At 43.6% G+C, this 120,065-nt stretch overlaps 4 protein-coding genes and 2 long non-coding RNA genes across 12 annotated transcripts; 2 read left to right on the plus strand and 4 right to left on the minus strand.

The window, feature by feature from the left end:
* Positions 1 to 2,295: 2,295 nt before the first annotated feature.
* On the minus strand, positions 2,296 to 24,630 carry LOC311122521 (long-chain fatty acid transport protein 2-like). Its single transcript, XM_084196861.1, has 10 exons — positions 24,006 to 24,630; positions 18,851 to 19,060; positions 13,893 to 14,051; positions 11,365 to 11,489; positions 10,590 to 10,784; positions 10,047 to 10,137; positions 9,117 to 9,315; positions 8,773 to 8,870; positions 8,209 to 8,339; positions 2,296 to 5,147 (listed from the first exon to the last, which is right to left on the minus strand). Exons 1-10 carry the CDS (start codon positions 24,481 to 24,483, stop codon positions 4,971 to 4,973), a joined length of 1,863 nt encoding a protein of 620 aa, XP_084052987.1. The 5' UTR covers positions 24,484 to 24,630; the 3' UTR covers positions 2,296 to 4,970.
* An 8,551-nt stretch (positions 24,631 to 33,181) lies between these two features.
* Positions 33,182 to 34,232, plus strand: LOC311122508. 2 transcript variants are annotated; one of them, XR_014612460.1, is made up of 3 exons: positions 33,182 to 33,409; positions 33,521 to 33,850; positions 33,982 to 34,232. It is a non-coding gene; the product is annotated as an uncharacterized lncRNA (long non-coding RNA). The 2 variants fall into 2 exon arrangements; XR_014612461.1 differs by lacking the exon at positions 33,182 to 33,409 and having other exon boundaries at positions 33,485 to 33,850.
* LOC311122509 lies at positions 34,021 to 34,789 on the minus strand. The gene is made up of 3 exons (XR_014612462.1): positions 34,747 to 34,789; positions 34,334 to 34,636; positions 34,021 to 34,105 (listed from the first exon to the last, which is right to left on the minus strand). It is a non-coding gene; the product is annotated as an uncharacterized lncRNA (long non-coding RNA).
* An 8,510-nt stretch (positions 34,790 to 43,299) lies between these two features.
* Positions 43,300 to 88,032, minus strand: cep152 (centrosomal protein 152; the record flags this gene model as incomplete). The annotated part of the gene is given in 30 exon segments (XM_084196856.1): positions 43,300 to 44,394; positions 44,879 to 44,982; positions 45,357 to 45,513; positions 46,994 to 47,076; positions 47,182 to 47,272; positions 48,880 to 49,047; positions 49,269 to 49,344; positions 49,677 to 50,390; positions 50,647 to 50,778; positions 54,719 to 54,845; positions 55,272 to 55,456; positions 58,879 to 59,064; positions 64,231 to 64,366; positions 66,177 to 66,305; positions 66,591 to 66,721; positions 67,810 to 67,956; positions 68,135 to 68,167; positions 68,169 to 68,364; positions 68,815 to 68,984; positions 69,479 to 69,570; positions 70,271 to 70,430; positions 70,740 to 70,940; positions 75,171 to 75,310; positions 75,626 to 75,766; positions 75,924 to 76,080; positions 76,325 to 76,555; positions 76,800 to 76,970; positions 77,146 to 77,218; positions 79,663 to 79,772; positions 87,946 to 88,032. Coding segments are annotated over 30 exon segments (5,517 nt in total). The 3' UTR covers positions 43,300 to 43,405.
* Positions 88,033 to 88,960: 928 nt separating this feature from the next.
* On the minus strand, positions 88,961 to 96,711 carry cops2 (COP9 signalosome subunit 2). Of its 6 annotated transcripts, none has more exons than XM_084196865.1 (13): positions 96,227 to 96,711; positions 95,633 to 95,746; positions 95,370 to 95,447; positions 93,388 to 93,513; positions 93,150 to 93,239; positions 92,816 to 92,938; positions 91,544 to 91,718; positions 91,129 to 91,307; positions 90,530 to 90,582; positions 90,291 to 90,388; positions 90,021 to 90,103; positions 89,881 to 89,939; positions 88,961 to 89,787 (listed from the first exon to the last, which is right to left on the minus strand). In XM_084196865.1, exons 1-13 carry the CDS (start codon positions 96,278 to 96,280, stop codon positions 89,643 to 89,645), a joined length of 1,377 nt encoding a protein of 458 aa, XP_084052991.1. In that variant the 5' UTR covers positions 96,281 to 96,711; the 3' UTR covers positions 88,961 to 89,642. The 6 variants fall into 6 exon arrangements, with proteins under 6 accessions (XP_084052991.1, XP_084052992.1, XP_084052989.1 ...); XM_084196866.1 differs by having other exon boundaries at positions 92,861 to 92,938; positions 96,212 to 96,711; XM_084196863.1 differs by having other exon boundaries at positions 96,212 to 96,711.
* LOC311122514 (N-acetylgalactosamine kinase-like) lies at positions 96,686 to 113,494 on the plus strand. The gene is made up of 10 exons (XM_084196854.1): positions 96,686 to 96,767; positions 97,100 to 97,188; positions 97,291 to 97,323; positions 97,551 to 97,610; positions 97,653 to 97,717; positions 97,864 to 98,046; positions 98,225 to 98,371; positions 100,121 to 100,357; positions 112,521 to 112,651; positions 113,071 to 113,494. The coding sequence occupies exons 1-10, from the start codon at positions 96,754 to 96,756 to the stop codon at positions 113,276 to 113,278; spliced, it is 1,167 nt and encodes a 388-aa protein (XP_084052980.1). The 5' UTR covers positions 96,686 to 96,753; the 3' UTR covers positions 113,279 to 113,494.
* The last annotated feature ends 6,571 nt before the right edge of the window (positions 113,495 to 120,065 follow it).

Here is a 120,065-nt window from a genome sequence, read left to right on the forward strand (position 1 = left end):
TCGTTCTAGAGAAATTGGCAGTACGTCCAACCGGCCTCACAACCGCAGACCATGTGTATGGCGTTGTGTGGGCGAACGGTTTGCTAATGTCAACGGTGTGAACAGAGTGCCCCATGGTGACGGTGGGGTTATGGTATGGGCAGGCATAAGCTACGGACAACGAACACAATTGCATTTTATCGATGGCAATTTGAATGCAAAAAAATACTGTGACCAAATCCTGAGGCCCATTGTGAGGCTCGTCTGTTTTAAGGTATCTGTGATCAACAGATGCATGTCTGTATTCCAAGTCATGTGAAATCCATAGATTAGGGCCTAATAAATGTACACTGCTCAAAAAAATAAAGGGAACACTAAAATAACACATCCTAGATCTGAATGAATTAAATAATCTTATTAAATACTTTTTTCTTTACATAGTTGAATGTGCTGACAACAAAATCACACAAAAATTATCAATGGAAATCAAATGTTTCAACCCATGGAGGTCTGGATTTGGAGTCACCCTCAAAATTAAAGTGTTAAACCACACTACAGGCTGATCCAACTTTGATGTAATGTCCTTAAAACAAGTCAAAATGAGGCTCAGTAGTGTGTGTGGCCTCCACGTGCCTGTATGACCTCCCTACAACGCCTGGGCATGCTCCTGATGAGGTGGCGGATGGTCTCCTGAGGGATCTCCTCCCAGACCTGGACTAAAGCATCTGCCAACTCCTGGACAGTCTGTGGTGCAACGTGGCGTTGGTGGATGGAGCAAGACATGATGTCCCAGATGTGCTCAATTGGATTCTGGTCTGGGGAACGGGCGGGCCAGTCCATAGCATCAATGCCTTCCTCTTGCAGGAACTGCTGACACACTCCAGCCACATGAGTTCTAGCATTGTCTTGCATTAGGAGGAACCCAGGGCCAACCGCACCAGCATATGGTCTCACAAGGGGTCTGAGGATCTCATCTCGGTACCTAATGGCAGTCAGGCTACCTCTGGTGAGCACATGGAGGGCTGTGCGGCCCCCCAAAGAAATGCCACCCCACACCATGACTGACCCACCGCCAAACCGGTCATGCTGGAGGATGTTGCAGGCAGCAGAACGTTCTCCACGGCGTCTCCAGACTCTGTCACGTCTGTCACGTGCTCAGTGTGAACCTGCTTTCATCTGTGAAGAGCACAGGGCGCCAGTGGCGAATTTGCCAATCTTGGTGTTCTCTGGCAAATGCCAAACGTCCTGCACGGTGTTGGGCTGTAAGCACAACCCCCACCTGTGGACGTCGGGCCCTCATACCACCCTCATGGAGTCTGTTTCTGACCGTTTGAGCAGACACATGCACATTTGTGGCCTGCTGGAGGTCATTTTGCAGGGCTCAGGCAGTGCTCCTCCTGCTCCTCCTTGCACAAAGGCGGAGGTAGCAGTCCTGCTGCTGGGTTGTTACCCTCCTACGGCCTCCTCCACGTCTCCTGATGTACTGGCCTGTCTCCTGGTAGCGCCTCCATGCTCTGGACACTACGCTGACAGACACAGCAAACCTTCTTGCCACAGCTCGCATTGATGTGCCATCCTGGATGAGCTGCACTACCTGAGCCACTTGTGTGGGTTGTAGACTCCGTCTCATGCTACCACTGGAGTGAAAGCACCGCCAGCATTCAAAAGTGACCAAAACATCAGCCAGGAAGCATAGGAACTGAGAAGTGGTCTGTAGTCACCACCTGCAAAACCAGTCCTTTATTGGGGGTGTCTTGCTAATTGCCTATAATTTCCACCTGTTGTCTATTCCATTTGCACAACAGCATGTGCAATTTATTGTCAATCAGTGTTGCTTCCTAAGTGGACAGTTTGATTTCACAGAAGTGTGATTGACTTGGAGTTACATTGTGTTGTTTAAGTGTTCCCTTTATTTTTTTGAGCAGTGTATTTCAAATAACTGATTTTCTCATATCAACTGTAACCAATGTTCCCTAAAAATTGTTTTGCCATTGAGCAAATTTCAGGTCTGCTGAGCTCAAACTTTTAACATTCTGTGCAACTTCCAGCACGCGTTTCCTGTGAACACTGAGGCTGTACCCGCTTTAAGTTACAGTTTTAACAGTGGCCAAGTAGGCTACTGTGGCTATTTGATCATAATGTAGGCCTACCAGAGTGGCCTACCATCAAAAACAATGGAGAAAATGCATCCCATAACATTTTTAACATGGAAAAGCTGTTCTATCGGCATTAACCTAATTATCCACTGGTCCTTCAGAAAAGGAGGTGACTGAAAATGTTGTGTTTGATGCAAGAAACCGCGTTAGAAAATAAAAATCATTATTATTCCCAAACCTTTATTACAGAGAATCAGACAAATTACTACCCTCTGCCTATTGGCTACTTATTCAAGCCTGTCTCAAAATACAACACTGCCGCATCGGTCTGTGTAGAGTACGCTTCAGCGATACAGATTGAATAGAGCCTTTAATCTAAGTACTGTGTCGTCAATACTGTAGTTCTGTGCTTTTTAATAGGTTGTAGGTTGCGGACCAGTGTTTTGATACAGTGCATGTACACTACTGTTCAAAAGTTTGGGGTCACTTTAGAAATGTCCTTGTTTTTGAAAGAAAATCTATTTTTTTTTATCCATTAAAATAACAAACTGGCACTAACCAGAATAGAAAGAGGAGTGGGAGGCCCCGGTGCACAACTGAGCAAGAGGACAAATACATTAGAGTGTCTAGTTTGAGAAACAGGCGCCTCACAGGTCCTCAACTGGCAGCTTCATTAAATAGTACCCGCAAAACACCAGTCTCAATGTCAACAGTGAAGAGGCGACTCTGGGATGCTGACCTTCTAGGCAGAGTTGCAAAGAAAAAAAGCCATATCTCAGACTGGCCAATAAAAAGAAAAGATTAAGATGGGCAGTCTGAGATATGTAACTACAACAGCCATAAACTAGTGGAATATGAGATTGGTTTAAAGGAAGGCCACGGTGAGTCTGGCCCTAGATCACTCTGTGCTCTTGCCAACTCCAAAGCAGTCATTGTCAAGCCAAAGTTTATTCTTTTTTTGTTTTGTTTAAAACTAGTTTGACATGACAATGAGTGACATGGAGTTGGTATGATAGCTGTGGTCCTCTGTAGCTCAGCTGGTAGAGCACGGCGCTTGTAACGCCAAGGTAGTGGGTTCGATCCCCGGGACCACCCATACACAAAAATGTATGCACACATGACTAAGTCGTTTTGGATAAAAGCGTCTGCTAAATGGCATATTATTATATTATTATTATAGCACAAACCGACTAGCACTCAAGCCAGACCAAAGTAGTTGCAAATATACACTACATGGCCAAAAGTATATGGACACCCCTTCAAATTAGTGGATTAAGCTATTTCAGCCACACCCGTTGCTGACAGGTGTATACAATCGAAACACACAGCCATGCAATCTCCATAGACAAACATTGGCAGTAGAATGGCCTTACTGAAGAGCTCAGTGACTTTCAACGTGGCGCCGTCATAGGGATGCCAGCTTTGCAACAAGTCAAATTTCTGCCCTGCTAGAGCTGCCCCGGTCAACTGTAAGTGCTTGGAAGTGGAAACGTCTAGGAGCAACAACGGCTCAGCCGTGAAGTGGTAGGCCACACAAGCTCACAGAACGGGGCCGCCGAGTGCTGAAGCGCGTAAAAAATCCCAAAAGGCCTGGCCGTTCCAAATCTCTTGCGTAGCTTTGTTTCGGTATGTTGCATTGAAAGTGGCTAATATTGAGTTGATTCGATCCCTATTGCGACAGTAAAGGGGAAAACACTATATGCCACTACTTTGGCCTCGCCTGAGTGCCAGTCGGTTTGTGCTATCATACCAACTCCATGTCACTCATTGGCATGTCAAACTAGTTTTAAAACAAACAAAAAAAATGAATAAACTTTGGCTTGACAATGTGCTCTTGCAAACGCCAAAGCAGTCAAAGTGATCTATGACCAGCCTTCCTTTAAACACCAATCTCATATTCCACTAGCTTATGGCTATTGTAGTTACATACCTGCACTGTATCAAAAACACTGGTCTGCAACCTACAACCTATTAAAGCACAGAACTACAGTATTGACGACACAGTACTTAAGATTAAAAGGCTCTATTCTATCTGTATCGCTGAAGCGTTACAGATTGTGCAATATTACTTTGAAGGTAATTTCCAATTGCGCCGACTTATGCAGCGTTTACCATGAATGCAGTCTCCGCTAACGCGGGAGCATGACCTTTTAAATTTCAAATCACGCTGTAACGCTGAACTTCTGCGATACGGATTGAATAGAGCCCTGATATCATAAATCCGTTTTATAGTGCCCTCCTACAATCTAGCATAGGAAGAAGACAAGGACATTATTTGGGTTCATAAAAGTGTTATTAACCATTTTAAAAAAAAGTACAATCAATATTCTGCACATCAAAATATCATGTTTGTTTTCAAGCACCTTCAGATGGTGGTACCCTCTACAATATAATGTATAACTGTAAACAACGTCAAGTCTTGTTAAGACAAAAATACATCATTTTAAACATGATCAGGGTTTGTTACAAAATATAACTATATCAATCTATCCCCGAGATTAGCTAGTGGTTAGTCTACAGAATCATTATACTACAGTGTTATACAATACTATTCCCTGTGTAATCTGATAACATACTACATAAGGGCTGTAAGTAAGCATTTCACTGTAATGTCTGCACCTGTTGTATTCGGCGCATGTGACCAATAAAATTTGATTTGATTTGATACATGCAACATTACAGCAGACCTGGCTCCAAATGCTATTGGATATCATTCAGGACTATTCTATTGCTCCATTAACCCCAAGCAAGCTCAATGCACAGAGAAAAAGTATATGAAATTATCAAATAGTATTTGAACCCAGGTCTTAACATTAGACATTTAATAATTAAAGCAGATTTTTTTTGTACATTAATTAGCGACCATGATTTTTTTTCCAAATCCCATTTTTGATTTTATAACTTAATTTCTCTGGTGTTTATGGAGGAGTATATCTCTTCGGTGAGTGGTACGTATGTTTTCTTAGCTGGATCTAGGAAGTACAGAGGATCTTGGACCGCAGCTGGGTTGAAGCCCTCTTCCACCAACGTCACTTTCTTCATCTTAAATGTTCCCGTCATCTCGAAAGAGCTCTAAAGTGTTATACATAAGAATATATTGAAGAGTATTTTAAGAATATACAGTTGAAGTCGGAAGTTTACATACACCTTAGCCAAATACATTCAAACTCAGTTGTTCACAATTCCTGACATTTAATCCTAGTAAATATTCCCTGTCTTAGTTCAGTTAGGATCACCACTTTATTTTAAGAATGTGAAATGTCAGAATAATAGTATAGAGAATGATTTATTTCAGCTTTTATTTCTTTCATCACATTTCCAGTGGGTCAGAAGTTTACATACACTCAATTAGTATTTGGTAGCATTGCCTTTAAGTTGTTTAACTTGGGTCAAACGTTTCGGGTAACTTCCACAAGCTTCCCACAATAAGTTGGGTGAATTTTGGCCCATTGCTCCTGACAGAGCTGATGTAACTGAGTCAGGTTTGTAGGCCTCCTTGCTCGCACACGCTTTTTCAGTTCTGCCCACACATTTTCTATAGGATTGAGGTCAGGGCTTTGTGATGGCCACTCCAATACCTTGACTTTGTTGTCCTTAAGCCATTTTGCCACAACTTTGGAAGTATGCTTGGGGTCATTGTCCATTTGGAAGACCCATTTGCGACCAAGTTTTAACTTCCTGACTGATGTCTTGAGATGTTGCTTCAATATATCCACATAATTTTCCTTCCTCATGATGCCATCTATTTTGTGAAGTGCACCAGTCCCTCTTGCAGCAAAGCACCCCCACAGCATGATGCTGCCACCCCCGTTCTTCACGTTTGGGATGATGTTCTTCGGCTCGCAAGCAACCCCCTTTTTCCTCCAAACATAACGATGGTCATTATGGCCAAACAGTTCTATTTTTGTTTCATCAGACCAGAGGACATTTCTCCAAAAAGTACGATCTTTGTCCCCATATGTGCAGTTGAAAACTTTAGTCTGGCTTTTTTTATGGCAGTTTTGGAGCAGTGGCTTCTTCCTTGCTGAGTGGCCTTTCAGGTTATGTCGATATAGGACTCATTTTACTGTGGATATAGATACTTTTGTACCTGTTTCCTCCAGCATCTTCAAATTGGTCCTTTGCTGTTGTTCTGGGATTGATTTGCACTTTTCGCACCAAAGTACGTTCATCTCTAGGAGACAGAACGCGTCTCCTTCCTGAGCGGTATGACGGCTGCGTGGTCCCATGGTGTTTATACTTGGGTACTATTGTTTATACAGATGAACGTGGTACCTTCAGGCATTTGGAAATTGCTCCCAAGGATGAACCAGACTTGTTGAGGTCTACAATTTTTTTTCTGAGGTCTTGACTGATTTGTTTTGATTTTCCCATGATGTCAAGCAAAGAGGCACAGTTTGAAGGTAGGCCTTAAAATACATCCACAGGTACACCTCCAATTGACTCAAATGATGTCAATTAGCCTATCAGAAGCTTCTAAAGCCATGACATCATTTTCTGGAATTTTCCAAGCAGTTTAAAGGCACAGTCAACTTAGTGTATGTAAACCTCTGACCCACTGGAATTGTGATACATTTACATTTACATTTTAGTCATTTAGCAGACGCTCTTATCCAGAGCGACTTACAGTTAGTGCATACATTACTTATTTATTTATTTCATACCCCCCGTGGGAAACGAACCCACAACCCTGGCGTTGCAAATGCCATGCTCTACGAACTGAATTATAAGTGAAATAATCTGTCTGTTAACAATTGTTAGAAAAATGCACAAAGTAGATGTCCTAACCAACTTGCCAAAACTATAGGTTTGTTAACAAGAAATGTGTGGAGTGGTTGAAAATCGAGTTTTAATGACTCCAACCTAAGTGTATGTAAACTTCCGACTTCAACTGTACATACACACACATATTGAGTGTACAAAACATTAAGAACATTTCCTAATATTGAGTTTATTGAAGGTTCTCCCATCTCCACAGAGGAACTCTGGAGCTCTGCCAGGGTGACCATTGGGTTCTTGGTCACCTCCCTGACCAAGGCCCTTCTCCCCCGATTGTCAGAGTGACCCGGTGGTCACTCTGAGAAAGCTCCAGAGTTCCTCTGTGGAGATGGGAGAACCTTCCAGAAGGACAACCATCTCTGCAGCGCTCCACCAATCAGGCCTTTATGGTAGAGTGGCCAGACGGAAGCCATTCCTCAGTAAAAGGCACATGACAGCCCGCTTGGAGTTTGCCAAAAGGCACCTAAAGGACTCTCAGACCATGAGAAACAAGACTCTCTGGTCTGATGAAACCAAGATTGAACTCTTTGGCCTGAATGCCAAGCGTCACATCTGGAGGAAACCTGGCACCATCCCTACGGTGAAGCATGGTGGTGGCAGCATCATGCTGTGGGGATGTTTTTCAGCTGCAGGGACTGGGAGACTAGTCAGGATCGAGGCAAAGATGAATGGAGCAAAGTACAGAGAGATCCTTGATGAAAACCTGCTCCAGAGCACTCAGGACCTCAGACTGGGGTGAAGGTTCACCTTCCAACAGGACGACGACCCTAAGCACACAGCCAAGACAACGCAGGAGTGGCTTCGGGACAAGTCTCTGAATGTCCTTGAGTGGCCCAGCCAGAGCCTGGACTTGAACCCGATCGAACATCTCTGGAGAGACCTGAAAATAGCTGTGCAGCAACGCTCCCCATCCAACCTGACAGAGCTTGAGAGGATCTGCAGAGAAGAATGGGAGAAACTCCCCAAATACAGGTGTGCCAAGCTTGTAGCGTCATACCCAAGAAGACTCCAGGCTGTAATCGCTGCCAAAAAATGTCTAAAAACCTGTTTACGCTTTGTCATTATGGGGTATTTATTTAATCAATTTTAGAATAAGGCTGTAACGTAACAAAATGTGGAATAAGTCAAGGGGTATGAATACTTTCTGAAGGAATTGTATAATACAGTATACAAGTATATTTTAAGAGCTGAATATACTTCAAGACAACAGATTTTTCAACTTGAATGACAGAGGTGTTACAAGAACACTCCAATAGTAGAATAGCTTGATAGTTATACTGATTAAATCATGATAACAAACGGATACAAAGCTCACTTTAAACATGATTAAAAATGTGACAAATGGTAAGCTCACCTGTATTCTAATGAAGCGCGGTCTTGCGTAAGCAGGGAGGTAGTTGGCTACTTGGCTGAAGGTGTTGGCGCCGTCAAACTCTTCCCCTTCTTCTAACTTCACGGCAGCCATTCCAATCCTCCCCTCGTGACCTGGAGAGACACGTTTTTCAGACTACATTCCAAAATGGCACCCTATATAGGGCACACAGAGCCCTATGGGCCCTTGCCAAAAGTAGTGTGCTATTTAGGGAATAGTGTGCTATTTGGGACGCATCCTCAGACTGGTGAAAGAGGGTGATGAGAAGTCTATTGTATGTGTATGGATGAGTAGTCTATTGTCTTTCATTTTATATAGTCTCCTACTACTGAATGGCTAACATATCTAGAGCCAAATCTACTGTATTTCAATGCATACCAACCCTATAAACTAAAACGTTTATAATTTACATCAACTGTAAGCCCTATATTTGTTTGACAGGAAACACACTTCTTATAGTAACCTATAATAACGTTGTAAGTAATAACCTATAACTTAGTAGTAGCTGTTAACATCCTAAATCTGACCATATAGATAATTATTTACCTTCAACTTTCACACCATATACATTAGCCTCCTTGATGCAGTCCACCATTGTGAGGATATCAGCCACTTCGGTTGTCGCAACATTCTCGCCTTTCCACCTGAAATAACAAAAATATTTCCATGTTGGTCAACCCCAAGAGATGTTTGGCAGCCCCAAGAGATGTGTAATTCGAACCCTGAGTGACATACTGTGTAGGGTTGCAAAATTCTGATAACTTTACCAAAATTCCCAGATTTTTCCAGAATTCCTGGTTGTAGGATTCCGGATTTCCTGGTTATTTCCTCCTGATTTTCCAACTGGGATTTCTGGAAAACCTGGGAATTTTGGCATCCGTATTGCCTACCTGAAAGTGTCACCAACACGGTCCTGAAACTGTACAAAGTTTTGTTCATCGATCCTCAGCAGGTCTCCAGTGTTGAAGTACAGGTCACCTTTCTGTAAAACGTCTCTCAGTCTCTTCTTCTCTGTCTGTTGTTCGTTACCAGCATAACCAACAAAGGGAGATATCTTGGTTATCTTTCCAACCAAAAGTCCAGTCTCACCTAAAAAAAAAGAAAAAGGAAGATCAGGATAATGATGATGCTGCTCCCAATATATTTTTTAAAGAACTGTGTGTCAAGTGACTAAGAGTAGGATAACTGATCTGGGATTAGCACCCCCCCCCGTAAATACAAACGTATGCATTGTGATCTAAAAACTGATCCTAAAGCAGTCCTATTGAGACGCTTGACACACATGGCTCCAGGTTCTTATTTGCAAAGATGACATTGGGTCATACTTTACCCCAACGTTGTTCTGTCCATCAATATGAAGCAATGACTTGGACCCAATCCATGTCAGAGTCTCCCCAAACCAAAAGGAACTTTGATACACATCATATCAAAATCTAATTTTATTTGTCACATACGCTTGTTTGGCAGATGTTATAGCGGGTGTAGCGAAACGCTTGTATCATAAAACACACAGTGTCCAAAGCTAGAACGTTCACAGTTGGTAGGTAAATAGGGGAAAGGTCAACACAAATCAAATGCAGTGAAGAAACTATGGCCCTATAGAGAAAGCAGTTGCAACATGACGCTGTTCCCAAATTCACCCCTTTCCCAACGTTGTTCTGTCAACAATATGAAGCAATGACTTGGACCCAATCCATGTCAGAGTTTACCTGAACTAATGGAACTTTGATAGACATCGTATTTATAAACAAACTGAGTGTCCAACGCTAGACACATTTTCTAGTCAGTGGGGTAAAAGGTCAACAGAAATAAAAAGGTACCTTTGGTTGCTTGGATACACAGACCCTTGGAGTTCCTAACAGGTTCCTCCTTCTCAATGTCAAATTTGATCAAAGTATAGGGGAACAGTCTCTGAAAGTGAAACACAATTACAAAAACATATATATTTTCTGTTTGGGAGGCACATCATTTACACATCAGGGTACTGATTTTAATTTATGTGATCCATGTGTAGTTATCCTGGTTTAATTGTGTTAAGAGGTCAGATCAAATCAAATGTTATTTGCCACATGCGCCGAATACAACAGGTGAAATGCTTACTTACAAGCCCTTAACCAACAATGCAGAGTGAGGAAATATTTGCTAAATAATCTAAAGTAAAAAAAAGTAACACTAAATAATACGTTTTATAATACGTTTTAAGAAGAAGAAAAAATAATAGTGTTAAGTAAAATAATAGATAAGAATAAAAATAACAAATATTTAAAGTGCAGCAGTAAAATAAAATAACAGTAGGGAGGCTATATACAGGGAGTACCGGTACGGAGTCAATGTGCGGGGGCAACGGTCAGATCACTACCTACCCTGTGGAGAAAGTTGATTCGTCCTACCACTCCTATCTTACTGGTGTAGTTGATGAAGCCAATGTTGCCCTCAGTGGCAGCGTACAGTTCCCTGACAGCTATGTCTCCAAAACGATTCAGAAACTCTGTCCAGATGTCTGAACGGACCCCGTTGCCGATGGCGATCCGCACTTTGTGGTCCTTCTCGTTGTCTTTCTGGAAATAGAACGCGACGAAGATCGATTTGTGATTTTATCTTCTACTCAACAGACAGCGGGTGTTCAGAAAATATCAGTTACAGGGTGGTGAACCGTTTCGAATATATTTTTTTTTTCTCCAATTAAAAGCCGTTAAATTTAACTTTGCTAGGTCGCCCTACGGCAATAAGGTGGCTGTAACTTTAAAATAAAAACTGTAGTGATACAGCATTATGCTGGAGTCACTACACATACTAAAAACGTATGTACTGACTCACTGTACTGTGAATCGCTTTGGATAAAAGCATCTGCCAAGTGGCATATATGATATATTATTATGGACTGACTCCTTTGTAACATTCTTTATGTGACATACATTTATCAATTTCCATTACTCTCAGTGTGTCTTGACTAGACGTTTACATTTTACATTTGTCATTTAGCAGACGCACTTATCCAGAGCAACTTACAGTTAGTGAGTGCATACATTTCCGTACTGGTCACCCGTGGGAATCGAACCCACAACCATGGCGTTGCATACGCCATGCTGTACCAACTGAGCTACACAGAACCGGTGTCCTAGACGAGGTGTCCTTTACCGTGGGAGTGTTGCAGAGGTATCTCATGGTCTCTCCGATGTACTGCATCACCGTTACGTTATGTTTCCTACAGTCCTCCCAGAACTGAGACGCTGAAAACTTTCTCCTCAGGACAACTGTTATGCCTGGTATAGGAGACAGATGATGCCACAGATTGGCTATTTAATAATATATCCTTAGGTACATTTCTGACTAACACCATCTTGTTCAGACATTATCTAAAAGTAGAGCAAAGTCATCTTTTCACCGTGCACCGCAATACATAATTTACAATACGCAATACATAATACATAATATACAATACATAATATACAATACGCAATACATAATACATAATATACAATACGCAATACATAATACATAATATACAATACATAATATACAATACGCAATACATAACACACAATATGCAATACATCATACATAATACATATACAATACCCAAAACATAATCATAATATACAATACGCAATACATAATATACAATACGCAATACATAATACATAATATACAATACGCAATACGCAATACATAATATACAATACGCAATACGCAATACATAATATACAATACGCAATACGCAATACATAATATACAATACGCAATACGCAATACATAATATACAATACGCAATACGCAATACATAATATACAATACGCAATACATAATATACAATACACAATACATAATACATAATATACAATACATAATATACAATACATAATATACAATACGCAATACATAATATACAATACGCAATACATAATATTCAATACGCAATACATAATACATAATATACAATACATAATATACAATACATAATACGCAATACATAATATACAATACATAATACGCAATACATAATATACAATACGCAATACATAATATACAATACACACTATACAATACGCAATACATAATACATAATATACAATACGCAACACATAATACGCAATACGCAATACGCAATACAATACAATATTGCAACACAATACACACTATTGCAACACAATACACACTATTGCAACACAAAACAATATAGCAACACAATACAATATAGCAACACAATACACAATATTGCAACACAATACACACTATTGCAACACAATACACAATATTGCAACACAATACACAATATTGCAACACAATATTGCAACACAATACATAATATAGCAACACAATAGACAATACACACTATTGCAACACAATACACACTATTGCAACACAATACACAATATTGCAACACAATACACAATATTGCAACACAATATTGCAACACAATACACAATATAGCAACACAATAGACAATATTGCAACACAAAACAATATAGCAACACAATACACAATATTGCAACACAATACAGCAACACAATACACAATATTGCAACACAATACACAATATTGCAACACAAAACAATATAGCAACATAATACAATATAGCAACACAATACACACTATTGCAACACAATACACACTATTGCAACACAATACATACTATTGCAACACAATACATAATATTGCAACACAATACATAATATTGCAACACAATACACACAATTGCAACACAATACACAATATTGCAACACAAAACAATATAGCAACACAATACACAATATTGCAACACAAAACAATATAGCAACACAATACACAATATTGCAACACAAAACAATATAGCAACACAATACATAATATTGCAACACAATACACAATATTGCAACACAAAACAATATAGCAACACAATACACAATATTGCAACACAATACATAATATTGCAACACAATACACAATATAGCAACACAATAGACAATATTGCAACACAAAACAATATAGCAACACAATACACAATATTGCAACACAATACAGCAACACAATACACAATATTGCAACACAATACACAATATTGCAACAAAACAATATAGCAACACAAAACAATATAGCAACACAATACACAATATTGCAACACAATACATAATATTGCAACACAATACACAATACATAATATTGCAACACAATACACACTATTTCAACACAATACACACTATTGCAACACAATATTGCAACACAAAACAATATAGCAACACAATACACAATATTGCAACACAATACACAATATTGCAACACAATACACAATATTGCAACACAAAACAATATAGCAACATAATACAATATAGCAACACAATACACAATATTGCAACACAAAACAATATAGCAACACAATACACAATATTGCAACACAATACACAATATTGCAACACAATACACATCGTCCACCTATGTTGAATGTATGAGTGTGAAAACTACTAATGTCTCTAATGGTTTCATTCAGCATGCAGTATACTCAACCTGCTCTGAAATGTACTACGTATGACTCATTTCTGTATTGTTTATTTGAGGAGGGACAGATACAAAACACATTGACATGTTGAATAAACAGAATCTGATGTCTTGCACCACAGTGTGTATAGCACAGCTTGCACCAACTTCCAACACTCATCCCTAGCATTTCAAAATAAGAGTCATAACATTACCCCTCTCGATGGCCCCGGTAAGTCCGATGAGGAAGCCGGCGCTGTGATAGAGGGGCAGGTTGATATAGAATACATCCTCGGATGTCACTCCTGAGATGGCTTGGATAAAGGACGCAGTCCACAACCTCTCCTGGGTCACCAGAGCCGCTTTAGGTAGACCTACAGTCAGACAGGACAGTGGGTTATCTATAGACAATAGGAAGACCTACAGTCAGACAGGACAGTGGGTTATCTATAGACAATAGGTAGACCTACAGTCAGACAGGACAGTGGTTATCTATAGACAATAGGTAGACCTACAGTCAGACAGGACAGTGGGTTATCTATAGACAATAGGTAGACCTACAGTCAGACAGGACAGTGGGTTATCTATAGACAATAGGTAGACCTACAGTCAGACAGGACAGTGGTTATCTATAGACAATAGGTAGACCTACAGTCAGACAGGACAGTGGGTTATCTATAGACAATAGGTAGACCTACAGTCAGACAGGACAGTGGGTTATCTATAGACAATAGGAAGACCTACAGTCAGACAGGACAGTGGTTATCTATAGACAATAGGTAGACCTACAGTCAGACAGGACAGTGGTTATCTATAGACAATAGGTAGACCTACAGTCAGACAGGACAGTGGGTTATCTATAGACAATAGGTAGACCTACAGTCAGACAGGACAGTGGGTTATCTATAGACAATAGGTAGACCTACAGTCAGACAGGACAGTGGTTATCTATAGAAAATAGGAAGACCTACAGTCAGACAGGACAGTGGGTTATCTATAGACAATAGGTAGACCTACAGTCAGACAGGACGGTGGGTTATCTATAGACAATAGGAAGACCTACAGTCAGACAGGACAGTGGGTTATCTATAGACAATAGGTAGACCTACAGTCAGACAGGACAGTGGGTTATCTATAGAAAATAGGTAGACCTATAGTCAGACAGGACAGTGGGTTATCTATAGACAATAGGTAGACCTACAGTCAGACAGGACAGTGGTTATCTATAGACAATAGGTAGACCTACAGTCAGACAGGACAGTAGGTTATATATAGACAATAGGTAGACCTACAGTCAGACAGGACAGTGGGTTATCTATAGACAATAGGTAGACCTACAGTCAGACAGGACAGTGGGTTATCTATAGACAATAGGAAGACCTACAGTCAGACAGGACAGTGGGTTATCTATAGAAAATAGGTAGACCTACAGTCAGACAGGACAGTGGGTTATCTATAGACAATAGGTAGACCTACAGTCAGACAGGACAGTGGTTATCTATAGACAATAGGAAGACCTACAGTCAGACAGGACAGTGGTTATCTATAGACAATAGGTAGACCTACAGTCAGACAGGACAGTGGGTTATCTATAGACAATAGGAAGACCTACAGTCAGACAGGACAGTGGGTTATCTATAGACAATAGGAAGACCTACAGTCAGACAGGAGGACAGTGGTTATCTATAGACAATAGGTAGACCTACAGTCAGACAGGACAGTGGTTATCTATAGACAATAGGTAGATCTAGTCAGACAGGACAGTGGTTATCTATAGACAATAGGTAGACCTACAGTCAGACAGGACAGTAGGTTATATATAGACAATAGGTAGACCTACAGTCAGACAGGACAGTGGGTTATCTATAGACAATAGGTAGACCTACAGTCAGACAGGACAGTGGGTTATCTATAGACAATAGGTAGACCTACAGTCAGACAGGACAGTGGTTATCTATAGACAATAGGTAGACCTACAGTCAGACAGGACAGTGGTTATCTATAGACAATAGGTAGACCTACAGTCAGACAGGACAGTGGGTTATCTATAGACAATAGGTAGACCTACAGTCAGACAGGACAGTGGTTATCTATAGACAATAGGTAGACCTACAGTCAGACAGGACAGTGGTTATCTATAGACAATAGGTAGACCTACAGTCAGACAGGACAGTGGTTATCTATAGACAATAGGAAGACCTACAGTCAGACAGGACAGTTGATTATCTATAGACAATAGGTAGACCTACAGTCAGACAGGACAGTGGTTATCTATAGACAATAGACACAGTGCATTGAATGACGTATGCATAACAAATCCTACCCCCAGGAAAAGTTTCAATAGGTATAAGCAATATGAGAAAAAAAGTAATTTCAGATTTACATCCAAATTGATCTATTAGGGGACTAGGAGCCCCTTAAAGAAACCAGCCCTAGCCCCTTCAAGCCCTATCCCCTTCCAGCCCTATCCCCTTCCAGCCCTATCCCTTCCAGCCCTAGCCCCTTCCAGCCCTAGCCCCTTCCAGCCCTATCCCCTTCCAGCCCTAACCCCTTCCAGCCCTAGCCCCTTCCAGCCCTATCCCCTTCCAGCCCTATCCCTTCCAGCCCTAGCCCCTTCCAGCCCTAGCCCCTTCCAGCCCTAGCCTCTTCCAGTCCTAGGCCCTTCCAGTCCTAGCCCCTTCCAGCCCTAGCCCCTTCCAGTCCTAGCCCCTTCCAGCCCTATCCCCTTCCAGCCCTAGCCCCTTCCAGCCCTAGCCCCTTCCAGTCCTAGTCCAGTCCTAGCCCCTTCCAGCCCTAGCCCCTTCCAGTCCTAGCCCCTTCCAGTCCTAGCCCCTTCCAGTCCTAGCCCCTTCCAGTCCTAGCCCCTTCCAGCCCTAGCCCCTTCCAGTCCTAGCCCCTTCCAGCCCTATCCCCTTCCAGCCCTAGCCCCTTCCAGTGCTAGCCCCTTCCAGTCCTAGCCCCTTCCAGTCCTAGCCCCTTCCAGCCCTAGCCCCTTCCAGCCCTAGCCCCTTCCAGCCCTATCCCCTTCCAGCCCTAGCCCCTTCCAGTGCTAGCCCCTTCCAGTCCTAGCCCCTTCCAGTCCTAGCCCCTTCCAGTCCTAGCCCCTTCCAGTCCTAGCCCCTTCCAGTCCTAGTCCAGTCCTAGCCCCTTCCAGCCCTAGCCCCTTCCAGTCCTAGCCCCTTCCAGTCCTAGCCCCTTCCAGCCCTAGCCCCTTCCAGTCCTAGCCCCTTCCAGTCCTAGCCCCTTCCAGTCCTAGCCCCTTCCAGTCCTAGCCCCTTCCAGTCCTAGTCCAGTCCTAGCCCCTTCCAGTCCTAGCCCCTTCCAGTCCTAGCCCCTTCCAGCCCTATCCCCTTCCAGTCCTAGCCCCTTCCAGCCCTAGCCCCTTCCAGTCCTAGCCCCTTCCAGTCCTAGCCCCTTCCAGTCCTAGCCCCTTCCAGTCCTAGCCCCTTCCAGTCCTAGTCCAGTCCTAGCCCCTTCCAGTCCTAGCCCCTTCCAGTCCTAGCCCCTTCCAGCCCTAGCCCCTTCCAGTCCTATGTCCTTCCAGCCCTAGGTCCTTCCAGCCCTATTCCCTTCCAGCCCTAGGTTCTTCCAGTCCTATCCCCTTCCAGCCCTAGCCCCCTCCAGCCCTAGCCCCTTCCAGTCCTAGCCCCTTCCAGCCCTATCCCCTTCCAGCCCTAGCCCCTTCCAGCCCTATCCCCTTCCAGCCCTAGCCCCTTCCAGTCCTAGCCCCTTCCAGTCCTATCCCCTTCCAGCCCTAGCCCCCTCCAGCCCTAGCACCTTCCAGCCCTAGGCCCTTCCAGCCCTATCCCCTTCCAGCCCTAGCCCCTTCCAGTCCTATCCCCTTCCAGCCCTAGGCCCTTCCAGTCCTAGCCCCTTCCAGCCCTAGGCCCTTCCAGTCCTAGCCCCTTCCAGTCCTAGCCCCTTCCAGTCCTATCCCCTTCCAGCCCTAGGCCCTTCCAGTCCTAGCCCCTTCCAGCCCTAGGCCCTTCCAGTCCTAGCCCCTTCCAGTCCTAGCCCCTTCCAGTCCTAGCCCCTTCCAGTCCTATCCCCTTCCAGCCCTAGCCCCTTCCAGCCCTATCCCCTTCCAGCCCTAGGCCCTTCCAGTCCTAGCTCCCAGCTTGTTTCTGGAAGAGGCCCCGGTCTTCTTTACTAAGGTAGCTGATAGGTGTCTACCAGTGGTTCCTGAGGTGTAGAGGAGGACGGAGGGGTTTACCAGTGGTTCCTGCGGTGCGGAAGAGGACTGAGGGGCTTACCAGTGGTTCCTGCGGTGCGGAAGAGGACTGAGGGGCTTACCAGTGGTTCCTGAGGTGTAGAGGAGGACTGAGGGGCTTACCAGTGGTTCCTGAGGTGTAGAGGAGGACTGAGGGGCTTACCAGTGGTTCCTGAGGTGTGGAAGAGGACTGAGGTGCTTACCAGTGGTTCCTGAGATGTAGAGGAGGACTGAGGGGCTTAACAGTGGTTCCTGAGGTGTAGAGGAGGACTGAGGGGTTTACCAGTGGTTCCTGAGGTGTAGAGGAGGACTGAGGGGCTTACCAGTGGTTCCTGAGGTGTGGAAGAGGACTGAGGTGCTTACCAGTGGTTCCTGAGATGTAGAGGAGGACTGAGGGGCTTAACAGTGGTTCCTGAGGTGTAGAGGAGGACTGAGGGGCTTACCAGTGGTTCCTGAGGTGTAGAGGAGGACTGAGGGGCTTACCAGTGGTTCCTGCGGTGCGGAAGAGGACTGAGGGGCTTACCAGTGGTTCCTGAGGTGTAGAGGAGGACTGAGGGGCTTACCAGTGGTTCCTGAGGTGTAGAGGAGGACTGAGGGGCTTACCAGTGGTTCCTGAGGTGTGGAAGAGGACTGAGGTGCTTACCAGTGGTTCCTGAGATGTAGAGGAGGACTGAGGGGCTTAACAGTGGTTCCTGAGGTGTAGAGGAGGACTGAGGGGCTTACCAGTGGTTCCTGAGGTGTAGAGGAGGACTGAGGGGCTTACCAGTGGTTCCTGAGGTGTGGAAGAGGACTGAGGTGCTTACCAGTGGTTCCTGAGATGTAGAGGAGGACTGAGGGGCTTAACAGTGGTTCCTGAGGTGTAGAGGAGGACTGAGGGGCTTACCAGTGGTTCCTGAGGTGTAGAGGAGGACTGAGGGGTTTACCAGTGGTTCCTGAGGTGTAGAGGAGGACTGAGGGGCTTACCAGTGGTTCCTGAGGTGTAGATGTAGAGTGCAGGGCTCTTGATGGTGATGTTGGCCCTGAGGTCAGCTGACAGGGGTCCGTCTGAGGCCTGGGTGATATGTTCTGAGAGGGGGTTGATGCCTTCTACACTGCACTCCTCTGACAGGAGGTATACAGAGATACCCTGCTGTTTTAGTGTAGGGAGAACCTCCTCCACTGCCTCCTTCAGCTCTGTAGGAGAGAGGGAGGGAGAGAGGGAGACAGAGAGACACACACACAGAGAGACAGACAGGTGACATTACTCTCAACTCCTTAGAGCAGGGTTCCCCAACTGGCTGAAGGGCGGTTGGGTTGCGGGCGGGTTGAATAAAGAGAAAACAATGCCTTAAAACATCAATAAATGTTTCATTCTTGTGCAATTTATATATAGGCTACATTGAGGTTTTTCTTTCATTCTTTTAGGATATCTGGCATTAGAGTGAACGCCTGAGCTTCAGGGCCTCAGGGACTGTACGTTACTTATAATGAGGGATACCTGGAGAAAGCCGGACCGCTCTGAACAAAAAAAAGAAAAAAAAAAGTGACCCTCCACTATACCCAAAATAATAGTTAAAACATAAAGTGGATAGCAGAGGACATGCCTACCATTTACCCTCACTCATATCACAGACCAGAGCCTTTAGGTATGCAGTTCACCCTCACTCCTATCACAGACCAGAGCCTTTAAGTATGCAGTTCACCCTCACTCATATCACAGACCAGAGCCTTTAAGTATGCAGTTCACCCTCACTCCTAGGACAGACCAGAGCCTTTAGGTATGCAGTTCACCCTCACTCATATCACAGACCAGAGCCTTTAGGTATGCAGTTCACCCTCACTCATATCACAGACCAGAGCCTTTAGGTATGCAGTTCACCCTCACTCATATCACAGACCAGAGCCTTTAGGTATGCAGTTCACCCTCACTCCTATCACAGACCAGAGCCTTTAGGTATGCAGTTCACCCTCACTCCTAGGACAGACCAGAGCCTTTAGGTATGCAGTTCACCCTCACTCATATCACAGACCAGAGCCTTTAGGTATGCAGTTCACCCTCACTCATATCACAGACCAGAGCCTTTAGGTATGCAGTTCACCCTCATATCCCAACAGGCATCAGAGTCACATCTTTCCCTGGCATTGTCCATTTTAGGAGTGCATGGTGGTGACTGAAGGAATTGGATGACAAAATCTATGGATAGTAGACTATCATTTTGTCTGTCAAACAAAGTAGGTCTACCTCTTATTTGTTGAATAGGAAGAAATAGGCTCCAACACAAAACCCTCTTGTTGTTAGAACGGGCAGAAAAAGTTTACTTCAATCCATGGAGGCAAAAAGGACAATGTCTGAGTTTAATTCAATAAGAGAAAAGCTGCAAAATGGAGAGTTGAAGATAAAGAGAAGGGAGGGTCAGAACAGTAGTCTGATGTTATAGAAGGGAGGGTCAGAACAGTAGTCTGATGTTATAGAAGGGAGGGTCAGAACAGTAGTCTAATGTTATAGAAGGGAGGGTCAGAACAGTAGTCTGATGTTATAGAAGGGAGGGTCAGAACAGTAGTCTAATGTTATAGAAGGGAGGGTCAGAACAGTAGTCTAATGTTATAGAAGGGAGGGTCAGAACAGTAGTCTAATGTTATAGAAGGGAGGGTCAGAACAGTAGTCTAATGTTATAGAAGGGAGGGTCAGAACAGTAGTCTAATGTTATAGAAGGGAGGGTCAGAACAGTAGTCTAATGTTATAGAAGGGAGGGTCAGAACAGTAGTCTAAAGTTATAGAAGGGAGGGTCAGAACAGTAGTCTGATGTTATAGAAGGGAGGGTCAGAACAGTAGTCTAATGTTATAGAAGGGAGGGTCAGAACAGTAGTCTGATGTTATAGAAGGGAGGTTCAGAACAGTAGTCTAATGTTATAGAAGGGAGGGTCAGAACAGTAGTCTAATGTTATAGAAGGGAGGGTCAGAACAGTAGTCTGATGTTATAGAAGGGAGGGTCAGAACAGTAGTCTAATGTTATAGAAGGGAGGGTCAGAACAGTAGTCTGATGTTATAGAAGGGAGGGTCAGAACAGTAGTCTAATGTTATAGAAGGGAGGGGCCAGAACAGTAGTCTGATGTTATAGAAGGGAGGGTCAGAACAGTAGTCTAATGTTATAGAAGGGAGGGTCAGAACAGTAGTCTAATGTTATAGAAGGGAGGGTCAGAACAGTAGTCTAATGTTATAGAAGGGAGGGTCAGAACAGTAGTCTGATGTTATAGAAGGGAGGGTCAGAACAGTAGTCTAATGTTATAGAAGGCAGGGTCAGAACAGTAGTCTAATGTTATAGAAGGGAGGGTCAGAACAGTAGTCTAATGTTATAGAAGGGAGGGTCAGAACAGTAGTCTAATGTTATAGAAGGGAGGGTCAGAACAGTAGTCTAATGTTATAGAAGGGAGGGTCAGAACAGTAGTCTGATGTTATAGAAGGGAGGGTCAGAACAGTAGTCTAATGTTATAGAAGGCAGGGTCAGAACAGTAGTCTAATGTTATAGAAGGGAGGGTCAGAACAGTAGTCTAATGTTATAGAAGGGAGGGTCAGAACAGTAGTCTAATGTTATAGAAGGGAGGGTCAGAACAGTAGTCTAATGTTATAGAAGGGAGGGTCAGAACAGTAGTCTGATGTTATAGAAGGGAGGGTCAGAACAGTAGTCTAATGTTATGGCGCAGTGGTCTAAGGCACTGCATCGCAGTGCTAGCTGTGCCACTAGAGATCCTGGTTCGAATCCAGGCTCTGTCACAGCCGGCCGCGACCGGGAGACTCATGGGCAGCGCACAATTGGCCTAGCGTTGTCCAGGGTAGGGGAGGGAATGGCCGGCAGGGATGTAGCTCAGTTGATAGAGCATGGCGTTTGCAACGCCAGGGTTGTGGGTTCGATTCCCACGGGGGACCAGTATGAAAAAAAATAAAAAAAATGTATTCACTAACTGTAAGTCGCTCTGGATAAGAGCGTCTGCTAAATGACTAAAATGTAAAATGTAGAAGGGAGGGTCAGAACAGTAGTCTAATGTTATAGAAGGGAGGGTCAGAACAGTAGTCTAATGTTATAGAAGGGAGGGTCAGAACAGTAGTCTAATGTTATAGAAGGGAGGGTCAGAACAGTAGTCTAATGTTATAGAAGGGAGGGTCAGAACAGTAGTCTAATGTTATAGAAGGGAGGGTCAGAACAGTAGTCTAATGTTATAGAAGGGAGGGTCAGAACAGTAGTCTAATGTTATAGAAGGGAGGGTCAGAACAGTAGTCTAATGTTATAGAAGGGAGGGTCAGAACAGTAATGTTTGGGAAAGATTTGGTGAAGTGGTAAAAGAGGATGATAGCTGTTATGTGTGATGATTGTGAGGCACTATACAAATTTGACAGTCACAAGATGGGGACTTCGAATAGGGAAGTTCAAGGGAACTGTAGCCTTCTGTTCAGATGGGTTAAATGGAAACTGAAATCTGGACACTGACCTTATGTCTGTAACCTCTCACATAGCCTTAATATTAACTCCTGCAGAATTAAGCATTTATTGTAGTAAAATTATACACCAAATGTAAGAAAAATGTTGACTCGGGAACAGGAGCGGAGAAATATGATATATTTCAGCATCTTGAGAATGTGAATGCTCAGATACTGTCTGTAGTTGAGGCGCTATCTTTAAAAGCTGATAGTATTTTAACCACATAAAATATGCATCCAAGCCGAACTGAAAATGTATCAGAAACATGTTGGGTGATTTTTAAATCTTTCTATTCCACTACAACCGGTTAAACTGATGTAATTTGGAAATTTTGCACAGAAAAATCTTTACCGGTTTTTTATGTTATTGCATTTTCTCCCCGGTCCCTAACCATATTTCTCGGCGAAAGATGACAGAAAACGTTACGGATGACAACTAGATTGAATCATTAATTATTTTAATCTGGTGAACAAGGGTTTATTTAGTGTTCTAGGGCAACATACTGTATAATGATGACAGAAGAGAAGTTGACTAACAAATAGCCTACACAAATGTCGGAAATTATAAGCAGAAACACATCTAAATCAGGCAAAAAAAAATCCTGCACCCCTTGTCAAAAACTCGCTCCGCCGTCTTTGACTATAGCACGGCGCATTTTCTATATAATAATAATAATAATATGTCATTTAGCAGACGCTTTTATCCAAAGCGACTTACAGTCATGCGTGCATACATTTTCGTGTATGGGTGGTCCCGGGGATCGAACCCACTACCCAGGCGTTACAAGCGCCGTGCTCTACCAGCTGAGCTACAGAGGACCACGTTATATATGTTATATATTATGTTATGTTATATTAGCGGGTTAGGCCATCAGATTTTCACCTTATCACATTTAGTCTGACTCAGTGGGCTCCCGAGTGGCGCAGCGGTCTAAGGCACTTTCTAAGGCAATTTCTCAGTGCTTGAGGCGTCGATTCCAGGTTGTATCACAACCGGCCGTGATTGGGAGTCCCATAGGGCGGCGCACAATTGGCCCAGCGTCGTCCGGGTTTGGCTGGGGTAGACTGTCATTGTAAATAAGAATTTGTTCTTAACTGCCTTGCCTAGAAAAATAAAATAGTCAGGCGGTTGTGTATGGGTTATTAACCATTGCGAGCGGGTATTGGTGAACAAGCAGCTGACCCGGGTATCACTATGGCAAACACATTTCGGAGTCTTACTAATGTAACACACTAGTATAAGGATAGCTGTTTAGGGGTTTTGAAAGCTATACTCTAGTCCTACCCTTAGACTAGGGCCTAGTCGTATAGAAACACATGCCCCCCAACCTTAAGGTTTTCACTAGTTAAATTGGCTATATCGTAAAAATGGGTTATCATTTTTTTTGTCTTAATTTCAGGTTATTCATAAGGTTAACAGTGTGGTAATGTTAGGTTTAAAATAAGATTTTTTATAAGCGAAAATGTAGAAATATGCGGGGTTAAGCCATATAATTATGACTTTGTGGCTGTGGTTACTAGTGACAAACCGAACCTAACCTTACCTACGTGTGTGTATCGTGAGCAACAGCGTGAGCAAACAATAGTGGAATCGGACGTTCGCCTTCAAAATAAAAGTCCCCCATTGAAACTGATGTTTAAACGGATGAATAGTGGAATCCTCACCTGCAGCTGCGATGATCACTTTGGCCCCACAGCATGAGAAACAGTGTAGCAGAGATTTTGACCTTATGTTGAAGTTGAGCAGAGCGGTTGCACAGCCCAGTTTGGCCAGGCCCAGCCAAATCCACGCGTAAGAGGGTTCGTTCCCCATAAAGAGAGCTACCGTGTCCCCCTCTTTTAGATTGGCGTGAGTCTTCAATGCTCTTGCAACCTTGTTACTCAGTTTATCCACCTCGATGTAAGAATGTGATGTCCCCTCAAAATGCAGGAAAGTTTTATTCGGGTGTTTCTTCACCGTGTCCAAAAAGCAGTCCAAAATGCTATAGAAAGGATTTTTCTTTTTGTATTTTCGCAGCCTGATTCCAAGTTTGATTGTTTTGAACATATATGAACAGTCTTGGCCAAAGTATGGATCGAATAACGTTTTCAGAAGAAAAGGCAAAATAGCCAATCCGGCTATGATTGTAAACCAAATGTACATCTTGTAGCTGCGGGTTATAGACGCTTTTGCCGCTGAGAATTAAAAGGTTGTAGACCTACCTCCAAAAAACGGAATGTTATAAAGTAACAAATGGGTGGCAAAGTTCATTCCAAAAACCCGACCTCGCATTACAAGCAGCCTTAGTACAGTGGGCGGGGTACATTTTCTCCCATGTTCCTCCCCCTGTGGGTTGCCAGATCGAGCTTTTGAACATTTACATTTAACTGATATTTCACATGAACAAAAAAAATCAGGTCTCTGATATGATAAAGAATTATGTACCTATGGCTCAAATTAAAATAATAGCTGATATTCATTGATATATAAAGTGATTGTCTGTTCTTGGCAAGCAGCTGGAAAGACCATTTACAAACTTCATTCAATACAGAAAGCATATGGCAACCAAAGCCCTGCAACAACCTTAGAGTGAGACTAGTGGGCGGGAACATCACCCAACCATTAGTTCTTCACTGATTGGATAAGACTTATGAAAGACCCTTGTGAAAGGAACCCTTGAGTTGTGAGCTAACATTCATTGTGCCATGTGTACAAATGTTGTTGTAGACAGGAAAGTAACCTAATAGAGCCTGATTCAGTAGACAGTAACCTAGTAGAGCCTGATTCAGTAGACAGAGTAACCTAGTAGAGCCTGATTCAGTAGACAGTAGCTTAGTAGAGCCTGATTCAGTAGACAGTAGCTTAGTAGAGCCTGATTCAGTAGACAGAGTAACCTAGTAGAGCCTGATTCAGTAGACAGTAGCCTAGTAGAGCCTGATTCAGTAGACAGTAAAGTAGCCTAGTAGAGCCTGATTCAGTAGACAGTAAAGTAGCCTAGTAGAGCCTGATTCAGTAGACAGTAGCCTAGTAGAGCCTGATTCAGTAGACAGTAGCCTAGTAGAGCCTGATTCAGTAGACAGTAGCCTAGTAGAGCCTGATTCAGTAGACAGTAGCTTAGTAGAGCCTGATTCAGTAGACAGTAGCTTAGTAGAGCCTGATTCAGTAGACAGTAGCTTAGTAGAGCCTGATTCAGTAGACAGTAACTTAGTAGAGCCTGATTCAGTAGACATTAGCTTAGTAGAGCCTGATTCAGTAGACAGTAGCTTAGTAGAGCCTGATTCAGTAGACAGTAACTTAGTAGAGCCTGATTCAGTAGACATTAGCTTAGTAGAGCCTGATTCAGTAGACAGTAAAGTAGCCTAGTAGAGCCGGATTCAGTAGACAGTAAAGTAGCCTAGTAGAGCCTGATTCAGTAGACAGTAGCCTAGTAGAGCCTGATTCAGTAGACATAGTAACCTAGTAGAGCCTGATTCAGTAGACAGTAGCTTAGTAGAGCCTGATTCAGTAGACAGTAGCCTAGTAGAGCCTGATTCAGTAGACAGTAGCTTAGTAGAGCCTGATTCAGTAGACAGTAACTTAGTAGAGCCTGATTCAGTAGACATTAGCTTAGTAGAGCCTGATTCAGTAGACAGTAAAGTAGCCTAGTAGAGCCTGATTCAGTAGACAGTAAAGTAGCCTAGTAGAGCCTGATTCAGTAGACAGTAAAGTAACCTAGTAGAGCCTGATTCAGTAGACAGTAAAGTAGCCTAGTAGAGCCTGATTCAGTAGACAGTAAAGTAGCCTAGTAGAGCCTGATTCAGTAGACAGTAAAGTAGCTTAGTAGAGCCTGATTCAGTAGACAGTAGCCTAGTAGAGCCTGATTCAGTAGACATAGTAACCTAGTAGAGCCTGATTCAGTAGACAGTAGCCTAGTAGAGCCTGATTCAGTAGACAGTAGCCTAGTAGAGCCTGATTCAGTAGACAGTAGCCTAGTAGAGCCTGATTCAGTAGACAGTAGCCTAGTAGAGCCTGATTCAGTAGACAGTAGCCTAGTAGAGCCTGATTCAGTAGACATAGTAGCCTAGTAGAGCCTGATTCAGTAGACATAGTAGCCTAGTAGAGCCTGATTCAGTAGACAGTAAAGTAGCCTAGTAGAGCCTGATTCAGTAGACAGTAAAGTAGCCTAGTAGAGCCTGATTCAGTAGACAGTAAAGTAGCCTAGTAGAGCCTGATTCAGTAGACATAGTAGCCTAGTAGAGCCCGATTCAGTAGACAGTAAAGTAGCCTAGTAGAGCCTGATTCAGTAGACAGTAAAGTAGCCTAGTAGAGCCTGATTCAGTAGACAGTAAAGTAGCCTAGTAGAGCCTGATTCAGTAGACAGTAGCCTAGTAGAGCCTGATTCAGTAGACATAGTAACCTAGTAGAGCCTGATTCAGTAGACAGTAGCTTAGTAGAGCCTGATTCAGTAGACAGTAGCCTAGTAGAGCCTGATTCAGTAGACAGTAGCTTAGTAGAGCCTGATTCAGTAGACAGTAACTTAGTAGAGCCTGATTCAGTAGACATTAGCTTAGTAGAGCCTGATTCAGTAGACAGTAAAGTAGCCTAGTAGAGCCTGATTCAGTAGACAGTAAAGTAGCCTAGTAGAGCCTGATTCAGTAGACAGTAAAGTAGCCTAGTAGAGCCTGATTCAGTAGACAGTAAAGTAACCTAGTAGAGCCTGATTCAGTAGACAGTAAAGTAGCCTAGTAGAGCCTGATTCAGTAGACAGTAAAGTAGCCTAGTAGAGCCTGATTCAGTAGACAGTAAAGTAGCTTAGTAGAGCCTGATTCAGTAGACAGTAGCCTAGTAGAGCCTGATTCAGTAGACATAGTAACCTAGTAGAGCCTGATTCAGTAGACAGTAGCCTAGTAGAGCCTGATTCAGTAGACAGTAGCCTAGTAGAGCCTGATTCAGTAGACAGTAGCCTAGTAGAGCCTGATTCAGTAGACAGTAGCCTAGTAGAGCCTGATTCAGTAGACAGTAGCCTAGTAGAGCCTGATTCAGTAGACATAGTAGCCTAGTAGAGCCTGATTCAGTAGACATAGTAGCCTAGTAGAGCCTGATTCAGTAGACAGTAAAGTAGCCTAGTAGAGCCTGATTCAGTAGACAGTAAAGTAGCCTAGTAGAGCCTGATTCAGTAGACAGTAAAGTAGCCTAGTAGAGCCTGATTCAGTAGACATAGTAGCCTAGTAGAGCCCGATTCAGTAGACAGTAAAGTAGCCTAGTAGAGCCTGATTCAGTAGACAGTAAAGTAGCCTAGTAGAGCCTGATTCAGTAGACAGTAAAGTAGCCTAGTAGAGCCTGATTCAGTAGACAGAGCAAACTAGTAGAGCCTGATTCAGTAGACAGAGCAAACTAGTAGAGCCTGATTCAGTAGACATAGTAGCCTAGTAGAGCCCGATTCAGTAGACAGTAAAGTAGCCTAGTAGAGCCTGATTCAGTAGACAGTAAAGTAGCCTAGTAGAGCCTGATTCAGTAGACAGTAAAGTAGCCTAGTAGAGCCTGATTCAGTAGACAGTAAAGTAGCCTAGTAGAGCCTGATTCAGTAGACAGTAAAGTAACCTAGTAGAGCCTGATTCAGTAGACAGTAAAGTAGCCTAGTAGAGCCTGATTCAGTAGACAGTAAAGTAGCTTAGTAGAGCCTGATTCAGTAGACAGTAGCCTAGTAGAGCCTGATTCAGTAGACAGTAAAGTAGCCTAGTAGAGCCTGATTCAGTAGACAGTAAAGTAGCTTAGTAGAGCCTGATTCAGTAGACATAGTAACCTAGTAGAGCCTGATTCAGTAGACAGTAAAGTAGCTTAGTAGAGCCTGATTCAGTAGACATAGTAACCTAGTAGAGCCTGATTCAGTAGACATAGTAACCTAGTAGAGCCTGATTCAGTAGACAGTAGCCTAGTAGAGCCTGATTCAGTAGACATAGTAACCTAGTAGAGCCTGATTCAGTAGACAGTAGCTTAGTAGAGCCTGATTCAGTAGACAGTAAAGTAGCCTAGTAGAGCCTGATTCAGTAGACATAGTAGCCTAGTAGAGCCTGATTCAGTAGACATAGTAACCTAGTAGAGCCTGATTCAGTAGACAGTAAAGTAACCTAGTAGAGCCTGATTCAGTAGACAGTAAAGTAGCCTAGTAGAGCCTGATTCAGTAGACAGTAAAGTAGCCTAGTAGAGCCTGATTCAGTAGACAGTAAAGTAGCCTAGTAGAGCCTGATTCAGTAGACAGTAAAGTAGCCTAGTAGAGAGTAAAGTAGCCTAGTAGAGCCTGATTCAGTAGACAGTAAAGTAGCCTAGTAGAGCCTGATTCAGTAGACAGTAAAGTAGCCTAGTAGAGCCTGATTCAGTAGACAGAGCAAACTAGTAGAGCCTGATTCAGTAGACAGAGCAAACTAGTAGAGCCTGATTCAGTAGACAGTAAAGTAGCCTAGTAGAGCCTGATTCAGTAGACAGTAAAGTAGCCTAGTAGAGCCTGATTCAGTAGACAGTAAAGTAGCCTAGTAGAGCCTGATTCAGTAGACAGAGCAAACTAGTAGAGCCTGATTCAGTAGACATAGTAGCCTAGTAGAGCCTGATTCAGTAGACAGTAAAGTAGCCTAGTAGAGCCTGATTCAGTAGACAGTAAAGTAGCCTAGTAGAGCCTGATTCAGTAGACAGAGCAAACTAGTAGAGCCTGATTCAGTAGACATAGTAGCCTAGTAGAGCCTGATTCAGTAGACAGTAAAGTAGCCTAGTAGAGCCTGATTCAGTAGACAGTAAAGTAGCTTAGTAGAGCCTGATTCAGTAGACAGTAGCCTAGTAGAGCCTGATTCAGTAGACAGTAAAGTAGCCTAGTAGAGCCTGATTCAGTAGACAGTAAAGTAGCTTAGTAGAGCCTGATTCAGTAGACATAGTAACCTAGTAGAGCCTGATTCAGTAGACATAGTAACCTAGTAGAGCCTGATTCAGTAGACATAGTAACCTAGTAGAGCCTGATTCAGTAGACAGTAGCCTAGTAGAGCCTGATTCAGTAGACAGTAAAGTAGCCTAGTAGAGCCTGATTCAGTAGACATAGTAACCTAGTAGAGCCTGATTCAGTAGACAGTAAAGTAGCCTAGTAGAGCCTGATTCAGTAGACAGTAAAGTAGCCTAGTAGAGCCTGATTCAGTAGACAGTAAAGTAGCCTAGTAGAGCCTGATTCAGTAGACAGTAGCCTAGTAGAGCCTGATTCAGTAGACAGTAAAGTAACCTAGTAGAGCCTGATTCAGTAGACAGAGCAAACTAGTAGAGCCTGATTCAGTAGACAGTAAAGTAACCTAGTAGAGCCTGATTCAGTAGACAGAGCAAACTAGTAGAGCCTGATTCAGTAGACAGAGCAAACTAGTAGAGCCTGATTCAGTAGACAGTAAAGTAGCCTAGTAGAGCCTGATTCAGTAGACAGTAAAGTAGCCTAGTAGAGCCTGATTCAGTAGACAGTAAAGTAGCCTAGTAGAGCCTGATTCAGTAGACAGTAAAGTAGCCTAGTAGAGCCTGATTCAGTAGACAGTAAAGTAACCTAGTAGAGCCTGATTCAGTAGACAGTAAAGTAGCCTAGTAGAGCCTGATTCAGTAGACATAGTAGCCTAGTAGAGCCTGATTCAGTAGACAGTAAAGTAGCCTAGTAGAGCCTGATTCAGTAGACAGTATAGTAGCCTAGTAGAGCCTGATTCAGTAGACATAGTAGCCTAGTAGAGCCTGATTCAGTAGACAGAGTAACCTAGTAGAGCCTGATTCAGTAGACATAGTAGCCTAGTAGAGCCTGATTCAGTAGACAGTAAAGTAGCCTAGTAGAGCCTGATTCAGTAGACAGTAAAGTAGCCTAGTAGAGCCTGATTCAGTAGACAGTAAAGTAGCTTAGTAGAGCCTGATTCAGTAGACAGTAGCCTAGTAGAGCCTGATTCAGTAGACAGTAAAGTAGCCTAGTAGAGCCTGATTCAGTAGACAGTAAAGTAGCCTAGTAGAGCCTGATTCAGTAGACAGTAAAGTAGCTTAGTAGAGCCTGATTCAGTAGACAGTAGCCTAGTAGAGCCTGATTCAGTAGACAGTAAAGTAGCCTAGTAGAGCCTGATTCAGTAGACAGTAAAGTAGCCTAGTAGAGCCTGATTCAGTAGACAGTAAAGTAGCCTAGTAGAGCCTGATTCAGTAGACAGTAAAGTAGCCTAGTAGAGCCTGATTCAGTAGACAGTAAAGTAACCTAGTAGAGCCTGATTCAGTAGACAGTAAAGTAGCTTAGTAGAGCCTGATTCAGTAGACAGTAGCCTAGTAGAGCCTGATTCAGTAGACAGTAGCCTAGTAGAGCCTGATTCAGTAGACAGTAAAGTAGCCTAGTAGAGCCTGATTAAGAAAGATGCCTGAACTTGACAGAGCTACATAATAATTGGAAACGCATGTTCAGGATATCATCCAATTGGCACAGGAGTTCACAGAAATTAATTTACTGTAGTCTTTTATTCAATAAACCTACAGTTGTGTTTGCTTGTTTGAATGCAAAATGTGCAATTAGAAAAACTATTCTTTAAATATTTTATTTACAAAATACATTCTGCACTTGTTCATAAAAACGGCTCAAAATGTAGCCTAACATGCTGACCACACCGGTCGCGTTGGGTGCGCGAGCATTGTAAAATAAATGTCATTCAAACTGCTCGCGCACGTCAACAATCATCTGTGTAGCTAGGAGCTAAAATATAACTTGGTTCTATTTTAGACACGTGACGCGCTGCAAGCCCCGCCTCTCCCATCTCCTCATTGTTTTTTAGTATACCCACGTGGGTGATTGAAAGATGAACAAGGTCCACAAGGTTGTCCACTATCTGCATATCTATTTATTATTGCCATCGAAAAGTTATCTATTAAAATCAGATCCATCAATAATATCAAGGGCCTAGAAATCCAGGGCTTAAAAACAAAGGTGCTTGTATGCTGATGATTCATGTTCTTTTAAATCCACAATTAGGAGCCCTCCACAGCCTCATAAATGATCTAGATACTTTTTCTAACCTCTCTTGATTACAACAAATATGATAAGTGTACTATATTAGGCATTGGATCACTAAAAAACACATTTACATTACCGTGTAGTTTACCAATAAAATGGTCTGACGGTGAAGTGGACATACTCTGTATTCATATCCCGAAAAAAAAAGAAAAAAAAGATCTCACTACAATACATTTTAATAGAAAGTTAGAAAAAATAGATAAGATCTTGCTACCGTGGAAAGGAAAAAACCTGTCTATTTTTTGAAAAATCACCCTGATTAAATTTTTTGTCATATCCCAGTTTACCTACAGTGAGGAAATAAAGTATTTAGTCAGCCACCAATTGTGCAAGTTCTCCCACTTAAAAAGATGAGAGGGGCCTGTAATTTTCATCATAGGTACACGTCAACTATGTCTGTGGGAGCAATTATTAGGAAATGGAAGACATACAAGACCACTGATAATCTCCCTCGATCTGGGGCTCCATGCAAGATCTCACCCCGTGGGGTCAAAATGATCACAAGAACGGTGAGCAAAAATCCCAGAACCACACGGGGGGACCTAGTGAATGACCTGCAGAGAGCTGGGACCAAAGTAACAAAGCCTACCATCAGTAACACACTACGCCGCGTTGTAGGGAGGTCATACAGGCACGTGGAGGCCACACACACTACTGAACCTCATTTTTACTTGTTTTAAGGACATTACATCAAAGTTGGATCAGCCTGTAGTGTGGTTTTCCACTTTAATTTTGAGGGTGACTCCAAATCCAGACCTCCATGGGTTGATACATTTGATTTCCATTGATAATGTTTGTGTGATTTTGTTGTCAGCACATTCAACTATGTAAAGAAAAAAGTATTTAATAAGATTATTTCATTCATTCAGATCTAGGATGTGTTATTTTAGTGTTCCCTTTATTTTTTTGAGCAGTGTATGTATGTATGTATGTATGTATGTATATATATATATATATATATATAATATTATATATATATAATATAATATAATATAATATATAGTCAGCATGTAAGGCTGAAGGCTGTAAAAGTCTTGGCTCAAGAGTGATAGCAAAATGATTAATGCAGCCCCTTGAGGTGCTGGTTAGAATGCGTTTTTAAAGTTTGACATTCCCTGATAAAACTGAATCATATCTCCTTTGTTAGTAGTACATAACTCCTCTCTCTGTCATTCAAATGATACAGATGGCCTGTGATGCCATCTGGGTTGAACCCTTCATTGTCTTGGCTTAGGGGCGTTGTCCTGTTGGAAGGTGAACATTCACCCCCAGTCTGAGGTCCTGAGCGCTCTGGGCCCGTATCCTTAAAGATTCTGAGAATCCTCTCAGAGAGCTCCTAACTTAACCTAAAAATTCCTTGCCAGGAGTTTTAGCTTAGAAGTGATTCCAGAACATTTTCAGTGAACTCTGAGCCAGGAATGGATGAAAAATCCTATCTTAGTGAGGAGGTGTGGTTGACCCCGTTGCTAGGTATGAGTCATCATTTCAAAAGCCGTGATTGGTTGATCCTACAAGTTTGATGAAAATGAACTTTTGGTGATAATGAGCAAAGGATGTACCCTCAAATCAATAAACATAATTATACACTCTAATCTTATGCAGACTATAATTGTAAATAATATTTCACATTCAAGAAAATATCTGGAAAATGAATAGTAAGCTGTAGGGGTTATAGCCTAACATTAGAATCTAAAATATGTGAAAACTTAAGCTCATTACACCCTGTTCAAATAATGATTTGTGTCTCATTTGCTCATATTAATATCCTAGCTGGCATATTTTGTACTTTCACTTCCATATGGACCCCATTGAAAACAAGATGGCCTATCTCAAGGGGCTGTCCTTAATGAAGTAGAAATTGCAACGTTACAACTCAGTGTGAACTTAACGAGGGTAACACAGCTCAGCTTTTAACAATGTCTGTGATTGCTGGCTGGTCTATTTATGAAGGCTTGTTAACAAATATCCTACAAACACAGAAAATGGAGAAAAAAAGGAATCGCAAGCCGAACTGGACTGAGGAGCAAGGTTTGTTGCTGGCCCAGTTGGTGAACGAACATAAAGGTATGTTACGAGGAAAATTTGGCCCAACTGTCACTAGCCAAGGCAAGAGGCGTGCCTGGGACACAATATCCCAAACAATCAATGCCTCTTTTCCACTGGTGGTGCGGACAGGCGACGATTGTGAGAAAAGGTGGTATGTGCTGCAGTCCAAGGCAAAAGATGAGATTGCAGCACACAAGCGGGAATCCTCACTCACAGGTGAGCAAAATACTATGGCCTACCACATAATCTGGCAATTTGCTCCTGCTGGCAAAGTTAATTTACATGCCTAAGTACTGTGTTCATTGACTGTTTCTTTCTAGGGGGTGGACCACCTGCAAAGCGGCTGTCCCAGGTGGCCGACACTGTCTTTCAAGTCCTGGGACACTCTGAGGTCAGTGTCACCGGGCTGCCAACAGGCATTGACACGTCAATGATGCAGGCCCTTGAAATGCAGCAAAGGTAGGACACAGGGTTATTCATATCAACAGTGTTTATTCATTGCAGAAGCCATTTCATGTGTTATCCATGCTCATTGTATTAAATTAATTTAATCAAAACAATAATTAAACTAGGCCTATGTATTTCTGTAGCATGGAGCCATCACAAGAACCGGGCCCATCAAGTTTGCCGCCTGAACCATCTGCAGCTGCTACTCAGGATAGCCCGGCGGATCAAACACCATTCCCATCCGCAGCACCTGCTCCGTCAGCATCCCTGCAGGAGAGAAGATTGCAACTCACAATTGATGTGTTTGAACAACAAAAAAAAGTCCTTTCCCTTCAGGAGGAGTACTACCGCCTTAAAATTGAACACCTAAAAAATAAACCATTTAGAGATTGTGTTCTGTGTCTTGCATTTAACAGTTGCAGGTGATGTGCAGTAAAACTGTGGTAGTTCTTAATACCATCACAAGTTCTCAAATGACATGGGGCTACAGCTTGCCTGAAATGTAAATTTGTGAAGTTTGCCCTGTAAGGCAGTCCACTCTGGGCTCGGTTCCCCTGTGGAATGTGAATATCTTCTTCACCACCATCCTCATCGTTGTCTCCATCCTCATCCTCATCGCCATCCTCCAGAGGTTCTGCAATCTGTCTAACCTTGCAAATATTGTGTAATATTGCACAGGCTATGATGACTTTGCTGACTTTTTCAGGCCTCAGCCGCACCTCTCCGTGGAGAACATGAAAGCGCCTCTTAAGCTGGCCTATGCCACGCTCCACCACCGCTCTTGTTGTCTTGTGGGCCCTACAATAGAATACAGACCTTTAATTATTTGATGGAAATATTGCACTACTTGGATGCTCTAACATATTGCTTGCATTTCATTTCCATGATTTTTGTATTGTTTGGCTTACCTGTTATAGTTTAGTTGGGGCCCTTGGCGTGGCTGGAGGTAAGGTGTAAGGAGCCATGGTTTGCATGGGTAGCCACTGTCCCCTAACAAGTGGCAATTAGCTGGCACATAGCGTCTCTCAAAAAGCTGTCTGATGCCACTCTCGGAGAGCATTCTCGCATCATGTGTGGAGCCTGGCCATTTAGCCACAATGTCCAAAATCTTCCAGGCCGCATTGAACACTATTTGCACATTGATGCTGTGGAAATTCTTCCTGTTAACAAAGACAGCCTCGTCCTCTGATGGCGCAATTATTCTCACATGTGTTCCATCAATTACACCCACAACGCCAGGGAATCCTGCAATGTCCATAAATGCCCTTTTATGTGTGTGTAAAGTGCGGGCATCCAGCGGGAATGAAACAAATTGTGTCACAATATTAGGTTGTGACAAAGCTGTCAGTGTTTGGGTGATGACTCTGCTGACGGAGGATTGGGACAGACCCAAGTCATCACTGCTGCATTGTTGCATTTTCCCTGTTGCCAAATACCTCAGGGTTGTGATTACTTTCTTCTCCGGTGTAATAGCGTTGTGGCGTCGAGTTGGTGAAGTAATTGCATCTCTAAGGAGATCCACCACAAACATGATTCCTGCACTATCCAATCTGTAGCGTCTCAATAATTCCCTGTCATCCAGTGTTTGCAGGACATCTCTCCTGCCTCCTCTGTTGGCCATTTTGTGCAGCTGCTTAGGGTAACTCCTAAGCCACTAAAAGTCCTCTTCCCTGCTCTTAGCAGATCTCGCCTTAGGAGCCCTTTTAAGCGCTAGGACTCTTGAGGAATAGCTTTTATATTAACTGGGATTTTCGTGTCACTTTTAGGGGAAATTCTAAGAAAACGTCATGCCTCTGAGAATTTTCTTAGAATTTGGCCGCTAGGAGCCACTTTTTGCACAAAAATTCTTTAGAGATACGGGCCCTGGAGCAGGTTTTCATCAAGGATCTCTCTGTACTTTGCTCTGTTCATCTTTCCCTCGATCCTGACTGATCTCCCAGTCCCTGCCGCTGAAAGACATCCCCACAGCATGATGCTGCCACCACCTTGCTTCACCATAGGGATGGTGCCAGTTTTCCTCCAGATGTGACGCTTGGCATTCAGGCCAAAGAGTTCAATCTTGGTTTCATCAGACCAGAGAATCTTGTTTCTCATGGTCTGAGAGTCCTTTAGGTGCCTTTTGGCAAACTCCAAGCAGGCTGTCATGTGCCTTTTACTGAGGAGTGGCTTCCGTCTGGCCACTCTACGATAAAGGACTGATTGGTGGAGTGCTGCAGAGATAGTTGTCCTTCTGGAAGGTTCTCCAATCTCCAGAGAGGAACTCTGGAGCTCTGTCAGAGTGACCATCGGGTTCTTGGTCACCTCCCTGACCAAGGCCCTTCTCCCCCGATTGCTAAGTTCGGCCGGGCGGCCAGCTCTAGGAAGAGTCTTGGCGGTTCCAAACTTCTTCCATTTAAGAATGATGGAGGCCACTGTGATCTTGGGGACCTTCAATGCTGCAGACATTTTTCGGTAGCCTTCCCCAGATCTGTGCCTCGACACAATCCTGTCTCGGAGCTCTACAGACAATTCCGTCGACCTCATAGCTTGGTTTTTTTGCTCTGACATGTGTAGTAACTAAATAATGATGCCAATTATGATGTGAGAACAAGGAATCCGCGGACACTGTCCTCGATTATAATAGTTTTATTATAGTGAAGATCTCAGCGCCAATTTAGACTTCTGCAGACATCTGGAGAACAACGGCCCAATCTCATAATATGTTGTTCTCCCCTCCTTTGTTTTAACCATGGTATTTATATCCTATGCCCTATGTAACATAATATGGGTGTTTTCCCATAAACCAATCCCAGGAGGCCACCTAACAGACTTCCTCTAACACACCATTTGCAAACATCAACAAAGTCCTAAACTGTTTAGACACTACACATGCACTGTCAACTGTGGGACCTTATCTAGACAGGTGTGTGCCTTTCCGAATGCACTGTGTGTACTGCTTATGAATGTGTTACGTATGTAAAAGTACTTATGTAGGTAGCCTTCACATAGTGTTACTACACTTTTCATAATGTGATTTTACAAAATTCAAATTGCTGTTCCAATTACAGTGGGGGGGGGAAAAGTATTTAGTCAGCCACCAATTGTGCAAGTTCTCTCACTTAAAAAGATGAGAGAGGCCTGTAATTTTCATCATAGGTACATGTCAACTATGACAGATAAATTGAGATTTTATTTCTCCAGAAAATCACATTGTAGGATTTTTTATGAATTTATTTGCAAATTATTGTGGAAAATAAGTATTTGGTCACCTACAAACAAGCAAGATTTCTGGCTCTCACCAGTGGCGGTTCTAGACACATTTTACTAGGGGGGCCAAGGAGGGGCCAGTGTTTAATCAGGGGGGCACACATAAAAAAACTGGCAACACATGATATTCAAAGATTATAAACTTTATTTTACTTTAAAATCATATGACATTTATTATAACACGTATTTTGTACAAGAGTGCAGATGCAAGAGAGATAGTGCCATAAAAATGAAAAAATAAATTAATTTAAAAAAATTAAAAAGTACAGGGTACAAATACAGGGTTCATATTCAATGTGAACAAAACTCCAAGATACAACAAAGGGTACAACAATGTGCCATTTCCTATTTATGGAAGCCCCACTACTGTGGACAGTTGATTCCACATTTTGTTTTAAGAAAACTTTCTGAGTGATTTATAAACAAAACACACTACCCTGTATCCATTTAGGTAAAATAAACCAAATCAGAAAAGAAATTCAATTCAAAGAGGCTTTACTAGCATGACCATATTGACATACAGTATTGCTAAAGCACATAAACAGGGAAACGTGTTACACATTAACATCCAGTAGTCCAATAGGATGCAGACAATAAACATTAAGTTAACATTCGTTTAAAAGCAACAATCATGTCAACACAATGTAGCAATATGAACAACACTGATGGATATCAGCAACAACATGAAAACAAGAATATTACAGCTGTGTGTGTGTGTGTGTCTGTGTCTTTGTGTACTTCACTGTCAGTTGATGAGCAGGTGTACAAAAAAAGGCTTTACAACATATATGGGCAAGTCCATTTAGGACAGCACATTTCCACCATAGTTCACATTAGGAAAAAATGACAGCATGAATGCTCACTAAACAAACATATACTACATATACCTTTTTATACACATTTTTTTTCAGTAATTCTTTAAGAGTGAAAGGGAAGTAAGCAATCGCTCATCATAGGATCATACATATTTCAGTTACAATATTAGTTACAATATTAGTGTTAGTTAGATCATCATGTCAAAGCTGGACCTGCAAAGTCTGAACGACACAAGTGTGCAATGATTGGAGTGATTTTGTTTCTTTTTTTTCTTGCTTTGCTTGTTTTCAAAAGGAAAAATCATAGTTGGTAAAAAATAAAATAAACTTTCGTTGAAAGGTATCACACTGTATAATTTACAAATATCTAAAGAGGTTTAGTGGATGCCATAAAACATCTGTGGAGCTTGAAGATTTGTAGTACATAGATGTTTGGCAGAGATAATTCAAAAGAATAAAATCATAAACTCTATCTATCTATCTATCTATCTATCTATCTATCGAGAGGGAGAGGGAGAGGGAGAGGGAGAGGGAGAGGGAGAGGGAGAGGGAGAGGGAGAGGGAGAGAGAGAGAGAGAGAGAAGTGTTTCCTTAGAGCAGTACATGCAGCAATCACTTAATGGAGTGATGTCATAATGGGCCACAAAACTTTGGGGATGTGGATGGAAAGTTACAGGCAGGAGAGGGGAACCAACAGAAGCAGGTCTTGAGACATGAGTTTGCCCCTTTTTGAAAACCTCTTGAGAGAGGATTGGTGGGATATATATACATACATACAAACATACATACACTCTAGTAGTGTGTGGAACTACTGGTACTGTGAGGAAAAAAAGATAGATGATGTAAAATGAAAAATAAAACAAGCTTCAGCTTCTTAAGACACGGTGGGTTCATCTAAGTAGACACATGTAACTTCATGTGGACACCAGACTGTCTCTGTCTACACATGTAACTTCATATGGACACCAGACTGTCTTTGTCTACACATGTAACTTCATATGGACACCAGACTGTCTCTGTCTACACATGTAACTTCATATGGACACCAGACTGTCTCTGTCTACACATGTAACTTCATATGGGCACCAGACTGTCTCTGTCTACACATGTAACTTCATATGGACACCAGACTGTCTCTGTCTACACATGTAACTTCATATGGACACCAGACTCTGTCTACACACGTAACTTCATGTGGACACCAGACTAACTCCATTCATTTTACCGGTGGTATTGAGAACAGATAAACCCACCGTGTCTTAAGAAGCTCAAGCTTGTTGTTTTATTGTTCATTATATCTCTTTTTCCTCACAGCGGCACTCATACGCTACTAGCGTATATATCATATAGATACACTACAGCAACAGGATACGGCGGTTGTGCTGTCTGGCAAAACGGTGCGCCACTCTAATTTACCCGTGTAGAACGTTGCCGTGTAGAGCGTTGCATTAGTTCCGCTTTTGGCGCTCGCGTGTAAAATAGTTATAAATTCATAATTTTTTATTTGGTCAGCACGGGGGGGCCACAGGGGTGGCCAGGGACATTTCCAGGGAGGCACGGGCCTCCCCCGGCCTCCGTGTAAAACCGCCACTGGCTCTCACAGACCTGTAACTTATTCTTTAAGAGGCTCCTCTGTCCTCCACTCGTTACCTGTATTAATGGCACCTGTTTGAACTTGTTATCAGTATAAAATACACCTGTCCACAACCTCAAACAGTCACACTCCAAACTCCACTATGGCCAAGACCAAAGAGCTGTCAAAGGACACCAGAAACAAAATTGTAGACCTGCACCAGGCTGGGAAGACTGAATCTGCAATAGGTAAGCAGCTTGGTTTGAAGAAATCAACTGTGGGAGCAATTATTAGGAAATGGAAGACATACAAGACCACTGATAATCTCCCTCGATCTGGTGCTCCACACAAGATCTCACCCCGTGGGGTCAAAATGATCACAAGAACGGTGAGCAAAAATCCCAGAACCACACGGGGGGACCTAGTGAATGACCTGCAGAGAGCTGGGACCAAAGTAACAAAGCCTACCATCAGTAACACACTACGCCGCCAGGGACTCAAATCCTGCAGTGCCAGACGTGTCCCCCTGCTTAAGCCAGTACATGTCCAGGCCCGTCTGAAGTTTGCTAGAGTGCATTTGGATGACCCAGAAGAGGATTGGGAGAATGTCATATGGTCAGATGAAACCAAAATATAACTTTTTGGTAAAAACTCAACTCGTCGTGTTTGGAGGACAAAGAATGCTGAGTTGCATCCAAAGAACACCATACCTACTGTGAAGCATGGGGGTGGAAACATCATGCTTTGGGTCTGTTTTTCTGCAAAGGGACCAGGACGACTGATCCGTGTAAAGGAAAGAATTAATGGGGCCATGTATCGTGAGATTTTGAGTGAAAACCTCCTTCCATCAGCAAGGGCATTGAAGATGAAACGTGGCTGGGTCTTTCAGCATGACAATGATCCCAAACACACCGCCCGGGCAACGAAGGAGTGGCTTCGTAAGAAGCATTTCAAGGTCCTGGAGTGGCCTAGCCAGTCTCCAGATCTCAACCCCATAGAAAATCTTTGGAGGGAGTTGAAAGTCTGTGTTGCCCAGCGACAGCCCCAAAACATCACTGCTCTAGAGGAGATCTGCATGGAGGAATGGGCCAAAATACCAGCAACAGTGTGTGAAAACCTTGTGAAGACTTACAGAAAACGTTTGACCTGTGTCATTGCCAACAAAGGGTATATAACAAAGTATTGAGAAACTTTTGTTATTGACCAAATACTTATTTTCCACCATAATTTGCAAATAAATTCATAAAAAATCCTACAATGTGATTTTCTGGATTTTTTTTTCCACAATTTGTCTGTCATAGTTGACGTGACCTATGATGAAAATTACAGGCCTCTCTCATCTTTTTAAGTGGAAGAACTTGCACAATTGGTGGCTGACTAAATACTTTTTTTCCCCCCACTGTACATTAACAATGAGATGCTGCGACGGTGGCCTGATGTGAAGATGTACCACGCAGGACTATTAAATGTGACTTTCGACTTGACATTAGCTGGTATTGGCTCAGGTGAGGCTTGTCTGGTCTTGTCGGTAATGTTCTCCCGACATTTGTGGTGCATTTGATGAAAACAGAGACGTTCTGTTCTCTCAAAGTTAGCAAGATCTCCTCTACCGCTTCTTTCAACTCTGGTAGAATGAAATTAAAATGTTTAGATAAAGACTGTAGTATCCATACATTGTACATGTTTTAAAAAGATTCTTGCAGTAAAGCAAATGCATAAACGATTTTTCCATTCAAAGCCTATCCCAAGCGCAGTTACGAAAGACTATTTCGAAGATAAATGATCATACTGTACCTTTTAGCTGTAATCAATACATTAGCTCCACTGCTGGAAAAGCAATGTAACAATGATAATTATCATCTCATGTTGTAAGTTCAGAAACGTGGCGGAACATCCTTTTTTTTAACCAATCCCAACCAAATCCACAGATAAAAACGGCTCATTTCCCAAGAAAACGGCAACTTGATCCCCTGCTTTGAGGTTACTGCGCTGCAACAAGACTCTGATGATCCGTGTCCAAATACCAGTGTGATTTATCCTCGAACACAATGAAATGGTTTGTGCCTCTCAACAGAATCTAAGAATCGATCTAGAATTCTGTAGTAGTTCTGATTTTTCGATAGACGATATCCGATCAATGAGGTCCTGATCACGCATTGGATTGGACATCATGTAGAAAGTAAGGAGAGTTATCAAATAAAAATCCAAGTAAAAGCATAAAAGCCTAAAGTATTATCCATATCATGGTTAGGTTAGAGAGGAGGTGAGACTGGCATGTGCGTTAAATGACAAATCTATTGGCCTAGCTGTCACTTAGCTGTCAGTTGTGGTCCTCTGTAGCTCAGCTGGTAGAGCACGGCGCTTGTAATGGCAAGGTAGTGGGTTCGATCCCCGGGACCACCCCATACACAAAAAATGTATGCACGCATGACTAAATCGCTTTGGATAAAAGCGTCTGCTAAATGGCATATTATTATTATTATTAGTTAACTTGGACAATTTATTTCACTTCATGTAAGTGAATGATAGGCAGTGGTGTAAAGCGCTTACGTAAAAATACTTGAAAGTTTTTGGGGGTATTTATATATATTTTTTTACAACTTTTACTTCAATACATTCCGAAAGAAGATTATGTACTTTTTACTCCATACATGTTCCCTGACTCCCAAAAGTGCTCGTTACACACTTCACACACTTATCAAGAGAGAATATCCCTGGTCAACCCTACAGGCCTCTGACCTGGCAGACTCACTAAACACACATGCTTCGTTTGTAAATGATGTCTGAGTGTTGCAGTGTGCCCCTGGCTATCCGTAAATTCAAAAAACTAAAGAAAATAATGCCGTCTGGTTTGCTTTATATAAAGGAATTTGACATTATTTATATTTTTACTTTTTGATACTGAAGTATATTTTAGCAATTACATTTACTTTTGATACTTAAGTATATTTCAAACCAAATACTTTTAGACTTTTACTCAAGTAGTATTTTACAGGGTGACTTTCACTTTTACTTAAGTCATTTTCTATTAAAGGTATCTTTAATTTTACTAAAGTATGACAATTGTGTACTTTTTCCACCAGTGCTTGTAGGCGTGGTGGTGGAACGTCCAAAGACAAGAGGAGGTGCAATGTGCCTTTCATTCGTATTTTTCCTCAGAAATAGACTTTGCACTGTGATGAGTTAATAGAACCCTTATGCAGAATGCTTGATAATGACAATTCTATCATAGTCCATATCGGTAAGAAATAAACAAGCAAAGAGAAAAAGTTAACATTATAAAATGACATTAAAGCAACATTATTATTATTATAAAGAAGTTTACTTTGTTATATGCACAGCATCTCACAACCTATAATAATATAGTTTAATTTAAAAAAAACAAAATAAAAATCCATTAAAAGAACAGCCACACAGAAGAACTGTAACGTTTTAGAAATGTGGTAATCATTGACTAGAAAGAAGCCAGTCACACAAGGCTTGTTTCCTACTGTGTATTCATCCGTTTTTAAGGCACATTCACTGCACAGCACAACTATTGTTCCTAACACACATGAACATGACGTTTACTTGTACACGTTTGTGGCAACTTACGATTACCTCATAGTAATGATTACGTCAGTCATTTCCCACATCATGTCATGTGGGGCGGCAGGTAGCCTAGCGGTTAAGACCGTTCGAATCCCCGAGCCGACTAGGTGAAAAATCTGTCGATGTACCCTTGAGCAAGGCACTTCACCCCAATTGCTCCTTTAAGTCACTCTGGATAAGAGCGTCTACTAAATGACTAAAATTTAAAATGTAAAGATGAACCAAAACACAAATTCAAGACTCACTCAAATCTCCACTTGGTCCATTTCCTCCCTTTATAAATTTCTGAAAAGAACAGGAGTGAGTCCACACTGCCAAAAAGAGTCTTTGGACTCTTCGCACTTATTTCTGATGAGAGAATGGACCGTCAAAACTATTGTCCTGCTGTTGACTCCGCTTCAGCTCAGAGAACAGACTCTTAGAACACCGTCTGTTCTGGAACCGGTTCTGATTCTTCCGGTCCCCCTCAGAGTCAGGGACGGGCTCTCTGTGACTGGATCTACCACTACCGGTCTTCACACTGGGGACAGACCGAGTCACAGCTTTGGTCGGAGGCGGGACACTGGGGAAAGTCAAGGCTTTGGCGCAAGACTGATCATTGACAATCTCTTTGTAAACCGTCATGTCAGAGTTGTCAGCGGTGAGGCGACCGAAATCACCCAGGTCATCAGCTGAAGAAGGACCACGCAAAGAGAACGGTTTCACAGTTTCCATTTTTCTGCCCGGGTAAGAGGAAACTGCGAGGACGTGGCGGCCATCTTGGGACCCATTACTGGACAAACTCCAATCGCTCGATCCTCCTTCGTCTCTAACGGGAAGCTCCTCCTGGACCAGGAAGGGTTTAGTGTTACTACGGTGACACAGGAAGTTGTCATCATCTGATCTCCCCGACTCCGCCCCCTGCAGGTACAGCTCCCTGCTGGTCTGGGTCCTCAGAGTAATGTTAGTAAAATCACCATGGTAACAGTCAGGGGAGGTTTGACCAATTTGATGAGAGGTTTTGTGAGGAGGAAGTGAGAGGAAGAGTCCTGAAGAGACATGGGGTTTCCCTGCCGTGTTTGCAGGGGCTCCTTTCTCCTTTCCATTGGTCAGGGGATCCTGGTGGGTGGGTTTACTCACGGGCCTAGTAGTCCAGGTGGTCTTGACTGCAGCTGAGGAGGTGTTGGAGTCCGGGTCAGAGTACATCTCGGTCTTCAGGATCCTCCCCTCACCTCCACTGGACCTGGTGGTCTCAGGGAGGTGGCTAGCTGGAGATTGGGTTTTACTAGAGGTAGAGCCTGAAGCGTTACCTGGATGGTTGTCAGTAGCTGCCTCTGACTTTGATGACGAGCCTGTTGATACAAGAGATAATTTGGAACAATCAGATTAATTTTTAAAAGCCCTTGTTTTTTTTGATCAACAGTTGTCACAAAGTCCTTTCCAGTAAGCCACCCAGACCCCAAACATCAAGCAGAGACAGAAGGCGGTGAAAAACTTCCTAGAAGGACGATTCCATTTGATGACCCTGTACCCCATTTGTTCTCATCTTGTATTAAATCAACATGTCTTACCCAGGAAGCTGTGGCTCTTTCCCCTTATCTTGTATTAAATCAACATGTCTTACCCAGGAAGCTGTGGCTCTTTCCCCTTATCTTGTATTAAATCAACATGTCTTACCCAGGAAGCTGTGGCTCTTTCCCCTTATCTTGTATTAAATCAACATGTCTTACCCAGGAAGCTGTGGCTCTTTCCCCTTATCTTGTATTAAATCAACATGTCTTACCCAGGAAGCTGTGGCTCTTTCCCCTTATCTTGTATTAAATCAACATGTCTTACCCAGGAAGCTGTGGCTCTTTCCCCTTTTCCTCTTGGTAGGGGTCTCCAACACCTTGGCCATAGCAGCCAGCTTACTGGCAGCGTTAATGATTTTCTTCTCAGCCCTGAAGGGGAAGGAAGGATACATTAGCCTTACTGAAAGCCTCAATCCCAAACCAACCCCTAGCCGCTACATTAGCCTTACTGAAAGCCTCAATCCCAAACCAACCCCTAGCCGCTACATTAGCCTTACTGAAAGCCTAAATCCCAAACCAACCCCTAGCCGCTACCCGCCGGGCGCTGGTAGAGATGTGAGAGGATTGGACGGGTGTATGCAATATCGGATGAAATACACACAGCCTATCAGACGTCAAGGCGGAGCTGCCATATTACATAAACCAGCCTATCAGACGTCAAGGCGGAGCTGCCATATAAACCAGGTGTCTATGGACTAGGGGTTGCTTTTGGACGGGGCATTGGCCTTCCTGTAACAGCATACCCTGTGGCCTGCCCCCCGTCCTCTAGCAGTTCCTGTAGACAGGCGAGGTAGTAGCGTCTCATCTTCCTGGCTGTGTCCCGTCTCTCTCTCAGCACCTCGACACGGATCATCTCTGCCGCTCGCTCCTTACTCTGCTGGAGATAGCGCAGCATGTCCCCTGGAGAACAAAACACCACGGGACATGAGGAGAGGCCTGGAGCATGTCCCCTGGAGAACAAAACACCACGGGACATGAGGAGAGGCCTGCAGCATGTCCCCTGGAGAACAAAACACCACGGGACATGAGGAGAGGCCTGCAGCATGTCCCCTGGAGAACAAAACACCACGGGACATGAGGAGAGGCCTGCAGCATGTCCCCTGGAGAACAAAACACCATGGCACATGAGGAGAGGCCTGGAGCATGTCCCCTGGAGAACAAAACACCATGGCACATGAGGAGAGGCCTGCAGCATGTCCCCTGGAGAACAAAACACCACGGGACATGAGGAGAGGCCTGCAGCATGTCCCCTGGACAACAAAACATCATGGTACACGAGGAGAGGCCTGCAGCATGTCCCCTGGAGAACAAAACATCATGGTACATGAGGAGAGGCCTGCAGCATGTCCCCTGGAGAACAAAACACCATGGCACATGAGGAGAGGCCTGCAGCATGTCCCCTGGACAACAAAACATCATGGTACATGAGGAGAGGCCTGCAGCATGTCACCTGGACAACAAAACATCATGGTACATGAGGAGAGGCCTGCAGCATGTCCCCTGGAGAACAAAACACCATGGCACATGAGGAGAGGCCTGCAGCATGTCCCCTGGACAACAAAACATCATGGTACATGAGGAGAGGCCTGCAGCATGTCCCCTGGAGAACAAAACATCATGGTACATGAGGAGAGGCCTGCAGCATGTCCCCTGGACAACAAAACATCATGGTACATGAGGAGAGGCCTGCAGCATGTCCCCTGGACAACAAAACATCATGGTACATGAGGAGAGGCCTGCAGCATGTCCCCTGGAGAACAAAACATCATGGTACATGAGGAGAGGCCTGCAGCATGTCCCCTGGAGAACAAAACACCATGGCACATGAGGAGAGGCCTGCAGCATGTCCCCTGGACAACAAAACATCATGGTACATGAGGAGAGGCCTGCAGCATGTCCCCTGGACAACAAAACATCATGGTACATGAGGAGAGGCCTGCAGCATGTCCCCTGGAGAACAAAACATCATGGTACATGAGGAGAGGCCTGCAGCATGTCCCCTGGAGAACAAAACACCACGGTACATGAGGAGAGGCCTGCAGCATGTCACCTGGAGAACAAAACACCACGGTACATGAGGAGAGGCCTGCAGCATGTCACCTGGAGAACAAAACACCACGGTACATGAGGAGAGGCCTGCAGCATGTCCCCTGGAGAACAAAACACCACGGTACATGAGGAGAGGCCTGCAGCATGTCACCTGGAGAACAAAACACCACGGTACATGAGGAGAGGCCTGCAGCATGTCACCTGGAGAACAAAACACCACGGTACATGAGGAGAGGCCTGCAGCATGTCCATCATCGAAGACCATTCACACTTCAACTGGGGTGGGTTTCCTTACAGCCCTGTAGCTAAAGTCCTGGTATATTTCTCTCACCTCTGATTTTCTCAACAGCTTTCATGTACTGTTCCCTCATCTCTTCAAGGCCAACATGGAGACTCCGCTCCATGTCTGAACTCCTGCAGTGAACATTTATTCATTTAGAACATGAATTTGGTAACCAGTGACTTCGCATCCGACTAGAGATATTCAATATGGATGAGTCAAAAGACATGTTTACGTACCCGGAGGATTCTTTGGCTGCAGATCTTTTCAATTCCTCCAGTTTCTGCAGGTTGACCTCTTTCTCTTTCCGTAGGGTCACCTCATGCTCATCTACAAATAGAGGGAGGGAGGTGGGGTGGGGGGTGGGGGGAGGGAGGAGGCGAGGGAGGACACGGAATTAGACTCACACTCAGCCAATAGATGGTCAATTTATCACTTGATGCAATCCTTTTTGTGACCCTTAACACTAGAACCGCCAAGACGGTCAAATTTGACCGTCTTCAATTTTGTAATTTCAATAACTTCATTTAAATTAAAAACCTTGAACCCACCTGTCCCTGACTTTTTCTAAATATGTATATTTTACACTCTAGCAGTACTTTTAGTTAAATATCATAAAATACAAAAAAAATTGAGCATTTCCTCCTCAAAGTGCCATGACGGTAAGAATGACTGTATGCATATTTAACAGTAGAATAGCCCGGGCCTTGACGAGTACCAATAGCCGCCAGTCTAATAAATCAATTTAATATACACAATCACATAGAAATCCATTAATATTTTGTTTAGGAAGGTCATAAAAAGTAAGACTATAATGGAATATAACAGAAGAAAATAGAAAGGATATTTCTTTCTCCAAATGGCTAACGTCGATTGTCGCCAGTGCTCACACGAGGAACGTGTGCGTGGCGCCTCGGGTATTTTAGCAATGAGATATTTGACAGAGACCATCCAAGCAATTTGTAGAGTTGTTTGGCAAAAAAAAATAATAGGTTAATTATAAACTTTGGAATCTGCTCTTTCAGATATTCCGATTTTCAGGGTATAGCGATCAGAACATCTGGCCTGCATGGACCTCTGTGGGATGATATGGAAGAAGTGCCATTTGCTTAGCTCAGTTCCCATCTTCGTCAACGCACGCTGCGCTGGTCATCAGTCTCTTCCTTCTCGATTTGATAATATTGTCTCCCATCACACTATTGTCAGTTTAATGTTGTCTTTAGACCACAACTATTTGTATTAGTTTGAATATTAGTTTAGGACGGACCAGCCCGGCAGGCAACTGTTGTCTTACAGACAGAAAATACCCTACCGTCTTATTTGAATAATTACAGTCTATGCGCTTCTGGATCAATCAATACATTTTTTGACTGATTACAGGTTTCTTATAACCTATTTTAACGTAATAAATGCATTCATTTAGCAATTTATTATGGAATATTTACACAATTGAAATATCAAAAATGGTCAGAATGACCGTCATGACCAGTCAAGTAGTTTACCCCTAGCCCCTACAACCTGGGCACGTCGAACCAATTCTTTCAGATCTAAATAATGTAAGCAGTATAGTCATATTTCTCCTTTTCCCTTTGACAGGCTAGGTGAAAGATTTTCCAAACAGTGTATCCCTATCGAGTCCTGTTAGATCTGTAGACGTCTACTAAGTACCTATGGCAGTGTTTCCAAAACGTGGTCCTTGGGCCCCCCCTAGGGGTGCACCTTTTGTTTTTTTTTGCCCATAGCCCTAGAGAGCTGATTCAAATAATCAAACCTTGATGATGAGTTGCTCATTTGAAATCAGCTCTGTAGCGCTATGGGCAAAAAAAAAAAAAAAAAAAAAAAGTGCACTCCTTTGAGTCCCCAGGTCCAGGATGAAGAACCACTGGCCTAAGGAATAGGAGCCATGGGGTTGATTTGGGATTCAACAGGGAGTTTACCTTTGAGGAACTGCATGGAGGCCTTGTGGTCCTTGACGGTCGTCTGTAGCTGTCTGCAGGCCTTCTCTAGATGCCTCTGGAGGTCCTGACTCTGCTTCTGCAGCTTGGTCACGGTCTCAGCACACCGCTTCCCACAACCACCCTCTTCTCTCGTCTGAGCAGTGGAGCCTGAGTAGGCGGAAGAACAACACATCATATGAAATCCTACTTAAAAAAGGTTTTTGCTCTCACTTCAGGCATTTTATGTATTCTTCAAAATTGGGGGGTTCAATTCCCGCTGAGATCACATACACACTCATTGTACTGTAGGTTTCTGTGGATAACAGGGTCTGCTAAGTGCCATATTATTCCATTCACAGTGAATAGAGAAGACTTGAGAAGAAACATACTATGAATCTGGTTGAGTTCTTTCTCATGGCGCTCTTGAGTTTCCTTCAGCACCCGGCCAAGCCTCTCCTCACTGATCTGGAGAACAACATGAAATAAGTATTAGTCAGATTCAACTATCAATGTCTTACACAATACAGTATCTTAACACAGTGGTAGCCCTGCTTCCAGGTCACAGCTCTAAAGTCTAATGATACTAGTTATCACACTGACGGTAGAATATATATATATATATATATATATATGTGTGTGTGTGTGTGTGTGAGTGTGTGAGACACAGAGAGAGAGAGACAGAGACAGAGACAGAGAGAGAGAGAGACAGAGAGACAGAGAGAGAGAGAGACAGAGAGACAGAGAGAGAGAGAGAGAGAGAGAGAGAGAGAGAGAGACAGAGAGAGAGAGAGCGCCACCTTCTTCCACTCCTTCTTTGCCTGGGCTACAGCTTTAAGGAGAAGGTCTTTACAGGTAGACATGAGGAGTTCTCCGACGCTCCCGCTGGCTCTCCTCCTCCCCTCCACCTCTCCTTTGTTTTCCTTCTCTTTGTGGGCTCCTCCTCTGAGGAGCACAGCCTGCACCTCCTTCAGCCCAGCCTTAAGCTCCTGGAGCACCTCCTCCCGTGCCTCCTCTCTGCCCTGCCTCCTCTCCACCTGGCCCCTCCTCTCCTCCTGGCTCTTCCAGTCCTCCTCTCTGTCCTTCAGAGCCTGCTGCAGCTCAGCCTCCTTCTGCAAGAGGAGCTCCTTCCTCTGGCGCTCCAGCTCCCCATTGGCCTCCTTCCGCGCCTGTTTCAGCTGCTCCTCCTGGAAGATCTGCAGGGAGGAGATCTCCTGCTGTTTGTCTCTGCTCCAGGAGGCTCTGGCTGCAAGTAGCTCGGCCTCCAGCAGGGCAGCCTTATCCTCCCTCTCACAGCCTAGCTGGCTCTGCAGATCATCCACCTGGCTCTGCAGATGTGCCACCTCCTCCACCTCCGTCTTCAGGTCCTCCTCCAGCTGCCTCCAACGCTGCACCTCTTCTTGGAGCTCCTCAACCCTCTGGTCTCCTCCTGCTCCTCCCTGCTCCTCCTCCTCTGAACTCCTCAGCCTCTCCTCCTGCCACCTCTCCTCTGCTGCCCTCAGGGCTAGGGACACCTGACACAAGCAGAGAGAAACTACAACTACAAGGTGCTTTGGAGTGAAGCAGAAGAAGTGCTACGTTTTGTTACCATCCGACTACTGGGATGAAGTTAAGTTAAAAAGGACCATTTCACCGCTAATCTTTCAATTCATTCATCGTTTAGATGTTAAATACTGTAGAAACTTTGCCAAAAAGATGAGTGGTGATCCCCAATATAAAAGCAACATCACAGACTGATTCAGAGACGAACACAGTGAAACCCAGCTGTACCTGTTGTTGAACATGTTTCTCCTGTTCACTCTCCCAGTTGTCCCGCTCTCTCTGGAGCGCTGCCTTGTACTCCGGCAGGGAGGGGAGGTCCTGGAGCCACCGGCTGTGGCCTCTGGTTACTGCCCCTTCAACCTGTAGGAAGAGACAAAAAAATCAGAGAGACATTCACCAAGTCTCTCAGAGCAGGAGGGTTGATCTAGGACCAGTTTAGCCTTTTAGATCATAATGAATAAGATTACATGGAGAAAGGGGAAGACCTGATCCCAGATCAGGGGTGTATTCACTAGGAACCAAAACAGAACCAAATGGAACCAAACCGGGAAGGACATACACTACATGACCAAAGGTATGTGGACATCTGCTCGTCGAACATCTCATTCCAAAATCATGGGCATTAATATATTGTTGGTCCCCCCCCTTTGCTGCTATAACAGCCTCCACTCCTCTGGGAAGGCTTTCCGCTAGATGTTGGAACATTGCTGCGGGGACTTGCTTCCATTCAGCCACAAGAGCATTAGTGAGGTCGGGTACTGATGTTGGGCGATTAGGCCTGGCTCGCAGTCGGCGTTCCAATTCATCCCAAAGGTGTTCGATGGGGTTGAGGTCAGGGCTCTGTGCAGGCCAGTCAAGTTCTTCCACACAGATCTCGACAAACCATTTCTGTATAGACCTCGGTTTGTGCACGGGGCATTGTCATGCAGAAACATGTTGCCACAAAGTTGGAAGCACAGAATCGTCTAGAACAGGGGTGTTTTTTTTTTTTTTAAGTATAAAAATGCGCTGCAATTTTTCAATAAAAATAAACTGCTGTTCCAATTGAGTCCACTGGATGGCGCAATAGCAATTGTGTTAAGCAAGCAAACTGTTTATACCGGGGCAGAGCAAGTAGGTCAAGCACGTGCAGCCAATGACCTACTTTGTTTTGCCCGCGATATTTATTACGGCTTCTACTTTTAACATTATGTGCTTTGGCACCCTCATTGCCCCAATATGTCTCTGTCAAAAAAGAGAAAAGTGGACGCAGAGTGCAGAGTGTTCCAAGAAAAATTGTCATCCTATTTAATCACGGAATTGAATGGGAAAGCTGTATGTTTGGTGTGTTCAGAGCATGTTGCAGTGCTGAAAGAATATAACCTTCGTCGCCACTATGTGAGTCTTCATGCCGACAAATATGACAACTTTCAAGGACAGCGGAGATGAGAGAAGGTGAATGAACTGTTGGCGGGTCTGAAGAAACAGCAGTCTGTGTTTACTCACAGCCGAGACATCAGTGACGCTGCAGTGAAAGCTAGCTACCTCATTGCTAATGAAATCGCAGTGGCTTCAAAACCATTTAGTGAGGGTGAATTTGTAAAAACATGCATGATGAAGGCAGCGGAGATTGTGTGCCCTGAAAAGCGGCAGGCTTTTGCAAATATCAGCCTGACAAGAAACAGTTGCAGACAGGATTTCCGATCTTTCAGTGGATTTGGACAGCCAGTTGAAGCAAAAAGTAAAGTCATTTATTGCGTTTTCGGTTGCAATTGATGAAAGCACGGACATTACAGATGTTGCACAACTGGCCATTTTTTCATCCGCGGAGTTGATGACACATTGACCGTCACCGAGGAGTTCGTGGAGTTGGTGCCGATGACAGATACAACGACAGCAGCTGATATTTTTACCGCACTCGTCGGCGCGCTGGACAGGGTCGGAGTGGACTGGTCCCGCGCTGTCAGCCTGGCTACAGATGGTGCGCCCTCAATGATCGGGAAAAAAGCAGGCGTTGTGACAAAGTTCAGAGAGAAAGTGCAATCTGCAAATGGAGGACGTGATTTTTTGACTTTTCACTGTATTTTGCACCAGGAGGCTTTGTGTTGCAAGTCATTAAAGATGGATAACGTCATGAAGGTGGTCATCCAAACTGTTAATTTCATCCGATCCAGAAGCCTGAATCACCGTCAGTTTGACAGCCTTCTCAGAGAGAAAGACCACATCTATGGCCTGCCATACCACACTGAGGTAAGATGGTTAAGCCGAGGTGCTGTGCTGAGGCGTTTCTTTGATTTACGAGAAGAAATTGAACAGTTCATGGAAGAAAAGGGCAAACCAGTGTTAGAATTTCATTCCGCAGAATGGATGCCGGACCTTGCATTTATGGTGGATGTTACAGAGCACCTGAATAACTTGAACAAACAGCTGCAAGGGCGCAACAAAGTTGTCACGCAGTATTATGACAGCATACGTTCTTTCAAGTTGAAGCTGTCATTGTGGGAGACGCAACTTGCCGGTGGTGATGCAGCTCACTTCCCCTGTCTGAAAAATGTGTGCGCGACCCAACATGTGGCAGACATGAAGCGGTTCAAAGATAAAATAACTGGACTGTTACGGGAGTTTGAGCAATGCTTTCAGATTTATGTTTATATGTTTTTATGTTGATGTGCTATTGTTTTTAATTGATTTTATTTTATTTGTATATTTAACCTATTCTTGACTCTGTGGTTCTTGCACTTGTTTGGGGAACAGGATTTCATTATTTTTATCTACATTTCTGCCTGAGAAATGACACCCTGATATAGTTCTGTGATCTGTGAAACAGTTCTGTTAATCACTGAGGCATTGTGTGTTTGTGTGTTCTTTTTCTTTAGAATTTTCAAATAAACTTGACGTGTTTTATGATTAATAGTGATGTTGTGCTTGTACTATTTTGGACACACTGTCCTCAGGCTCCAGCTTTATGTTGTATGTTGATCGTATTAAAACAAAGAAAACAATCTGAAGTTGTTGTTTTTAAGTTATATATACCATGATTTTTCCGGTCCGGCCCACTTGGGAATAGATTTTCCTCCATGTGGCCCCTGAGCTAAAATGAGTTTGACACCCCTGGTCTAGAATGTCATTGTATGCTGTAGCGTTAAGATTTCCCTTCACTGGAACTAAGGGGCCCGAACCATTAAAAAACAGCCCCAGACCATTATTCCTCCTCCACCAAACTTTACAGTTGACACTATGCATTCGGGCAGGTAGCGTTCTCCTGGCATCCGCCAAACCCAGATTCGTCCGTCGGCCTGCCGGACGGTGAAGCGTGATTAATCACTCCAGAGAACACGTTTCCACTGCTCCTGAGTCCAATGGCGGCGAGCTTTACGCCACTCCAGCCGACACTTGGCATTGCGCATGGAAACCCATTTCATTAAGCTCCGGACTAACAGTTATTGTGCTGAAGTTGCTTCCAGAGGCAGTTTGGGCCTCGGTAGTGAGTGTTGAAATCGAGGACAGATGATTTTTACGCGCTACGGTCTTCAGCACTCGGTGGTCCCGTTCTGTGAGCTTGTGTGGCCTACCACTTCACGGCTGAGCCGTTGTTGCTCCTAGACGTTTCCACTTCACAATAACAGCACTTACAGTTGACCGGGGCAGCTCTAGCAGGGCAGAAATTTGACTTGTTGGAAAGGTGGCATCCTATGACTGTACCATGTTGAAAGTCACAGAGCTCTTCAGTAAGGCCATTCTACTGCCAATGTTTGTCTATGGAGATTGCATGGCTGTGTGCTCGATTGTATACACCTGTAAGCAACGGGTGTGGCTGAAATAGCCGAATCCACTAATTTGAAGGGGTGTCCACATAATTTTGTATATACAGTGTCCCTGAATGTGTCCAATAGAAACACGTTTTCGTTGCAACAAGTTTTCAGTTTGGAGTAAACGGTTTCCATAGCAAAAGGTTTTGGACGAATGACTACACCCCAGCACTACTTCTCTGAGATGCTTTTATGAATACGGGCCCAGACCTGATCCTAGATCAGGGGCCCAGCTCTGTGATGGTCACTAAGGCTCCAACGTTACAGAGTAGATCCCTCCCTTCCTGTCCCGACCTGGGCTCCAACCAGGGACCCCTCATACTCAAGAAGCACCATCAATACTACTGACCCAGAAAAGCCACGACACAGTCATTTGATTTCACATTAAAACACACCTCACAAGTGGATAGGTCTCCCATGAAAAAAACATGGCGATGTGATCACCTGTATAACTCAAAGATGAATACATATGATTCTGACAGAAGACTTGATTAAAATGGTCCCTCCCTGACCTGTTTGGCCATGTCCTCCAGGTGTTTCTCCTGTAGTTCTTTCTGGACTCGTTTCCCAGCATCCTCCACTGCCCTGCGTCGTGCCGTGTCTGCCTCTCGCTGCAGCTGGAGCCTCTGTTCCCGGAGCCTGTAGTATTGGTAGTAGTAGTTAGTAGTAGTAGTATTGGTAGTAGTAGTTAGTAGTAGTAGTAGTATTGGTAGTAGTAGTAGTTAGTAGTAGTAGTAGTTAGTAGTAGTAGTATTGGTAGTAGTACCAGTAGTAGTAGTAGTAGTAGTAGTAGTAGTAGTAGCAGTAGTAGTAGCAGTAGTAGTAGTAGTAGTAGTAGCAGTAGTAGTAGTAGTAGTAGTAGTAGTAGTGGTAGTAGTAGTGTTTATTGGTTGTTCACAGTCATAGACATCCTATGCTTCTCATTGGAGCCAAGGGCTTAAGTCAAGTAAGTCAATCAATCAATCAATCAGACTGATTTGTACACAATTTACAACCATAGATTGTCATGAAGAAATGAAATCACTACAATAACACAATTTCAACAGAATAAAATGCGTAAAAGACCTGGTGTCCAGCTCCTCCATACTGCAGCCTGGAGCAGCCTTGGTCTTCTCAGGGCTGGATATCTGACAGGCCTTCTCCTCCGCAGTGAGGTCTGTCTGAGAGGAAGACTCCTGGGTGTCTGTGGGTCTCGGTCTTCTGGCGTCTGCTACGGCTGCCTCTAACCTCTGAGCCCAGTACCTCTCAGTCTTCACAGGACAGAGGAGGGAAAACCATAGAGATATATTATCCAGGGATGTGATCGGGACAATGAGAATGTTTACATGCACACTAATAATTTGGTATTAAACTGGATTAATCGCAGAAGGCAGAGTATGGCATTAGTCATGTAAACACCTTAATCTTCTTATCTTAAATCGGCGTACGGTCATAATCGGAGTAAGCATACACTTGATTAAAACACCTGGTTTTCTGAGCAATCTTTCAAATTATTAGGACACGTAAACAGCTTAAAAATGGGTGTTCCAGCTGTGTATTTGATCTACGCATGTGGCAGCACCAGCCCAGCGAGCCTCCCTCTTATGCGCGAGTCAAGTTATGAGTTCGGAAAAACTGAAAGTATGCATCTTAGAAACAGTTCACATACAAACTTTATATGTCCGAACTCAGAATCAAATAGGCTTCCCAAAAACAACATGGTCGCTGTGGTAGAACGTTTATTTTAATTGCCGATTTTCTGCATTTATCAAATGTCCCATCAGGTAGCTTGATTTCAGATGTGTCCATGTAAATACGATTTTTAGGTTAAAATGCATGTAAACATTTAAATCGTATTATTGTGTGCATGTAACCGTACTCAATAATAGAACATCAAGAAAAGTAGCATAACGTATTGGTTTAGGAGGGGAAGGTCAAATGCAGGAATTCCCCCAATAAAACATAACCCTGATGATCACAGATCTGCACCTCTAGTCTACTATTATATCTGACGTACTATATTCATAGTACATTCTGTATATTTTTCAATAAATCTTTCATGCTTGATTACTTTATTTTTTATTGACAGTATTGTATTTGTCTTACTGTTCTATTTGTTTTTATATATACACTGAACAAAAATATAAAACGCAACATGTAAAGTGTTGGTCCCATGTTTCATGAGCTGAAATAAAAGATCACAGAGATTTTCCATATGCACAAAAAGCTTATTTCTCTCAAATTTGCTACACAAATTTGTTTACATCCCTGTTAGTGAGCATTTTTCCTTTGCCAAGATAATCCATCCACCTGACAGGTGTGGCATATCAAGAAGTTGATTAAACAGCATGATCAATTACACAGATGCACCTTGTGCTGGGGACAACTCTAAAATATGCAGCTTTGTCACACAACACAATGCCACAGATGTCTCGCAGTTTTGAGGGAGAGTGCAATTGACATGCTGACTGCAGGAATGTCCACCAGAGCGGTTGCCAGATAATTGAATGTTCATTTCTCTACCAATAACCGCCTCCAACGTCGTTTTAGATAATTTGGTAGTACGTCCAACCGGCCTCACAACCGCAGACCACGTGTAACTACGTCAGCCCAGGACCTCCACATCCGGCATCTTCACCTGTGGGATCGTCTGAGACCAGCCACCCGAAAGCTAATGAAACTGAGGAGTATTTCTGTCTGTAATAAAGCCCTTTTGTGGGGAAAAACTCATTCTGATTGGCTGGGCCTGGCTCCCCAATGGGTGGGCCTATGTCCTCCCAGGCCCAGTCATGTGAAATCCATAGATTAGGGCCTGATTAATTTATGTCTGTATATATACACACATTTCACTGCACTGTTGGGGAAAGCTCGCAAGTAAGCATTTCATTGTACCTTTTACACCCAGCTGTGTCAGAGTTTCCAAACCCAGAGGCGCTACATCACGATACTTTGAGGAACGTGTCACGAAGCAGACTCGACAGACCAGACCCCGGTTTGGCAAGTCAATGGTAGAAGTCAAATATTATTCCTTAGTTGTTAATTTTCTCGAAATCTAAAAGGCATGACCTATAGATCTAAAGGCATGACCTATAGATGAAAGCCATGACCTATAGATTAAAGGCATGACCTATAGATTAAATCAAATCAAATCAAATTTTATTGGTCACATGCGCCGAATACAACAGGTGCAGACATTACAGTGAAATGCTTACTTACAGCCCTTAACCAACAGTGCATTTATTTTAAACAAAAAAAGTAAGAATAAAACAACAACCAAAAAAGTGTTGAGAAAAAAAGAGCAGAAGTAAAATAAAGTGACAGTAGGGAGGCTATATATACAGGGGGGTACCGTTGCAGAGTCAATGTGCGGGGGCACCGGCTAGTTGAGGTAGTTGAGGTAATATGTACATGTGGGTAGAGTTAAAGTGACTATGCATAAATAATAAACAGAGTAGCAGCAGCGTAAAAAGGATGGGGTGGGGGGGCAGTGCAAATAGTCCGGGTAGCCATGATTAGCTGTTCAGGAGTCTTATGGCTTGGGGGTAGAAGCTGTTGAGAAGTCTTTTGGACCTAGACTTGGCACTCCGGTACCGCTTGCCGTGCGGTAGCAGAGAGAACAGTCTATGACTAGGGTGGCTGGAGTCTTTGACAATTTTGAGGGCCTTCCTCTGACACCGCCTGGTATAGAGGTCCTGGATGGCAGGGAGCTTTGCCCCAGTGATGTACTGGGCCGTACGCACTACCCTCTGTAGTGCCTTGCGGTCAGGCATGACCTATAGATTAAAGGCATGACCTATAGATTAAAGGCATGACCTATAGATTAAAGGCGTGACCTATAGATTAAAGGCGTGACCTATAGATTAAAGGCCTGACCTATAGATTAAAGGCGTGACCTATAGATTAAAGGTGTGACCTATAGATTAAAGATATGACCTATAGATTAAAGGCATGACCTATAGATGAAAGGCCTGACCTATAGATTAAAGGCATGACCTATAGATTAAAGGCATGACCTATAGATTAAAGGCGTGACCTATAGATTAAAGGCATGACCTATAGATTAAAGGCATGGCCTATAGATTAAAAGGCATGACCTATAGATTAAAGGCATGACCTATAGATTAAAGGCATGACCTATAGATTAAAGGCATGACCTATAGATTAAAGGCATGACCTATAGATTAAAGATATGACCTATAGATTAAAGGCCTGACCTATAGATTAAAGGCCTGACCTATAGATTAAAGGCCTGACCTATAGATTAAAGGCCTGACCTATAGATTAAAGGCATGACCTATAGATTAAAGGCATGACCTATAGATTGGAGCCAATATCTTCAGTAGTTGAACATGTTGTTACTACACCCTCGTGAAAGTGACAACCTGACACGTTTAAATTTTTTGTCAAAAACTTTATATCTGCGCGACACGACCGTTAGACCAGATGACGTGTTTCTGCGCATGAGCTTAGCTAGCTAACGTCGCTGTGAACATCGCCTATAAAAGGTGATCTGGGATTTCTATTGGAGAAGCTGTTTCTGCTCATCTTCATACTGTACTGTCTTTGGCTGTCTCCTGTGCATATGACAAATAAAAACTTTGATTAGATTTTTTTGTCCATGGGGGGCAGTACTGATACACTCATAAAGCAAGAAGAGCTAGCTGCAGATGGAACACAACAAGACAACTCCTACCTTCTCCTTCTCCTCCCTCCATGTAGCCTTGGACTTGGTCAGCTGGGTTTGGACCTGTTGTCTGACCTCCTCGTCCTTCTCTTCAGCCCACAGGGCTCGGAGCTTGGTGACAGTCTCCTGATGCTGGCTCTCCAGGTCTGATCTCAGCTTCTCCAGAGCAGCTCTGCTCTCCTCTAGAGTTTTCAGCTGAGAATAGGACACAAATCGTCAAAAGCCATTCTCAATTAATTATCCGCTTGAGCTGGGAACTTTTCACAGAGATCAGAAAACAGCCCTTATTTCCCTTCTAAAAATTGGTAAAGATCCTTTGGAACGTTCCAGCTCCAGGCCCTTTGGAACATTCCAGCTCCAGGCCCTTTGGAACATTCCAGCTCCAGGCCCTTTGGAACATTCCAGCTCCAGGCCCTTTGGAACATTCCAGCTCCAGGCCCTTTGGAACATTCCAGCTAAAGGCCCTTTGGAACATTCCAGCTAAAGGCCCTTTGGAACATTCCAGCTAAAGGCCCTTTGGAACATTCCAGCTAAAGGCCCTTTGGAACATTCCAGCTAAAGGCCCTTTGGAACATTCCAGCTAAAGGCCCTTTGGAACATTCCAGCTCCAGGCCCTTTGGAACATTCCAGCTCCAGGCCCTTTGGAACATTCCAGCTCCAGGCCCTTTGGAACATTCCAGCTCCAGGCCCTTTGGAACATTCCAGCTCCAGGCCCTTTGGAACATTCCAGCTCCAGGCCCTTTGGAACATTCCAGCTCCAGGCCCTTTGGAACATTCCAGCTCCAGGCCCTTTGGAACATTCCAGCTCCAGGCCCTTTGGAACATTCCAGCTCCAGGCCCTTTGGAACATTCCAGCTCCAGGCCCTTTGGAACATTCCAGCTCCAGGCCCTTTGGAAATTCCAGCTCCAGGCCCTTTGGAACATTCCAGCTAAAGGCCCTTTGGAACATTCCAGCTAAAGGCCCTTTGGAACATTCCAGCTAAAGGCCCTTTGGAACATTCCAGCTAAAGGCCCTTTGGAACATTCCAGCTCCAGGCCCTTTGGAACATTCCAGCTAAAGGCCCTTTGGAACATTCCAGCTAAAGGCCCTTTGGAACATTCCAGCTAAAGGCCCTTTGGAACATTCCAGCTAAAGGCCCTTTGGAACATTCCAGCTCCAGGCCCTTTGGAACATTCCAGCTCCAGGCCCTTTGGAACGTTCCAGCTCCAGGCCCTTTGGAACATTCCAGCTAAAGGCCCTTTGGAACATTCCAGCTAAAGGCCCTTGTCAATTTTGAATTGTGATTTCAAGCTGCATGCGAAGGTTCTGTCAAGAAGATCGGACACTTGTATTTCATCCCTAGTGATCCGGACCAGGCGGGCTTCGTAAAGGGCCGTCAATTTACTACATATTGACGCTGTTCAGCAGCAGGCTGCAGCCTGTTATTTGGATGCTGTCAGAGAAGGCCTTGGACCGTGTGGAGTGGGACTATCTATTAGCAGTTTTGAAGCGGTTTGACTTCGGACCCTCAGTTATCCAGTTATTACACTGGTCCCTCTGCACGCGTTCAAACATGCCATGGGTCCGCCTGAGTTTGAATTGCATAGGAGTACGAAACAGGGTTGCCCGCTTTCTCCGAGCCGATTTGCGGTCTCACTAGAACCTCTAGCGCAGGCTGTTAGGGAACATCAGTATATATATATCGCCTATATTAAATCAAATGAACATCTCCCTTTACATTGATTACATTTTGATGTACCTATCTGACATTGCCGACTCTGTTCAAGTCCTTGGCGTCTTTGAAGGATTTGGTTATTTTACGAGCTACAAGATTAATTGGTCTAAGTCTATCTCAATGTCATTAAACGCCACAGACAAAGAAGTCAATTTACCATCATTGCCTGTCTCTTGAATGTCCCGGCTTTACTTACCTGGGCATTACAGATCAGACCCACCCACCCACCCACCCTCAATCATTGGTGACAACGTTAGTGCATCCCTCGTTAAAATCCAAGAGAGATTTAAATAATTGGTCCCCCCTGAGTGTCGGTCAAATTGTTTTCGATTCTACCCTGCATCAATAAAAAAAAATGCAACGCTTCCTCTTTCACACCCTCTTAACTTCTTTAAGGACATTGATGCCTTGCTCAGAAACTTAATTTGGAATGAGAAAGGTCCTGAAATCAGCCTTTCCACTTTAACACGTCCAAAAAAGTTGGGTGGCATTTCTTTGCCCAACTTCAGATATTACTATTGGGCATTCCAGCTGAGAGCTTTTAAAGGAAAAATCCACTCAAAACTACTAATTCCCCTAATTTACACTGTTAAATAACACTAACATGTGAGAACAATATTTTTTGTGAACAAATGTTTCATTTTGTCGTTATAATAAGGTTGGTAGCAACATGTGAAAACAGCTGTGAAAATCTGTTGAAGCTCAAGTTGACTACAAAACCCACAATGCAATGCTCTCTCTATGGGCTGGCTGGCTAGCTGGTTAGTTAGCAAATATAGCTACACACAATAATACCCAAGACAATATCAGCATGTAGCGTAGCTAGTTAGCTGTAAAATCACCTAAACAAACTGCACTATCAATTTAGGAGTCTACAATCTCACCACGTTCAACCTGCAGATCGATGTGCCTCGCAGAGTGGAGTCTGACATTCACAACGGCACCCTGCAATGCACCCTGGACTGAAGAGGCAGACAAATAGGAAAAAATGTGGTGGAGCCTCTGTTAAATGACACAATTCTCGAGGGAGGAATACCGCAAAAATATGATAAATGGCTCATTCGAGAGAAGACATCCTCCCGCGTTATGACGACATCGGCCTGTATGACCTAAAAGTCGTATTCCTATTAACTTCCAGTGTAGTGAGAGCGACTTTATCGCAAAGCTACATCATACCGGCCAAATCTCTGCATGCTTCAACTGCAATAGCTTCTGTAGAATTGCAGGAAATGTGCTTTAAAATTGCACATTTCTCTCTCAGCCTCATGACAAAATGTGTAGAATTGCAGGAAGTTGGCTTTAAAAACAGCAACATTTTGTCACTGCGGCCAACAGGAAGGCCTCTAAAATGTTTGCACCATTGGTCACGCCCACCACCTAAACCCCATTTTGAAATGATATCTTCAACCAACAGGGTCTTCCATCTTTACAAGATCTGAAGGACACTTATTCTATCCCCGGCTCATAACGGTTTTTCTACCTCAAACTACGTACAGCTATGAAAACCTATGGTGTCCCATGGGATGCATGTCCAGGCTCCCAACCCTCATGTAAAGTTGATTTCCTCTACCAGAAAGACTGAAATGTTGTCCCTAATTCATAATAAGTCATCTTCACACAGCGTCAACACTCTCCGCTGTCACAATGATGTGGGAAAGAGACCTGGAGAGCCTCGGTATCGAATGGAATTGGCCCATGGAGCAACATTTTCATTTAAATAAAAATAAAAACATTTCCAATCAGCTGATACATTTAATATCTGCACAAAAAAAAGTGTTTCCTTATATTTTATTGTCATGTACACTGTATAGGTGCAGTGAAATGTGTTGTTTTACAGGGTCAGCCATAGTAGTACGGCGCCCCTGGAGCAAATTAGGGTTAAGTGCCTTGCTCAAGGACTATATATTTTTCACCTTGGAAGGCTCAGGAATTCGAACCAGCAACCTTTCGGTTAATGGCTTAACCGCTAGGCTACTTGCTGCTCCTGAGCGTAGATTTAAACTGAAGCTTGCGGACAATGATCAACGTAATAAATGCTCCTTTTCTGTTATAGGAAACTACATGCATATGTTTTGGCACTGTATAACTGCTGAAGCTCTTTGGAAATATATATGTTGTTGTTGACGTCTTAGGAAAAGTTCTCAATAAGATATTTCATGCTCTTTGGTTACAGTCCAAATTTCTACGTCTTTTCAAGAAAAGCTAATAATCTTAGCAGCTTCAACAACTGGTTCAAAAGCTGGTTTGAACCGAATACTGCACTGTGCTAACGTTATAATAATAATAATAATAATAATAATAATAAGCCATTTAGTAGACGTTCAAAGACGTATGTATAGTAGAAAGATCAACTGCCAAAATGAATGGAGCTAGCATTGAGACACTAACCAACTGGTCCAAGGCTATCACGTACCCCCAGAACGTGATGTAGGATACTTAAGCAATAAGGCACCTCGGGGGTTTGTGGTATATGGCCAATATACCACGGCTAAGGGCTGTTCTTACGCACGACGCAAACTCGGAGTGCCTGGACACAGCCCTTAACCGTGGTATATTGGCCATATACCACAAACCCCAGAGGTGCCTTATTGCCATTATAAAACTGGTTACCAACATAATCAGAGCAGTAAAAATAAATATTTTGTCATACCCGTGGTATACGGTCTGATATACCACGGCTGTCAGCCAATCAGCATTCAGGGCTGAGCATTCCACCCAGTTTATACTCCTCTTTAGGATGTTTGGCTGCTATTATAGGCCACTGTCCGTATGTTTGGTCATTACATGTGTACATACTGTGTACACGCTGTCTGTTCTGATGAGTGTACATACTGTGTACACGCTGTCTGTTCTGATGTGTGTACATACTGTATACACGCTGTCTGTTGTGATGTGTGTACATACTGTATACACGCTGTCTGTTGTGATGTGTGTACATACTGTATACACGCTGTCTGTTCTGATGTGTACATACTGTGTACACGCTGTCTGTTCTGATGTGTACATACTGTGTACACGCTGTCTGTTCTGATGTGTACATACTGTGTACACGCTGTCTGTTCTGATGTGTACATACTGTGTACACGCTGTCTGTTCTGATGTGTACATACTGTGTACACGCTGTCTGTTCTGATGTGTGTACATACTGTGTACACGCTGTCTGTTCTGATGTGTACACGCTGTCTGTTCTGTGTTTCCCTTCCTGACTCTTCTCTTCATTTATTTGTTAGTTGTTTTCTTCCTCTTGTTCAGTGTGGTCGCTCCCCTGAAGACTTCTTATTTGTCTTATATAGAAAATAAATACAAATAATAGTTCACAGAAATAAAAAGGCATTCTCTGCACCAGTGTTCCTTGCCCGTTTCCAGACCTGATTTAGCTCTACAGCCAACTCCACATGACAACAAACACAGGAGTAGACAAGACAACACAACAACAAACACAAGACAACAACAAGACAACACAACACAACTAGTTCTGGGACGAGGCTATTGTTCATATAGCATGTAGAGCATGGCGCTTGCAACGCCAGGGTTGTGGGTTCGATTCCCACGGGGGGCCAGTATGAAAAATGTATGCACGCACTGAATAAGAGCGTCTGCTAAATGACTAAAATGTAAATGTAAGTGTGTGTACTAGACTATATACCTCCTTCTGTCTCCTTTCCTCCTCCTCTTCCATTCTTCCCTGCAGGTTTTCCTCCAGCCTGTCTTTCTCCTTGCAGAGTGAGATGTAACACTCCTGTACTGCCACCATCTCCCCAGTCGCCTCACACAGCTTGGCTCTGTCCAGAGAAGAAAGGATGTCACTGTAGATGAGGTTATACAGGAGACCTCAAACGGTTCCTGACGTAGTTTGAGAGAGCAGAGTATGGTTTATCTGCTGCATAGCAGACACTTTCACTCAAGGCCACTTACATGCGGCGGCAGGTAGCGGGCGGCAGGCGACAGGTAGCGACCTACAGGCGACAGGTAGCGACCTACAGGCGACAGGTAGCGACCTACAGGCGACAGGTAGCGACCTACAGGCGACAGGTAGCGACCTACAGGCGACAGGTAGCGACCTACAGGCGACAGGTAGCGACCGGTAGCGACCTACAGGCGACAGGTAGCGACCTACAGGCGACAGGTAGCGACCTACAGGCGACAGGTAGCGACCTACAGGCGACAGGTAGCGACCTACAGGCAGCGACCTACAGGCGGCAGGTAGCGACCTACAGGCGACAGGTAGCGACCTACAGGCGACAGGTAGCGACCTACAGGCAGCGACCTACAGGCGGCAGGTAGCGACCTACAGGCGGCAGGTAGCGACCTACAGGCGACAGGTAGCGACCTACAGGCGACAGGTAGCGACCTACAGGCAGCGACCTACAGGCGACAGGTAGCGACCTACAGGCGACAGGTAGCGACCTACAGGCGACAGGTAGCGACCTACAGGCGGCAGGTAGCGGGCGGCAGGTAGCGACCTACAGGCGGCAGGTAGCGACCTACAGGCGACAGGTAGCGACCTACAGGCGGCGACCTACAGGCGGCAGGTAGCGACCTACAGGCGGCAGGTAGCGACCTACAGGCGGCAGGTAGCGACCTACAGGCGACAGGTAGCGACCTACAGGCAGCGACCTACAGGCGACAGGTAGCGACCTACAGGCGGCGACCTACAGGCGGCAGGTAGCGACCTACAGGCGACAGGTAGCGACCTACAGGCAGCGACCTACAGGCGACAGGTAGCGACCTACAGGCGGCAGGTAGCGACCTACAGGCGGCAGGTAGCGACCTACAGGCGGCAGGTAGCGACCTACAGGCGGCAGGTAGCGACCTACAGGCGGCAGGTAGGCGACCTACAGGCGGCAGGTAGCGACCTACAGGCGACAGGTAGCGACCTACAGGCGGCAGGTAGCGACCTACAGGCGGCAGGTAGCGACCTACAGGCGACAGGTAGCGACCTACAGGCGACAGGTAGCGACCTACAGGCGACAGGTAGCGACCTACAGGCGACAGGTAGCGACCTACAGGCGACAGGTAGCGGACGGCAGGTAGCGACCTACAGGCGGCAGGTAGCGACCTACAGGCGACAGGTAGCGACCTACAGGCGGCAGGTAGCGACCTACAGGCGGCAGGTAGCGACCTACAGGCGGCAGGTAGCGACCTACAGGCGACAGGTAGCGACCTACAGGCGGCAGGTAGCGACCTACAGGCGGCAGGTAGCGACCTACAGGCGGCAGGTAGCGACCTACAGGCGGCAGGTAGCGACCTACAGGCGGCAGGTAGCGACCTACAGGCGGCAGGTAGCGACCTACAGGCGGCAGGTAGCGACCTACAGGCGGCAGGTAGCGACCTACAGGCGACAGGTAGCCAAGTGGTTAAGAGCGAAAGGTCGACGGTTCGACTCCCCAAGCTGACTAGGTGAAAAAAATCTGTTGACGTGCCCACGAGCAAGTCACTTAACCCCAATTGCTCCTGTAAGTCGCTCTGAATAAGAGCGTCTGATAAATGACTAAAATGTACGCATGTGATCCCTGCGAGAATTGGACCCCAGGGCCAAGCCGTTGCTGGCGTCACACTCTTATCAACCGAGCCACACACAGCAGCCCTTACTGTAGCTGTTGTATCTGCAGCTGGTGGTCTGCTGTGATGTCATCCATCTGTGCTGTGTGTTCCAGGGCCAGTTCAGAACGAACACGGTTCACTACGTCATCTCTGAACTGCTGCTGGGTCCGCTCATACCTGGACAACACACACATCAGTACAGTCGTAACGCCATGAGTCATTACACACCCGCACAGTCACTTATTTTCCCCATGTGATGACTTGTATCCATTAGGACATTCTCTGTGTCATATTGCACACCAGCTATAGAGATGATAAAACTATTCTCTCTCTAGGATGCCAAGACACAGATATTCACTTATCTGACATGCAGCACATCAGAAGTCTTACACAGTGCAAGAGTCAGATGTCAACGTTAGACGTGCAGTATTGACGTGGACAGCCACAACACCCCAGACTGACCTCTGGGCAGCCTCCTGCTTCTCCTGGTCCAGCTCCTGGATCATCTCTCTCATCTTGGTACACAGCTCAGAGTTAGCCCCCTTCACCTTCTCCTCACTCTGCTTCAGCTCCGCGTTCCTCTTCTCTAGGGTCTGGGAGGGAGGGGGTAGACAGACAGACAGACGGGACAGACAGGACAGACAGGACAGACAGGACAGACAGACCCGTGAGAATGTAACACTGAGGTGTGTGCTGGAAAGAGCGGTTGATGGATCATCATCATAATAATAATAAATAGTAGTAATAATAATAATAATAGTAATAATAATAATAAATAGTAGCAATAATAATAATAATAATAATAAATAGTAGTAATAATAATAACAGTAATAATAATAGTAATAATAATAATAATACATAGTAGTAATAATAATAAATACCAGTAATAAAAATAGTAATAATAATAAATAGTAGTAATAATAATAGTAATAATAATAAATAGTAGTAATAATAATAGTAATAATAATAAATAGTAGTAATAATAACAGTAATAATAATAAATAGTAGTAATAATAATAACAGTAATAATAATAATAAATAGTAGTAATAATAATAATAGTAATAATAATAAATAGTAGTAATAATAATAGTAATAATAATAAATAGTAGTAATAATAACAGTAATAATAATAAATAGTAGTAATAATAGTAATAATAATAATAAATATCAGTAATAATAATAGTAATAACAATAATAATAATAAATAGTTGTAATAATAATAATAGTAATAATAAATAGTAGTAATAATAATATTAATAATAATAAATAGTAGCAATAATAATAATAGTAATCATAATAATAATAAATAGCAGTAATAATAATAATAAATAGTAGTAATAATAATAATAATAATAATAATAATAATAATAATAATGCCATTTAGAAAACACTTTTATCCAAAGCGACTTACAGTCATGCGTGCATAAAACATTTTTACGTATGGGTGGTCCCGGGAATCCAACCCACTATCCTGGTCTTGCAAAAGCACCATCCTCTACCAACTGAGCTATCATGTATTGGGACTTCAGTTCAACAGAGACACCCTCTTCACACTACCCGTGTCAAACCAGAACGAAACTTTTTGGGCTCGTCATAGATTGGTTTAGCTCAGCTTGGTGCAGCTCAATAGTGTGAAAAGCTTTCTAGACTTGTTATCAAATGATAAATTCAGCTGCCAACCTCAAGGCGTTCTTGTAGGCGCTGCCTGTCCTCCTGCAGTCTGGACAACTCTTTCTGGGAAGCTACATCTGGACGCGTGTCCATTGGTCTGGTTTCTGCGGTGTTGCTGGTCTGGTCCTGGTCTAACTGGGTCTGTAGCTGGTCCACCTGCAGGGACGGGATCCGGACAAGAAAGAAAATAGGACAAAAATAAGAGAGAAAATAGGACTTTTGGCGATGGGATATGTGAGTTTTAATTATACACAAATCGAGGATGAAACCAAATAGTGGGAATTCTTTTAATTTCACGTTTATTTAACCAGGAAACAGCCTTGAGCTTAGAAACCTCTTTTGCAAGGGCGATCTGAAATTCCTCTGGGAAGAAAAAAATAATGTCCATCACTAACTCGTCCCTGTGAGTCCCGTAGTTGGTCTTGGAGCTGGCTGATCCTCTGCCTCTTCCCCTTCAGACTGGCCAGACAGCGCTGGAGCTCGGCCCTCAGCTCCCTCACAGCCCCTTCCTCCTTCTCTCTGGGCAGCTTGGGGTTGGGCTCAGACACCTCCACCAGAGGAGTACTGCAGGGCAGAAGGAGAACATGGTAAAACACAGCTGAGAACTTTATACATGTGCCACGTAGGCAGACGCTTTTATCCGAATCAACTTACAGACAGTTCAGACAGTGCATACATTTGTATTATGTTTGTGGTCCTTGCGGGATATGAACCCCCGACTCTGGCGTCGCAAGCGCCATGCTCTACCAACTGAGCCGTACGGGACCACTAATAATACACATTTAAAAAAGTTTCTTAACAGATAAGACTGGAGTTCAGGAGCTTATAAACTAAACAGTGTTGGGGGTCAATTCCATTTCAATGTAGGAAATAAAACGGACTTTTTAACTTCTCATTTAGTTTACTTTCTGAATTTGACTGAACTGAAATAAAATTGACACCAACCCTGATACTAAGTGGATACTTCAAGTTCACGTCTAAAAAGGTACAACATTCAATTGTTCCATTGCGTACCTGTGAACTCGTCCGTTCTTCCAGTTAGTCTTCTTGATCCCCAGGTCTACATAGGAGTCAGACAGCTGGTTCTCCCAGAGATCTCCTCCGTTCAGCTCAACAGAGATGACTCCATGTTTCACTGCAGACTCATACAGACAGATCTGCTCCTTCAGCTCAGACAACTCCTCCTGAGATGGAGAAAAAAGTGACATAACATTATAACTGCTATAATAAGGCATTATAAAGGCTTATAACAGGTATTAAAGGCTTATAACAGGTATTAAAGGCTTATAACAGGTATTAAAGGCTTATAACAGGTATTAAAGGCTTATAACAGGTATTAAAGGTTGATCTGCTCCGTCAGCTCAGACAGCTTCTCCTATAGAAACCAAGAGGTAAGAGAGACGTGTTATAACCACTAAAGTAAGCATTATAAAGGCTCATTAATGCTTATAAACAGGTATTAAAAGGTCGATCTGATCCTTCAGAAGAGCGGTTTAACATGATGCACATTTTCCTTTCATTACATTCTTACGTTTACATTATTTCGTTACATTTCTTTAACTCGACAAAGTGCACTTCTGCATAGAAACAACAAAAGTGTTTTTTGTGATACACATTTGACTATTCATTATCAACATCTACATTTCTGGATGCAAATCAAAAGGACCAAAGAGAATACCTGCAAGGCTTTGTTCATGTTGTCACTCATGGTCTTGGCTGACTGAGTCTGCTGTAGTTTCATTTGCAGCTGGCCCATCTCCTGGACTGAACCTGAACAATAAAACAGGTGATGGACAGAGAGGGCTTCAATAAAACAGGTGATGGACAGAGAGGGCTTCAATAAACAGGTGATGGACAGAGGGGGCTTCAATAAACAGGTGATGACAGAGGGGGCTTCAATAAACAGGTGATGACAGAGGGGGCTTCAATAAACAGGTGATGACAGAGGGGGCTTCAATAAACAGGTGATGACAGAGAGGGCTTCAATAAACAGATGATGGACAGAGAGGGCTTCAATAAACAGGTGATGGACAGAGGGGGCTTCAATAAACAGGTGATGGACAGAGAGGGCTTCAATAAACAGGTGATGACAGAGGGGGCTTCAATAAACAGGTGATGACAGAGGGGGCTTCAATAAACAGGTGATGACAGAGAGGGCTTCAATAAACAGGTGATGACAGAGAGGGCTTCAATAAACAGGTGATGGACAGAGAGGGCTTCAATAAACAGGTGATGGACAGAGAGGGCTTCAATAAACAGGTGACGGACAGAGGGGGCTTCAATAAAACAGGTGATGGACAGAGAGGGCTTCAATAAAAACAGGTGATGGACAGAGAGGGCTTCAATAAACAGGTGATGGACAGAGGGGGCTTCAACATTTCCCATGTTGGTGACAGCACTCACACAAACACGGAGCAGTTTGGACAGCACAAACATACACACGGACGGACACAGACGGACACAGACGGACACGGACACACACCAGTCTGTAGCAGTTTGGCACACTGCTGTTGGCTCTCCTCTAGATGCTGTGTGAGGGTGTTGATGACTCCTGCTCTCTCCACCTGCTCCTCCTCTCTCCGTCTAGCCTGCTGCCTCACCTGATCACGCAGACACTGGACCACCTCCGCCTGGACCATACCACAGCAACTACAGTGGTTAGTATGGGATTCACTGACAGCACTGTGACAACTCTCAGGTTCACAGTCTATCGTGACCAGAGAGCACCCAGGACCAATACAGCAAATTTCACGATGGATTAATTTAAAGCCTGCGGTTATAATGCATTCATTACATTGTCATAAGCATGTATGAACCTCTTACAATGTCTCATTAGCTCAAAATAGTCAAGATAGTCAAGAGTGATACCAAGAACAAACGATAAGTGATAATGTTTACTGGTTAATATGACGACAACATCAATTCCACTGGGTCCTGACCTGTTCTTCCAGGGCCTGAGTGCAGGCGTCCAGTCTCTGCTGTAACACCAACAGCTTGGCGTCATGCTGCTCTCTGACCACAGTCAGGTCTCTGTCGTGTTGCTCTCTGGCTCTGGACAGACTGTCTGACCGACACAGTTCCATCATCTGCTGCTGCATGCTGTCCACTGCTGCCTCCGCCACATGCTGCTTTTTAGTGTTCTAGAGGGAGAGAGACAGACACACACACACACTATTTGTATTCTGCAGGCTTACAGTGGGGGAAAAAAGTATTTAGTCAGCCACCAATTGTGCAAGTTCTCCCACTTAAAAAGATGAGAGGCCTGTAATTTTCATCATAGGTACACGTCAACTATGACAGACAAAATGAGAAAAAGAAATCCAGAAAATCACATTGTAGGATTTTTAATGAATTTATTTGCAAATTATGGTGGAAAATAAGTATTTGGTCACCTACAAACAAGCAAGATTTCTGGCTCTCACAGACCTGTAACTTCTTCTTTAAGAGGCTCCTCTGTCCTCCACTCGTTACCTGTATTAATGGCACCTGTTTGAACTTGTTATCAGTATAAAAGACACCTGTCCACAACCTCAAACAGTCACACTCCAAACTCCACTATGGCCAAGACCAAAGAGCTGTCAAAGGACACCAGAAACAAAATTGTAGACCTGCACCAGGTTGGGAAGACTGAATCTGCAATAGGTAAGCAGCTTGGATTGAAGAAATCAACTGTGGGAGCAATTATTAGGAAATGGAAGACATACAAGACCACTGATAATCTCCCTCGATCTGGGGCTCCACGCAAGATACATATGGTGTATGTAGTCATTCAAAAATTATGTTAAACACTATTATTGCACACAGAGTGAGTCCATGCAACTTCCTATGTGACTTGTTAAGCACATTTTTACTCCTGAACTTATTTAGGCTTGCCATGAAAAAAGGGGTTGAATACTCAAGACATTTCAGCTTTTAATTACTTTGAAAAAATGTTTTTTTTTTTAAACACTGACATTATGGTATATTGAGTGTACACCATAATCAATTTTAAATTTGGCCCGTAACACAATAAAACTTGGAAAAAGTCAAGTGAAAACCTACAGGAGGTTAGCTCTCCAGGAACGGGGTCAGAGTGAAAACCTACAGGAGGGTAGCTCTCCAGGAACGGGGTCGGAGTGAAAACCTACAGGAGGGTAGCTCTCCAGGAACAGGGTTGGAGTGAAAACCTACAGGAGGGTAGCTCTCCAGGAACAGGGTTGGAGTGAAAACCTACAGGAGGGTAGCTCTCCAGGAACAGGGTTGGAACACCCTGGTCTACAACTGTTGCGGTGACCGTATTACTGCCACAACGGAAGTCATGAGTCATGACTGCTGTCAAATTCCACATGACCGTTGAGTCATGATAATCTCCCCTTTTGCACTCTGGACATGCGTTGGTAGTACTCAACTCACTTAAGACCATCAGGTCGCTAACTGCCTGGTACTCAGGGCTCTATTGTCCCTCTAACCATCAGGTCGCTAACTGCCTGGTACTCAGGGCTCTATTGTTCCTCTAACCATCAGGTCGCCAACTGCCTGGTACTCAGGGCTCTATTGTTCCTCTAACCATCAGGTCGCCAACTGCCTGGTACTCAGGGCTCTATTGTTCCTCTAACCATCAGGGCTCTAACTGCCTGGTACTCAGGGCTCTATTGTTCCTCTAACCATCAGGTCGCCAACTGCCTGGTACTCAGGGCTCCATTGTTCCTCTAACCATCAGGTCGCTAACTGCCTGGTACTCAGGGCTCCATTGTTCCTCTACTTCCACTTCAAATGTGTACATGACACTGCAACAAAATTTCCCCATGGGGACAATAAAGTAAGTAAGTAAGTACTCAGGGCTCTATTGTCCCTCTAACCATCAGGTCGCCAACTGCCTGGTACTCAGGGCTCTATTGGCCCTCTAACCATCAGGTCGCTAACTGCCTGGTACTCAGGGCTCCATTGTCCCTCTAACCACTCTGACGTCAATGCAAATGCAATCGAAAACCACATCAAACACTTATCATCAAAACAGTATTATGCTTTTAAAAGTCACCGTCAGGCTACATTGTTTGACCTCACTGTGATTGATCAATTTGAAAGAAAGAAAAAAGTTCAACAGGTTGAAACTGAGTGGAAAACATGGTCGCTGTGGATGTTGTTTAAAAACTAAAACAACAAAATGGACAGCGCTTTCTAAGGTGATGATTCATTTTAAAACATTTAAGACGTTGCATGTAGAACATCCATATGCATATTAGAGCTTATGAATATTCATAGGCCAAGTAAAAAATAAAAATATTTAAAATAATGATTGTGTCGTTATACAATACAATAGCCTACCGCATATTACGCACGACAGAAAAACATTAAAAGAAAACATAGATTCAAGACGTTTTTGATACTGTATTAGTATGCATAATGGATGACCTGGTTACCTTATGCTACGCTCCAAAATGTCTATCCATGCGTCTGGGAGAGAACGTATCGGCCTAGGCCATGCTGTTGGTTCATTGATTGTGCAGGGCTGCTTACAGTTAGCCCACAATCGTGAATTTGTATTTGATTTTAAATAGCTTAGTAATAGGGCATTTTTGTATATTTTCATAATAAAAAAAATAAAATAAAAAATCGTCTGACACATTACCTTTTAGCTACAGAATCTCACCACCGTGCGTTTCCATCTCCTCCGCTCTCCCTTTCATTTCATTCTTGGGTACGCAGAGATAGGGCCTGTTGTCAGTTTAATTAAATATGTTTCGTTGTGAAAACATGTTACCGAACAGATTTCACTTGGTTTCCCAAATTAAACACTGGGTAGCAGCAGGAACAGGGTTGGAGAGCCAAAAGGCATACAGAGTTTGGGCGGAATATAATCACCTGTAGCGCAACGAGAGGCTGCTCCTCAAACAGTGGTTGATGTGTGAAGTGAAATAAGTGTTCTTATAAGCCCAGACATTTCTATATGCGATCCCGTGTGAAAGTAGAGTTTTAAATGGTTGCCACAAAAAAGAAGAGGATCCCAGCTGCTACTATAATGATTTCTCAGCTGCTTCGCTATAAAAACCGGAGTAGCCTACCCAGCTCTCAGTAATTTGCCTCGGTCCTGACTCGTCTCCTAGTCCCTGCCACTGAAAAACATCCCCACAGCATGATGCTGCCACCACCATGCTTCACCGTAGGGATGGTGCCAGGTTTCCTCCAGACGTGACGCTTGGCATTCAGGCCAAAGAGTTCAACCTTGGTTTCATCAGACCAGAGAATCTTGTTTCTCATGGTCTGAGAGTCCTTTAGGTGCCTTTTGGCAAACTCCAAGCGGGCTGTCATGTGCCGTTTACTAAGGAGTGGCTTCCGTCTGGCCACTCTACCATAAAGGCCTGATTGGTGGAGTGCTGCAGAGATGGTTGTCCTTCTGGAAGGTTCTCCCATCTCCACAGAGGACCTCTGGAGCTCTGTCAGAGTGACCATCGGATTCTTGGTCACCTCCCTGACCAAAGCCCTTCTCCCCCAATTGCTCAGTTTAGCCGGGCGGCCAGCTCTAGGAGATGTCTTGGTGGTTCCAAACTTCTTCCATTTAAGAATGATGGAGGCCACTGTGTTCTTGGGGGACCTTCAATGCTGCAGACATTTTTTAGTACCCTTCACCAGAGCTGTGCCTCGACACAATCCTGTCTCGGAGCTCTACGGACAATTCCTTCGACCTCATGGCTTGGTTTTTGCTCTGATATGCACTGTCAACTGTATAGACAGGTGTGGACCCTATATAGACAGGTGTGTGCCTTTCCAAATCATGTCCTATCAATTTAATTTACCAGAGATGGACACCAATCAAGTTGTAAAAACATCTCAAGGATGATCAATGGAAACAGGATGCACCTGAGCTCAATTTCGAGTCTCATAGCAAAGGGTCTGAATACTTATTCAGATAAGGTATTTCTGTTTTTTTATACATTTTGAAAAACTTCTAAAGAACCTGTTTTCGCTTCGTCATTATGGGGTATTGCGAGTAGATTGCTGAGGAAATGTTCTTATTTAATCCATTTTAGAATAAGGCTGTAACGTAACAAAATGTGGAAAAAGTCAAGAGGTCTGAATACTTTCCGAAGGCACTGTAAATAACGGATTTGTTGCGATTGTGTATATTATAGCGCACATCAGTGGCTTGTATGCATGGGGGGCCTGGAGATGCTAAACGTGTTTATGTTCATTAACGGTCAATTGCCGTGAGACCGGCAGTAATCCGCATGACAATAACTGGCTGACAAAACGTCATGACCGCCACAGCCCTAGGACAACGTTCCAATCCAACCGACTAGAATTTGAATACAAGTCTCCCATCAAGCGCAGGGTGTACTACAACCCCCAAAATCCATTATCGTCATGGTAACGTCAACTGACATAAACCGTACCTCATGATCTCGGTCAGTGAGCGCCTGGACCCGCAGCTCCAAAGACTTAACGCTAGTCTGCAGCAGCACCTCTCTCTCCTTGGCCTCCTCCGTCACTCTGTTGGACTCCGTCAGACTCACCACTAGACCCTCCTTCTCATCTGGGGGGGGGGAGAGGAACATCTAGCTATTCATGTGTAACAGAGTGCATTCGGTTCTGCCATGAGATGGGCTGGAACTCACAACCATCTGCCCCAAAAAAACACACCACTCAAAGCTAACCCTCTTAGCCAACAGAGCAAGAGACTAGTCCGTCAATCCGTGAGTGTCAGTTGGCTTTAGGTTTCAGATCTAAGGGAAGGTGAATGTCACCAGCCAACATGTTATGGGTGAGTTTTCACTTCCACTACACATGCGCATGACAGTTCATGAAGTGGGACAGTAGACTAGCATATGGTTTCCCAGTATCCACATACCTCTCACGATGGCAAACTGATGCTCCAGGTATCTCATGTTGCGTCTTGAATCCTCCAGTTTCTGCTCCAGGTCTTCGATCTGTCTCAGGTGGGCCTGGTTCAGGATCTGGAGCTGGGCCAGCTGCTGAGCGTCTGCAGTACCTGGGACACGTGGAACAAAAAAATGAGGATGAATCTCCTACCTTATCAATAAAACATCAAATAAGCAAGCCATGAAGAACAACAACAATAACAACATAACCGGTCAAATTAGAAGAAGATCATGAACATCCAACCAAGACAATGTGAAATGACTCACTCTGTGCTGAGTCCAGGAAGTCTCTCTGCAGCTGGTCATAGTGGTCGTCAAGGTGCTGGTGAGGGACCTCGGAGTTGAACATCTTGGTCTGGCTAGCAGGCTGGTAGGGGTTGTAGCTGGCCTTATAATGGTCTCCTGATCCGCCACTGTCAAAGTTCTACAGGAGGACAACATAACAACGGTGAGACAATAAATCAATTTGATCAGCCCAGAGACTATCGAATAATGATTGATGATATCAATGCATTATTATTACTGGTAACAAGATTCTAATTGAGTTTAATGCCAGATTTCTTACAGTCACATTACTGTCCATAAAAACATGAAAAAAACAACAACATCTACTCTCATCAAAATCTTGTTGAAGTAAAAAATAAAAAATAAAATATGACCCCACTCACTTGGACGTGCTTCCTGGTGTTGTTCTGATCCCCACCGGCGTAGCTCTCCTCGTCCCTCTGTCCCCCCCCCACTACTTGGTACTCCACCCCAGGGAGAACAGCGCCACGTGGGTACAGCTCATCTCCATACCCCGCCTCCTCCGTGGAGAAATCAGGACCGGCTGCTGCAGACTGCTCGGTACCCACGCTGGTGTACGTGTAACCTTCACCATGGCTATAATGTTGGTGCTCCTGTTCGGAGGGGAGATGAAGTTGTTGTTAAAACCCATGTGACTTGAGTTGCAACCAAAAATCATAAGGGCTGCATTGGAAGAGAATAGTCACGTCTCTCGCTCATAATAAAAAAAAAACCTTGGGGCCGGTTTCCCAGACACAGATCAAGCCTAAGAAGCACTTTCAATGGAGAATATCATTTTGAGTCCAGGACTAGGCTTGATGTTTTATTAGGCCAGTTCGAGTTAAAAACATGACGTACATGCTGGTACTCAGTCAGTCCTCGCTGGTTCCAGGCCTTAGGCTGGGGTATAGGAGGGTGGCCCTGTTGGGGGACACTGGCATGGTTAGCATGGCTGTTGATCTGCCCAACCCCAGCAACCTCTTCGTAGGGGTACTCATGGTAGGAGCCGTGGTCATATTCCTCATTGTTCTGCAAAGGACAGGGACAATATTGGTTTCCCTTTAAAAATATGGTGTTGGCATAACACGTCACCCGATATAACACATATCTTGATATGACACTTATCTCAAGATCTCGATATGAACACACAACGTCACACATTCAACAACTGACAAGGAAAGTCTTGGGTTGTTGAAACTCTTACTTCTTCATGAGAGGCAGGTGTTTGGTGATCGGACCATTCGGTTTGTTGGTGATTCCACGTAGGCTGTTGTGATCTGAGAGATCAATACAAAACAATAAGTCCTTCTGAGGTGTATGGAATGATCATCAATACAAAAACGTACAACTCATCTAATAACAGTAGGGAGGCTATATACAGGGGGTACCGGTACAGAGTCAATGGGAAATAACAGTAGGGAGGCTATATACAGGGGGTACCGGTACAGAGTCAATGTGAAATAACAGTAGGGAGGCTATATACAGGGGGTACCGGTACAGAGTCAATGTGAAATAACAGTAGGGAGGCTATATACAGGGGGTACCGGTACAGAGTCAATGTGAAATAACAGTAGGGAGGCTATATACAGGGGGTACCGGTACAGAGTCAATGTGAAATAACAGTAGGGAGGCTATATACAGGCGGTACCGGTACAGTCAATGTGAAATAACAGTAGGGAGGCTATATACAGGGGGTACCGGTACAGAGTCAATGTGAAATAACAGTAGGGAGGCTATATACAGGGGGTACCGGTACAGAGTCAATGTGAAATAACAGTAGGGAGGCTATATACAGGGGGTACCGGTACAGTCAATGTGCGGGGGCACAGGTTAGTACCCATGAATGTCCAATGGAAATGTGTGTTCTGCGTTATCCCATGATGGCTGCTAGCCTAAATGTACCAACATTCAAAATGTGTGTCTTGTGCCCGAGGCTGGTCTACTGGGTAACACCACCGCCTGGTATACCTATACTACACCCTAAGCGTGGGAACGAACCCTGACCCCACCTCTACTCCTACTCTCCCCATCCCCCTTCCCCACTCCCCCCTCTGCTGCTACTCCCCCCTCCATTTCATCTCGGTCTCTGGCTGAATAAATAAATATACAGTGGGGAAAAAAAATATTTAGTCAGCCACCAATTGTGCAAGTTCTTCCACTTAAAAAGATGAGAGAGGCCTGTAATTTTCATCATAGGTACACGTCAACTATGACAGACAAAATGAGCAAAAAAAATCCAGAAAATCACATTGTAGGATTTTTTATGAATTTATTTGCAAATTATGGTGGAAAATAAGTATTTGGTCCATAACAAAAGTTTCTCAATACTTTGTTATATACCCTTAGTTGGCAATGACACAGGTCAAACGTTTTCTGTAATTCTTCACAAGGTTCTCACACTGTTGCTGGTATTTTGGCCCATTCCTCCATGCAGATCTCCTCTAGAGCAGTAATGTTTTGGGGCTGTCACTGGGCAACACGGACTTTCAACTCCCTCCAAAGATTTTCTATGGGGTTGAGATCTGGAGACTGGCTAGGCCACTCCAGGACCTTGAAATGCTTCTTACGAAGCCACTCCTTCGTTGCCCGGGTGGTGTGTTTGGGATCATTGTCATGCTGAAAGACCCAGCCATGTTTCATCTTCAATGCCCTTGCTGATGGAAGGAGGTTTTCACTCAAAATCTCACGATACATGGCCCCATTCATTCTTTCCTTTACACGGATCAGTCGTCCTGGTCCCTTTGCAGAAAAACAGCCCCAAAGCATGATGTTTCCACCCCCATGCTTCACAGTAGGTATGGTGTTCTTTGGATGCAACTCAGCATTCTTTGTCCTCCAAACACAAAGAGTTTAGTTTTTACCAAAAAGTTCTATTTTGGTTTCATCTGACCATATGACATTCTCCCAATCCTCTTCTGGATCATCCAAATGCACTCTAGCAAACTTCAGACGGGCCTGGACATGTACTGGCTTAAGCAGGGGGACACGTCTTGCACTGCAGGATTTGAGTTCCTGGCGGCGTAGTGTGTTACTGATGGTAGGCTTTGTTACTTTGGTCCCAGCTCTCTGCAGGTCATTCACTATGTCCCCCCGTGTGGTTCTGGGATTATTGCTCACCGTTCTTGTGATCATTTTGACCTCACGGTGTGAGATCTTGCGTGGAGCCCCAGATCGAGGGCGATTATCAGTGGTCTTGTATGTCTTCCATTTCCTAATAATTGCTCCCACAGTTGATTTCTTCAAACCAATTTGCTTACCTATTGCAGATTCAGCCTTCCCAGCCTGGTGCAGGTTTACAATTTTGTTTCTGGTGTCCTTTGACAGCTCTTTGGTCTTTGCCAAAGTGGAGTTTGAAGTGTGACTGTTTGAGGTTGTGGACAGGTGTCTTTTATACTGATAACAAGTTCAAACAGGTGCCATTAATACAGGTAACGAGTGGAGGACAGAGGAGCCTCTTAAATAAGAAGTTACAGGTCTGTGAGAGCCAGAAATCTTGCTTGTTTGTAGGTGACCAAATACTAATTTCCCACCATAATTTGCAAATAAATTCATCAAAAATCCTACAATGTGATTTTCTGGATTTTTTTTTCTTAATTTGTCTGTCATAGTTGACGTGTACCTATGATGAAAATTACAGGCCTCTCTCATCTTTTTAAGAGGGAGAACTTGCACAATTGGTGGCTGACTAAATACTTTTTTTCCCCACTGTAAATAACCTTACCTGTTACGTGTGTCTGGATTGCTACGGGGAGAGCAGTCCAGCTCCGGAGAGGAGGAGTCTCTGCTGTCCTCCAGCATGTCATCAGGCAGGTCAGTCAGCAGCTTGTGGAGCTAGAGAAGAAGAAACAGCACGTCATCAGGCAGGTCAGTCAGCAGCTTGTGGAGCTAGAGAAGAAGAAACAGCACGTCATCAGGCAGGTCAGTCAGCAGCTTGTGGAGCTAGAGAAGAAGAAACAGCACGTCATCAGGCAGGTCAGTCAGCAGCTTGTGGAGCTAGAGAAGAAGAAACACAACATGTGAATATGACTCACTGTGCTGTGGTTACCTTGGTTACAGGGTTATACAGTGACACAGTCTAGGAAAACAGTGGGGGCAATCGCTCAAATAGGTTAAAGAATTCCCTCAGCCACTGAAACTACATGTCTCAGGAGTTATAAAAAACCTTGAGAATGTTCACAGAACTGCTTAAAATAAAATTTATATTATTTCTAAACAAACGCCTTTTTTTTTTTTTTTAATTGCACCTCTCCTCTAAAATTCAACATGTGAAAAGCATTTGTCCATTTTCACTGTAGTCATTTCTGATTTGACAAAGTGTACGAAGCAAATAAGCTCATGTCCAACAGACAGACAGCAACTCTCCACTGCGTCAGGCGTCACGCCCAGGCGAAACCCTTTGAGCTGTTGAGAGACTCCCACAACAGGTTTCCCTGACAGCCGGCGACATAAATACATGTGCTCTACACTACAGCGAGCTACAGGGAGCCCTGAGTGAAGAGTAAGGCCTATTCCCTATGGTTAACTACTTTTTGACCAGCCATGCTCAAATTTAATGCACTTCCTATATAGGGAATAGGGCGCCATTTCAGTATGCAGCCTGAGAACCCTGTAGCCTGAGTGAAGAGAACAGTAAAAAAAGACAGCTACTTACTTCCCATAAGGCCAGTTGGATGTTCCTCACATCTTCCACTGTGTCCTCAATCGTAGGATGCATATCCCCCAACCAGAGCAGGACTCAAAATGTCCCACTCATGGCAGTTATCAACAGAACTGAAGAAAGGCGTCTACTTCAGTTTCCCGAGCCACATGATTCCGGTCTCGTCTCACCACACAGAGGATCATTTTGTGCGACTATGAAACATCCGAAGGCCTGCGCCCAGGCATGTTCTAGACTAGCCTCGTGTCGTGTTCCCGTCTGGTTCACACACACCATTTAGCCTGGTTTAGTGGAGCAGAAACACTTCAGATTTCCACCAGTGACCAACATTTTTCACATGACCGACTTGTTGCGCATAATAGCCTCCCGTACGTTCAACATACAAGCAAAAAAAATAATGTAGTCAGTTCTCTGTAGAATAAATCCAGTTTTTCAATGCAATGTTAATCCAATGATAATCCATTCCAGTCAGGGCTTCAATAATCCAGCCATGCTTGATCTAGTCTAGTAAAATGCAACTCTTCTGTTTTATTAATCCAGAGAGTAAGCGGTGTGGCCTAGTCAAATCTAGTTGAATGAAACTCTGCTCTTGCCTCACACTACTGAGAGTGGGAGAGAGACAGAGAGAGTATAATGACGTTTAATTTAAAAAATGAGGAAATACAGAGCAGAGCTAGCTTCAGTGTGCCAACCGTCTGACAGCCTTTCACCTGTTCTGCCTGGCCTGGGGCAATAATATCCCAGCACAGCACAGGTAACAGGTTGGGGGTTGAACAGAGCAGATGGCTGAGCCTGTTCTGCCTGGCCTGGGGCAATAATATCCCAGCACAGCACAGGTAACAGGTTGGGGGATGAACAGAGCAGATGGCTGAGCCTGTTCTGCCTGGCCTGGGGCAATAATATCCCAGCACAGCACAGGTAACAGGTTGGGGGATGAACAGAGCAGATGGCTGAGCCTGTTCTGCCTGGCCTGGGGCAATAATATCCCAGCACAGCACAGGTAACAGGTTGGGGGATGATACAGAGCAGATGGCTGAGCCTGTGCTGCCTGGCCTGGGGCAATAATATCCCAGCACAGCACAGGTAACAGGTTGGGGGATGATACAGAGCAGATGGCTGAGCCTGTGCTGCCTGGCCTGGGGCAATAATATCCCAGCACAGCACAGGTAACAGGTTGGGGGATGATACAGAGCAGATGGCTGAGCCTGTGCTGCCTGGCCTGGGGCAATAATATCCCAGCACAGCACAGGTAACAGGTTGGGGGATGAACAGAGCAGATGGCTGAGCCTGTGCTGCCTGGCCTGGGGCAATAATATCCCAGCACAGCACAGGTAACAGGTTGGGGGATGATACAGAGCAGATGGCTGAGAGGTGAGTAACACACTGAGAATGCCTGCATCTGATTGGAGCAGGCGATGTCTTAGAAATGCAAAACGGCAGGCAACAAGGTTCCCACTGTCACACTGTACCAAATACAGTACTAAGAGTGGGCAGTGTGACCGTTCAGATCACATAGATGATCTACGCCTAAATATACCACAATGTCAGAGATGATGTGGTCATGACAGAGATGATGTGGTCATGTCAGAGATGATGTGGTCATATCAGAGACGATGTGGTCATGACAGAGATGATGTGGTCATATCAGAGACGATGTGGTCATGACACATTTGCCAGATGAGAAGACCGACCCAGAGCCTCTTCAGTAAATCTGAAGAACATGTCATCTACGTCGACAAATCATTAAACTCCCTATCAGACATTTTCACCGTCTATGCTCAACCTTGGCACAGCCGTGCATTCCAAAGAGGAGGTCATGAACATCACTTCAATGAACCCCGACTATATGGTGCCTGAATATGCTGCTTAAGTGCACAGGCATAGTTACTGTTTTCTGTGTCTGTTTTCACATCACTAAGGATTTATCATGGTCCACACACACACACCAACACAGTCCTGAAGAGGCCACGACAACACCTCTTCCCCCTCAGGAGGCTGAAAAGATTTGGCATGGGCCCTCAGATCCTCAAAAAGTTATACAGCTGCACCATTGAGAGCATCTTGACTGGCTGCATCACCGCCTGGTATAGCAACTGCTTGGCATCCGACTGCAAGGTGCTACAGAGAGTAGTAGTGTGTATGGCCCAGCACGTCGCCAAGCTCACTGCCATTCAGGACCTCTATACCAGGCGGTGTCAGAGGAAGGCCCAGCACGTCGCCAAGCTCACTGCCATCCAGGACCTCTATACCAGGCAGTGTCAGAGGAAGGCCCAGCACGTCGCCAAGCTCACTGCCATCCAGGACCTCTATACCAGGCGGTGTCAGAGGAAGGCCCAGCACGTCGCCAAGCTCACTGCTATCCAGGACCTCTATACCAGGCGGTGTCAGAGGAAGGCCCAGCACGTCGCCAAGCTCACTGCCATCCAGGACCTCTATACCAGGCGGTGTCAGAGGAAGGCCCAGCACGTCGCCAAGCTCACTGCCATCCAGGACCTCTATACCAGGCGGTGTCAGAGGAAGGCCCAAAAAAAATTGTTGAAGACTCCAGCCACCCTAATTCATAAACTGTTCTCTCTGCTACCGCACGGCAAGCGGTAGCGATGCATCAAGTCTGGAACCAACAGGACCCTGAACAGCTTCTACCCCCAAGCCATAAGACTGCTAAATAGTTAGTTTAAAATGTTTTATTTAACCTTTATTTTAAACAGGGTAGACCTAGAAACTAGGTCTCTTTTTCAAATGATCCCTGTATAATACAACATAAATATTACATTTGTTTTATATAAAGAGAGTGCGAGAGAGAACAAAATGAAGGCAACATGTAAAGTGTTCTCCACACGCACATTTTCCACACGCACAAAAAGTGTATTTCACTCAAATTTAGTACACAAATGTGTTTACATCCATGTTAGTGAGCATTTCTCCTTTGCCAAGATAATCCATCCACCTGACAGGTGTGGCATATCAAGAAGCTGATTAAACAGCATGATCATTACACAGGTGCACCTTGTGCTGGGGACAATAAAAGGCCACAACATTCCACAATCAACATCCTGATCAACTCTATGAGAAGGAGATGTGTCGCGCTGCATGAGGCAAATGGTGGTCACACCAGATACTGACTGGTTTTCTGATCCACGCCCGTACTTTTTTTTTTTTTTTTTAAGGTATCTGTGACCAAGTCAGAAAAGGAAGGAAGGAATTCTAAAATTGCAACAATGACAAAAAAAAGAATTAGATGGGGGCCTCTAAAACGTTCTCAAAAATGAAGCTTTACCTTTTTGATCCAGAACAAACCCTGCCAGCTGCATTGTACCTTTTTGCACTAACTTTGACTCGTCACATACGCTGCTGCTACTGTTTATTATCTATCCTGTTGCCTAGTCACTCTATTCCTAGTTATATGTACATATCTACCTCAATTACCTAGTACCTCTGCACATCGACGCGGTTCTGTTACCCCGTATATATAGCCAAGTTATCGTTACTCATTCTTTATTTATTATTACGCGTTTTACTTTATTACTTCTCTGTTTGCTTTCTCTCTGCGTTGTCGTAAGTAAGAATGTCACTGTTAAGGCTGGTTTACAGTTGGTCTATCGACATGTCTGTAGACAGTTGTCGCTGTGACATCATGAACATTCCTATCGTCGTCCGATATCAAAATTGTCGTTGTCGTTATGAAAAAGTATTAACACATGACATCAGCAGTCTGGTGGTAGTATACAGTGGGGGGGGGAAAGTATTTGATCCCCTGCTGATTTTGTAAGTTTGCCCACTGACAAAGAAATGATCAGTCTATAATTTTTTATGATAGGTTTATTTGAACAGTGAGAGACAGAATAACAACAAAAAAATCCAGAAAAACGCATGTCAAAAATGTTATAAATTGATTTGCATTTTAAATGAGGGAAATAAGTATTTGACCCCCTCTCAATCAGAAAGATTTCTGGCTCCCAGGTGTCTTTTATACAGGTAACGAGCTGAGATTAGGAGCACACTCTTAAAGGGAGTGCTCCTAATCTCAGCTTGTTACCTGTATAAAAAGACACCTGTCCACAGAAGCAATAAATCAATCCGATTCCAAACTCTCCACCATGCCCAAGACCAAAGAGCTCTCCAAGGATGTCAGGGACAAGATTGTAGACCTACACAAGGCTGGAATGGGCTACAAGACCATCGCCAAGCAGCTTGGTGAGAAGGGGACAACAGTTGGTGCGATTATTCGCAAATGGAAGAAACACAAAAGAACTGTCAATCTCCCTCGGCCTGGGGCTCCATGCAAGATCTCACCTCGTGGAGTTGCAATGATCATGAGAACGGTGAGGAATCAGCCCAGAACTACACGGGAGGATCTTGTCAATGATCACAAGGCAGCTGGGACCATAGTCACCAAGAAAACAATTGGTAACACACTACATCGTGAAGGACTGAAATCCTGCAGCGCCCGCAAGGTCCCCCTGCTCAAGAAAGCACATGTACAGGCCCGTCTGAAGTTTGCCAATGAACATCTGAATGATTCAGAGGAGAACTGGGTGAAAGTGTTGTGGTCAGATGAGACCAAAATCGAGCTCTTCGGCATCAACTAAACTCGCCGTGTTTGGAGGAGGAGGAATGCTGCCTATGACCCCAAGAACACCATCCCCACCGTCAAACATGGAGGTGGAAACATTATGCTTTGGGGGTGTTTTTCTGCTAAGGGGACAGGACAACTTCACCGCATCAATGGGACGATGGACGGGGCCATGTACCGTCAAATCTTGGGTGAGAACCTCCTTCCCTCAGCCAGGGCATTGAAAATGGGTAGTGGATGGGTATTTCAGCATGACAATGACCCAAAACACACGGCCAAGGCAACAAAGGAGTGGCTCAAGAAGAAGCACATAAAATAAATAAATAAATATGCCATTTAGCAGACGCTTTTATCCAAAGCGACTTACAGTCATGCGTGCATACATTTTTGTGAATGGGTGGTCCCGGGGATCGAACCCACTACCTTGGCGTTACAAGCGCCGTGCTCTACCAGCTGAGCTACAGAGGAAGGTCCTGGAATGGCCTAGCCAGTCTCCAGACCTTAATCCCATAGAAAATCTGTGGAGGGAGCTGAAGGTTCGAGTTGCCAAACGTCAGCCTCGAAACCTTAGTGACTAGGAGAAGATCTGCAAAGAGGAGTGGAACAAAATCCCTCCTGAGATGTGTGCAAACCTGGTGGCCAACTACAAGAAACGTCTGACCTCTGTGATTGCCAACAAGGGTTTTGCCACCAAGTACTAAGTCATGTTTTGCAGAGGGGTCTAATACTTATTTCCCTCATTTAAAATGCAAATCAATTTATAACATTTTTGACATGCATTTTTTCTGGATTTTTTTGTTGTTATTCTGTCTCTCACTGTTCAAATAAACCTACCATTAAAATTATAGACTGATCATGTCTTTGTCAGTGGGCAAACGTACAAAATCAGCAGGGGATCAAATACTTTTTTCCCCTCACTGTATGTCAATCTAGCAAACCAGGCAAATAAAAGCAACTTTCTAAACAATGTTTTGGTTAGTTTGGCTAGCCAGTCCAATTTTTATTCATTATTACAGGAAAATAAACGCACAACAAGATCATTATTTAGAAATGAATGGTGAGCTAATTACAGAAAATAGTTTACGGTTGTGTGTGTGACGAAATAAAAGCAGTGCATTGTATCAGAGAATTTTTGAACTCAGTACTAGAGTCATAATACCCATAAAACCTAGTGGTCAGACAAGAAATTGGTTACAATCGTTTTTCCACCATTAATTTTTCTCATAGGGGATTTTAGAAACACTTAAAATCAGGGCTGTGTTTCCTGAAGGCTTACTCTTGCGTGTTGTTTTGATAACCGTGTAAATCTCTCTCGGACAAGGTGACTTTTATCAATATATTCGCAGGTATTTACCCCAAACAAATGAAATGCTGATTAACTGCTAATGTGGCTATCATAAAGAACTACAGATGACATGAAGATCTGGACGAGACTGCCAAATGGAGGCAAAGGTAAGAATCTCTGGATTAACTATCTAATGTTAGCTAAATGTAGATCATTAATAAATTGGCTGCATTTATTTAAATTGACAATTCTGTGAACTGTCTTGGGCAAGTTTTAAATTGACACAATGCCTGTTAGTAAAGGCGTCTGCTAGAGATGACGTGCAAGAGCTTGGAGGGATTTTGTAGTCTGCAGGATGTCTACTTTGATGCATTTTCGAATCGGAGAGTAAATAGAGCTGAATATATTGATGAATATATTGATATATAGTAATTTTGTCCGAAAGAGGTTTACATGGTTAGCAAAACGTCATGCCAGGGTTAGCCTACAGGAAACACAGCCCTTATTTTAAGTGTTTCTAAAAATCCCATATGGGGGAAAAAATATGGTGGAAACAATAGGAAAAACCACTTTGACCAATTTCCCTGTTTGACAGCAGGTTTTATGACACCTCCACTGTGGGGCTCTATTGTGGTCGATCAGGTTAGTATGACAACGGATGCAGGTGACAGGGTCAAAGGGTGCGTTCGTAAATTGCCTCCAGTGTGTCAGAGTGCTCTCTGGGTGTTCATAAATTCAGAGTTGTCCATGAGTAAATACATTCAGAGCGCACACTGGACTCTGCCTGAGCAGTGGAGTTGATCTGACCGATCTGACCTCACAACCGCAGTCAAGCTAACTGGCTAAAGTTGACTAGCTTGCTAGCTACTTCCAGACACAAATGAGAGAACACCTGGTTAGACTGTTTTCATGTTATCTAGAACGTTAGTGACTAACTGTGCTGCTTGTAACAACTTAATTCAGTTTTTTTGGCCAACTTTTACTGACACCTGTCATATTCAACGGGTATTCTGCGCTCTGGCACACTCAAACAAGAGTCCTCTGAAATCGGAATAGATAGCCAAAATGAATTTACAAACGCGCCCAAAATTTTACTTTTTGCATCTGTCTTGTCTGCAACAAGGAAACCGACAGTCGGGAGTATAAATTAAATGCTGTTTTGACCAGCGACACTTGTCGCATTCAAATTGTCTATTAACATGTCTGTAGACAAAGCATAAACCAGCCTTTAGTCTACACCTGTTGTTTACAAAGCATGTGACTAAAACCATTTTTTGTGTGTGTGTTTGAGGTCACACTGAAACCATTGGCAGAAAACATAATAGCAGCACTGTTCCTAACTGTTTCATAGGCACGATACATTCCTGATCCACTGGTCTTTCAGAGGTACTACCCTAGCAACAAGCAAGTTTATCAACACAAATAACATTGTCTGTGTGTGTGTATTAGAGAGAGAGAGGGCGAGGGAAAGAGAGAGAGAATGTCGTACCTCTTGCTCTCTGGCATAGTCCTCTGGGTCGAATTCATCCTCCTCATGTTGAGTTTGCAGAGCAGCACTATCAAAGTCGATGGACATGATGATCACAGTGCTAATACTGAGAGAAGACCTGAGAAGGCACAGATGTTCATGATGTGGCTGTGTATTTGATTGACAGTGAGTGCGGAGGGCTCACACAAACCACCCACCTCGTATCAGACATTGTCATTATGCCCGTAGTAAGACTCAAAACAACACCGAACTAGCTAACGTTAGTCAATTAGTTAGCTGTAACTAACTAGAAGAACAAACAGTAACGTTACAGTACAGTAGCTAGTTTGAAAAGTGATCAAAACAGTCAACTCAGTGATCACCTTACCTTTTGATTTGAAGTACAAGTGGATATCCGATGATAAATTTTGTCAACGAGGACAAAAATCAAAAATGTACACCGTTACAAACAGCAGATGCGCATGATGCTGGGCAATGAATGATCTGACTGGTTAAATAACGCTAGCTAGCTAGCTAGCTAACATAGCAACCAGTTACCAGAAAACAAAACTAAGCATCGACCGACTGGCATGACAGGCACAGCAACCTAATAACGTATTAGCCTGACAAGAGTACAGTTTTGTTAACAGTCAGAACAAAACGTCTGCGTATATATCATGAACAAAAAAAAAAGTTAGCTATCTGGCTGGCTAGCTAGCTAGTAGTAGTCAACTTCCTGTGTTTGGACTCGCCGCCCCTTTGAAAGATCGCGCGCCCAAACAGCGGCATAAACTCCGTCGCTGATTGGTGAATTCAACACGCGTCCTCAAACGACCCCATCAAACACCATGCTCAAACAGATGGCTTTTATATGCCAACAACCCAATTACAAAACTTAGAAGAAAAGATGGTAGTGAAAGAAAATAGTGCTTTGGGAGGATTTGTAGAGATAGTTGCAGTTGTATGATATTTACAGATTAGTCACCTCCACGTGATTTGCAAAAATACGTTAAATATTTGAAAAAGTGACACCATAGGAAGCAACAATGATCATTTATTATTCATTAATAAAACAGAACATCTCAAATGTATCTTCAACAGTGTCACAACAATGTCAAATATGAAACGTGGAGCTACATTGATGAAAGACTGTATAGAGAGTGCTTGACATCTTACAGAAAAGGACATGGTTATTTTAACATGGAACATGCCCAACATTAATAACACTTCAATGATTTGGTGTGTTCACATTTCCATGGAAGGGGGTAATACAGTGGGAGAACAGACATGTTCTTTCACTATAGGAAATGTACATATGTGGGATTTTACAATCCTCTATCTGTACAATGGCCATCTTTGTTTTGTAATGTAAATGATATCTGTTCGTTTTAGGACACAAGGGCCGGTTTCCCGGACGGATTAAGTCTAGTCCAAGTCCTAAACCAAAAAAGCATTGAGCATGCTTCTAAATCCAGAACTAGGATTGATTTGTTGCCCGGGAAACTGGCACCTCTGACCTCTATCAGTCACATAACAAGTGACTGTAGGTTTGCCATTGGAAGTTTGAACATCATCCATCCATTATTGTCATCTAGAGAATGTAACCTACTGCTACTGTAAACCGAGATGAATTGGGTTAACTTCGCTCCTCCAGTTGAAATACCCCCCCCCCGCGCACACACCATCAAATTGTTAACGTTTCAGTTCCACTACTCTGATTAGGCCAGTTTGCTGACGATGGCCTGGTTGAGAGTGTTCAGCTGATTAGTCCATTTGTCTAAAGCCATGTATTGGGCTCCGTTCCTCTTTTGGTGATCCAGCTCCAACAGTTGGTTGACTTGGTCGATGCGGCCGTTGATCGTGCTGACAGGTATAAAGAAGAAAAGTTCAATAGAAGGTCAATGATGGTAAATTCGCAAAAGGTCTACAATAATGATGTACCAACGTGCAATTTACCTGTCTAGAATGCACTGAACAAGAAGGCTTTCCACATCGCACACATCAATGTTCAATTCCTGAAGAAGACAAAAAAGTTTATAATAACCTTTGCTTTTTCAAAAATAAATGCTGGATACAGATCTTTGTAGTGATCTTACCTTTGAAATAAAAGGTATGTGTATTCTTGTGTAAGGCTTGATTAATTTGATGAGAACTTGTGTTCTTATGTTTCGTAATAATTCTGAAAGACAAAAATCAAGGAAATAAATAATTAGATAAAGGAATTTTCAGTAATCCTTATACCTGTCTCCAGGTATAAGGATTTATAACTTGTTATAAGCATGTTACTACTTGCTAATATGTTTGTGCTTTGTGATTAATTAACATTAACCAAATACACCAAGCTGAAAGTGATGTCTAGACCGTACCTTCTATATGTTCCCTTATGAATGGATCATCCATTATGTTACTGTGATTGGTCTTCAGGATCTTCTCAAACTCTGTGATGTCGTTGTTCTGGTAGGAACTGGGGGGGGGGGGGGAAATATAACATTGGTTTCCATTCAATAATCAAACAATGTTCATGCAGCACAATGTAGACAAATAGCTAAAGCAAAACTCTTCCCAGAAAGGTTAGATAGTAATAGCCAATGAGATGCAGTCTTACCTGACCAAGTTTGTCATTGCAAGGATGTCTGGATCATTTTTATAGGGTTTCGCCTTGGAGGAACAAATAATCAGCATAAAGTAAAGACACTCAAACATTATGAAAGATGCACCAATATCAAATGTTCACTAAAATATATGAATCTGCTGGAGTAATTTACTTCATTAGCAGGTTATAATATTGTGATAGGGTCCTCCTTGGTTTTAGTCTGGGAAACCATCCCTAACAGATTCACTCCTTAGTGGCGCAGTGGTCTAAGGCACTGCATCGCAGTGCTAACTGTGCCACTAGAGATCCTGGTTCGAATCCAGGCTCTGTCGCAGCCGGCCGCGACCAGGAGACTCATAGGCGGCGCACAATTGGCCCAGCGTCGTCCAGGGTAGGGGAGGGAATGGCCGGCAGGGATGTAGCTCAGTTGATAGAGCATGGCGTTTGCAACGCCAGGGTTGTGGGTTTGATTCCCACGGGGGGCCAGTATAAAAAAAATAAAAAATAAAAATATATGTATTCACTAACTGTAAGTCGCTCTGGATAAGAGCGTCTGCTAAATGACTAAAATGTAAATGTAAATCTCTTATCACTAAAGAGTCCCTCCACACCTCCTGGGAGTCAAAGGGGTTGATTCCAGACTTCATCAGCATGTTGGCCAGCACCAGGTACTTCAGACAGGTGGTCCGTCGAGGACTTCCTGATTCATCGTAGTTCTTAAACGCCTCGAAGAAGTCCGTGTGAGCCTTCTCAAACTCCCCTTCTCGCAAATGCATTTTCCCTCCACACTCTGGAGAATACAAACAAGAGACCAAACAAGTAGACCAAACAACATAGTCAGGGGATAATTTCCTAGAAACCCATTGGAGGAGTAGGTCAGAGGGGAGGGACCTTGAGGGGGTCTTCTCCTCCAATGGGTTTTGAGAAGGAAGCGAGGAGAGAGAATGCACTAAAAAAAAGGGAAAAAAGACCCTTGAGAAAGAGCCCATGAATTTGTGTCTGGGTTATAGGTAGAGATGTGCCTACCTCTGATGACTCCCATGATGAGTGGGTGAGGGATGGCGGACTTGATGTGGAGAGACTGTTCGTATAGCGTCTTCAGCTTCTTGTTGTTCTTCTGGGCCGTGTACATCTGGATCTCCAGAGCATAGATCTCTAAGAGCTGGGTGCCTTTCTTCAGGTCATCCTCACCGTCATCCGTCTGTATAGTACACCAAGACAAAAACATGGGACAAACACTAATCATCCGTCTATACACCAAGACAAAAACATGGGACAAACACTAATCATCCGTCTATACACCAAGACAAAAACATGGGACAAATACTAAATCATCCGTCTATACACCAAGACAGAACATGGGACAAATACTAATCATCCGTCTATACACCAAGACAGAACATGGGACAAATACTAATCATCCGTCTATACACCAAGACAGAACATGGGACAAATACTAATCATCCGTCTACACACCAAGACAGAACATGGGACAAATACTAATCATCCGTCTATACACCAAGACAGAACATGGGACAAATACTAATCATCCGTCTATACACCAAGACAGAACATGGGACAAATACTAATCATCCGTCTATACACCAAGACAGAACATGGGACAAATACTAATCATCCATCTATACACCAAGACAGAACATGGGACAAATACTAATCATCCGTCTACACACCAAGACAGAACATGGGACAAATACTAATCATCCGTCTATACATCAAGACAGAACATGGGACAAATACTAATCATCCGTCTATACACCAAGACAGAACATGGGACAAATACTAATCATCCGTCTATACACCAAGACAGAACATGGGACAAACACTAATCATCCGTCTACACACCAAGACAGAACATGGGACAAACACTAATCATCCGTCTATACACCAAGACAGAACATGGGACAAACACTAATCATCCGTCTATACACCAAGACAGAACATGGGACAAATACTAATCATCCGTCTATACACCAAGACAGATCAAATACTTGAGATATAATTCCACACAGACACTTGAGGAGGAACAGGGAATTCTAGATGTCCACAATGGTTCCACAGTCATACAAGCCCAGCCCCAGATCTGTTTGTGTTGTCCTCTCCTGTTGTCAAGACAACAGCTATAGGAGTTGCCTATACAGCACAAACAGAATCCGGACCAGGCTCCAATCACACGATACGGTTCCAAATGATCTATTGTCACTAAGAACACACAAGTATGTTTTTCATTATGATGTTATAATGCTGAATTAGATTTGGTGGTAAAACCTCTGTAAAGACCTCTGTGAAAACCTCTGATTGCATTGATGAGGAGTGTTTCTTCACCTGACAGGACTGGTGCAGCTGCCTCAGGATCTTCTGAAGCTTACCATACTCTTCTCTCTCCAGGTACAACTTCCCAAGCTAAACAACAGACCGGACAAACCGAGGAGGAAACTAAATTACACAAGTATCACAGTCAGTGTCTCCATATCAATGATATGCCACTTGCCACATTTGTTTTTGCATTGTATAAAATGTTAATTATGATGATATTGTGGATTGAATTAATGACATTATATGAAGAATTTTTTTTTTTATATATATATATATATATATTTAAAATGAATCATACCTTAGTGTTGGTTTTAAACCAAAGCCTGTCATTTTTGGCATCCTTTAATGCATCCAATGTGGTTTCATAAAACTCTTGCAGCAAGTCCATCTAAAAAAATAAAATAAAAAGTCTAGGCCTTCTCTACAAACATTCAGAGTTTGTTTGGACTGTTTTCCTAAATTAAATACTGTACAGCTCAGATGATCACAGAATCAACATTGTTTATTGATTGATAATTTGATGTTGCAAACAATACCTGCTTAGACGTAGAGATGTAATCAAGGATGGAGTTGATGGATTTCTCAGAGTAGTTTCGTGTTACTGCACTCCGGATGTATGTTAACAGCTGCTTGTACCTGTTCATCATTTCAGGGAAATTTGTCTGGGGAGAAAACAAAAATAAAGAAATGTAATTCAAAATTCAATTTGATGCTCCCATTATATGGCATTTCTTTACAAAACATGATCACACTTTGATCAGAGATGTCACATAAAGTACACTGTTCATATGTAGGAATATTGAATAACTAGGCTACTCCTACAGTCTGCCTGTTAGACGATAGTTGTAGGTAGCCTACAGTGAGGGGAAAAAGTATTTGATCCCCTGCTGATTTTGTACGTTTGCCCACTGACAAAGAAATGATCAGTCTATAACTGTAATGGTAGGTTTATTTGAACAGTGAGAGACAGACTAACAACAACAAAAATCCAGAAAAAAACGCATGTCAAAAATGTTATAAATTGATTTGCATTTTAAATGAGGGAAATAAGTATTTGACCCCCTCTCAATCAGAAAGATTTCTGGCTCCCAGGTGTCTTTTATACAGGTAACGAGCTGAGATTAGGATCACACTCTTAAAGGGAGTGCTCCTAATCTCAGCTTGTTACCTGTATAAAAGACACCTGTCCACAGAAGCAATAAATCAATCAGATTCCAAACTCTCCACCATGCCCAAGACCAAAGAGCTCTCCAAGGATGTCAGGGACAAGATTGTAGACCTACACAAGGCTGGAATGGGCTACAAGACCATCGCCAAGCAGCTTGGTGAGAAGGTGACAACAGTTGGTGCGATTATTCGCAAATGGAAGAAACACAAAAGACCTGTCAATCTCCCTCGGCCTGGGGCTCCATGCAAGATCTCACCTCGTGGAGTTGCAATGATCATGAGAACGGTGAGGAATCAGCCCAGAACTACACGGGAGGATCTTGTCAATGATCTCAAGGCAGCTGGGACCATAGTCACCAAGAAAACAATTGGTAACACACTACGTCGTGAAGGACTGAAATCCTGCAGCGCCCGCAAGGTCCCCCTGCTCAAGAAAGCACATATACAGGGCCGTCTGAAGTTTGCCAATGAACATCTGAATGATTCAGAGGCAAACTGGGTGAAAGTGTTGTGGTCAGATGAGACCAAAATCGAGCTCTTTGGCATCAACTCAACTCGACGTGTTTGGAGGAGGAATGCTGCCTATGACCCCAAGAACACCATCCCCACCGTCAAACATGGAGGTGGAAACATTATGCTTTGGGGGTGTTTTTCTGCTAAGGGGACAGGACAACTTCACCGCATCAAAGGGACGATGGACAGGGCCATGTACCGTCAAATCTTGGGTGAGAACCTCCTTCCCTCAGCCAGGGCATTGAAAATGGGTCGTGAATGGGTATTCCAGCATGACCCAAAACACACGGCCAAGGCAACAAAGGAGTGGCTCAAGAAGAAGCACATTAAGGTCCTGGAGTGGCCTAGCCAGTCTCCAGACCTTAATCCCATAGAAAATCTGTGGAGGGAGCTGAAGGTTCGAGTTGCCAAACGTCAGCCTCGAAACCTTAATGACTTGGAGAAGATATGCAAAGAGGAGTGGAACAAAATCCCTCCTGAGATGTGTGCAAACCTGGTGGCCAACTACAAGAAACATCTGACCTCTATGATTGCCAACAAGGGTTTTGCCACCAAGTACTAAGTAATGTTTTGCAGAGGGCTCAAATATTTATTTCCCTCATTAAAATGCAAATCAATTCATAAAGTTTTTGACATGCGTTTTCTGGATTTTCTTGTTGTTATTCTGTCTCTCACTGTTCAAATAAACCTACCATTAAAAGTATAGACTGATCATGTCTTTATCAGTGGGCAAACGTACAAAATCAGCAGGGGATCAAATACTTTTTTCCCCCTCACTGTATACGTCATATTTCAGAGACAATTTCGGAGACTTGTGAGACTAATGTCTAATGCTTACCAGTTTGAAATTGATCTTAATCATCTGTTTGAGAGCTTTGAACCCCCATTCTCCTTTCTCACCCTCTAGCTCCAAGACCTGGGGATCAGAAAGATGCATTTAATAAACAGACAGTCATGGACATTGTGTGTGTGTGTGTGTGTGTGTGTAGTGGGTTCGATCCCCGGGACCACCCATACACAAAAAAAAATGTATGCACGCATGACTGTAAGTCGCTTTGGATAAAAGCGTCTGCTAAATGGCTTATTATTATTATAACTCACTTTCTGGAAGCTGCTGAGAGCTGCTTTGGGGTCATCCTCCTTCAGGGCCTTTGAATTGTAGTACTGATTCTCCAAATCAACATTGGGCTCAGAGTTGCTGTCCTCTGAGTATTCCTGAAATCACACAATTCATCATCACTGCAGTTTACAAGATCGACACCCCGCTGTTGTGTTGACATTCAGCTAGCCAGCTAGCTAGCTCATGATGATGTGTGTTGTTTTTGCTTTGGTGATTTTTTAAAAAGCAAAACAGCTGGATCATATAACGGCGCAAACGGTATAGCAATCATTAGTTGCAACAGTAAGTGAACAAATCATTGCAGACATAGCTAGCTAGCTAGCTAGCTAACTACGCCAGTTAGCGGTCAATGATAGGAGCACCGACAACAGCTATAGTAGCTGATAGTAATACCGTAGCTAGCTAAAGTTAGCTGAGTGGAGTGCAACATTTACATTTACATTTACGTCATTTAGCAGACGCTCTTATCCAACATGGAATGTTTACGCTGGTTATCTAGCTAGCTAGCTAGCTAAATACGTTGTATATGGTAATCAGCTACAATATCCATATATATTTACTTCTGAGGAGTTTACCAGATCATAATCCTCTTCATCATCGCACATGAAGTCATCTTCCATGTCAGACATCTTGACTACGAAGGTAGCTAGCTCGACAGCAACCTTGCTAGTGGTACAAGTGTAGGTGCATCGCCAGAGTACACAGTCGCAGTTTGTTCAAGCTCCTACGTTATCCGCCACCAATGCCTTTCTGCGCAGCGTGAACCGTGATTCCTATGAACTGGACCCTTTTTTTCTACTCAGCCGTATTGTTACATTTCGTTACAATGAATCTGTTAACAGCTGTTCTTAGAAATAGTTACTTTGTTTAACTGAAAGTGTTTACTTTGTTTAACTGAAAGTGTTTGGGGTGGTAGTTTTGGTAGGAAGAGCTGGTCGTATATCAGCAGTTCAATATTATCCAGGAGCCGCGTATAAAAGTCAGCAGTTAGTATTGGTGCGTTTCAATCTTTATCTTCAGTATAGTAGGCTACTCTGGCTAGATGAGGTGATTTCACAATAGTCTAAAAACAACCGGTTAGAACTGGTTTTTGGTTTGGAAAATGGCAAATGAAAGGTGAGTTATGATCTTGATAATTTTCTAAATACTTTATTGGTCATTACAGTTGCTAAAACTATCAATGCATGTATTATAGATGTATAGTAAGCAACAGTAAAGTAAAACAGTTTTGAACTCCCCTGTAGCTCAGTTGGTAGAGCATGGCGCTTGCAACGCCAGGGTTGTGGGTTCGTTTCCCACGGGGGGCCAGTATGAAAAATGTATGCACTCACTAACTGTAAGTCACTCTGGATAAGAGCGTCTGCTAAATGACTAAAATGTAAAATGTACTCAACTCACTCCCTGAATTGTGCATTCATTTGCATTTTCCCAATGTATTTTATTCCTAGGTTGCAAAATCTTAAAGATGTCATTGAGAAAAAGTATGGCGAATCTCCTCTCTTTTATGCACGAGCTCCTGGAAGAGTCAATCTAATAGGTATGTAAACAAAGTTCATATGTATATATGCTACTATGAGCAGGACTCCATAAATACAGTATAAATACACGTGATGATTGATTAATGCATTGTTGGGTTTAGAGCTGGCAAGAAAGGCATTTGAATGGGATTCAGGTGAGTCGTGTAGAGCCTGAGGATCAGAGAGACCCTGTTGTGTCTTATTTCTTCTTCTTCTTCTTCTTCTTCTTCTTCTTCTTCTTCTTCTTCTTCTTCTTCTTCTTCTTCTTATCAACGTTGTACATCTGTCTGTCGGTCTGTCAGTCCTATATGTTGATATTAACCATTCAGAACATTAACATGAACCATTGTACAATATTGTGTTACATCATCATCCTCACCAGGAGCAACTAGGGAAGGTTCCTCTGTCTGGGATGAAGTGTGTTGTGGACGGGACCATCCCGGCTAGCCCGGGCCTGTCCAGCTCCAGTGCCCTGGTCTGCCTGGGATGAAGTGTGTTGTGGACGGGACCATCCCGGCTAGCTCCGGCCTGTCCAGCTCCAGTGCCCTGGTCTGCTGTGGACGGGACCATCCCGGCTAGCCCGGGCCTGTCCAGCTCCAGTGCCCTGGTCTGCTGTGGACGGGACCATCCCGGCTAGCTCCGGCCTGTCCAGCTCCAGTGCCCTGGTCTGCTGTGGACGGGACCATCCCGGCTAGCCCGGGCCTGTCCAGCTCCAGTGCCCTGGTCTGCCTGGGGTGAAGTGTGTTGTGGACGGGACCATCCCGGCTAGCCCGGGCCTGTCCAGCTCCAGTGCCCTGGTCTGCTGTGGTCTGGTCTGCTGTCTGGTCTGCTGTGCAGGGCTCCTCACCGTGGAGGCTAACCACAAGTCCCTCAACAAGGTAACAGACACATGCAGTACTTGTACATGTTATTCATGAATACGTGTGAATGTCTCAAGAACTGCAATGTGTCAAAACCAGCGCTCTATAATCTTGCAAGCTGATTCTGTGATGTACAAGATTGAGATGATGAATTGCCGGTCAAATGTTCAGGACAATACCCGACGTCGATGTATAGACACTGACAGTTTCCTCTCAAATGTTCTGCCCGTCGTCCACCTCTGTTCTGTCGGCAGAGATCTGTGCCACGTGTGAGTGCTATATTGGCACAGAGGGGCGGGGGGGCATGGACCAGTCCATTTCAGTCCTGGCATTTCGCTACACCCGCAATAACATCTGCTAAACACGTGTATGTGACAAATACAATTTGATTTGATTTGAACGTTTAAAGTCACAGTCACACTTTAGTTGGATAGTCCAATTAGTCAATCTGTAGATAGTCATACTATCAACAAACTTATCTGTTGATAATCAACCGCTTGCTACGGTTAGGGTTGCAATAAGGGCTAGAGTTAAGTTTAGGGTTAGGATAAGGGTTAGGGTTAATAGATAGTTTGTTGATAGTATGACTATCTGTTGATAATCAACCGCTTGCTACGGTTAGGGTTGCAATAAGGGCTAGAGTTAAGTTTAGGGTTAAGATAAGGGTTAGGGTTAATAGATAGTTTGTTGAAGTGTTATAATAAATAAAACAAAATGTTAAGTCTTATTATAAGACATTGTAAAGCTTATTACATGCTTATAAAAACTAATAAAGTGTTATACCTGCATGCTGCATGATAAGTTATTAAAAAATATATATACATATACATTCTTTGGGGGGGGGGGGGCAATTATGGTTTGTAAGTGTTATCTATTGTAAGTTATGATTTGTTAGTGTTATCGGTTGTAAGTTATGATTTGTAATTGTTATCTGTTGTAACGGTTGTGTCTGTGATTTGTAATTGTTATCTGTTGTAACGGTTGTGTCTGTGATTTGTAATTGTTATCTGTTGTAACGGTTGTGTCTGTGATTTGTAATTGTTATCTGTTGTAACGGTTGTGTCTGTGATTTGTTAGTGTTATCTGTTGTAACGGTTGTGTCTGTGATTTGTTAGTGTTATCTGTTGTAACGGTTGTGTCTGTGATTTGTTAGTGTTATCTGTTGTAACGGTTGTGTCTGTGATTTGTTAGTGTTATCTGTTGTAACGGTTGTGTCTGTGATTTGTTAGTGTTATCTGTTGTAACGGTTGTGTCTGTGATTTGTAATTGTTATCTGTTGTAACGGTTGTGTCTGTGATTTGTAATTGTTATCTGTTGTAACGGTTGTGTCTGTGATTTGTTAGTGTTATCTGTTGTAACGGTTGTGTCTGTGATTTGTTAGTGTTATCTGTTGTAACGGTTGTGTCTGTGATTTGTTAGTGTTATCTGTTGTAACGGTTGTGTCTGTGATTTGTAATTGTTATCTGTTGTAACGGTTGTGTCTGTGATTTGTAATTGTTATCTGTTGTAACGGTTGTGTCTGTGATTTGTAATTGTTATCTGTTGTAACGGTTGTGTCTGTGATTTGTTAGTGTTATCTGTTGTAACGGTTGTGTCTGTGATTTGTTAGTGTTATCTGTTGTAACGGTTGTGTCTGTGATTTGTTAGTGTTATCTGTTGTAACGGTTGTGTCTGTGATTTGTTAGTGTTATCTGTTGTAACGGTTGTGTCTGTGATTTGTTAGTGTTATCTGTTGTAACGGTTGTGTCTGTGATTTGTTAGTGTTATCTGTTGTAACGGTTGTGTCTGTGATTTGTTAGTGTTATCTTGTTGTAACGGTTGTGTCTGTGATTTGTTAGTGTTATCTGTTGTAACGGTTGTGTCTGTGATTTGTTAGTGTTATCTGTTGTAACGGTTGTGTCTGTGATTTGTTAGTGTTATCTGTTGTAACGGTTGTGTCTGTGATTTGTAATTGTTATCTGTTGTAACGGTTGTGTCTGTGATTTGTAATTGTTATCTGTTGTAACGGTTGTGTCTGTGATTTGTAAGTGCTTGTTATTAGTGTTGGATCGGCCTGTTGTTGTTGTTGTTGTTGTTGTTGTTGTTGTCTCAGGCCAAGCTAATTGAGTTCCAGCCTCTGCGGGTGTCTGACATGCATCTCCCTGAGGGAGCGGTGTTCGTCATCTCTAACTGCTGCGTGGAGATGCATCTCCCTGAGGGAGCAGTGTTCGTCATCTCTAACTGCTGCGTGGAGATGCATCTCCCTGAGGGAGCGGTGTTCGTCATCTCTAACTGCTGCGTGGAGATGCATCTCCCTGAGGGAGCAGTGTTCGTCATCTCTAACTGCTGCGTCTGGAGATGATCAAGGCTGCTACCTCTCACTTCAACATCAGGGTGGTCGAATGGGCCGGATAGCCACCAAGGTCAAGAGGCAATTCAATGTTCATGTGATCACAAGGATTAGGCTTCGTTACTCTTCTTCATTCCCTATGGGAGATAAGGACGCATCAAAACTTTGTCGCAATAAACAATATAATAACAACATGTCGTAAGTATAGTGAACCGGTATATCAGTAATGTTGTTCTCATCAGCGTCATAGACATGTTTTAGAATTCAAATAGAAATTCAAATGCCACTGAGGGCAGAGAGCATTCCCGCTAGAGGTGCTATGAGTAACAAGGTTTTGTCCTAGCTTGCACATGACATGAGATGGGATGCAGTCAGGGCTCTAATGTGTGCCCATTTTTGGTCGCATATTGCTCCTAAATATTTTTGCTGTGCGACTTGGAATTTTTAATTTGGGCGCACTAGTGCTCCTAGAAAAAAAAGATCTGCCAGAGAATAATGGTTGTAATGATTAGGCTTCGTGTACCGCTGTTTCCGAAAGCCCAAGAGAAAAAGGCAAGTAAAGGATTTGTGTTGGTGGCGGTTGCATCATTACCAGTGGGGATTTTAGCATGTAAATCTTGGTGGGGCAAACTCAACCAATTTGTTAAGATACATGCCAGAAAAGCCACAACACAACACCACACTAAACAATACATGAATTGCACTATAACGGTGACAAACGGTGCCCGCAAACTGTTAGGGCCTACATAAAGCTGTCCCAACAGCAGAGCTTTCCTTTCAGCACCATGGAGTGAATCCTTACCACCGCTACGCCTGCGGATCAGCGGAGCCTCGTCTGGCAGCGAAACAGTTCATTCAGCCTCATTTTACCACCGCTACACCTGCCGATCAGCGGAGCCTCATCTGGCAGCGAAACAGTTCATTCAGCCTCATTTACTGCCTTTTTAAAAACCATAGCTATTATGGCTGACTTGCTTAAATAAATATGGTTTCTACTGACTCCTTGTGGATTTGTGTAACTCGATAAAAAACGCATTCTCCTTCAATAATACCGAATGCCGACATGAGTTTTGACCTTTGAACCATACGGAAACATTATCACATTTAAGTGCAAACGAGCTGCGACGAGGTAGGCCTATTCGTTCACCACTTTCAAAATGGACACCAACAGAAATTCAGATAGATGTTAGTTCAGATAAATTCAGCAAGATGTTGAGGCCTTAACTTTACTCTTCTTTACGTCACCACAGAGAGAGAGAGAGACTCGGTTAGCATAACATTTGAAGCATTTTATTAGGCCTATGTGGTCTAAAAAGGAAGGAAAATGCAATCATGAGGATCCACTTTTATATATAATATACCGACGCACAGACAGCGCATTGCGCAAACAAAACAACCCTCACAAAATCAGCTGGAATTACATGGGCCTATTACTGAACTTTCACTGGCAAACATTATATAGTATCCCCTCCTCATGGTTACAGACCCAACAACATTATATAGTATCCCCTCCTCATGGTTACAGACCCAACAACATTATATAGTATCCCCTCCTCATGGTTACAGACCCAACAACATTATATAGTATCCCCTCCTCATGGTTACAGACCCAACAACATTATATAGTATCCCCTCCTCATGGTTACAGACCCAACAACATTATATAGTATCCCCTCCTCATGGTTACAGACCCAACAACATTATATACTATCCCCTCCTCATGGTTACAGACCCAACAACATTATATAGTATCCCCTCCTCATGGTTACAGACCCAACAACATTATATAGTATCCCCTCCTCGTGGTTACAGACCCAACAACATTATATAGTATCCCCTCCTCGTGGTTACAGACCCAACAACATTATATAGTATCCCCTCCTCATGGTTACAGACCCAACAGCATTATATAGTATCCCCTCCTCATGGTTACAGACCCAACAGCATTATATAGTATCCCCTCCTCATGGTTACAGACCCAACAGCATTATATAGTATCCCCTCCTCATGGTTACAGACCCAACAACATTATATAGTATCCCCTCCTCATGGTTACAGACCCAACAGCATTATATAGTATCCCCTCCTCATGGTTACAGACCCAACAACATTATATAGTATCCCCTCCTCATGGTTACAGACCCAACAACATTATATAGTATCCCCTCCTCATGGTTACAGACCCAACAACATTATATAGTATCCCCTCCTCATGGTTACAGACCCAACAACATTATATAGTATCCCCTCCTCATGGTTACAGACCCAACAACATTATATAGTATCCCCTCCTCATGGTTACAGACCCAACAACATTATATAGTATCCCCTCCTCGTGGTTACAGACCCAACAACATTATATAGTATCCCCTCCTCATGGTTACAGACCCAACAACATTATATAGTATCCCCTCCTCATGGTTACAGACCCAACAGCATTATATAGTATCCCCTCCTCATGGTTACAGACCCAACAACATTATATAGTATCCCCTCCTCATGGTTATAGACCCAACAACATTATATAGTATCCCCTCCTCATGGTTACAGACCCACAACATTATATAGTATCCCCTCCTCATGGTTACAGACCCACAACATTATATAGTATCCCCTCCTCATGGTTACAGACCCAACAACATTATATAGTATCCCCTCCTCATGGTTACAGACCCACAACATTATATAGTATCCCCTCCTCATGGTTACAGACCCAACAACACTATATAGTATCCCCTCCTCATGGTTACAGACCCAACAACATTATATAGTATCCCCTCCTCGTGGTTACAGACACAACAACATTATATAGTATCCTCTCCTCATGGTTACAGACACAACAACATTATATAGTATCCCCTCCTCATGGTTACAGACCCAACAACATTATATAGTATCCCCTCCTCATGGTTACAGACCCAACAACATTATATAGTATCCCCTCCTCATGGTTACAGACCCAACAACATTATATAGTATCCCCTCCTCATGGTTACAGACCCAACAACATTATATAGTATCCCCTCCTCATGGTTACAGACCCAACAGCATTATATAGTATCCCCTCCTCATGGTTACAGACCCAACAACATTATATAGTATCCCCTCCTCATGGTTACAGACCCAACAACATTATATAGTATCCCCTCCTCATGGTTACAGACCCAACAACATTATATAGTATCCCCTCCTCATGGTTACAGACACAACAACATTATATAGTATCCCCTCCTGGTGGTTACAGACCCAACAACATTATATAGTATCCCCTCCTCATGGTTACAGACCCAACAACATTATATAGTATCCCCTCCTCATGGTTACAGACCCAACAACATTATATAGTATCCCCTCCTCATGGTTACAGACCCAACAACATTATATAGTATCCCCTCCTCATGGTTACAGACCCAACAACATTATATAGTATCCCCTCCTCATGGTTACAGACCCAACAACATTATATAGTATCCCCTCCTCATGGTTACAGACCCAACAACATTATATAGTATCCCCTCCTCATGGTTACAGACCCAACAACATTATATAGTATCCCATCCTCATGGTTACAGACCCAACAACATTATATAGTATCCCCTCCTCATGGTTACAGACCCAACAACATTATATAGTATCCCCTCCTCATGGTTACAGACCCAACAACATTATATAGTATCCCCTCCTCATGGTTACAGACCCAACAACATTATATAGTATCCCCTCCTCATGGTTACAGACCCAACAGCATTATATAGTATCCCCTCCTCATGGTTACAGACCCAACAACATTATATAGTATCCCCTCCTCATGGTTACAGACCCAACAACATTATATAGTATCCCCTCCTCATGGTTACAGACCCAACAACATTATATAGTATCCCCTCCTCATGGTTACAGACACAACAACATTATATAGTATCCCCTCCTCATGGTTACAGACCCAACAACATTATATAGTATCCCCTCCTCATGGTTACAGACACAACAACATTATATAGTATCCCCTCCTGGTGGTTACAGACCCAACAACATTATATAGTATCCCCTCCTCATGGTTACAGACCCAACAACATTATATAGTATCCCCTCCTCATGGTTACAGACCCAACAACATTATATAGTATCCCCTCCTCATGGTTACAGACCCAACAACATTATATAGTATCCCCTCCTCATGGTTACAGACCCAACAACATTATATAGTATCCCCTCCTCATGGTTACAGACCCAACAACATTATATAGTATCCCCTCCTCATGGTTACAGACCCAACAACATTATATAGTATCCCCTCCTCATGGTTACAGACCCAACAACATTATATAGTATCCCATCCTCATGGTTACAGACCCAACGACATTATATAGTATCCCCTCCTCATGGTTACAGACCCAACAACATTATATAGTATCCCCTCCTCATGGTTACAGACCCAACAACATTATATAGTATCCCCTCCTCGTGGAGAAAAGCACATGAGCTTATTATAATACACAAAGTAAGCAAAACAATAACATGCATCATTCCAACATTACCTAAAATGATGAATAAGATGCTAATGAGACAGACCTATATAAGCAATATAACAATTGAGATGTGCAAACTATGGCATAAGGGAAGGACGAGCGGAAAAGAGGCAAGACATTAATGAGCGAGCTAAGACGGACGATATGCCTATTTATTCAGCACTTTTGAAATGGACCGCGACAGAATTCGGAACATGGGCGGTTCTTACTGTATTCTCCCTGTAAACAAAGTCAGAACCGTAGGATAAATAACGGGGGCCATATAAGCAGACAATGAAAGCTTTTACAATATTCGAAAACAGGTTATAGGCTACATGTGCACCACCAAGTCAGAACAGTAGGCTAAATTCTGAGGGGGAAAGGGACCAAATTCTTAGGGTGAGACACGTGGGCTACTACCAGCTTACTACACAACATACACTTAGTATTACTTTCTTAGCTACAGTATACATATCTCCCTGGCATATTACATCATTTATGCAGCAGCATACAATACATAGCCGTATTTTTGGACTCACCGTTGTGCTGTGCTCACTTGAACAGGAAGGTGGCGCGGCGGTCATTCTTATGGGCAAACTTTGTCATCAAACGTTGTCATCGAAATCTGTCATTCTCTGGATTTATGGTGCTTTCAAGACAACTGGGAACTCTGCAACTGCAAGACAACTGGAGATCGAATCATGACGTCAGTGATCTTCAGGTCGGTAAGACTGAGCTTTAGAAAGAGGCCAGAGTTCCCGACTTGGAATTCCAAGTTGGATGACCGTTCAAAACGTAATTTCCCAGTCGGAGATCGTTTTGCCAGTTGTCTTTAGCACACCGAAGTAGGAGATTTCCCAGTTCCGAGTTTTCAGTTGTTTTGAACATGGCAGAAGTCATGCTGGATTGACAGCATGGCCAATGTATTCAACCTTTTCTGGCCCATTGTCACGGATGCCGCCGAGGCTGCTCCTCCTCCTTGCTCGGGCAGGCTTCGGCGTTCGTCGTCCCCGGAGTACTAGCTGCTACCGCTTGATGTTTTCGATGGTTGTTTTGTTATGTCTAGTTGTTGCACCTGTTTCGTATTCTGTATTGATTATGTCACCTATAAATTCCCCTGTGTTATGTTTGTATGTTGTGTGTTATTGTCCGCTTGTCGTATGCGTACTGGTTCGGAACCTTGGCATCTATTGTTGGTTTTACGCACCCCGCGTATTTTGTTCGCCTCCATTGTTTCGAGGCCGTTTATTTTTGTGTATTATAGAGTTTATTAGTAAAGTCGTCTTGACTTATCCTCTGTGTCCTGCGCTTGACTTCACCACCGCATCCACATCAGCATACCCTGACACCCATAGTGTTGCATGTGAATGTTTATCCTTTTAAGCTTGGAAAGAAACCAATATCAGACAGATGTTTTACATCCTTTTACAGCCGATGAGCACCGATACGTTTTATCTATAATTTATCTTCATATGACAAGGATGGAAAAGGTTTTGCCAGTAGATTGTCAACATGATTCATGATGATGACTGCTTGTCTAGCTTGCTAGCTAACATTTTGAAAGTAGAATGTTGGCATGATCAGTCGAATCAAAACGATTTGACGTCATTTTATCTGTGGCCAATGACCTTCAGCTTCTTGGACGGGCACGTCTAATGTAAATCTATGGCTTGGGTGCTCTCCTTGTAGATTCTGTGGTGATGTAGTGTCGCCATGAGTGACAGAACACTGAGCCAATCACGGCGCAACTAGAGAAAATGACCAACGCCTATGCTCTGTGCTTTTTCCGGCTGCCCCTCCACCACAGAAATCCCTGAGCTAGGCTTAAACACCTGCGACTTGGAGCTGCCTTACTCAAGAGACCATGATTGTATGCAGCTGCTTAATTAACTCAATTATTCTTTTTTTTACATTGTTTGCCGAATGTGCTAAATGACGTAAATGTAAATGTTAATGAATTAATGAATTAATCCCATTATTATTATTATTATTATTAGATTATATATATTTTTTGCTAAACAGGCAGGGCTCTGAATGACGGGTAGCCACTGATCATTACTAAAGAGAAAACCGCTTGTCTCTAGCTCAAACCGTTCAGAAGTTGTGACCATATTACCGGCGATACGTTTTTTTCCTTCTATTGCACATTGCCACTTCAGCTGGATGCAGCTCCATTGGCACGCCGTTAACGCCTTTTTCAGTCATGTAGCCTAATTAGCTAGCTAGCTAACAACCTGGGAACTTTACCAGTATATCCAAACATTTGGGGGCACAGAAAGAAAGGTAAAAGGATAGCTTATTCAGGAGATCAATGATCATAGCAAATGAATGAATGACAGAGTTGCATGTTTTCACACAAAAACTTGAACATTCTTAAAAGAGACACCATTTTCAAAGTAACGCAACAGTGCTTTTTACACAATGTAGTAACCTGATATTCCACGAATTACTTTGTAACTTAAATGACAGGTGTCTGTATCAACAGTTTAGCTTTTATAATAAACACATTTCTTTACAGTGTTACATATTAGTTTCTAGGGCACAACATGTGCTTCAAAAGTAGCTAGAAAAGTTGGGAATGAAACATGTTAATTCAGAGCCCTGGATGCAGTGTGACTGTTATGTGAGCAGGCTCGTGTGAACCATAGAGATAAATAAAGCCTGAGATAAATAAAGATTGTGTCTCAATTGAAAAAAAACAACCTATAACAACATTTCCATCCAACCTTTTTGTGTGAGTAAAATTACATGTCGGATAACAAATGTCATGACAGGCCTGATGGGAACAGAACATTTGTAGGTAGGTTCCAAATGTCGTCCAAAAAAAAAAAAGGTGGTATCTTTTTGTGTCTGTAAAATTAATTAATGCGAGAAATGTCGGAAAACGCTTTTAATGCGCAAATATTGATATAAACCCATCATATCGAACGTAAACTTAAGAGTCAAGCGATGACATGTTGTGTGTTCCGCTACGACCTATATTGTTTTTATGCAGATTTTAGAATATTCACATGCAAATCTGTCGCCAATTGGACGGAAACCTATCTTATTTATTGTGTTCTCCATTGAACTCAGATGCTGGCTGCTGATGCAGCTGTCCTTGCTAGCCTTTATTTAACTCTGTGGTTTCATCTCAATCCTAGGGAGGTTTACATCTAGGTTTTATTTGAACTCTGTTTCTCTCCACTTTACTCAGATGCTGACAAAATCTGGGGGCCTAAAGTGGGTCCGGCTGCTAAAGCTGTCCCCTCTGGGCTTTACACAGCGCCTTCAGAAAGTATTCACACCCCTTGACTTTTTTTTCACATTTTGTTGTGTTACATCCTGAATATAAAAATGGATTTAATTTAGATGTAATTTTACACTGGCTTACACACAATAAATACCCCATAATGTCAGAGTGGAATTATTATTATTATTATTATTTTTTTCTTAATCAAAAATGAAAAGGTGAAATGTCTTGAGTCAATACGTATTCAACCCCTTTGTTAAGGCAAGCCTAAATAAGTTCAGGAGTCAAATCTTGCTTAACAAGTCACATAATAAGTTGCATGGACTCACTCTGTGTGCAATAATAGTGAATGACTACCTCATCTCTGTACCCCACACATACAATTATCTGTAAGGTCTCTCAGTCGAGCAATACATTTCAAACAACGATTCATCCACCAAGACCAGGGAGGGTTTCCAATGCTTCCCAAAGAAGATAAGTTATTGAGTATGGTAAAGTTATTAATTACACTTTGGATGGTGTATCAATACACCCAGTCACCCTTCCTAACTCAGTTGCCGGAGAGTAAGGAAACCGCTAGGGGTTTCACCAATGGTGACTTTAAAATAGTTATAGAGTTTAATGGCTGTGATAGGAAAACATTTAGGATGGATCAACAACATTGTAGTTACTCCACAATAATTAGAGTGAAAAGAAGGAAGCCTGTACAGAATACAAATATTCCAAAACATGCACCCTGTTTGCAACAAGGCAGTAAAGTAATACTGCAAAATAATGTGGCAAAGCAATTCACTTTTTGTCCTGAATACAAAGTGTTATGTTTGGGGCAAATCCAATACAACATATTACTCTCCATATGTTAAAGCATAGTGCTGGCTGCATCATGTTATGGGTATGCTTGTAATTGTTAATGACTGGGGAGTTTTTCAGGATAAAAAAGAAATGGAATTGTCACGATCGTCTGAGGAAGCGGACCAATACGCAGCGTTGCGAGTGAACATGATGACTTTAATTAGAAAAGCACGTCAATACAAAACAAAAGACGAAAGTGAAGTCCAACAGTGACAAAGACTGAACTTGGAACAAAAACCCACAACACCCAAAGGAAAACATACAGATAAATATGGCTCCCAATCAGAGATAACGAGCCGACAGCTGACACTCGTTACCTCCGATTGGGAGTCATTGACCAAACCTAGAAATGAACCCCACAGAAATGCAAACATAGAAATACACCCAAATACCCAACATAACCAAACCAAAACCCAACAAAACAAAATACACCCTGGCTCAAATACAAACGTCCCGGAGCCAGAGTGTCACAGTACCCCCCCCTAAAGGTGCGAACTCCGGGCGCACCAGCATACAGTCTAGGGGAGGGTCTGGGTGGGCGTCTGTCCACGGTGGCGGTTCTGGCCCTGGTCGTGGTCCCCACCCCACCTTAGTCACTATCCGCCTCCGTAGCCTCCTCCACATGACCACCCCCCAACTAAACCCCACTGGATTAAGGGGCGGCACCGGACTAAAGGGCAGCCCCGGACTAAGGGGCAGCACCGGACTAAGGGGCAGTACCGGACTAAGGGGCAGCACCAGGATAAGGGGCAGCACCGGGCTAAGGGACAGCACCGGACTCAATGGCGGATCCTGGCTGGTTGGCTCTGGCGGGTCCTGGCTGGACGGCTCTGGCGGATCCTGGCTGGACGGCTCATGGCTGGCTGAAGGATCTGGCTGCTCATGGCTGGCTGACGGATCTGGCTGCTCATGGCTGGCTGACGGATCTGGCTGCTCATGGCTGGCCGACGGATCTGGCTGCTCATGGCTGGCCGACGGATCTGGCTGCTCATGGCTGGCTGAAGGATCTGGCTGCTCATGGCTGGCTGACGGATCTGGCTGCTCATGGCCGGCTGACGGATCTGGCTGCTCATGGCTGGCGGAAGGCTCTGACTGATCCTGTCTGGCGGAAGGCTCTGGCTGATCCTGTCTGGCGGAAGGCTCTAGCGGCTCCGGTCTGGCGGACGGCTCTGAAGGCTCATGGCAGACGGGCGGCTTTGCAGGCTCAGTCCAGACGGCCAGTTCAAGCGCCTTTGGGCAGACGGGCAGTTCAGGCCCCGTTGGGCAGACGGCAGACTCTGGCCGTCTGAGGCGCACCGTAGGCCTGGTGCGTGGTGCCGGAACTGGAGGTACCGGGCTGAGGACACGCATCTCAGGGCTAGTGCGGGGAGAAGCAACAGGGCATGCTGGACCCTGGGAACGCACATAAAGCCTAGTGCGGGGAGAAGGAACAGGGCATGCTGGACCCTGGGGACGCACATAAGGCCTAGTGCGGAGAGCCGGAACAGGGCATACTGGACCCTGGGGACTCTCATAACGCCTAGTGCGGAGAGCAGCAACAGGACGCACAGGACTCGGGGAACACACAGGAGGCTTGGTGCGTGGTGTAGGCACTGGTGGTACTGAGCTGGAGCGGGGAGGTGGCGCCGGAAATACCGGACCGTGCAGGCTTACTGGCTCCCTTGAGCACTGAGCCTGCCCAACCTTACCTGGTTGTATACTCCCCGTCGCCCGACCAGTACGGGAAGGAGGAATAACCCGCACCGGGCTATGTGGGCGAACCGGGGACACCATGCGTAAGGCTGGTGCCATGTAAGCCGGCCCGAGGAGACGCACTGGTGGCCTGATGCGTTGGACCGGCTTCATGACATCCGGCTCAATGCTCAATCTAGCCCGGCCGATACGTGGAGCTGGAATGTACCGAACCGGGCTATGCCTGCGTACAGGAGACACCATGCGCTCTACTGCGTAACACGGTGTCTGCCCGTACTCTCGCTCTCCACGGTCAGTCCAGGGAGTAGGCGCAGGTCTCCTACCTGACTTCGCCACACTCCCTTTTAGCCCCCCCCCCAAGAAATTTTTGGGTAGTACCCACGGGCTTCCAGCCTCGACTCCGTGCTGCCTCCTCATACCACCTCCTCTCGGCTTTAGCTGCCTCCAGCTCTTCACGAGGGCGGCGATATTCTCCCGGTTGTGCCCAAGGACCCTTTCCATCCAGTATCTCCTCCCAAGTCCATGAATCCTTGATAGGCGTCCATAACTCCTGTGTAGGTAGGTCCTGTTGCCGCTTGACACGCTGCTTGGTCCTTTTATGGTGGGTTTTTCTGTCACGATCGTCTGAGGAAGCGGACCAATACGCAGCGTTGCGAGTGAACATGATGACTTTAATTAGAAAAGCACGTCAATACAAGACGAAAGTGAAGTCCAACAGTGACAAAGACTGAACTTGGAACAAAAACCCACAACACCCAAAGGAAAACATACAGATAAATATGGCTCCCAATCAGAGATAACGAGCCGACAGCTGACACTCGTTACCTCCGATTGGGAGTCATTGACCAAACCTAGAAATGAACCCCACAGAAATGCAAACATAGAAATACACCCAAATACCCAACATAACCAAACCAAAACCCAACAAAACAAAATACACCCTGGCTCAAATACAAACGTCCCGGAGCCAGAGTGTCACAGGAATGGAGCTAAGCACAGGCAAAATCCTAGAGGAAAACCTGGTTCAGTCTGCTTTCCACCAGACACTGGGACAATAACCTACAACACAAGGCCAAATCTACACTAGATATGCTGACCAAGAAGACAGTGAATGTTCCTGAGTGGCCGAGTTACAGTTTTTACTTAAATCTACTTGAAAATCTATGGCAAGACTTGAAAATGGTTGTCTAGCAATGATCAACAACCAATTTGACAGAGCTTGAAGAATTTTGAAAAGAATAATGGGCAAATATTGTACAGTCCAGGTCTGCTAAGCTCTTAGAGGCTTACCCAGAAAGACTCACAGCTGTAATCGCTGCCAACGGTGATTCTAACATGTATTGACTCAGGGATGTGGATACTTATGTAAATGAGATATCTGCATTTAACTTTCAATAGATTAGTAAAAAATTTTAGAAAAACATGTTTTCACTTTGTCATTATGAGGTATTATGTGTTTTTTTTTTTTATATATATATTTAATCCATTTTGAATTCAGGCTGAAACCCAACAAAATGTGGAATAAGTCAAGGGGTATGAATACTCTATGGTGTTACCGCCACTCTAGAATTTTTTTTAAATGTATGTTTTATTTTTTTTGTCACATACACCGGAACGCTCTAACCACTGGGCTACCTACCGCTCTACAGACTTAATGTTTCCCTCTAGGCTCTATTTAACTCTATGGTGTGACCACCACTCTAGAATAGTTTCCCTCTAGGCTTTATTTAACTCTATGGCGTGACCTCCAGCTCCATCTCGGCAAGACGGAGCTGCTCTTCCTCCCGGGGGAAGGACTGCCCGCTCCATGATCTCGCCATCACGGTTGACAACTCCATTGTGTCCTCCTCCCAGAGTGCAAAGAACCTTGGAGTGACCCTGGACAACACCCTGTCGTTCTCCGCTAACATCAAAGCGTCTAGGAGACCTGATGAAGCAGAGCCATGCTAGCTGCAGAGACTTGTACGAGTGCAGCTGTCCAGAACTGGACCTGCTGGTGGAGATATGTCTGTGAGTCCAGCATCAGCGGAATGACTCCATTATCTTACCAAGCAGGCAGAACTGGTTAACATTACAATGACGTCCTTTCAACCAAATGATGTGACAGTTACTAGCTGTAACGACGTCATGTCAACCAGTTTTCACTGGGTAGTTATTACAATGAAAATGTTGCAGATTTCACAGGCTATCAATCCCATAGTTGTTTGCTCAGCTTGTTTGCCAAATGAATGCTACCAACTTATATGCATTGTGCATCACATTACTGTAAAAGCACTTTGTGACAACTGTTCACGATAAACAGGCTTTATGCATACAACTTTATTCAATTATTGATTGATTGATTGATTGATTGACATACTCTGATGACACAGATGAAGCCGGCTTGCTGGCACCTTACGGTACTTCCTGTCTCCTCTCTCTCTCTCCAGGAGGTCAGGCGCGGTGGGATCCCGGCTGACCAGAGCAGGCTGGGGAGGCTGTGCTGTCTCCGTGGTCCCCACTGACAAGGTGGAGTCTTTCCTAAAGAGCGTCAGAGAGTTGTACTACACCCCAGACCCACGTAGAGCAGAGCTAGAGAAACACAGTCTGTTTGTCTCCAAGCCTGGTGGAGGGGCGGCCATCTTCCTTGAATACTGAAATCAAAGATGCTTCTCTTTACAATTTGAGGTGAAATGTCTTTCTTCAGGGTTCACCTTTTCAGTATTCTCATGCCAAAATTACACGTTGATGATTCTGGCGTTTCAATTATTTCCAAAGCAGCAGACATTAACAAATAAAATGACTGTGTTTCAGTTTGTCGGTAGAAACAAATGTAAAATAAAACGATACATCAGCAATACATTCAAGAAAACAATGAATTATTTAACTCATTATGACCTTAAAAATAAAATAAACATTCCAATGAAAAAATGTTCAATGTTAACAAATGTACATGATAAATTATTGAATAGAAGTATCGGCCTAATTTAAAGAACACAATTGCTCTTTTCATTGTGGAAACATCATGTCTGATAGGTTGCCAGGGCAATTAGGCTGTAGAACGCTGACAGCCACGGTCTTGGCATTGAGCTTCTCTTATGATGAGTTTCTAGGGTATCAAGTAATTCATGATGCAAGAAGCTATTTAAGACTTAGATGGAGAGTTCATTTAAATATTGAATAGGTACAGTGGTTCGTTCTAACAAACACTATGAAATGACATCATAACAGCTTCCCTACAGCATGGATTCCCCTTCATTACAGAGGGGGTCTGGTGGACAGAAAAGCTTTATCATCACACAGTTAACGCCACCAATCTGTAACCAGTTTTACAGCCAAACTAATCTTAACTCATTTAAATATGTTATGCCTTAAAAACCGTCGTAAGATGTGCGCATCATACGGCTTTGTTAACAAACCGTAAGACACAGCTCAAGCAGAACGATACCGGTAACTAACCCCTTCATCTGTGTTGTGACCTTTAGCTAGCAAGCTAAAGTATATTGTGGCGCTGTAAAAAATGTTTTGGCCAGAAGACTAAATATCGGTCCTCTAATACAGGACTACTTTTGTGAGAGAAAAAAAGTTATTTTTGGTGTTTTCCGATTTTTTTTTGCCTTTTCTTCCCGCGTCTATGATGTCTTCTACTTAGAAATACTTTGTTTCATATCTGCAAAGTAGTTAAAACGCTGTCAGTTCCACTTTAAACTTTAGGTCTCAGGTTACTTTGTGCTAAATGTGAAATGCTTTTTTGCAATGGGAAGTAGTAGTTGTACATTTCGATTGGGAAATGCTTAATGGTCGTGTTTTTGTATTCTTCTGATTGGGACCTACTGGCTTATTATGTACGAGTTGATGGACTGCTTATCCTTTAACATCATGCTGTGTGACTGCTTATCCTTTAACATCATGCTGTGTGACTGCTTATCCTTTAACATCATGCTGTGTGACTGCTTATCCTTTAACATCATGCTGTGTGTGACTGCTTATCCTTTAACATCATGCTGTGTGACTGCTTATCCTTTAACATCATGCTGTGTGACTGCTTATCCTTTAACATCATGCTGTGTGACTGCTTATCCTTTAACATCATGCTGTGTGACTGCTTATCCTTTAACATCCTGCTGTGTGTGACTGCTTATCCTTTAACATCATGCTGTGTGACTGCTTATCCTTTAACATCATGCTGTGTGACTGCTTATCCTTTAACATCATGCTGTGTGACTGCTTATCCTTTAACATCATGCTGTGTGTGACTGCTTATCCTTTAACATCATGCTGTGTGACTGCTTATCCTTTAACATCATGCTGTGTGACTGCTTATCCTTTAACATCATGCTGTGTGACTGCTTAACCTTTAACATCATGCTGTGTGACTGCTTATCCTTTAACATCATGCTGTGTAACTGCTTATCCTTTAACATCATGCTGTGTGACTGCTTATCCTTTAACATCATGCTGTGTGACTGCTTATCCTTTAACATCATGCTGTGTGACTGTTTATCCTTTAACATCCTGCTGTGTGACTGCTTATCCTTTAACATCATGCTGTGTGACTGCTTATCCTTTAACATCATGCTGTGTGACTGCTTATCCTTTAACATCATTCTGTGTGTGACTGCTTATCCTTTAACATCATGCTGTGTGTGACTGCTTATCCTTTAACATCATGCTGTGTGACTGCTTATCCTTTAACATCATGCTGTGTGACTGCTTATCCTTTAACATCATGCTGTGTGACTGCTTATCCTTTAACATCATGCTGTGTGACTGCTTATCCTTTAACATCATACTGTGTGACTGCTTATCCTTTAACATCATGCTGTGTGACTGCTTATCCTTTAACATCATGCTGTGTGACTGCTTATCCTTTAACATCATGCTGTGTGTGACTGCTTATCCTTTAACATCATGCTGTGTGTGACTGCTTATCCTTTAACATCATGCTGTGTGACTGCTTAACCTTTAACATCATGCTGTATGACTGCTTATCCTTTAACATCATGCTGTGTGTGACTGCTTATCCTTTAACATCATGCTGTGTGACTGCTTATCCTTTAACATCATGCTGTGTGACTGCTTATCCTTTAACATCATGCTGTGTGACTGCTTATCCTTTAACATAATGCTGTGTGACTGCTTATCCTTTAACATCATGCTGTGTGTGACTGCTTATCCTTTAACATAATGCTGTGTGTGACTGCTTATCCTTTAACATCATGCTGTGTGACTGCTTATCCTTTAACATCATGCTGTGTGACTGCTTATCCTTTAACATCATGCTGTGTGACTGCTTATCCTTTAACATCATGCTGTGTGACTGCTTATCCTTTAACATCATGCTGTGTGTGACTGCTTATCCTTTAACATCATGCTGTGTGACTGCTTATCCTTTAACATCATGCTGTGTGACTGCTTATCCTTTAACATCATGCTGTGTGACTGCTTATCCTTTAACATCATGCTGTGTGACTGCTTATCCTTTAACATCATGCTGTGTGACTGCTTATCCTTTAACATCATGCTGTGTGACTGCTTATCCTTTAACATCATGCTGTGTGACTGCTTATCCTTTAACATCATGCTGTGTGACTGCTTATCCTTTAACATCATGCTGTGTGACTGCTTATCCTTTAACATCATGCTGTGTGTGACTGCTTATCCTTTAACATCATGCTGTGTGACTGCTGTCTTTCCATCGGCCCTATCCAGTGGTGTAGTGGTGCCTGGAAGAAGTGGATTAACTCAAATGTTGCCTAAAAGTTCCCAAATGGCCCGCCAGTGAAGGAAAGGCATCCTGTGTGAAAATGTTTCTTTTTTACCTATGATTTTGTTTGTTTGTTTTCCTATAGATTTTTCAGATTTTCACTCTCAAAATCACACTTTTTTAAAATATAAAAAATACAACAATTTGATGGTCTAAGTCCACAATGCTTAAACCACATCAATCTGATTGGTTGGGCCTGTCAGGGCCTGGCTCCCCAGTGGGTGGCCCTCTGTCCACCCAGACCCATCCATGTCTACGCCCCTGTTGAAAACAGCTCATGATGACAATTGCGCCTCCACATATAGCCTACTAACCAACACTTCGGACTAAACTTTTTCAATACCTGGGTATTGTTGCCTTGGTTAGCATTTACTGGTAGATATCATAAATTGAAACGCCTCTCCTACCCTACCGGCTACCGATGTCATTCTTCTGGTGAGCTGCTCCATGCCAAAACCAGAACCAGCTGCACACTCTTATATATATCTCACGTGCTTTGCGATTGTGTAGGCTACTTTGTGCATGATTTTTCTATTGTACTATAGAGTTGATAAATCGTATACCTCCACTACACTACTTAGATACGCATCAGTAGGGATTAAGAAGTGGGTATAGGGTTTATACCTGCGTGTACCCTCCGCTACACCACTGGCCCTTTGTGTTTTACAAAAAGTGCACTCTCCTACATGAGTGCGCTGGTATTACGGTTGCTGTCCTTTCAGAATCACGAACCTGTCACACACTGAAGGCCTATAGGTTCGCCACTGATCAAACATGTCTATAATAGATATAAAGGCTGTTAAGATACTGTTTTAATGTTTCAAGAAAGGAGTGTATATATTTGGCCTGGTGAAGCGGTTTTATGCGCTGACTGAATGGAAGCTTATAATTTCACGTTTTTTACTTCGCTGGTCTCGGGCAAGAAATTACGAGTCTTCACTGTCCGAGACCGAGTGAAGACCGAGTACAAATGTATCCGACACCGAGACAAGACCGAGACACTTAATATGTGGTCTCGAGACCGGACTCAAGACCGAGACCGGTCTCGAGTACTACAACACTGGTTTCTACTGCTGATTTCCTAGTGAGCGCATACAGCATTTTATGAGGAGGCAAATACATGTTTACACAATCACCAAAACACCAGAACACAGATTCCTGTGACTTTCAGTCCAAAACCCAAGTCCTAGAGGCAAAATATTTTTATTTGTCAGGTCAAGCGATTGACCTGATACAATTTTTTTGGCACATGTCAAGGCTGCCCTAGGGCCGATTTTTAAATGTGTAATTCTAAGACGCAGCCGGCTCATCAGCATTAGGTTAATTAATCTAGGTTGTTATGAGATATGCCAGTCCATCATCCTTTACATTGAAACTATTTGCTTCTCAATTTAACACCTACTTACTGGCCTACTTGGCACCTTCATTAGGGCAAGAGTAATTCATTTACAGTGTAATGCATTGGGGCCAATGGAATGGGCAGAGCGAAAGGCCAGCAGCACTCTAAGCTAGACAAATGCCTAGCACAGATATGCCTGTCAGTTAGCACTTCGTGTAATGACAAACCACATTTCCATTGTGTTTTTGCATCTCATGTTAATATTGGTATTTGGGTCAAGACTACACACACTAGACCCATGTAGCTCAGTTGGTAGAGCATGGCGCTTGCAGCGCCAGGGTTGTGGGTTCGTTTCCCATGGGGGTACCAGTATGAAAATGTATGCACTCACTAACTGCAAGTCGATCTGGATAAGAGCGTCTGCTAAAATGTAAATGTACATTTTTGTACTTTCAGGAGCTCTGCTCAAGTGCACATGGACAGATTTTTTTACTTAGTCGGTTTGGGATTCAACCTTTCAGTTACTGAGCTTAACCGGTAGGTTACCTGCCGCCCTGCACAAGAGCAGGAGGACTCCAGACCCTCCTAGTGAACATTTCAAACCTTAATACACCTCACTTCTCACCTTTTTTTTATCCAAGACCTTACTGGACCAGTGTGTGGACTAAAAGATGACGTCACACTTATCCGCTTTTGGCCCACATATTTGTAGATAGGCTGACATTTTAAAAATGGCAGCTGTCCACTGTTCAAACGTCAACATAAAACTAGCAACATGACCTAGCTTTTTTTTTGTCCAAACTCATCTGTTTTGTATTCTAGGGACTTTAGTGAGTAGACTGGCATCGCCACCTAGAATAGTTATTTCTCTATAAGCCAATATGTAACGCATATGCAGTGTGTTGCATTGCAGGGAATGGAGTGGGTGGAGTAAGGGTCACCAGCACTCTGTATTAAACCTGTTGCCCAGCACAATAGACCAATGTGTCATGGTGTGCTGAAGGTGGGTGTGGTGTATGAATCAGGCGCAGGACGCAGAGGCTCAGTCCAAAGGCTTTAGTGCAAAATTCACACAAACAAAAGCACAATAAGCCTGAAGGTGAATACAAGGCGCACACAGGCGACAAAATAAACGGCGCACAAAACATGTGCAAAGTAACCACTCCAAACACTGGAGGGAAATAGTAGCTCCAACACGTAACAGAAGCGCAATCACACACAAACACAGACACACACAACGAGAACTAAATAGAACACTAACTAGACACAGGTGTACAACATTAAGACCAAACCAAACGAACATGAAACATAGATCGGTGGCAGCTAGTACTCCGGGGACGACGACCGCCGAAGCCTGCCCGAACCAGGAGGAGGAGCAGCCTCGGCCGAAACCGTGACACAATGTAAGTTTTGCAGACTATATATTTGCATTAAACGTGTATTTCTAAAGAAATACTGGTATAAATAATACAATATAAAAAATAAAAGTATGTCAAATTATCCATACATTTTTTTTTAAAGGTGGTTGTAATGCTGTGAAAAACAGTTATATTGCACTAGAGTACACAAAAATCGATATCCCCAAAGTTTAGCATGTCTTTGTAGGGGGACTCTTATTTTAAAAAACAAAAAATCAGCAGTCATCTTGCTAGCATAATATCCTGCTGCCAGGAGAATGGTAATCTCTCTCTCTCTCTCTCTCTCTCTCTCTCTCTCTCTCTCTCTCTCTCTCTCTCTCTCTCTCTCTCTCTCTCTCTCTCTCTCTCTCTCTCTCTCTCTCTCTCTCTCTCTCTCTCTCTCTCGCTCTGTCTCTCTCTCTCTGTCTGTCTCTCTCTCTCGCTCTGTCTCTCTCTCTCTCTCTCTCTCTCTCTCTCTCTCTCTCTCTCTCTCTCTCTCTCTCTCCAAATGGCTTTATTGGCATGGGAAACATATGTTTACATTGCCAAAGCAAGTGAAATAGATAATAAACAAAAGTGAAATAAACAATCAGAAATTAACAGTAAACAATACACTCACAAAGGTTATGAAGGAATATAGACATTTCACATGTCAACCATCTCTGCAGCACTCCACCAATCAGGCCTTTATGGTAGAGTGGCCAGACGGAAGCCACTCTTCAGTAAAAGGCACATGACAGCCTGCTTGGAGTTTGCCAAAGGGCGCCTGAATGCCAAGCGTCACGTCTGGAGGAAACCTGGCACCATCCCTACGGTGAAGCATGGTTGTGGCAGCATCATGCTGTGGGGATGTTTTTCAGCGGCAGGGACTGGGCGACTAGTCAGGATCGAGGGAAAGATTAACGGAGCAAAGTACAGAGAGATCCTTGATGAAAACCTCCT

Source organism: Coregonus lavaretus, assembly GCF_964263955.1.
Source record: "Coregonus lavaretus genome assembly, contig: HAP1_SCAFFOLD_438, whole genome shotgun sequence".
NCBI lineage: Eukaryota > Metazoa > Chordata > Actinopteri > Salmoniformes > Salmonidae > Coregonus > Coregonus lavaretus.

Coding starts and splice junctions, on each gene's coding strand:
- LOC311122521 (XM_084196861.1), bottom strand. CDS start 24,483: ATGTACATTTGGTTTACAATCATAGCCGGATTGGCTATTTTGCCTTTT. Junction 10,785..11,364: donor ACCTCTGCAACACTCCCACG/GTAAAGGACACC, acceptor TTCTATTTCCAG/AAAGACAACGAGAAGGACCA. Junction 9,316..10,046: donor GTGTATCCAAGCAACCAAAG/GTACCTTTTTAT, acceptor CTTTTTTTTTAG/GTGAGACTGGACTTTTGGTT.
- cops2 (XM_084196862.1), bottom strand. CDS start 96,280: ATGTCTGACATGGAAGATGACTTCATGTGCGATGATGAAGAGGATTAT. Junction 95,747..96,211: donor ATCTGGTAAACTCCTCAGAA/GTAAATATATAT, acceptor GTGTGATTTCAG/GAATACTCAGAGGACAGCAA. Junction 93,240..93,387: donor ACATCTCTACGTCTAAGCAG/GTATTGTTTGCA, acceptor TTATTTTTTTAG/ATGGACTTGCTGCAAGAGTT.
- LOC311122514 (XM_084196854.1), top strand. Junction 100,358..112,520: donor TCGTCATCTCTAACTGCTGC/GTCTGGAGATGA, acceptor TTGGAGTGACCC/TGGACAACACCCTGTCGTTC. Junction 112,652..113,070: donor CTGCTGGTGGAGATATGTCT/GTGAGTCCAGCA, acceptor CTCTCTCTCCAG/GAGGTCAGGCGCGGTGGGAT.